Genomic DNA, 144179 nt, shown 5'->3' with positions numbered 1-144179 from the left:
AAGGCCGGCCTCACCACTGTTTTGTAAACTTTGCCCTTCATCCTAGCAGACACTCTTCTGTCACATAACACACCAGACACCTTTCGCCAGCTGTTCCAACCTGCTTGGACCCGTTTCTTCACTTCCTGACCACACTCTCCATTGCTCTGTATTGTTGACCCCAAGTATTTGAAGTCCTCCACCCTCGCTATCTCTTCTCCCTGTAGCCTCACTTTTCCCCCTCCACCTTTCTCATTCACGCACATATATTCTGTTTTACTTCGGCTAATCTTCATTCCTCTCCTTTGCAGTGCGCGCCTCCATCTTTCTAATTGTTCCTCTGTCTGCTCCCTGCTTTCACTGCATATCACAATATCATCTGCGAACATCATGGTCCTAGGGGATTCCAGTCTAACCTCATCTGTCAGCCTATCCATTACCACTGCAAACAGGAAGGGGCTCAGAGCTGATCCCTGATGCAGTCCCACCTCCACCTTAAATTCCTCTGTCACACCTAAGGCACACCTCACCATTGTTCTGCTGCCATCTTACATGTCCTGAACTATTTTAACATACTTCTCTGCCACACCAGACTTACGCATGCAGTACCACAGTTCCTCTCTTGGTACTCTGTCATAGGCTTTCTCTAGATCCACAAGGACACAATGTAGCTCCTTCTGACCTTCTCTGTACTTTTCCACTAGCATCCTCAACGCAAATAATGCATCTGTGGTACTCTTTCTAGGCATGAAACCATACTGTTGCTCGCGGATACTTACTTCTGTCCTGAGTCTAGCCTCCACTACTCTTTCCCATAACTTCATTGTGTGGCTCATCAACTTTATTCCTCTATAGTTCCCACAGCTCTGAACATCCCCTTTGTTCTTAAAAATGGGAACTACAACACTTTTCCTCCATTCTTTAGGCATCTTTTCGCCCGCTAGTATTCTGTTGAATAAGCTGGTCAAAAACTCCACAGCCATCTCTCCAAATTGCTTCCATACCTCTACCGGTATGTCATCAGGACCAACTGCCTTTCCATTTTTCATCCTTTGTAGTGCCTTTCTGACTTCCCCCTTAGTAGTCATTGCCACTTCCTGGTCCTTCACACTTGCCTCTTCAACTCTTCCTTCTCTCTCATTTTCTTCATTCATCAAGTTCTCAAAGTATTCTTTCCATCTATTCAGCACACTACCGGCACCAGTCAACACATTTCCATCTCTATGCTTCATCACCCCTACCTGCTGCACATCCTTCCCATCACTATCCCTCTGTCTGGCCAACCTGTAGAGATCCTTTTCTCCTTCTCTTGTGTCCAACCTGATGTACGTCTTCATATGCCTCTTGTTTAGCCTTTGCCACCTCTACCTTTGCCCTACGTCGCATCTCGATGTACTCCTTTCGCCTCTCCTCAGTCCTCTCAGTGTCCCACTTCTTCTTCGCTAATCTCTTTCCTTGTATGACTCACTGTATTTTGGGGTTCCACCACCAAGTCTCCTTCTCCCATTTCCTACCAGAAGACACACCAAGTACTCTCCTGCCTGTCTCTCTGATTGCCTTGGCTGTCGTAGTCCATCTTACAGCCGATATTGAAATCATGATTAACGTCTCTGGACCATATAAAATTTTGCAGTGAGAAAAATCTGATTCTTTCAGAAAATGATATTCTGGACTTAAAATTTTCGATCATATTAAACCTGTTGCAAATTTGCACCCCTGCCCGGAAAGGGTTAACGCTATTGTGGATTGATTTCCAAAGGTTTGTTATTAGTAGTATTTATTTAACTATCAAAACCTCAACTTTATATACAGATTAAAAAAACAATCAGGATTTCCTGAAAATTAGCAACAAGTGTTATCAAACGTGAAAAAATATAAATACATAGGGTGGGACGGTGACTCAGCTGGTAAAGCATTGGCTTCACAGTTCTGAGGTCCAAGGTTCAATCCCGGATCCGCCTGTGTGGCGTTTGCATGTTCCCCCAGTGCTTGTGTGGATTTTCTCAAGGCACCCTGGTTTCCTCCCACATCCCAAAAACATGCAACAATAATTGGACACTCTAAATTGCCCCTGGGTGTGATTGTGACTGGGACTGGTATTTTGTTTTTATGTGCCCTGCGATTGGCTGGCAACCAGTTCAGGGTGTACCCCGCCTCCTGCCCCTTGACAGCTGGGTTTGGCTCCAGCGCTCCCCGTGACCCTTGTGAGGATTACCGGCTAAGAAAATGGATGGATATAAATGCATACATTAAATGAAAATAAATACAGCCATTGCTAAAAATATTTGCATTTCTGAGGTGGCTGTGTTTATTTTGTGTGTGTGTGTGTGTGTGTGTGTGTGTGTGTGTGTGTGTGTGTGTGTGTGTGTGTGTGTGTGTGTGTGTGTGTGTATATATGATGTTGATAATGGAGAAATTTGGTCTTTCATATTTCATGTATGATGTTCTAGGAGTGGGGGGAAGCATTCAGCCATGCTGTACCTTCATTAGCCTCTTGTGGGCATCGTGATGTGATGCAGGCATGGAGCTGCATACTTCAGTAAATAATAGAGTAGAAGAAGAAAGTTGCAATAAAATGTTATTAAACTCGTTTTTCACAGCTGAGGATGAATATAGGCTTGTGAGCATTATCACCGGTTTGCATTTGCTATTCCAGCATATTTGTGCAAATATTCTTTGGTTGAAGGTAAATCCCTCTCGTGATCAAATACTAATGTCAACTAGTCCGCCATTGTTTTTTTCATTCACTGTTAGCATTAAGATGGACATTTTGAAAACGGTGTTGCTTGTATTTAAATGTAATCTATGTAATTGTTTTGGTTGTGCATTTTGTTTTATGATAAACTCAAATTTAAGGGATGACAGAAGCACATGCGTGTGTCCGTTGCTGCCTGTCCTCTCGTACCCCGCGGCCACAACTCAGGCATAGAGTGAAACGTTGATGATGGGTTGGAAAGCTGATATTTTCTTCAAGGCTGTGTGCTATTTGTAGTATGACACCATCTGTCCCACTCCTTCTCCCTCTGACCTAATAAGGCCAAGCTTCCAGAGCTGCAGCCTTTCCCCTCCTCTGGCGGCCAGGCCATGACGGAGAATGAGGAGCTGGTCTGGATGCCGGGGGTAAATGATTGTGACCTTCTCATGTACCTCAGAGCTGCAAGGTGAGTCTTGGTCCCATTCGTCAGTGTCAGTCAAACTCACTGTTGTATTTGTCTGTTTCAGGTAAATATTTGCCTCATTTCTTCCAAAAAAACAACAGCAGCGACGTGTAGTATTTTTAGACTTGATGATGTTAGGAAGTTGTCCTGTCATGATTATCATGACCAAAATTCTTAGATATTAGTATTATATCGCATTTGAATTGTAAACAAAAAATAGCACACACTTAAAGCCATTTTATATATATAGATAAAAAAAATTAATACAAAAAAAATCTGAAACTTGACTTTTTCCACATAAGAATTTATGAAGAGCCACAAAAATAAGGTTGAAGCATTTAAAAATCTGAAGTTAAAAAAAATTCCAAACCCTGTACCAAAATGTGTTACAATTAATCTCTTATTGGTCATGACAGTCTAGACAGTGTGAATACTGGATGGACTAGTAAGTGGTAAGCAAAAACCGGCACACATTTACAACAAATGGAGGATAACTCTTACGGACCCAACATGCACTGTCCACATCATTCCTCCAATTACAGTTGTCCTATAAATAGTTCAACAGATGGAGAAACATAGTCCGAACTCGCTTCAAGTTATTTGTCACTCTCAGCTGTAATGTACTTTAAAAATGTATGTAAAACAAACATTTAAACCACAAATGTCTGATAACCTCTAAGTGCTAGAATACAATGATGAGAAAAGCTACTATTGCCAATAAGATTAGCGCCGATGTTGTGGTAAATGATTCCCTTCAGCCCTTCAAAATCTTGGCAAAATGTTGGTTTTCACATCATGTGTATGTTCAGTATTTTTCCCTTTTTTTATCAGGAAGGGCATCCGGCGTAAAAATTGTGCCAAACATATATGTGCGTTCATCTCAGATGACACGCTGTGGCGACCCCGAAAGGGACAAGCTGAAAGAAACTTACTTTTTTTAATTTACTGGATATTGCATCGTTACAAAAAACATTTTTTTCCAGTATCGTGCAGCCCTACATTAAGCACTTGATAGCATGTCCATGGAATATATTTTTATTTGGTATGCGTAGTTAAAATTATTTAATTTGGATATTGAAAATGGGTGGCACTGCTCTTTGGTGTACATCCATAAACTTGCAGATTTACAATCAAATACTTGCTAGCTCATCCTCATATGAGATGAGATATTTAGCAGCAAAGAAAAGGTTATAGAAGATGTCCATGGGGTACTACCACTTCTTCCCCCCCCCTTCCCACCCAAAAAATACCTTAATGCCGTTCATGTGATATTGTAACACTCTTCTCAAGAGACCGGCAGTTGGTCTAATGTTGACTACGTCCTGCATCCACAGGAGCATGGCAGCCTTTGCAGGGATGTGTGACGGAGGCTCAACAGAAGATGGATGTCTAGCAGCCTCTCGAGATGACACTACATTAAACGCACTCAACACTGTAAGGACAATTATTCTTTAGGCTGAACTTCTTGCAGTCAAAGAGACCATCATAATGTTTGAATCACCGGGTGTCCACTTATTACTGTATCACTTCAATGGTGGCTAATGACACTGCCCCTGCACCGATAAAGCAGGCGCCTATATAGAAACCTCCCCTTTAGGGGCTTTTTAATACATCAGGTGTAATGAGAGATGTGCCTGTCATTCTGAATTTGAATACAGACATAAAATCCAATGGAGGAGATGAAAGGAGTCATAAACAGGGCATTTATATTCAAACTCTATAAACCAGGACATTACAGAGCAGGCTGGTCATTGTCGCTCACCCTTTTTCTAGGGATTTGCAATTCCAATGAGTAGTACTTTTTTTTTTTCTTCCTTGGAGAAATATCTCCAGTAATGTCTATTTTTCAGCCAATTTAATGTAACGCCAGGCTCAAAGCTGCACCATGACTGTGTGTGTTGTTCTGTATCACAGCTTTTCCTTTCTGTTCTGTATCACACCTTTTCCTTTCATGATCACGCTAAGAGTTCTCCTAATTCGCATAATTTAGGATGGTGATTCCCAGCCTTTATTGAGTCAAGGCACGTTTCTTACATTAGAAGAATGTCACAAAAAGTGGCTACACAAGTCAATTAAACAGTTTCTGCCATCTAACAAAAGAACATTTGTTTTTTGTCTATCTTCATATATATATATCGCTGCCATAGATAGATGAACAAAGATACATCATTTGTTGAAAATAAATAACACTGTGACCAATTGAGCGAAATTTGATAATTTCCCGCAGCACTTCAGAAGCGCTCTCACGGCACACTTGTTGGGAATCCCTGCTTTAGGATATACTTAAGTAATATATTGGCTAAATCAAATGCGCACACAAACTGTTGAGAGGAATGATTTAATATAGAATAACTAAATCAAATAACTGGAAAAAGTGCTCCCACTAACCAGTATTTTTGGAGATCAATTGAAACCATAGGTAAAGTAATGACAGGATGTAATGAGTCTGTGCATGATGAATTTCGTTTCACATTGGTTGCACATAAAATGGCACACTATTCAAAAACATGTGTGCCGCATATTCTTTTGATACTACACTCAGGATCATACGTGATCAGAAAATATTTAAGCTAGGAGCATAGATTAAAAAGTGCGTTTCATATAGATTCAGCAATTATTTTTTAAATAAAACTGATGGTTTAAGCAATCAGTACATGCAGTATGAAAGAACTTCATTTCTATATACACTTTGAAGGTGGCGTCCAATTCCAATTTAAATACATTTCTATGCATGGGGTGTGGTTTTAATTTTCTTGTTTTCACCTTCTCCAACCCCCCAAAACCCCCTAGCTTCATGAGAGCAGCTACGATGCTGGCAAAGCTCTCCAGCGGCTGGTGAAGAAGCCGGTACCAAAGTTGATAGAGAAGTGCTGGTCCGAGGATGAAGTGGTAAGAGTAGCACTGCATCCATACGAAAACATCCAACAACACATGTTTGCTCTGTTAAAGAGATTTTTTTAAGAGACTCTTTTAGTGTTGAGAGTACTTCCGCTTTGTGCTGCATTTGAAGAGTTTCTGTAAGACACAACAAAAATGACTACATCTGCTTTAGCGGCTGAACTCTTCATTTTCACTTTACATTGCATGCACAACAGACTAGTTCATGCCTGTAGAGGGTGCTGTTGAGAGCAAGTTGAAGCCGTGCGCTTGGTCTCACAAGACACCAGGGAAAACACTTTTCCACCTCCTCTCACCCTCCAGAGCAGCTGCATCCGGTTTATCACCCACAGAATAAATCTTTAGGGTGGAAGTCTGGAAAGGGTACAGGCTGAGTGCTGCTAATCCTATCTTCCATTTGAATTTAGATGTGCATTTTCCTACTGCTGTCCAAGGAATGGAATCAGAAAATGGCGGATGGGAGGGGAACGGATGCCGTGTCACAGCAACTAAGGAGTCACTATATATTTGTCATTTGTGAAACACATTCGCCACATTCTTTCTGTGAGGTCTTCTATTCAGCCCTCCTCCTTTCTTCTCTTTGTCTACATGATATTTCTGGAAAACCTGAAGTTTGGCCCCCTTTTGTTCAGTTTTGAGTCTTGCTGCGTGTAAGCGGTGTTAGTTGAAGCAGTAGATTTTTCCATCCATAATTAACATGACTGGAACATTTTTAAAAAGCCAAAACTGACAGTAGGAAATTAAGTCAGCCATCCTTTTGTTGGACAATTTAGAGTTTTTGTTACCTTTCATGCTCGCAGGCACCACGGAGCACTGCTATGGAAAGGTAACATAATAAGCATGTTGGAATGCTGGCGATCTTTAAGCTCATAATCACTTGCAGTTGTAGTGGCAGCGTCAAATGTGTGTTGTGCGTGGAGGCCATTTGTGCAACACTTGCCCAACCTGGAGCAGTTTGATCTCCTGTAGGTTCCCAAGAATTGCTCACCAGTTGTGCCTTTTCAGCCTCAGGGCCTTGAGGGGCATGTGGCGATGTCGAGCCAGCCCGCAGATGCAAGTTCGGCTCCTCTTCATTTATTGATCACCTCCAGTGCCTCTTCTCCTCCAGGTTGAGCTTCATTATCCCTGCCTGCTTTTCTTCCTCACACGGTTTGCGCTTATGAGAGATGTGAATACTTGTGGCAGCGGGTGCCGCTGGAATAATAGCAGTGGCCTGTCTCCAAGGTCACTTGTCAGCCTCCCCTCCTCCACTTGGACTTGCCTTGCCCTCACACATCTCTCGGGTAGCAGCTGCTGCCATATAATCCTGATCTTCTTCTAAACCTTCCATATTTATATATCTGCCAACCATTCTTGCACAGAAAATATGACAGCACAGGTAAACAAATAATATAGATTGATGCTCAACTAGTATTTCTAACGATTAAAAAAAATGCAATTCTTATGCTTATGTTCTGGCCTATGGTTATTTTCTAGGCTTCCTCAAACCACTTTGACACCGCTTTCCAAATAAATGTATCCATCAGAAGTGGAAAGGTCTCTTTATATTCCCGGACTGCATTATGTGACCGACACATTAGCCTGCTTAACTTGATACTCATGCGACAAAAATTGTTTCTGTGCATAGAGATCATCTCTCTTGATTGGTCCGTTTTAGTCACATGCTGTGATGATGTGCTAATCTTACCCCTTGGTTTCACGTACTACCTACGCCGCCAACTTCATGAGCAATTTTCCTACATAATTAAATGTATCATCTAGTCATCTAGATCAATTTGTTCTAACAGACACTGTTCCACGGTCACCATTGTCGTTGCTTTGTTTCTTGTTATGGAAAGGAAAGTAAAAACAGGTACCGGAAATGGCCTAAAATGCAGAGGAAATTCCACCCTGTGTCCATGGCAATACCAGGCATAGCGACACCCTTGACTTGGAGGAGAACTGCAGAAGATTTTCAAAACTGTGACTGTCAAAGGGCGGTCACCACCCGCGTGAAAATAAAGAAGCCTTAACGTGGAGGCGGGCGTTATTTACCTATCTCTTGTAGACAGAACTCCTTGAAGCAAGTCGTGTGTTTGAACAGCTGTTGCCGCTTACGCCATTAGGATAATTAGATGTGTGGCAACAGCGACAAGTGCTTTTGTCTCAAAAGAACTGTGGGCACTAAGTGTGGTGCTAAACCTCACATCTGGTATGCCGTGGAAGGTGTTACATTTGCAGGTCAATTTCATTCCCCATCTTGCATCGGTGCCATACCAACACAACAGTGAGCCAATAAATAGGTGCAAAAAGCTGTCTTAGGTGGCTAATGTTTCAGGAGCTAATATATTATAAAATCCATCTGTCCATTATCTGAGCTGTCTATCCTCACAAGGTTTGCGGGAGTGCTCATCTATCTTGGGGCAGGAGGCAGGGTACACCTTGAAATGGTTCCCAGCCAATCTCAGGGCAAATAGACACAAACAAACATTCGCACTCACAATCACACCTACGGGCAATTTAGAGTCTCCAATCAATGCATGTTATTTTCCTTTTATATGACACTTGGGTAACTTTAAAATTTAAAATAACGATGTCTGATATTTACCAGAATAGGAATCCTATATACATAATTAATTATATACATAAGCACTTGATAGGGTTGCAAATGACCATAATTATAGGTTACTGTAATGAGGATTCTTCCAGCACAAACAATCTTTAGCACAGTCCTTAATTACTTTTCGATGGTCTCTTGAATTAAAAAAAAAAAAAAGACTTGATCATTGTTTTATCGTCAGACTAATTATTTTGCCGTCCCACACCTAATATAGTGAAAGCATGACTTTATACAAGGCACTAATGCTAATAACAGGCAGTGCCATCTAAACAAACAGCAGTCATGGCAGTTTTGGAGTCTGTCGCCATGTCAGAGATCTATGATTGCGGTGGGGGCTGGGGTCTGTACTATACCTCAGCCAGCTGCACTGTGCGCAGGCTTATCTCCCCCTGTGTCTTCTGCTGATGGATGACTGGTACTGGCTGCCAACATCACTGAGGTGGGAGGGAGACCACCCCGCTACCAACCCACCAGTTGTTGAATATAATCTTACCTGCAGATGATTATGGATTATTTAAGAGTTAAATAGCAGTGGTGTAGAAAGAAAGGCTGGTGGCCACCCCTACCCCTTTAGTTTACCGTTCCATCAGATTATTTATAGTGTTTGGTATCTAAATCGTGGGCAGAGTGAGTTTGTTCTGGAATATTCTTTTTGTATCAGAAGCTGCTGAAAGATACATTATCAGGATTTATCTGGTTATCATATGGCCTTTGGCCAACCAGAAGCCAGAAGTTATACCATAAAGTTAACGAATCAAAACAATTATTATGGTCATTCCAAAAACTCTCCAAAATATCTTAAATCTATCTTAGAATTTAACAAAAAAAAGGGTGCAGTTGTGGTCATGGGTTGCTGAAACTTAATTTTTTTTATTGCAGCCAGTCAGATAACAGAGCGGGACCTGCTAGTTTTGAATGGCAGTCCGTCGTCGCCCCCTGGCTCCTTAGGTATGCACACAGGCAGCTCTGAAAGGAAAACCTTTTAACAATAATAGCGTCATGTTGCATGAAAAGAGTTGTGTACATTGTCGGGCATTGACCTGCAATCGTCTTCTCCCGAGATGGTTTGTAGAAAGGACAAGACTTGCGCAAGCTGGCCATCTTGATCCACCTTAGTGATGCTTATGTACACATGATCAAAACCAGTTTTACAACTTCCAGCAATGAACTATTAGGCAGGAAGTGCTCACAAGCAACAAAGACCTATTGAGTTTTTTTCTGTCTCCTCTCCACTTCACAATGGAGAGGGGAAACTTGGGGCAGGCTAAAAGCACCAGCTCTCTGGAACACGACACAGAGGCCTGTTTCTGCACAGCGGCTGGCCATTTGGTAGCTCTCCAACCCCCCCATCCTTTCCTCTCGCATATACACTCGACTCTTCCAAACCCCTCCTCTGGCCCTGTGTTGCCCAGCAACGGAGGGCTGGAGCAATAGGAGCAGGGGTAGAGCGATTCAGAGACCAGATTGGTGGATGATTTATTAGCTGGGCTGGAGAGCAGTGAACTGAAATGGAGTCTTAAACTGGAGCTGACGTGTAGAGAGGGAGGAGGGAGCCAGCAAGAGAGAGAAAACTTGAATAAGGAAGGGGAGGGGGGTGCATGTAACAGACTGTGTAAATTATATCATTGGGAACATAATTAAGGTGACATAATTAGGACAGACATAGAAATGGAACTGAACCTCACAGCTAAAGAAGTAGACATTACACAAAAATACATCATACTCCCCTCTGAGAGAATATTCAAATTTTAGTGCTTCTCAATTCCTTGGGCTGATCTTGAATTGTCAACCCTTAAAAAAAAAAAACTTTTTGATGTACTCATGGTCAAATTGTCAACATTGTTTTGCCCCTATCTAGATGTTATTAATGCTTGTAATATGGCGCCACTTTTTGGGTCACCCTAGATGTGGTTCGAGGCGCTAAAGGCTGTTTGGCTTGTTTTTTGGGGACAGCTCCATCTGCTGGCTAATCAAACACTGCACCTTCAATTTGATTAATGCAAATGAAGCTCTACTCCCATCCTGCAACATGTTGTTTTGTTTTGGGGTTTTTTGGTGGTGGAGGGGGGTACTATTTTTTTTCCCTGCTACTTAATTCCACTTCTTGATCATATGCCACAAATGAAATGAACCCAATCAGGTCAGTCATTTGTTTTTTTCTGCCTGTAATTATGACCTTCTCTTCTAAAAAAATAGAGTTGTCTGTCGCTGGCTTTGTCTCTTGTAAATCTGGCTCTTGTTCCCCACTCATTCCGGTAAACTATTTTGGTTACATAACATACAGTACACTCCATGGAAAATGAACTCCTGACACTTCAAAAAGACTCTGTGTCTGGTTTTCTCCCTGGCCAGTCTCCTGCATCCATGTCTGAGATCATTCTCTGCACATCACATATCAGGCAGCCTCGTCTCTCTGGGTGCTCGGCATTTCTGCCTTCCTGTGTGTGGTTGTGCATGTTTTTTTTTTGTTTGTTTGTTTGTTTTACCATCAAATAAACTGGCAGCATCTAACAACAGATGATTGGGCCCGGTATTTGTGTGTGTTGTGCAAGACTTAGTCTGTTTGTGTAGTGCTGGTGGACATGTTAAAATGAGGGCTTTTCCCACAGCGTCTGGGAAGTACCATTCCTCCACTCCGGGTTTTCCCTCCTACTGCAAACCAGAGGCTCTCTTGCAGAAAGATCACATGTAAAGCCTTCCCCTTTGTAGTGGAAGAGCGAGGGTGACAAGCTATTTCTTGCTTGTAAAAAAAAAAAAAAAAAAAAATCAAGAGGAAAAACAGCGTTGTACCATCGGTGACATTGTGGATTTACTCCCTGAATCTTTCCTTTCTGGCGGCTGGATGTAGAGCCTTGTGCTGATCCGCCAGGACTTTTGCCTGCTTTTTGCCGGAGTTACTTGGTGGAGACGGACCGGGGCTCGCCTCTGGAACAAGAAAGTAAATCTGTCTGCTTCACTGGTTAAGAATGTTTTTAGCCTCTGCTTTTTATGGCTCGCAGTCTGTGCCTCTTAAAGGAAACGTGATTTAGACTGTTACAATTTTAAAAGGTGTTTCTTTCTTGTCACTGAACTGATATACACTTACAAGTCATTGTCAAAAAATATTGTCAGTTTCTGCCACCTTTCTGCTAACCTTTCAATTTTGTCAACGTCTATTTCTTGATTATCAAATAGTTATGACAAAATATAAAATCTGACCCAGCGTCAGGTGTTTATTGAGGAAGAAGTTTTGGTAGAGGCTTTTAACTTTTGTAATCAACACCTCGTGTGTCTGTTGTTTCAAATCTGCCCCCACGTAATTTCAGAGTCTGTATCTCACTACTTGTCATTTCCTCTCTTTTACTTCGACACGGCTATGTTTATTTGCTCCACACTTAAAATTGCCTTTGCAGGCTTTTAGATGCACATCAGAAGAACTCATGAACCAGAGATGAGTGGAATGAAAACATTGCTTCTCGGAGTTTGGCTGAATCACAAATGCTAACAGTTCTCTCTGTTTGTATAATTTGCAGAAACGCTTCATTAAAGGGCTGAGACAGTTCGGCAAAAACTTCTTTAGGATCCGGAAGGAGCTCCTACCAAACAAAGAAACGGTACAGTTGCTTATTTTCCCCTAAAATATAAACCATTACTAGATGGCTGAACAAGTGTTTATGTTGCAATGACATGATAGGGAACGTGACAGTCGGTAACAGATTTTTTTTTTTTTTTTTGGGGGGGGGGGGGGTTTCAAGAAAAATATTACAACATAAAATGAAATTCAATTCAAGCAAGTTGTACAGCTGGGGTATGCGCAACTGTGTTTGTCACATTTGTCAGGCATAAAGTAGTGGTATGCAGCAACTCTGGAGTGAAAAGACGTAAAAGCCAAAACTCAAATGACTTCAAAGGTGAATCTTGTCACATTGCACAGAGCGAGTTTTCCCAATATTTGTGAAATCGGTCACTGTAAGGGTTTCAAAGCATGTAGTTCCAGGTGAAAGTTTAATTCTAGAAACTGCACAAGATAGAGTGCTAGTTTGTACTCTTTTGTCCTGGAGGACTGTTTTTTTTTTATCCATCCATTTTCTGAGGCGCTTATCCTCACAAGTGTCACGGGAGTGCTGGAGCCGAGCCTAGCTGTCTTTTTTTTTTGGGGGGGGGGGGGTCTACGCAAACAGTTCCAGTTAATATAATCACCAATATTTGTTTCTCTCAATATCCTTGGCAAATATTAATTTATGCTCATCAGAACGAATGACTTCAATTTCATAGATTTTTTTTGGTGGATTTTAATAAAGTCAATAAATTGAATGTTACTGGATCTAGTGCCTTGTTGTGCACACTACTTAAAGAAAGTTAATCATCACCGACTGTGTGACTAGTGTCACAACTAGGTCAAATTCAGTCAGAACAATGATTAACATTGTATTAAGTGTAACCACAATGAAAGCAAAACATGCCAATGCACAGACTTTATCCTCATGGCTTTATTCCTCCAACTACTAGAGTATGTCCACACACCTTGCTGAAGGCCTCCACAGTTTTGGCTTGTTAAAAAAAAAATAAATACATTTTGACTCGTAACATTAGCGAAACTTTGTTGTTGCTATGAGACCCACTGTTGCAAAATTGAAGCCAATTGTCATCCTTGTTCTGCCGCTTTATTTATTTATTTTTTTATTTTATTTTTGCTGGGGAATGACAACGCCAGCCCTATGTCATAAATATTATAGACTTTCAAACTCCATCTTTGCCTGAGAATTGTTGAGTGGATCTTGTACAAACTTTTGTAGTAACGTCTCGCGCCTCATTCAGGTCACATGCTCGCACCCAGATCATTTATAAATGAAGTACATTTTCTTTTAAGTAACAAATAAGTTAAATGTTGGTTAAATATATCTAAAATGCTAATAATTATAATATATATGTCTGTGTATATGTAAACATAAATTAAAATTGTATTGCATAAATGTGTGTGTATATAAAACAGTTTTGTGTAGAAATTAATTATATAATGAACATTTTTTTTAAATATTTTAATCATATAACCATTTTTCCTTTGGGGGAGGCTAATTTAATGCGATAAATACTTTAATACTTGATCATGTTAATGCTCCCGCCGCTGCTCTCGCAGCAATTTTGTTTTATTTTTTTAATAACCCTCACAGCCCAAATTAGATTTCCTGAGTATAGAATACAGAACGAATGAATACAGTTTCTCACAAACGGTACGTTCAATTATTTCTAAAATATATGGCGGGCCTAGTTGATTGGCTCTAAAGAAGCTATTAGTGCAATTCAACCTGGAGGGCAGTCTACTTGGCAGGAGAGGCAATAGACCTCCTCCAGGTTCGAGGTCTGCCACAGCCACACGGCAGAGGAAGATTAATTTTCCTCCTACAAATGGAAAATACTCTGCCCTTTAAATGTATTTAAAAAAAAAAAAAAAGAAAAAATGACAGCGGTGTAACAGAGAGCAGAGGAAAAAGCCAAGAAGCCTGTGGCGTTTGCTCACTGTGGACACTGAGCAGCCTGAACTTGTCGCACAAAGAGGAAAACTCTGCTTATGATTGAACTTTGCTTTTTTGCTGATCGAAGCCAGTGCCAGTTAATGCGGGCTGGAACGCTCTTTTTTTTATTTCCTCCCTACTTTTTCCCAAATACTACCGCTACAACATGAGCACAACTATAATTCAGAACGTTCCCAGGATTTGCACCCAAACACACAGTTCTGTGATGCCAAATGCAAGACAAAAGAAGCGTGCCCCCTAAATAATGTGTTGTACTTTTGTCTTTAGCCAAGTCAGAACCACTATGATTGAGCTGTATTGCAAAGAATGAAGGCTCTCGGTGTCCTGTGTACGGTCTGTTCCTACTGTTAAACCCTATTAGCCGCGCTGGCCCTGAAGCTTTAGTGTGGCTTGAGCAGGCAGAGCTGAGGGTAAAGCGGCCAGCACTGTGTAAACACATCAGGCCTGACTAGCACTCAGGAATGCTTCATATAAAATCGCATAAAGGGCCGGAGGGGGAAGTGGGTGTGTCGTCTGACTGGCCTTGCTGCCACCATTTCCTTCAGTCTGGAGTGGGTGTCATGGAGAACCAGCTCTCCGCTTGCAGTGTTTATACAAGTAAACACGCTGAAACAGCACATCACATGATAACTATGTGGGCTTACTTGTGTCATTGGAGTTTGTTTGTTTTGTTTTGTTTGTTATACAAAAGTGGAATGGTTTTAAGGGAAATCAGCGGTCAGCTACAACTCACTTTGCTGTTCAGTTGGTAGGACAAATTCTAATTCAGGAGTAGGATAATTTTCACCATAGACTAATTGTTAGCATGTAAGTCTTCGATGTTTTGTATTCATGTCACCATCTAATGTACGTGAGAATCCTAATTCGTGTTTATAAAGTGCTTCCAAAATTCTTTTCATGTAAAAGTGTTTTATCCCTTGATAGAGCTAAAATATCTAAACTGTTGAATTCATGAAAGCCTTTATTTATTATTTATTTAAAGGGGGTATAAATGTGTGGATCAAATTTTGTATGTGGAGAATTAATAACTCAATACCTCCAGACAGTCTAAGCAATTATTCTCACTTGCAAAAAAGCAACACAACAAAACATGACTTACTTGTTACATGAATTTGCAATTTTTCACTTTGCATTGCTTTACTTATTGTTGTAGAACACATTGCAGGTTTAAAAGCATCCTCAGCTAGTTGGCGTTGATAACCTATCCCTTTGATATTGGCATCAGTCAGCTTTTCTTTGTGACAGGCTGACTGATACCATGTACATGTAGTGAGCTTTTTTTCTTTTTCTATGTCACCGTGTTGGTGCTCAGATAGCCCACAAGGTGTGACATCACCATTACCTTGAAAACGGGGCACACGGACGGGCCCTCCAGGTCGTGTCATTAACACATTGTCCCAACACGAAAAAACTCAACATGAATGCAGATGTATGCCCTCTTCCAATCTGTTCAAACGTCAAATTAAATTAATTGTCAGATCGTTAGATCGCCAGCCAGAACCTTGGACACGAGTTTGATTTCTAAATACTTTGGTTGAAACCTTAATTAAAGCAGTTACAAACGAGAGACGCCTGGGCCAGTTAGTGGCAGCTGTCAGAAGTGCCACAGAACAGCTTTGTGTTGTGCAAATGATCTAACTCATCCGGGCAGTGAAATCGCTGTAGGCTGGTAGCTCAGCCCGTCCATATTGATGTTCTATTAACTGACAAGAGGCAAGAGCACAGAGGCAAGGGAAAAGTCTTTCTTTCTGTTTGAAAGATGGAGCTGGGAGAGCTATAGTTCATTGTACGCATAACTGAGTTCTTTGCTAGCCTTCATTTTGTGTTTTTTTTGGGGTGGGGGGGCTTATCAGCAGAACATGCAGGCTTGAGCCTCCAGCAAAAAAAAAAAAAAAAAAGCTCTGTAGTCACCCTATCTGCTTTCATTGGTAAAAGCGCTTACAGCAGGAAAAACACGAGTGCTGATTCTTCAGCATGTGCATCCCTGACCTATGAAAGCAGAGCTTATTCAGTCATTCTCCTGCTGAAAGGCTCTGCACAGCAGGGAAGGCTTGTCTGTTTAACTGCCTTTCAGGTCTATACCGGTGCGCTACCCAAGGTCTATTAACATTCATCTCGTACCTTTTCGACTATGAGGCTTAACTTCTGTAAAGCTGTCTTTGGACTGATGTGTAAAAACATGGCAGGCAGTCATATTTTAGTTAATACGTAAATCGACTAGATTATTATGATACAGGTGCTTTTGATTCATTACGCCAACCATGGGAATTTGAGCTAAATCCACATTATGGAACCTTATCCCTGCAGCATTATTGTGTTCAAAATGACACTGGAATCAAAATAGAAATGTTTAATATTCCAATAGATTCTGCCATCCCATTAAAATATACTTTATATATAATTTGTGCTGGGGGGGGTTGTTCAGCATTTTGCTGAACATGCAGAATGGTGAATCTTAACAAAAACAAGTTATAATAATACCACACCTCACATGCATATTTTGTATTGGTGTTATGCAAAATATTTTTTTTGTGTGCAGATCACAAATGGACACAATAATCCATTTGAAAAGAATTTGATAGCCCTATTCCTACACCGTGTAAGGAATCCTTTGGCCGCGCTGCAACTCTGTATCAAAAGGGGCGGCGCCCAGTTTCCCGGTGTCGACCTCAGTCAAGTACACAGACAGCAGACAAAAGTGGCTCCGAACACTCACGGTCTTGCAGACATCCTCCTGGGGAAAACAAAATGCTAGCAGAGTTATCAAATTATTTTGTCCACAAAGCCGACATGCGGGGCGCGTCGGGCGTACACGTGGATGTCTTGTTTGGCAGGCCTGTTCCAAAGCTAAAGACATCACTGATTGGCATGTCGAATTCTGTCATTAATTCAAAGTGCTAGAGGTTAGCAAGTGACCCCTTTCAAACACTTCCCTTCATGTGTAAATTATTTTGTGATGAGAAATATTGGTCCCCACTGGTTGTATTTAACGATCCATTGTTTCTAGCCGAGTACAGCACATAGACGTACGCTAGTAGCTACATTAAATGAAAATATTTACTTGAACGTAAATGTACTGTTTATAATAGACGAAAATGCTACCAAAATTTGAGAATATTTTCTATACTTAAACATCTAACCTATACAGTACTTTGTAAAAGTCTTACATTATCACTCACATTTTTATATTTACAGTACTCCAGTTCACATCATTTTCATGAGATACAGTTAACAGGGTTAGAGACACACAAAGTTTTCACAAAACTTTGTAGATGGGTGGCACAGGAGACCAAAAAATTATTTTGCCAAAGAGCTGAATTAGGTCAGCACGTAGGAATTTATTTTTTGATGTATTGAGTTTCCATGGCATCCACAAAACCATTCAAGAACCATATTGCCATCTCTTCTGTTCTCCATTTTCGTGGCAACAGCCTGCAAGCTAACAAACCCAAATAATAACAAAGCTCTATTGTTTTTACTTTTATCACTCATTTGTTATTGTTTGGGTATTTAGGTGGTTATGTAAGTAGTATCCACTTTTCTTCAGCTCTGTTGTCAAAAGTTGTAAAAAGGCAATAATTGTATAATAGTGTTTTTTTTTTTTTTTTATTTTGGCAACCTTTGGTTACGGTACCAACTGCAGTGGTAAAGCAGAGCTATACACAATACAGAAACAAAGAAAAAAAAATGAAAATTCCACACAAAAAAAAAGTGAAAAGTGGACTGTAGTTCATTGTTTTGTTTTGTTTTTTTGACAGAGAAATGTAATTTTTGAGCTAAAATTAAATCTCTATCTCTCTCTAGCTGGAATGACATCGCAGAATTTGCCTTGCCGGTGTAACAGTTATCTATTGGCATCCTATCTGCACACAATGTGGTTAAAAAGAAACCACATCTGAGGATTTTACTCTCTCACCTTGATGAAAAAAAACTGAAGTTTACTGCTTGATGTGAGTCAGTAAGCAGAAGAGCGCCAGTTCAGGCTGTGCTAATAATGTTTATACAACTCGCCATCAGTTACCATAATCCAGAAATACAGTTGTTAGAGCCTCTTTTCTAATCTCTTAGCTCTGCAACAATTACTGCAAATATTTGAATTTTATTTTCCCAGAGCTGTTTTGGAGAGGGTTGTGGTCGGATTGTACACTTGATTGTCCATTCTTATCCACTGCTGCTTTTTTCATGCCCCCCTCCTTTTCCTGCTCTCCTCTGTTCACTCTTTCTTCCCGTGCTCTTGCCAGTAACGGCCTTAACCGTTTGGCTTCCTGTCAAAGCAGGGGCCTTTTGTGGCTCTGTCACAAATCTGCCAGGAAAAACAGAAACCATCTGTTCAGGCCTTACCCCGAGAGGGAATGAGGGTGTAAATGAAGGAGTTTAGCCATCAACCTCAGTTGTGCCTGTGCGCTCCAGACCTCTGAGCCTTCCCACTTGGCCTCCCAACCACCAATTAGCCTGGAGATAAATGGAACCTCATCAGGTCTGATCTTTAAAAACAGGAACATCATCAATGTGATTTTAACACTGTATGATTCACCGCATGATGCAAATACCTCATTTGATACTATATTAGTATTTATGGGAGTCATTGCGATTTCATTTCCATTTGCAATCCGAGCCCTTTACTCCGTTTATCAGCCCTGTCCCTATAGAGTGGAAAGATTGGTATTCTTGAATCGTGTGCTCCACCACCATGTCACGCGACTGTTTGTTTGTAGGTTTGTTTGTAGTTTTTAAGTGGCAATAAATGGAATGGAGGCGCTGAGTGTCGTGTTAGGAGGGTAAACCCTTTCCATGTAGGATAATCCAGCGACCAGAAAGCTCCTGCAGATGGAAGCTCACTAAAAGGGCTCATAATGCCGAGCTTATGTTGTCACTATTTCATGTTGTGTGTAGTGGCAGCACACAGTGTACTGCGCTGCTCTGATTTCGTGGACATGCATGGATAATTATGGCCCAGCAATACAAGGCTGCTTTTCTTTTCTTGGGAAATGTATATTTTACACTATTTTTGCATAAATCCATGTAGTAAATGGTAACTTTTCATCTCATAAATAGCTGTTAATTGGTCAACCACTAATTGCTTTACCATTTGTCACCCGTTGCACTAGTCCATCGGGCCAGCTGTCAATTCCTATTTAAAGGCACAAATTAAATGTACGTACTGTACTGTATTACCCTTTGCCTAGTCTGACGGTATTTGACACGAATTGAATGAGGGAGAAGTGACCTTGGCCTTTGTTTGCCATGCTGTTGTTGAAGCCGTCGACGTCGGCCTGCAGCCCATAGGCGGATAGGTACTCCCAAGGACTCATTGTAGCGCGTGCGCACGGTACCGCTCGACACTTTTGATCTGCACATTTCAATTAGATTTCACATCAGGACGCCTGACTTCCATCACTTAGCACCTGAGGCCTACCCGCCCAATCCAGCTTGCCATGCTGATGTAAAAGGAGCAGTCGAAATCACCACCGACTTGTTTGGACTCGGTTACCACATCCACAAAAACGTCAGCGACAGACCAAAGAGTAAGAAGGAATGAAAAGCAAAATTTGGGTTATTTTAAAATCTGCAAATGTGTCATGAATAAAATGTTTTCTTCTTTTAGGACTTAATTTTTTAAATACCGAGAGTCAAGCAGTCTCATCTCTGCTGAGCTCCAGCTCATAAAATTCATTCAACTACTCCAGATGTGCTTATTTGCAAAAGTTTAGCAGTCTGAAAACAAGTTGTTTTGCCCAGAGAGAGCTTAAGAGCCACTACTTTTAAAACAGAGCACCACCTCTGCTCACACCTTGAAGTGTTTGTAGCACTGCTTAGCCAGACAACAGAAAGTTATCCAGGCGTCAGTAGGCATAAGTTCAACTTTCACCCGAGGTTATCTTATTAAATTGGACTAAATCCACTGAGGTAATCAATTTCTGCCAAGCAAAGCAGCCATTGAGAAAGAATGGGCTCGCTCTCTTGTGTCGAATGCTCATAACATCCAATGAGCAACCACTGACCAAGCTTCTCTCCTATGTGTTATCGAAGTAAACGGGATATCAACTTGCTCCCGTTTCACTTGGGAATAGGAATTGGTATGAATCCGGTTGTGTTCTACTTGAAACTTGTGTTGAGTTTTTTCTTTTTTGTTTTTCTTGTAGTAAACCTTTTCAGGCTTTTTTTTTTCCAATAGATAAAATGGGCTATGTTGACACTGACCAAGCTGTTGATTCACATAAGTATGCAATCCGCTCACTAATTTATGTCAAGTTTTGTAAATTAAGCAAGAGTAACAATCAATCTGCACTGAACCCTTGGAGCTTTGTCGGAAAACAGTTTAACAGACGTTAGATGGTATAAATGGATGCCCTTTGAGCTTTAAAGATTACGATTGACTTACGATTCATCTTACAAGGACACCATCATGAATTTGTATTGGAGGCAGTCGGGGGGTTGCTACTAAAAGGTGAAAAGACAGTGCAGACGAATGGCAAGTTTCTAGTTCTTGCTTGTGTTTTACGAGTGTGTCCAGAGAGCTTTGGCTAATATGCACAGCCAGAGCGCTATTATTTCCATGATTGTGAGTGTTAATGTTTCATTTGGTTATTGATTTCCTGACAGGCCTCTCTGCAGGCTGGATTTATTTGCCCCGCTTGTTCGCAAGATGGCCTTTCTGAATGTTTGATTAAAGTTCAATTGACTCTTCCAGTGAAGGGGCGAAGAGCCATTTCACTCCCCATTTGTAGTGCCAAAGCGCTGGCTGACATGTTCTTTTGTTCCCATTCAAGCTCGCTGCCACCCAGACATCCTCCAGTGCACTGATCCTAATATCCTCACATTCAGTCAGCCTTCTCGCCTAATCCTAGGACAGACAGAAGGCCACAGCACAAACATGCCCAGCCAGCTAGAAATCCTGGACTGGACTAAACTCCTTTTTGCATCTCACTTATTGTATGCATATTGTACATCCGGATGTCCCAGATTCTTCATACATATGCGTCATTACTTTTTGGGATTTGCTCACCATTTTTGACCAAATTTGTATTCTATTTCAGGGTGAGCTGATTACCTTCTACTACTATTGGAAGAAGACACCAGAGGCAGCCAGCTGTCGAGCCCATCGCAGACATCGCCGCCAACCCGTCTTTCGGCGCATCAAGACACGAACAGCTTCGACTCCTGTCAACACTCCTTCCCGTCCACCCTCTAGCGAATTTTGTACGTATTTGATACTCCCCACATATGTGTACGGCAAGAGAAGCTCTTACGTTCTCATGTCAGGTAAAGGTAAATGACGTGTGTTGTCCTTTCATGTCTTCTAGTGGACCTCAGTTCAGCCAGTGAGGATGACTTTGACAGCGAGGACAGTGAACAGGAACTGAAGGGCTACGCTTGCCGCCACTGCTTCACTACCAGTAAGCCGCTGCGATGCATTTATAGACCCTCACTGGCCACGTGTCGGCATCGGACTGCTTAACACTGTGCTGTAAAACAGATGGGCTTCACATAATGTTCCTTCTAATTCAATCAAATCAGACATGAGGCCAGAGCTCAAAGCTTGCCGCCTCATCATCCATTGCCTCTTGACTCACACCTGGCTCCCATTTGATCTCACTCACATTAACAGCGCCATAACGAGGGCGGTCACTAACTTGAGCTTCGCAGACCTCATTAGTATCGTCATTACTGAAAATATCTCACAGCTGTAGTGTTCAGATAGATATGTGTCGTGTTTGTGCTTCATGCTGCTGTTTTTTTGTGCTCCTTCAGCCTCCAAGGACTGGCACCACGGGGGCAGAGAGAACATCTTGCTTTGCACAGACTGCCGGATTCACTTTAAAAAATACGGTGAACTGCCTCCCATTGAGAAGCCCGTGGACCCGCCGCCATTTATGTTCAAACCCGTCAAAGAGGAAGAGGATGGACTCAGTGGGAAGCATAGCATGAGGACAAGACGGAACCGAGGCTCGGTGCGAGCATTTTTTTTTTTTACACTTGTGAGGCATCACCTCTCAGTCATCTTGGGCCAACGTTACATGCTGTCTTTGAAAGTGTTGTTCATTTTAGCGCCTCGATCCTGATTGTTATTGTCTGTTTGTTTTCTATAGATGTCAACGCTACGTAGTGGTCGTAAGAAGCAAACAGCCAGTCCCGATGGCCGAGCCTCGCCCATCAACGAGGACCTGCGCTCCAGCGGGCGCACTTCACCCAGTGCTGCAAGTACTGACAGCACCGACAGCAAGATGGACACCATGAAAAAGCCCAGCAAAGTAAATGCAGTGCAGACAACTCATTTTGTTTTTAATTATTTAATCTTGTTTTTAAAACATGTTTTCCTGTCTTCGGTGCCGACAGAAGATTAAAGAGGAGGGTCCTTCACCCATGAAGAGTGCCAAACGGCAGCGAGAGAAAGGAACTTCAGACACAGAGGAATCCGATAGGGCTGGTGCAAAAAAGTCCAAAACGCAAGTGAGTTGTACTTTTTAACCTTTTTTCCTCATCTGTATGTGAATGTAAGCATGTGACAACACGAGGCTCACAATTCTCTCCTTTGTCTTCCTCAAGGAGCTAAATCGACCAGACTCACCGTCCGAGTGTGAGGGAGAAGGGGAGGGTGAGGGTGAGAGCTCCGATGGACGTAGTATCAATGAGGAACTCAGCAGTGATCCTAAGGACATTGACCAGGACAACCGCAGCTCTTCTCCCAGTATCCCCAGTCCCCGCGACAATGAGAGTGACTCGGACTCTTCTGCCCAGCAACAGCAGCTGCTGCAGAGCCAGCACCCTCCAGTCATCCAGTGTCAGCCAAGCACCTCATCAGCTGCTCTCTCTGCCCCACCACCGCCTCCTCCCACAGCCTCAGCCCCTTCGCTGCCTCCGCAAGTCTCCCCCACGGCGGCCTCCGGCTCCCTGCCGCTTCAGCCTCTTCGTCAAGCAAGCCCACTGGCTCTCATCCAGTCAGGAGCCTCCCTCCATCCGCAAAGGCTTCCCTCTCCGCATTCCCCTATGACTATAGCTCCGCCTCCTGGTCCCCCAGTTCCACCTGCATCGTTACCCAGCTCCCATCACGGTCCCTTGCCTCCCATGCCTCACCCGCTGCAGCCCGGCCCCCCTCACATGCCTCACCCTCACTCAATGCCTGCCCAGGGCTTCCCCGTCAGTCAGTCTCAGGTCCCGCCCCCACAAATGTCCAGTCAGTCACAAGCGAGGCCACACACCCCGCCCTCACAATCATCTTCTCACAGTGGAGGGCAGCCTCCCCGGGAACAGCCACTCCCACCTGCACCGATGTCAATGCCTCACATCAAGCCCCCACCGACCACACCTATCTCGCAGATACCCACGCCACAGTCCCACAAACACCCTCCGCATGTGTCAGCACCTCCATTCCCGCAGATGCCTTCCAACCTGCCACCTCCTCCTGCCCTCAAGCCCCTCAGCTCTCTATCCACCCACCACCCACCGTCGGCCCACCCGCCTCCCCTTCAGCTCATGTCTCAGGGGCAGCAGCTTCAGCCTCCCCCAGCGCAGCCTCCGATTCTCACCCAGTCCCAAAGCCTCCCTCCATCATCCAGCCACCAGCCCTCTGCGGGGGCATCGCACCCCAATGGGCCGCCACAGTTGCCCTTCTCCGCTCACCCTTTCAGTGCAGTTCTACCTCCAACTGGCCCCTCTGTGTCCTCGTCAAACTCTATGCCAGGCTTACAACCCGCGTCTTCCTCCGTCCCGCCCTCCGCGATCTCCATGCCGCTCCCCGCGTCTGTCGCTTGTGGTGGCCTGGGCGCGGGGTTCCCGCCCGTGCACATCAAGGAGGAGCCGCTGGACGAGACAGAGGAGCCAGAGAGCCCCCCGCCTCCACAGAGGAGTCCCTCCCCTGAGCCCACTGTCGTCAACACTCCAAGTCATGCCAGCCAGTCTGCACGGTATGCTCTTCGGTGCAGATTTCCCCTCACTATCTTTGCATTGTGTAAGCATTTCATGTGCCTTGTCGCATGTGTCCTCCCATAACTGTGGTGCTGACTTTGAACACGTGCAACAGTGGTTCATCTCCCGGATTTACTTTTGAAATGTTCAACCTCAATAATCTCTGGGCACAATTCACACCAGACTCGGAATGATCACGCCACTACAGCAGAGATACAAGCCAACGAAATGTTGTTGTGTATTGTTGGATCGCTGAAATGGTTCTGAAACTGCCTTGCATGTTGTTGTGACTTCCTAAAAAGTAATGTTTTATTCTTGAAGTTTATTTGTATTTGGTTAGTTTGACAACTAACAAACAAATGTTGAGAGAAAATAAATCAAGGAATTGAGGTGAGATGTAGCACCGACCCCACCCTTTAAACCCCCAACCCAATGCATTAATCAAACGATAATTGAGCCTGGTTCAGAATAGTGTCAGTTTGACTTTTAAACTTTTGAATGAACTAGCCTGATTTTAATTATTTCATCTTTTCCTCTCATCTTTAAACAGCTTCTACAAGCATCTGGACCGCGGTTACAACTCGTGCGCTAGGACCGACTTCTACTTCACTCCGTTGGCCTCGTCCAAACTGGCCAAGAAACGCGAGGAAGCTGTAGAGAAGGCCAAGAGAGAAGCAGAGCAGAAAATTCGGGAAGAGAAGGAGAGAGAGAGGGAGCGGGAAAAGGAACGAGAGCGAGAACGAGAAAAGGAGGCCGAGCGAGCGGCGGTCAGTTTTCGTGACTTGTTTTGTGATTTTTATTGATGATGATTTCCTGTGAACACGTTCTAATCACGGGTCCTCTGGCCTCACAGAAAGCCTCGTCTTCAGCCCATGAGAGCAGAATGGGCGAGCCGCAGATGGCTGGGCCTGCTCACATGCGTCCCCCCTTCGACGGACCGCCCACCACTATTGCGGCCGTGCCTCCGTACATCGGACCCGACACCCCTGCCCTGCGCACACTGAGCGAATACGCCCGACCGCACGTCATGTCCCCCACCAATCGAAACCACCCCTTCTTTGTGTCCCTCAACCCCGCAGACCCGCTGCTGGCTTACCACATGCCCAACCTGTACAACGCCGACCCGGCCATGCGGGAGCGGGAGCTGCGAGAGCGAGAGATGCGCGAGAGGGAGATTCGCGAGAGGGAGCTTCGGGAAAGGATGAAGCCCGGTTTTGAGGTCAAACCTCCCGAAATGGACACTCTCCACCCTTCCACAAACCCCATGGAGCACTTTGCCCGGCACGGGGCCATCACGTTGCCGCCCATGGCCGGGCCTCACCCCTTCGCCTCCTTCCACCCGGGTTTGAACCCGTTAGAGCGTGAGCGGCTCGCCCTCGCCGGGCCCCAGCTGCGGCCGGACATGAGCTACCCAGAGCGGCTGGCGGCGGAGAGACTGCACGCCGAGCGGATGGCCACCGTGGCCAACGACCCCATCGCCAGGCTCCAGATGTTCAACGTCACGCCGCACCACCACCAGCACTCGCACATCCACTCTCATCTGCACCTCCACCAGCAAGACCCTCTTCACCAAGGTAAGGGAAAGAAACGAGCTGTTTATACATAAACATCATACATTTGTCACAAAATAAAATAAGTTTGAGATATTGGGCTTTGCTGTGATATTTCAGGACGAACCTAAAATGCACTTCAACCTTTAACAGGTTAAATTGCATTTGGCCTTCTGTCCAAATGTTTATGTACTTTTTTGCACAATTTGTTGAGCGGAACAGCGAGATTCGAAACCGGTGTTTGAGCCATACAAATGTCCAAGGATGCCTGCTTCTATGGCTTTCTTTCTGTGACTTGTCCAGTCTCTCTCGTGGCCATTTCCCTCTGAGAACTTTGTATAAAGTACAGGGGCAGCAGTTTGCGTCATCGACAACTGATCGATGATCAAATGAATCAACTATTTTGAAAATCTGTTTCAATTAAAATGGTCCAAAGACTCCAGTTTTCAGCCAGTCAGCAGGAAAATATATTTTGTCTGCCAGGCGGCACAGTGGTTCAGCTGCAAAGTCTCTATTTGTACAAATATGGTCTGCAATAGGCAGCATGGTGGATCAGGTGGTAAAGCGTTCGCCTCATAGTTCTGAGGTCCCGGGTTTGATCCTGGACCCGCCTGTGTGGAGTTTGCATGTTCTCCCTGTGTCTGTGTGGGTTCCCTCCGAGCACTCCGGTTTCCTCCCACATCCCAAAAACATGCAACATTAGTTGAATACTCTAAATTGCCCCTATGTGTGATTGTGAGTGCGGCTGTTTGTCTCTATGTGCCCTGCAATTAGCTGGCAACCAGTTGAGGGTGTACCCCGCCTCCTGCCTGTTGACAGCTGAGATAGGCTCCAGCATGCCCTGCAACCCTTGTGGGGATAAGGGGCAAAGAAAATAGATGGATGGATTCTGTAGTCCTCCATGAAAGCAGACTGCTTTTTTTTCCCCATCCAAGTCACAACGTTTCAAAGAATTGGTTTTATTTTGGAAAACATCAACATTTTTGCCTATTGTCTGACGTTATGGTCACTATCAGTAACTGAATTATAATCATTTTGTTTCTGCATTTTCAGCAGTGTCAATTTCAAATCTTTTTTATTGAAGATGTTTTTTTAAAGAATCTGATACTGCATTTTATTGAAAAAAATCATCTATAGATTAATTGATTATTAACATTATGGTTATGGGCCTGGTTTGATGCCTTGCAGCGGCGAGATACTGTTGATCAATTTTTTTTTTTTTTTTTTCGTTTTGGTCTTATGATGGCAAAATGTGAAGAGCAGGATGAAAAGGATTGTTTAAATAACCAATTCTTATGGAACCAAGAAATATTTTTGGAGTCAATTCATGGATCAAACACCTTTTGTGAAGTTTACCACACAGCCTCTTGTCCAACTGCAAGTTGTGCGAAAGGCACCAAAACAAACAGTATGACGAGTACATTCAAACGTTTAGAGGTGCTCAGAATAAGTTCACCTGTCAAGGTTATGGTTTGCATTTTAGGTTCATCCTGAAAGTTCACCTAAAAGCTACAGTAAATATCCCTAATGTTGTGAAGCATGTTATTATTATTATTATTACATTTTGCAAATACTTATAATTAACATTGTTGGTTTTGAAGCGGAATGTTTTACATGTGCCATTTTGAAATGTTTAAAAGCACAAAATAATTGCGGTCAGATAGTCTAGTGAAGCAAAGAATAGCCTTTTCTGGTAAAAGTAATTGCAAGCAAGCGTGTTGCTTTTTGTTTCCATATTAGAATGTTTGTTTTAGCCCAACTTTTCAGTGCTTTTCTGTTGAGTGGAACACGCAAAAGTAATTGTAATGAGTAACAACAAATGGCTAGTACAACTTGTATGTTTCAATAACATGATCCACTGTACCCTGAATGGAAGACTCTGACACCCAGCAGGTGGTGGTGAATGTCTTGTGTGTCCTCCAGGTTCCGGGGCCCACCCCCTGGCCGTAGACCCCCTGGCGGCCGGACCGCACCTGGCTCGCTTCCCATACCCGCCCGGCGCCATCCCCAACCCGCTCCTCGGCCAGCCACCGCACGAACACGAGATGCTGCGTCACCCAGTCTTTGGTAGGCGCCTGGCCGGTCTCGCGGTACATTTACGCTTTACTCTTATCTAACCACTGGGCCGTAACGCAGGAGCTCCGTACCCACGGGACCTGCCCGGAGGTCTGCCACCCCCTATGTCGGCCGCCCACCAGTTGCAGGCCATGCACGCCCAGTCCGCCGAGCTCCAGAGGCTGGCCATGGAGCAGCAGTGGCTGCACGGACACCATCACATGCATGGAGGTCCACTGCCCGGTCAGGAGGACTACTACAGGTCAGACCAGGAACACCGCAGCGTCAGGCTTCGTTAGACAATTCATTGCAATCGTTGATTCATTTTTGTACATTCTAACGTCGCTGTATGCCTCACACTTAACGTCCTTTATAATGACTGTTGAGATTGTCCGGTATGTGATTCTTACAGAGGTTGTAAAAATGGGAAACAAATAAAATCTCAGACATGTGAACAACTCCAGTGTATGCAGTTTTTCCAGTGTGCTGCAAAAATATGGAATCCGCTTTAAGTTTATCAGGGTTTCGTACATAGATGTTTAGGGATTTTAATTCAGTGGCATCATGAGAATATCCAAACAAGGCTTAATGAGTCTCTTGTGCTTTTTTTTTTTCTTTTCATTTCAGCCGACTGAAGAAAGAGAGCGACAAGCAGCTGTAACAGGCCAAGGGAGCCATAGGTAACTCGTGAAGAACGCAAAAAGGCCAAGTGGATACAATTCTTCTTATTTTTCAAAACTCTTTTTTTTTTCTCACTGGACATTTCTTTGGTATATAGCCAGTAAAAGTGACACAACAGCCTGAAGACTCCTGCATGACAAGCTTCCTTGACATTTTTTTTTTTTGTTTTTTTTTTTGGTAGGTGCTAGAACACAAAGAGACACTGTGCTTATCCAAACAACAAAACATGGCCGCTTTCGGAAAGATAACAAGTGCTATCTTAAAGTCAACATTTATTTTATTACATTGTTGGAGCTTTTTTTTTTTTTTTTTTTTTTTTTAAATCATCATTTTAAGAAGAGCTCCCGCATGGAGTTTCTTTGGGGGAATTTGTAAATAGTATATATAAACATATAATTATTATAATTATTATTGCTAGGTGTGGACAAACAAGTCGTTTCAACTTCAGCTGCAGTTGTGTTGATACATTATCCCTTGTTTCAGAGGGGAGCACCATGGCATTATTATTATTCTTATAATTTGAGCCATTTGAGTTGTGACCTTGGTCTGACATTGCCGTGTTAGATTTAGTCCCACGTAGCCCACCCGATGACCGCCGGCCCGTCCCGCCCCAACCCGAAACCTGTCACACCCACTCATCACACACCAGCTTTTTTCAGAAAGTTTCAGCGCAGCTTGTTGGCGTTTTTGTGACTTGAAACACTTGAAGCTCGGGTTCATCCATGACCATAACGAAACAGAACGTTTGCACTGAAATTGATTTTTATCCTTCTGCCGTGTCATTATTTAAGCCAAACACGACAAATGACCTTTTATCATTGCTGATTTTAAAAATGTTTTAAACTATTTGGATAGTTGTGGAATAGTTTTTTTTTTTTTTAATACACTTGGTGAATTTGAAAGGTTATCAAAGGAGCCCTACAGGACCTATTAATGATGGCGCCCTCTCCCGTCATGTTCACTGTGACCTGCCGTCATGCGACCACCAGGAATTGCGCGTGTGTGTGTGTGTGTGTGTGTGTGTGTGTGTGTGTGTGCGTGTGTGTGCGTGTGTGTGTGTGTGTGTCTCACACACCAGTGTACGGTTCATGTTTTCCAACTCAATGCACGAAGACTGTTTGACTTGTCATGGAACTCGGCACAACTGTGGCTTATTCATTTTTTTTTGTATTCTTTTCATTTTGCCAAATGAAGAAACTGTACTCGCATTTAAATGACTGTGTCATACTTCCTCAGAGCACTATTTTTGTTGTTGTTTTACAAGCGGAAAGTCTTCTGACCTCCCCTTTCTGACGCACTCTTCATACTCCTTTCCCTCCCCAAGCGTCCCTCTTTTCCCTTTTTTGTGTCTCCAACCCTTTGGTGTTCAGTGTTGTCAATGGTTTAGCTTCTCGTTTCAAGGCGGCAGCAGCAGAATGTCCGTTCTGACTGCCGAGATTTCTATATATACTGGTATCTTGAAGCTTATTGTACATATGAGTAGTCACCATGGGATGACACAATGTAAACAAAAAGTAGAAAGAATAAGAACAATTGTGAGTCCTGTGTTCTCTCCATTTGAGTATTTTGTAATTTTTTTGAAAAATTTGTGGAATTAAAATAAACGAATAAGTTACACCACAATATATGACTCAAATGTCAATTTGTCATTTTAGTTTTTACATACTGTATACAGAGATGCTTTCGGCCACGTGAAGAAGATTTGCAAAGAGCCACAGGACACCAATGAAAAGCGTGAATAATTTCACTGTCTCTCTCTGGTGCCATTCCGCCGTAGTCTCAAACAAGACATTGTTCCAAATGTCATCAAAGTGGCCATCTTGTTTTGTCTAAGATTTTTTTAATGGTTAGACTTATATTTGAAACTTTCAAACGCATAAAACAATGTTGACTTTTGAACAGTTTCATCTTTTGGACTTTTTTTTTTTTATTGAACATTATCTGGGTTGTTATATGAAGCAATATTATCTAAATTGTGACCAGTTGTCATTAGGGCAATGTATCTTTTGCACTTGTACACATAATGCAGCAAACAAGTTTTTCTCCTGTATATTTACATTGCATGTTTTATTGGTTTATTTGTGCAAATCACTATTGTGCTTCATTCCAAAATGATCCATGACTTTAATCTACATTGGTTTAAATATACACAGGTCCCATTAATGCATTCATTTCAAATAAAATATAAAATGTACTATAGAGGCATCAGCTGAAAAGTGTTACCCCACAGTTCTGAGGTCCCGGGTTCAATCCCCGTGCCTGTGTGGGTTTTCTCTGGGCACTCCGGTTTCCTCCCACATCCTAAAAACATGCAACATTAACTGGGCACTCTAAATTGCCCCTAGTTGTGATTGTGATTGCGACTACTGTCTGTCTCTAGTGCCCTGCGATTGGCTGGCAACTGGTTCAGGGTGTACCCCGCCTCCTGCCCCTTGACAGCTGAGATAGGCTCCAGAACTCCCCGCGACCCTTGTGAGGATGGATGGATGGATGGATGGATGGATGGATGGATGGATGGATGGAAAATGTACTATTCAATACTATTTCAATAGGTTAGCTTGGTAATAAACCAACTATATTTCCCAAGTAATCTTCTCAGCACAGCTCGTTCTACGGTCAAACACTTACTTTAAAATGAAATATTTCTCTCAATGGGGAACTTATTAGACTGGGGGTGACATGTCTTTCCTTGCCGAGGTCTGAGCTTGCTTTAGAAGTTGAGCTCTCAGCAGCAGATGCAGAATCTGTGAGTTCGATATTACACTGCTTTAACGTAATAACGTCAAAGCTGGGCTAAGCTGAAAGGAACCCCTCCTCTTGATCACTGTATGGAGTGATGGACATGCAATCTGGAATGATGCCCCCACCCTCCACCCCTCAGGTATCTATGAATGTATTCATGCGCAGAAATGATGCTTCTTTCCTCATGCAAATGCAGGTTGGATGCTCTTTCCTCTCGTCAGGGAGGCGCTGCTTGCAGTTGCAATGACGACAATGTCAGGGCCAAGTACTGGCTGGTTAAATGATTCAACAACCCCCCCCCCCCCCGCTTTTCCCCTTCCACATCGAGGATGAAGCGATTGTGACTTGTGTCAAGTCAAATCCTTTTCAGATTTTTGCGTGTAGGCCTGCGGCGGAAGCGCAGGGATGCATCATCTCCCAAGACACACAAATTTGCTGGTTGTTTCTGATCAGCAACATGATCTCAAGTGTTGTAAAAAAGTAAATCTCAAATTGTCCACTTTGTTTCAGATCATCAGACAAATATAAACCAAGGGAACTTCAAATGCTGATTTTAAAAGGAGATTTCATGTATTAATGAGCAAAAAAATATTCCGTTACCTTGCCCTGTGTGAAACATGACCCCCTTGTTAAATAGATTGTGGCTAATGACAATTTTTGGTTAATTTTCAGTGATCACACCCAAGCCTGATGACCTCCAGGCTGTTCAATCAATAAATCACTTTAACAGAATCTGTGCCGACAAAATCCTGTCAGACTCTTCTTCTTCTTCTTTTCCTTTCGGTTTATCCCGTTAGGGGTCGCCACACTGTCATTTTTTTCCATCGTAGTCTATCTCCTGCATCTTCCTCTCTAACACCAACTGCCCTCATGTCTTCCCTCACCACATCCATAAACCTTCTCTTTGGTCTTCCTCTCGCTCTCTTCCCTGGCAGCTCCATCCTCAGCATCCTTCTACCAATATACTCACTCTCTCGCCTCTGAACATGTCCAAACCATCGAAGTCTGCTCTCTCGAATCTTGTCTCCAAAACATCCAACTTTGGCTGTCCCTTTAATGAGCTCATTTCTAATCCTATCCAACCTGGTCACTCCGAGCGAGAACCTCAACATCTTCATTTCTGCCACCTCCAGTTCAGCTTCCTGTTGTTTCTTCAGTGCCACCGTCTCTAATCCGTACATCAAGGCCGGCCTCACCACTGTTTTGTAAACTTTGCCCTTCATCCTAGCAGAGACACTTCTGTCACATAACACACCAGACACCTTTCGCCAGCTGTTCCAACCTGCTTGGACCCGTTTCTTCACTTCCTGACCACACTCTCCATTGCTCTGTATTGTTGACCCCAAGTATTTGAAGTCCTCCACCCTCGCTATCTCTTCTCCCTGTAGCCTCACTTTTCCCCCTCCACCTTTCTCATTCACGCACATATATTCTGTTTTACTTCGGCTAATCTTCATTCCTCTCCTTTGCAGTGCGCGCCTCCATCTTTCTAATTGTTCCTCTGTCTGCTCCCTGCTTTCACTGCATATCACAATATCATCTGCGAACATCATGGTCCAAGGGGATTCCAGTCTAACCTCATCTGTCAGCCTATCCATTACCACTGCAAACAGGAAGGGGCTCAGAGCTGATCCCTGATGCAGTCCCACCTCCACCTTAAATTCCTCTGTCACACCTAAGGCACACCTCACCATTGTTCTGCTGCCATCTTACATGTCCTGAACTATTTTAACATACTTCTCTGCCACACCAGACTTACGCATGCAGTACCACAGTTCCTCTCTTGGTACTCTGTCATAGGCTTTCTCTAGATCCACAAGGACACAATGTAGCTCCTTCTGACCTTCTCTGTACTTTTCCACTAGCATCCTCAACGCAAATAATGCATCTGTGGTACTCTTTCTAGGCATGAAACCATACTGTTGCTCGCAGATACTTACTTCTGTCCTGAGTCTAGCCTCCACTACTCTTTCCCATAACTTCATTGTGTGGCTCATCAACTTTATTCCTCTATAGTTCCCACAGCTCTGAACATCCCCTTTGTTCTTAAAAATGGGAACTACAACACTTTTCCTCCATTCTTCAGGCATCTTTTCGCCCGCTAGTATTCTGTTGAATAAGCTGGTCAAAAACTCCACAGCCATCTCTCCAAATTGCTTCCATACCTCTACCGGTATGTCATCAGGACCAACTGCCTTTCCATTTTTCATCCTTTGTAGTGCCTTTCTGACTTCCCCCTTAGTAGTCATTGCCACTTCCTGGTCCTTCACACTTGCCTCTTCAACTCTTCCTTCTCTCTCATTTTCTTCATTCATCAAGTTCTCAAAGTATTCTTTCCATCTATTCAGCACACTACCGGCACCAGTCAACACATTTCCATCTCTACGCTTCATCACCCCTACCTGCTGCACATCCTTCCCATCACTATCCCTCTGTCTGGCCAACCTGTAGAGATCCTTTTCTCCTTCTCTTGTGTCCAACCTGATGTACGTCTTCATATGCCTCTTGTTTAGCCTTTGCCACCTCTACCTTTGCCCTACGTCGCATCTCGATGTACTCCTTTCGCCTCTCCTCAGTCCTCTCAGTGTCCCACTTCTTCTTCGCTAATCTCTTTCCTTGTATGACTCACTGTATTTTGGGGTTCCACCACCAAGTCTCCTTCTCCCATTTCCTACCAGAAGACACACCAAGTACTCTCCTGCCTGTCTCTCTGATTGCCTTGGCTGTCGTAGTCCATCTTACAGCCGATATTGAAATCATGATTAACCGTCTCTGGACCAAATAAAATTTTGCGGTGAGAAAAATCTCATTCTTTCAGAAAATGATACTCTGGACTTAAAATTTTCGATCATATTAAATATGTTGCAAATTTGCAACCCCTGCCCGGAAAGGGTTAACGTTATTGTGCATTGATTTCCGAAGGTTCAAAACCTCCACCAAGTCTCCTCCCCTTTCCTACCATAAGACACACCAAGTACTCTCCTGCCTGTCTCTCTGATTACCTTGGCTGTCGTAGTCCAGTCCTCCGGTAGATTCTGCTGTCCATCAAGACCCTGTCTCACCTCTTTCTGAAAGGCCGCACAACATTCTTCCTTTCTCAGCTTTCACCACATGGTTCTCTGCTCTACCTTTGTCTTCTTAATCTTCCTACCCACCACCAGAGTCATCCTACACACCACCATCCTATGCTGTTGAGCTACACTCTCCCCTACCACTACTTTAGAGTGAGTAATCTCCTTCAGATTACATCATCTGCACAAAATATAATCCACCTGCGTGGTTCTACCTCCGCTCTTGTAGGTCACTATATGTTCCTCCCTCTTCTGGAAATAAGTGTTCACTACAGCCATCTCCATCCTTTTTGCAAAGTCCACCACCATCTGCCCTTCAAAGTTCCTTTCCTGGATGCCGTACTTACCCATCACTTCTTCATCGTCCCTGTTTCCTTTACCAATATGGCCATTACAATCTCCACCAATCACAACTCTCTCGCTGTCTGGGATGCTCAGAACTACTTCATCTAGTTCCTTCCAGAATTTCTCTTTCAACTCTAGGTCACATCCTACCTGTGGTGCATAGCCGCTAACCACATTATACATAACACCCTCAATTTCAAATTTTAGTCTCATCACTCGATCTAATACTCTTTCACCTCCAAGACATTCTTAGGCAGCTCTTCCTTTAAAATAACCCCTACTCCATTTCTCTTCCCATCTACTCCGTGGTAGAACAATTTAAACCCTGCTCCCAAACTTCTAGCCTTACTACCTTTCCACCTGCTCTCTTGGATGCACAGAATATCAACCTTTCTCCTAATCATCACGTCAACCAACTCCTGAGCTTTACCTGTCATAGTCCCAACATTCAAAGTCCCTACGCTCAGTTGTAGGCTCTGTGCATTCCTCTTTTTCTTCTGACGATGGATGCAGTTTCCTCCTCTTCTTTGTCTTCGACCCACAGTAGCTGAATTTCCACCCACACCCTGCAGGTTAGCAGTGCCGCGGGCGGGCGTTGTTAACCCGGGCCACGACCGATCCGGTATGGGATTCTTTAGATGAACCCTTCCTGACGCAACCCTCTGCATTTATCCGGGCTTGGGACCGGCCTACAGATTGCACTGGTTTGTGCCCCCATAGGGCTGCATTAAAATCCTGTCAGACAAAAGATTTTAAAAAAGCAGAATCAAAATGACACAATCCAAAGAAATTCTAAAATAGTTGCGAAATTAAGTACCTCACATGTATTAGTCTGGAAAGGGTTAAAAAAGTCTTTTAAGTCTTTAGCGTTCAAAAAGAACTGTTGGGTAAGCTTTTATCCTCATGTGGAGAAAACATGGAAGAGTCGTGAACTTTCCCATGAATGGATGGCAGCTTTCAATTTTTACCCCAAGAGAACAGCAGGAGGGCACAAAAGGGAACTCGGGACAACTTGTAAAGAACTGCGGCCTCCCTTGAATCAGTCTTCAGGGCACAACGGTAAGGAAGAGACTGGGCAAAAATGGCATCCATGGCATACTTCCAAGATGAAAAGACTAAAAAGAATATAAGGCTCGTCTTTGAGGAAAAACCTTTGGGAGAATATTAGAAGGGCAAATGAAATGAACATTTTGTGTCTCGTCACAGCTGGTAGCACAGTCTTGGGGTGCTTTCCTCCTTCAGGATCTGGACCACTTGCTCCGATTGATGGAACCAGGAATTCTGCTCTTTAATAAAAAAAAAAAAAATCCTAAAGGAAAATGTTCAGCCATCAGTTTGTGAGCTCAGAACAAGGGGTTCTGCAGCAGGATCACAATACAAAACACACTAACAAGTAAACATCTAAATAGCTTGAAAAAAATTTTTAAAAATTAAAACGAAGGCGTCGCGGTAGCCACAGACTCGTTGCCGACCCAAGCTCATGTTGTGGCGGCGACAGATCTCCTGGTGAACCACGCTCATGCTGCAGTAGCAATGGACCCGCTACCGAGCCAAGCCCACGTCGCAGTGGCGACCGACCCGCTGCCTCGCCTCATCCACATCACGGTGGCAACAGACCCGGTCCCACGCCACACCCTCGCCGTGGTGGTGACAGACTTCTGGATGAGCGTCAAAGTAAAATGGTGGACTTGGCGAACGAAGACAAGCCTGCCATATCGCCTCCAGGGTTTGTTTACCAAAAAGACAAAACTCAGAAATGGTCTGCAGAGGGCTCAGGTGCAGAGGATGGAGAGGATTCTGATAAAGACGAGATAAACTACTTTCCTCCAGTGAAAAGTGAGAGGACTTTATCATTCCCGTCGCTCCATTCTTTTCCCAAGAACAATCAATTCACACACCCCAGTTTCTGCTAGTCTCCCACCAGGAACTCTGACTCTGAGCCAGATGAGAAGCCAGTCCCGTTCTGACGAAAGCCGCAGACTCTCAATCATGGGCAAGCTCCCAATTCAGGTGTGCCAACCAAAAGAACAACAACACAGCGTTCTGCAGTCTGCGGTTCTTCAGGCGCCACCTCCAAATCCCACGTTCCTGTTCAGGCAGCGGCGACCCATCCTTGGCCGCCTCACGCTCCTGTCTCGACAGCGACTGGCACGATGCCGCGTCACGCTCCTGTCTCGGGAATGACAGGTATTCTTCCGCCTCACGTCCCTGTCTTGACGGCAATCGCCTCGCGGCCTCCTCACGCCCCTTGTCTCGACAGCAGCAGCCTCCCTCTCCTGCTTCGATGATGATCGATCTGCAGCCGTCTGATGACCACACTTCAAAGGCGACCAATTCCCAGCCTTCTAACAACCATGCCATGGCAGCGACCAATCGTCAGCCACTTCCCGACCAAGCCTCGGAGGCGACCAATTCCCGGCCGCCTCCTGACCTAGCCTCGGCGCCGACCGATCCCCAGCCGCCCCACCACCATGTCCTGGGAGGTCTTCGTCCGGACCCATCGCTTGCTCCCGTCTGATTCCTGCTTCGCCTTTGGGTTCCTCCTCGAGGACTCCTTCCGAATCGCCCCATGGGGACCCTGGTGCTTGGCGTTCTGGCCGACCTCCCGACCTGCTCGGCCAGACGCCTCGCTTTGGGTGGCCTGGACAGCCACCAGACAGACTGGGCTTGGGGGTTTGTGCTCTCCCCTGGACCCCCTTCTACCCTCCCATGGTCATGTTTTACGTTCAGGTTTTTTTTTTTTGGTCACGTCTGGGATCCGCACCTTAATGGGGATTCTGTCATGAGCAAGGCTTGGCCACTGCCAAGAGGGGCGTGGCCAGGTCACTGCTCCGTGCGATGACACCTCTCACCGTTCACAGCTGTTTCACATTTTGACTGTAATTAGACAGACATTTAAGTTGGTGTTTTTGTCACTGGGATTTGCCAGTTCGTTGTTTATGTATTGAGTTCCATTCGCTGCCTGTGGGACTCTCCGCTTTTACGTGTAGGTTAGAGTAACCCTAGTCACAGCTTCTGTGAACTTTTGTTTGATCCTGTCCTGTTGAGTTTGATAGAGGGCCCCATACACTTCGGACGTTGTTGTATGTCTTTTGGATCTCGCCTAGCCTAGCGTTTTTGTGCCTCTGCCTTGTCGGACTGCTACACCATGTATGACCCAGTTTCCGGAATAAACCACATTGAACATTATTCCTCTGTCTCGAAGTCCTGCATTTGGGTTCGCCCCCGTACCAGAGCTTCTTGACAAAACTGTGCAAAAACATCATGGTAATTTCATAGGGAGGTAGTACTTTTTCACAAGACAAAACGTCTCGAGCTTCCGCACCGTCATACCTCCCACTGTCTTTCTTGCGGTGTGATGCTCTGAAAGGCCGCCATGTTCTTTGAGCGTGTAGCTGCCGCTGTGTTTGTGTCTCGCTCGGTGTTATCGTGACCCAGAGGAAGGTGCCCCCCCTGCTGAGATGAACAACCGTTACCGTGGAGAGCCTCATTGCTCATTTGTAGCTGCTTTGCAAAGGTGGCAACGCGGCGGTTATGTAAACCGTCCACTGCAGCTCTAGAAATGTGATGCTCCCAAGTCGAGGTAATTAAACGCATCAAGCGTGTAAATAGCACACTAAAGTATGCTTTTTTTTAATGAAATGAGGCTTGTCTGTGTTTGAACAGCCTGCCTTGCAATAAAAGAGCATTTCATTTTCAAGGGAAGGTGAACATGATGTTTTTGTGCAAAGTACACCAGGGAACCTGCGTGATGGGAAAATACTTTTCTGGATTGTTAGCTTAGCCAACACGCTGCTGTGGAACACTTCCCTGCAAAGTGGACTAAATGTTGGGGGGGAACCTTGTTCTCTGGCCGCAAAATTGAACAAGATGTATCTTTGCGGGCTCCATCCTATTCTATCACGTCCTGCGTTTGGAAAGTTACTGCAATTTGGAAATGTAGCTGGTTACCCCGTTGAAAATGTAACAGTAGTGTTACTTTCAAAGTAATATATTGCCTCTTTTGATTGTTTTTATGTCTTGATTTTAAATGAATGCATCAACAGTACCCTTGGATGATGCAAACTATAGATCACTATTTTGAAATAACCACATGCTTGTTCTTGATACAAATAAAAGAAAAAACGTGATGATGTCATATCATGTGTGTTGCATCATATGCGTACAGTGTGTGGAAAACCACCATACTGTAATGACGAATTTTGAAATTTAGAAATGGCTACATATGCCAAACCAGATGTGTCCCAAATGATCAAGATGAGTGTTGAACGGTCAGCGTTCTTTTATGTGTTCAAACGTGTAACTGAGTCGAACGTTTTGAAAGTCTCAGAAAAGAAAAAAAAAAACACAATTTGACACTTTGAGGTCGTGGGGGGGGTCATGTTCGTCAGCATTACACTACATTACAATTGCATACATCTGAAGTTAATCATCTCATGGGTCAACTGGGCAACCTTTACAGCCTTCCAACTGATTTCCCAAGATCTTCAGGCAGTTCCTCCTTCAGCTCACCATTGAAAACGTCCGCCGTGAACTCCCCCTGCCGCGCTTTCTCCTTCACTTCCCCTCCATCTTTTCCTCCTGCAGCATCTGCTTACATCTTTTCACGTTGCTTGTTCTGCTCTTTGTCAGTTTTCCTGTAGTACCCCCCACTGCACTTTATGCTCGCCGTGGCCCCCTTCCTGCAGATTCTTTCTGCAGCGCCAGCTTTTGGCCCCGGCCATTTTGATTCCTCATTCCCGTCATTCCTTTGCAATGTAATGAGGCGCAGTTGTTTGTCCTGCTCGCAGAGGTTAGTTTTTGAGAGGTTGTTTACAAAACAGCCTGCCGTGTGTTTAGACCTGATCAACGGCTCTCACGCTTCAAATGATATCTCATTGCCACCGTAGCCCGCGTCCTGGTCGGGCGCCGGCCTGCCTTGTGCATTCCTCACCCAGCAGACGTGACCGCACTCCCACCAGCTCCCCGAAGAGAGACTGCAAACAAAGCAAACCGGAGAGAGACTGCAAACGAAGCAGACTGGCTTAGTCCGATCAAGCGCAGCAGGTCGGCGTGTCGGTGGCGGTCGAGACTCGCAGGCTCCTCTTTAATGCATTGTCGTAAAACATGTCGCTGGCGGAAAGTTCACATTCAGTGAGGCCTGCGCGTCGTGTCCTCCTGCGTGTTTGTGCACAGAACACCATATACATTTACCAGGGGGGGTAGAAAGTTAGCTCATGCAAAACATCCATTTTCTTCACCGCTTATCCTTACGAGGGTCGTGGGGAGTGCTGGAGCCTATCCCAGCTGTCAACGGGCAGGAGGCGGTGTACACCCTGAACTGGTTGCCAGCTAATCGCAGGGCACATTGAGACAAACACCCGCACTTACAATCACACCTCGGGGCAATTTAGAGTGTCCAATTAATGTTGTATGTTTATGGGATGTGAGAGGAAACTGGAGTGCCCAGAGAAAACCCACGCAGGCATGGGGAGAACATCCAAACTCCACACAGGTGGGTCCAGGATTGAACCAGGGACCTCAGAACTATGAGGTCAACGCTTTACCAGCTGAGCTACCGTGCTGCCCCATTCACAACAATTCAATAATATAAATTGATGCTAGAAGCGCAATAGTAAACGCTCCAAATGATGTAGCCCGTCTGACTAGTATAATCTTCAAGTTGGAACCAACAATTCTCATTTGACGTTGCAGGTGTGCGTAACGTTATGTCTGGAAAGTCAGATGCCTTTTCAGGGATTGACTGTCGATGCCAAGATGGTGTGCAGAGTTTCCCATCATGCAGGGAGGTGTCATACCTGCTGCGGGGGCATCATGAAGGCCGATTGTCGCCAATAAATCTGAGCCTCTAAGCATCTTCCCCCCCTTTGCAATTTTCTCAGCTCGCATCAGTCTTCCAAGAGTCATTCTCAGACCAGACTCCAATTCGATAGCACACCTTACGTGGGGGAAGGGGGAGTGGTAAGAATGCCACAGTAGTCGGGAGTCTGGGGCAGACGCAAACACCTCCCCTGCACCACCCACCGACCTTGTTTGTGTAACGGCCATGGATGTGATCGATGGTGTTGGCAAAGCGTTTCGCCACTGCACCAAGAGGTTGTCCACTAATTTGCACCTCAGGTGGATTGGCCATTGCACCCCCCCCCCCGACCTCCACAGAGTAATTTATCTCCACCGTGAGACCGTGGAGGACGGTGTATCTGTGGAATAGAGTAAATTTCTTTAGGCTTGTCGCGTTTGGGTTCGCCACAACTTAACATCTCAGATGAACACTTATATTTGTTTGGCACAGTTTTTACGCCGGATGCCCTTCCTGACGCAACTCCTCTTGGGGAGCGGAGGCCACAGTGGGATACGAACTCATGACCCCTGGTTTACGAAATGAATGCTGCCTGATAAACCCACCAGTGGGCCCCACAGACAAAAGTTCTTGTGCGCACCAAAACAAGATAATGTTGCTGAATCCATTTAGACACTTTGAAGGAACCAGAAACTTCATTTGAGCACGACTAAAACTTGCAACCAGTGTCCTCCCACCCATCCCACAACATAGACTTAGCCCAAGGTCACTCATCACATGTTGTGCGTCAGTGGTTGCCAGGAATTAGGGCGTCATAACCAGTCCAGTGCAGTCCACCCCCTGTGCTTTTTTCCATTTAGTTGGCATTCAATGTAATGCAAATCATAATGTGGCATGTTTATTTGATCACACTCGTCAATTATCTACAGTTTGTTGGAGGTGCTGGGAGGGGTTAAGATGGATGGTTTATCACTATACGCCCCCCCCTACACACACACACACCCATACAATCCGCCATGCAGCCCCCGCACCCCATTTCCCTGTAAACCTTCCACTCCAGTGGCTGGCTGCAGATTTAATGGATTTAGCAGCTGTTGAGGAAATACGACGAGGGCTTGCGGCATATGCTCTGGTTACAATAAAGACACACACACACACACACACACACACACACACACACACGGCATATAAATAAATATGTGCTGCCACGGAAGCTGCAGCCATCAAAATCCGCTGCCTCGCAACTTGTATTCCTTTGATTACTTTTGTTCTTCTTATTCAATTCGGTGTTGCACATTTGCTCTATTTTTTACATTATATCCTAATAGTTCTGTGTGTTTTGTTTGTGACTGTTACACGCGGGTGGGCAAAGTACAGCCCAGGGGCGAAATACGGCCCACTCTGTTTTAGAATCCGGCCCATTGAGGATTTACAAGACTCCTGTAGTATTTGTCGTTTTTTTTTCCACTGCCTTAATTTTGCCATTTTTTTCCTTCAAATTGTTGTGGTTAAAATGTGCTCATTATTTGTTTTATCCATTCATTGATGTCAGGAAATATTTTGTTAAAAAATAGTGAAAAAAAATACAACAACCTTTTTTAAAAAAAACATTTGTAAATAGTTGTGAAATTAATTGTTACTTCTGTACATGAATACAGAAATGCGTAACTCGGGGAGATGAAAATGCTGACTCAGCCTATGAGCTCCTAGCATCTGCATTTTTCACTGTTTGACATTTTATATTTAGCGTTGACCGGCGACATTCCTGTGCTCCGCCCTTGCCGGCACACCGGAAATGATGAACTGAAAAATGGGTGGAACGTGGTCCCTTGTCTACTGTTTGTAAAAAGCCAACTAAAGAAGTTATTTTGCATTCCTGTAAGAGAGACCAATCGTACAAAAATAACTTATTCCAAGGAAGCCATCTTTTTTCCTGTCCTTCAAAACAATAACAGCCTTGCCGACTCACCGGGTGTCCCAATCACGGGAGGTGGGCCTAGCCCTCGTCTCAAATCATAGCGTCGCCTCTGGTGTTGTAATACACAATTCCAGCCTCGGGGGCGACAGAAACTCTAGGCTTTAATTCTAAACTCGAGCAGAGATTCCTAACCGAGCAGTCGCGTGCTGTAAGACATCATTGCCCAAGTTAACCTCATTGGTCTGGAAGTGGTTGTTCGTTAATTACCAGTATAGTGTTGTATGTCCTCTTTCATCTGTCCATGCCATTGACGTGGAGTGACAGCCACAACAAGTACGACCTCACCACTAGATGGCGCTGCAAACCTGGTCTGATGACTTGGTGCTGGTGCGCACATTTCTCACTGCGTTTGTTTCATGTGATTAACTTTGGACGACACAACCATGATTCGCTATTCCTACTTTTTGTTAAATGGTGTGTCATGAGATTTTGGTATTCTGGTATTTAAAAAAAAAGAAGTTGGTAATTTCTGTTTAATTGGAAAATATCTATGATTTATGTGACAGGTGGGTGTTCTTTTTTTTTCACTTCAGTGTTGTTAGGTGGTGGATTGTGATATTTTTCTTCTGTATGATGGACACCATGGCCCGACCAAGGTTAGGAAACGCTTAACTTGAGGTAGCATTTTCTTGAAATGTATGCAAATGGTAATTCTCTGGGTTGTTTGTTGATTGTTGAAATTTGCAATTTGTAAGAAATACGAAATACGAAATTCCAATGGTTTCAATCAATGGTTTTGTTGAAAGAGTAGGTAAATGTGTAAATGATTCTCTTTTTTTGGAGTTTTACTGTACAAATTTGGATATTTTGAAAATGAGAACAGTGGCTAAGATGTCCTAAATGAAATCAATATTTTGAAGTTGAATCTATCAAGAAATGTGGCAGGAGGAGAAAAATTTGTCTCTTAACTTTAAAAATTTGATTACAACGGGCAGTTTTGTATGCACTTTTTTATTTTTGCTTTATGAATGGCTAGGGGTCCTCCTCCCCCACCAGATCCATAAACGTCGACCCCCTGCTGCATCTGAATGATGGGGGTCGCTTCAGGTTTGTGATTCAAATTTTAGTGCACACCGCTCTCTAGCGGATGGCGTGGAAATATCCAACAACCTCCACGTTTACGTACGATGGGTGTACACAAACGAACTCCTAAACGCCAATATTGCGTGTTCAATCACAGTATTATTTTGTGAATCCGCTAGCATGTCTTTTTAATGATTATATGTGGTACCGCCAGCATTATTGTGCAAGTCTCTCACCGCCACGTCCCGGGTTCGATTCCCGGTCAGGGAACTTTACTACTGGGGAATTACGGAAATGTCTGATCTTCGAACTTAAATACTGTACGGGTCAGGAAATTTAGTTTATTTGTATAGCACAATTCAACAACAAGGTGATTCATAGTGCTTTAAAAAGACATGAAAATATAAATAAAAATACAATTTAAAATGAACAAAATAGAAAAAGTGCATTAGAAAATATCATTAGGTAAAATATGATTACATTTACAAAATTAACAGTCCAGATTTGGATCTTCATTAAAAAGCAGCCAAGAACATGTGTGTCATTAACCTAGACTAAATGTGTTTCAACTGATCTAAACTTTCTTGGAGTTTGTTCCAGACTTGTGAAGCTAGATTCAGACATAAATGCCACTATACTGTGAGGTTAAATCTTTAAAAAAAAAAGACGATCGTGTACACGTGTTGCATGTCGATTGATATCTCTGCAGAAAGCGCTTCTGTAATACTATTAAATTACGATCAAGTACACGTCCAGGAAACACTGTACAGTACAGCGTTGAACTTGCACCAAAACAAAAAACCACGGGGGTTTGTCATTGTCAAATGAAGGAGGCAAAGAAGAATAGAAAACTAATATGTAAAATTGCGACCCCACTCTCAGCCCCCGCGATTACACATCTATATAACACTGTGAATAAAGGATAATCTAATCCTTGTAAACAATGAAGAAAGTGCAAAAGAAATATAAATTTACAATAAAGTATTGTTCTTTTCAGTCTCTAACAGAAAATAGTGCATACAGTTCTCTGAAATAGGAAAAAATATAAAAGAGGATAAATAACCTGTTTAAACTAAACATTTTATATAAAAATGCAGAAAACTCTTCAACTCATCAAAAAATGAACGAAACGACGTGATGATTTTCTTACTCCTTTTCTTATATATAAAAAAGATGTCAAAATTAATGCCTACAATGAGCACCTTTTGCACAACTTTTCAAACGGAGGTTTGAGGCCTGACACTGTAACTCTCAACTCCTACAAGAGCACCACTGCCATCTACTGCAATGAATGTGCAATTACACATTATTTACACAACGTTTACATTTTATTCAAATGCGGCAAATCATGGTTCTTCAGGGTCACTCGGTTTCTCTCTTGGAATTCGACGCTCTGGTCAGGTCAAGTGTTCAACTGGACGGCAGCTTGTATTTACATACAACGAGGAGAACCTTCTTGCGAGCCGCATTGTATTGAAAGTATGTGAACATACCTCAAGCAAACCTAACACGAAGTCCTCTCCTGTCTTGAGCACGAGTGACCCCCCCCCCTATTTTCTTTTTATAAGACAGTCAGCGAGATCTAATCGCGTTGTCATCCCCACGGTAAGGAGTCCATCCAATAACATTTGGCCCACTGATCGTAAAAAACAGGAGGCGGTGGTATCTGAATACAAGATTTATCGGCATGTCATTTCTCTGACATAGTGTAATCGTGAGAGAGCTAATTTGTCTTGTAGTCTGAAACGAGCATTAAGCGTCGTCGTCGCTCAGCCGTCCTGTCCAATGCTCTGGCACGTTTCCTTTTTAATAACTTTATTAGCTGTCAGATATTTACAGCAACCCTAACTAAAAGAAATATTAAAAAAAACTATATAACTACTACTATCTAAAAATAAACTAGCTTCTGGATTCGAATATACTGTGCACGATAACAAGACGGTGTAATTGTTTTTTGCAGGGATGATCAATGATGTTATTGATCAGATCGGTGAACAACGACATGAAAACCGATCAGGCGTTAAGCCTAGAATGCCGTTTGTTGGCTCATTCCGATCAGAATCGCCGTGAAGTCTGTTGTTATTTTGGTCCTCCACTTGCTTACCCTTGTTCATGGGAATGATATTAATCCAACAAATGAGTATTTTGTGAAAATGTTCTGCCTATTTTGTGGCCACACATGCTTATTTAGTGGATGCAGAGTTGTGTTTTGTCTGCAGTTTATAGGTTTATCATTTCAACTGTCCTTTTTGTTCTGGCAGCACAGTGCTGCCCAGAAGCAACAAGTGAGTAGTATGAGTCGTTACTTTGCAAGACCCTCAAATGTGGAACGAAGCGTTTTGCATTTTAGCAAGTTGAGTTTATTTAGGCCGAGCGAGTTCCAATTTGATGAAATCAACCCTTATGATTGAACTTTTTGCAGCAGAATTCATTTTCAATTTCATTTCAACATTTACGACATCAGCTTTTACAATTTACCATGAACAAAACAAAGAAATCTCTTAAAACCTTTTCAAAGGAAGTCACTGATTCTGGGTGCGGGCAGTGTGGGTTCGATTCCTGCTCAGTGATGGGGCCGATAAGCGCCCTGCAAATGACTGGCGACCAGTTCAGGGCGTAGTCCACCTTTTGCCCATTGTTAGCTGGGATAGGCTCCGGCATTCCCGCGACCCTTGTGGGAATAAGCGGCTTGGAAGATGGACTTTACAAAGCCCCAAACAAATGAAAAAGAGAGAAATCTTTTTTGACTTTTCAAAGGACCAGCCCCCCCCCCCCCCCGCCTCTCTGTAGAGGAATAAGGCAGATATTGACGTCCCAGAACTCGAGCAGATAGTTGGAAAATGACGTCATTATGAGTGTGAGGTGAGATGTAGCTTTCTTCTCACCTGATGGCGCTATAATCAAACGCTGTGCACATGCTTGCTGCATATCATGAAGACAAGAACTGAGGAAATGCAGCAGATGGCGCTAGTGATATTACAAATATTACCACTGAACTATATTTATTCTGCAGCTATTACTTAGACGTCCCTGTTGCTGTGTCATAGTCATTATCACAGATGATGCTTAACCTTTTTTTTTTTTTTTTACTACATTGAAATGAAATTATTTCAATTTTGTGGTTGTGAGTTGGATTGATGGAGAAAAATTCATTTGGACAAGAGTTGACTTCCAGTTAATTTTGTTGCATGCTGAGCAAAAAAACTGTTTTCACCATCAAATAAAACAAGCTCAGCACCGTTTTGAGATGACTGCGTATGTTGTTGTTGTTGTTGGTTTTTTTTTAAGTGGTAGATTTGCGTAAGAGGATGTCAAGTATTGTGTACACTGTGTGTGATTAATAGCACAAAAAAAGTACTTAGATTTTCATTTTCTCAGAGTGGATACAGAAGAGTAGTGTGGGGTCTCTTTGTGTGCTTTGTTTGACCTGTCCTGCAATTTTGCCGCTATTTAAAAGAGTGCATGTTGTTGCATGTGTCGAAACAATGTCTGTGACGTGCGTGCCTCAAAATACATTCAATAATTATAGTGCACTTCACACTCCCAATATATTGTCTTGCTGAAATTTGCTGGAAATTAGAAAATAATATAAGAGATTAGTTCTGTCTCATGCAAGTGCACAACTGTACTCGCCTCCTCATACACTGCTTAGCCAATGGCAAGTTCTGATTTTCTTACCATAGCAATTTCTCCGGAGCCCAAATTTGGGGGAGGGGGGTCAATAAAGACAATAACAGTATTTTTGTACTTGTGGCGGTCACATTTTGTACACTACAGAACACTGTGTGTATGTAGTGCTTGTGCTTATTTCCAGAATAGGCAAATAACCAAATATTTGCCTTAGTTTCTCACTTGATGGGTGGACACAGTAAGGCTGGGCGACTAATAGATTTGATTGATTATTTGAAGTTTATTTGTCAGTGTTTTCCCAGTTTATTCAAGTGAGTGTACTACAAAGACACGACCCCACATGGTGTTCACTGTAAAACTAAACATACAACATATTAATTGCAAACTTTGCATATTTAAATACATTCTACACTGTGTTTTAGCTTTTGACGAGCTAACAAAAATAGCATTTGAAATGGGAGTTCTCTATCTTCAAACAACCAATCGTAGAAGACTTGCTGGAACTCAAGAATTAGTGGCAGATTTTAATTTATCTTTCACATATTTACTCAGGTGCCAAGGTGGATGACTGGTTAGCACATCTGCCTCACAGTTCTGACCCTCGGGGTTCAAATCCGGGCTTGCCTGTGTGGAGTTTTCATGTTCTCTCTCTGCCTGTGCGGGCATTCTCCGGGTACTCTAGTTTCATCCCACATCCCAAAACATGCTGGGTAGGTCAATTAAAGAATCTAAATTGTCCGTAGGTGTGAATATGAATGGTTGTTTGTGTATGTGTCCTGTGATTGGCTGGTGACCAGATGGGGGTGTTCTCTGTCTCTTGCCCAAAAATAGCGAGCATAGGCTCCAGCATAAGTGAGGATAAGCGGGGCGGAAAATAAATTGATGGTCTTTTTTTTCCTTCAATTTTTCATTTGTTTTGCTATTTTACAATATCTGGGAAAAAAAAAAAAACTTTTTACTTAAAAAAACGTTTTTGGGGTGGGTGGCGATTAAGCGACAAAATATCATAGACTAATTTCTTAAAAAAATATTCGATAGTGACAGTCTAAAATTGAAGTGTGATGCAAGTTTCCCATTGTATCTGTACTTTTTTATTTTTATGAGTGCATCACCACACATTTATTTGTATTCCTTGTTTTTTTAAATTTACTATTATTGTATATGTTATGTTGTTATAGTACTTACTACGAATTTATTTTCTGGGGGGTTTAAGTTTGACTTAAAGGTGAGTTATGGCAGTTGAACAAATAGTGAATTTTGAACTCAAATAATGTAATTAGAATTGAAAATCATGATGATTATGATTTTTGTTCCATAATTGCCAAAGTCCTAGTCATGGTAGTCCAAACAGGTTCTGGTTTGGGGGAGATTGTCTGTGGAAATACGGTTAAACTTGCTTACGTTTAAGTTTAGGTAAGATGTTAAACATTTGTGTGTGTGCGCCAGACTTGAGCTATTGCATGCTTTTGTTTTGCACTACTTTTTGATATGCGTGTCCTCGTCTCGCCATCGTGTGTGCGTGTGCGTGCATGTGTGCGTTTGTGTGTGAGTGTGTGCGTGTGTGTGTTGCGGATGGCGGCGTCTTCCTGAGGCTGATCACCACGCTCTTCCCCGCGTCCTGTTTTTGTCTGCGCCTCCGTCTGTGTGGAAGTTGTGTGGGCACCCTCTGGATTGCCTCACCGCTGAAGCATGCCGGACCCTGTTATCCGGCTATCCATCTGTCTTATTGATTTTCTCCCGCGTAGCACCCCCCATCCCCACCCCACCCTCTCGAGTTTCATCTTTCCTCCACTTTTCTGTGGGGTGAGAGAGAGAGAGAGAGAGAGAGAGAGAGAGAGAGAGAGAGAGAGAGAGAGAGAGAGAGAGAGAGAGAGAGAGAGAAGGGGGGAGATCAGAGAGGGAGGGGGGTAGGGGGCGCTTTGTTGGCGGCGTGGCTTCTGTAAGAAGAGTGGAAGAAGTTTGGGGAGGGGGTACTTAGCTTTAACTATGGATAGAGTGAGGAAAGAAGAGAGAGAGGACAAGAGTTGGAGCTTCTTTCTTTCTTTCTTTCTTTCTTTCTTTCTTTCTTTCTTTCTTTCTTTCTCTCTCCCCTCATTCTCAAGGGAGAATCCTCCCTCCTTCCCCCCTCCCCACCTCCTCTTCCTCCTCCATCGTGCTCTGAGGCGCCTCTACAACACACGCTCCACTCACAACCCCCCCGCTTTTCCTCCACCGCCGCCTCCTCTTCCTCCCACTCTGCCTCCCGCTCTGTCCGCCCGCCCGTCCGCCCGCCCGCCTGCCTGCCGTCTCTACTTCCCGGGGGGCCTGGGCAGTGCTGGCGGCGCAGTCGTGATTTGCAGGAGATTTGTCTAAGTGAGAAGCAATTAGTGCGCCTAAGCACTGCTAATGTATGCATGCTGGGCCCCCCACACCCTCCCCCCCTCGTCTGTGCCAGGTCCGGGCCAGCTCTACATCCCGCTCTCCCTTTAGCACTTTTTGTCTCAAGTCGTCACGTTGTCCCTGTTTTCTCCTTCTTGTGACCTTGTGCCTCAGACTCTATTAGCATGCTCTTCATTTAATGTACCACTCGTGCAGAAATTAAATGTGGGATGTTGTCTTGGGTTTATACTTTACGCTGATTTGATCAATGATATCGGTATCAGCCGATAATGAGCATTTTATGATGATCGGTTGATCAGCTTCAATGTCATAATCAACCAATCCAATCACCAATCCAATCAATTACGTCATTGATCGCCTCCGCAAAAGGCATTTACTCCGCATCGCCATCGTGCCCAGTATATTTGAATACAAAAGCAAGTTTATATTTACGCTTCTCCGGTGTCTTTTGACATGATCTAAAAAAACAGAGAAGAAAATAAATATTTGAACACCCTGCTATATTGCAGGTTCTCAAACTTAGAAATCATTGAGGGGTCTGCAATTTTACTCGTTGGTGCATGTCCACTGTAAGAGAGATAATCTAAAATAAAAATCCAGAAATCACAATGTATGTTTTTTTTTTAAGATTTATTTGTGTGATACAGCTCCAAATAAGTATTTGAACGCCTGAGAAAACCAATGTTAATTTTTGTTACAGTAGCCTTTGTTTGCAATTACAGAGCTAAGTAACTGCAATATGCAGATCAATAAATAATCGTTTTTTTTTTTAAGTCCACATTGCGCTGAATCCGCAATAAGTGAACTGCGATACGGTGAGTGGTTACTAAACTCGAGTTGGTCCAGCATATGTGCATGGCAGGAAGATGTACCCACTGGTTGAAATAACTGTGCCTCCGCTACAATAGATGGCGCTATGCATCCTCTCAGTGGAGCCTCTTTGTTGAAACCCACAGAAAAATCAGGAGAACTGAAATGGTGAAGCACTGACCTTGATTTACCTTAAATTAATATTTTGTATATTGGTTATTATCTGTATGTATTCAAAGGACTCTTGAAAATGAGACGATGCCTCTCAAGGGGGCTATCATTGAAATGAATAAATACCAGTACATAAAAATAATGCACAATATGCACTGTTACCCAAACTTTTTAGCACGTTTGACTGTTTTCATGTTAAGACATTTATGGTTATTTCTTCCATGGAGATGAATAGTTAGCACACAGTTGTCCACACAAGTAACCCTAACAACGAAGCTTCATTTTGCGCTTCTGCCCTTGTCCCTCGCCACCATTCCATTGTCCTGCTGCTGCTAATGCCAGCGGCATTGGCATCGGGTTTCGACTTGAGGCCAATTTTGGCAGGTTTATATAGTCTGACGTGTGCTTGTCGCGGTTTTTTTTTTCTTCCTTGCATCATCACGAAGTCCTGTTTCGGACTGGATGTTTCAATGATAAAAGTATTTCAGCGTGCAACCAAAAATGCACTTTTTCACCATTTTCAGTGCCAAAAAAAAAAGTTTACTGTCCTGAGCAGGCCTGTCTGTATACACATGTGGTGGCCCAAGATATTGGTGCACCATGTATCGTTACATCATTTGACTGCACTAATCCATCCACTCACAGGAAGCTCAACGCACGTTCCAAGCCCCTGCACAACACCGTGGAGCGTCTCAGGAAGCTGAAGGAGACTCTTTTGAAACATACTACAAGAAGAGGCCATTTTCATGGGGGACCCTCTGTCTGGTGTGACCGCTCCAACATCAACTTTGTCCTCTTTCCACACCTTGACTCTTTCTTACTCAGACAAAAACAAGATTAAGTCCGGTCGTCTTGATGCTGGGCTGACTGCCTTGCAAATGGGAGCCGGCGTGGGCCGTGGGTGGCTTTCGAACGAGGCGCTCGTTAATTAAAGATGGGCTAATTACCACTGCTTCTTAGCTGGGCTTTTACGGCACTGATAAGAGGATAATCCTGCAGTGAAAGCCAGTGATCGAAGCGGTCCCTTCTAGACAGGGCCTCCTGCTCAGTTGGGTCCAAAGAAAACGCACGCCAACCACCCCACCCCCTCGAATTTCGCCGTGATTCTTTAATGCGGGGCGTATAGAATATTCAAGCAGGCTGCACTTCAGTGGCGGAAGTGTGCATGAAAGACTCAAAAGACTTGAGCCATTGCTTGTCAGGCATAGGGTTTGGGAAGTTTCTTTTAAGATAGATCAATTTGCTCATTTTAATTTGGTGAAGAAATATAAAGCCTGCTGGATCATTGTTTGGAAGAACTGACATGCAATATTTAATATACCTCAGCATGGAAATCCTATGGTGGCTTTTCTTTGGGACTGTTACCAAAGGAGGCTTCATTCCACATCCGCAACACAGTGGAAGCCACTGAGCTCATTTACTGGAGACTTTCTGCAATGCCGACGCACAAATATATCACACATTTCGGCTCACCTGTAAATAATCCTCATTTACAGTCCGTCTTGCAGTCACATGACTGAAAGGTTGCACGACCCGACTATCGTTCACGTGTCTCTAACCCATATTTTGTCACATGGAGTTGGCCATTAGCACTCGCTGGGCTTTTCCCATATGCTTGGACGGCACAGATCTATAATTCACGGGTGGCAGATGTCTTTATACATTATTCATGAGAGCCGTTCCATGCCACGCTAGCAAGCTAGCAAATCGCAGACCCATCGTAAGGTCTTTGCATATAGCAGGACTCCTCCACGTTGATGTTTTGAGTGCCCCTTCCCTGCCAAAAGGTCACTTTTCATGTCATAGCTCAGTTGTCTGTGTAGCATGCAAACAGCAAGATCAGAGTACGTAAGAATAAAAAGTGCTTCATTTTTTTCCCAGGTAAATGTGGGTAGAATTGAAAGCAATACTTTAATTACGGTTCCACTTCACTTTTATCATTAGAAGACCTTTTCAGTTGGAACGATATGGAAGCTTCAAACCTTTAGAACTTATTCCAGGTGTCAGCCTCAGAATGAGAAACAGTTTTCTAATCAATAGGGGGCAGTGTACAACCTACAAGTTGGGATTTCCAGCTCTCTTCTAAGAAAGGCGGAAATGCCAACTTCACTGGCATGGGCAGGGGATGAAAATCTCCATTCACCAGAAAATTTATGTTCCACTCTGTCACGCTCACAAGTTTTTGATCGTGACTGAGTTAATGACATCACTGTGGCTTGAATGAGTTTCCTCTGGGTGGCACGTCTGGACTGCCGCTCTCTCATGCCGTCACAGGATGTAGAGCACTTGGGATTGTGTGTCGTCCCAGTTTCCCTGACTCTGTTGCGCCAAGATCTCTAAGGAGAGACAGTTGGGCCCATGAGTATAGACACAGGACTCCGTCATGGCTGCCACTCCTTTTCTACAAACTGTACAGTACATTGCCCTGGCTGAATTTACACGGCATGTCTTGGTGACCAATTATGGTTTCATGCATATATCTGACTTTCTATCAATACGTGTCTCTACGTACATTTAGACGCGATCCATAACTAATATCACCTTAGAAAATTGGTGGACAATCGTATAACGTCACTGAAGTAGTGGAAACAAGAAAAGTCCATTGCTCACACTGCTCTAAATAAGAGGCAAAGTGTGCACGCTTCAAGGAGTTTCTCAGTCCAAGTTCAAGTTTACTGAAACTGACTCATAAAACAAAAGATATTTGAACATTTTATATTTAAAAACCAATCTCATCAACCAAACCATACAATTTCATCCAGCGTAAGTCTGATAGCTTGATGCTAACGTATAATGTGAAACATCATAGATGAGCTCACGGAAATTACCATAGATGTTATGATGCTTTTAAATCTTGAAATACCTCCTACAATTATGATTTTGTGCGAACACCTTATTTTCTCTCTGTGGTAACAGCAACAGCTATTACTAGAGGATGCTGTAGTTGGAGACCTTCTCTGCCCCTTCTTCCTGTTCCTATTAACTGCTCTGCATCTCTTCCAGTAAACCGCCGTACTCTCGGGTATGTTACGATACAATGTGGCACGACACTGAAGGTGCGCAACTCTAAATTCAGACTTGACTTTACAGTGTTCCCCATTCTTTGCGCCAGGGCTCGATCCGAATACCCTACACAAACGTCTCAGAGTTACTGACTAACCTTTATAAAAGGTTTAGAATTTCCCATTGATGTCACAAGATGGCGGCAAAGTATTACTTTTCCAAAAAACAGGGATATGGACTGAGCACAAAAAAAGTGAATAGGTGAGTTTTTACTGCAAATAACAGAGGATAGCCCCGATTGCAAAAAAGAAACAGGAGTTTTTGAAAACAAAAGACATTTCAAACCCAAACTATAAACTGAGCTTTCTCCTTCAATTTGTTACACAGATGCAGCAGGCCTACAAAAGATCCGTCGGCAAGAAGAGTTATGCCAGGGCAATTTATGGCCGCTTAACTATGACAAAGCACCAGCTCATGATGACCTAAGAAGAACATTGATGTGATGGAGGAACCTCCCTACTCACCTGACCGGTTCTTTTCGCTCTCTTTCCGCTAACTCAAGGGGGACATGCAAAGACACCACATTAGCACCAAATCCTAAATACAAGCCAGCAAAGGGTGACCAGGGTTGGCCACCCCACTCGCCAGTCAGTCAAATAGAACCTACCCCCAAACCCCAACACTTTTTTTCATTTGTATGGGGTCAATCAGCACTTGTTTGTTATTATGTTGGGATATTTTAGGTAGTAGTTGATGTGTACCACTCCAGTCCCGTAGGTGTCAGTATTGAGAATTTTTGGGGTAAAATGGTTGAAAGCTCGAGGATCATAAAATGGACGTTTTTTTTTTTTTTTTCACCAAATGACAAACAGCATTTTTAATCCATAAATTCCTTTGACTTTTGGGCACATTCACAGAAATTGCTCATCTCAAACTAAATAAGCCATGACAAAATATAAATTCCCTTCAAGAGTGACAACCATAGCGACAATTGCCCATCCTCAAATGCACCATGATCTCTCAGCATGTGGTTTTTGTTTGTCCGGGTTTAACAATTCATACATGTGGTGAAGGTTATTGGAAAAAACACTTCCTGCGTGGATCGTCTCAATTGCATTTCGGGCTCTTCATCAGCCTTTATTAGAGGCAGGGCTCGCAGGCTGGAATATTCCTGCTGTGTGCTGGAGGAAGCGGTGGCGTGTGTGCGGTGAGGCGTCAGCACTGCAAAACACACCTACATACCTGGAGGAGACGCCAGCTTTGTGCGCCGGTACCCTCAAAGAGTGGGAGATTAAAAAGCACACACACATCCGCACACACCCAAGATCACAAGCTGCCGCCAGCGCAAAGCCTGTCCGGCGCTGAACTGGCAACTCGATACCTCCTCTGGAGCCTTGTGGACGGGTCGAGTGGGTGTGGGAGACAGGTTTCCATAAAGTCTGTCCCGCCGGTTGGCAGTAACTTGAGCTCCCGGCAGACAGCCGCGGTGCCTCGCAGTCAAGAACTGTGTGTGTGCGCATGTCTGAGCGCACACACACGACAGACGTGCTGTCACACGTTGGGATGAGCCATATGTGCGTACAGTATACACACACCAACATGAAGACTCACCTTGACTTTTGGTCACCCAACTTACATCATACATCATTGCAAAACGTCTTCCTGTTTCGCCCTCTCTCGTTGTCTCCAAATTTGAGGACACTAGCTTTCCTCTCCAACACCCCCCCCCTCCCCACTTTTTACCCTCAGCGTCGACGTGACCGCCATCCAAAACATCCAAGGCGTCAGCGAGCAGAAAAACTGCCGTCAGCTGCCATATTGCTCGCTGTATCTGCCAGGATGGTGGCCTTTATGGTTGTGGATGCAGTTTGTTTGTAGAGGGACTCGGGGCGGGAGTGACGGGGCCTGCCTCTGGGCTGGCAAGGGGACAGGAACCCCTCCCCCCCTCCTGTCTTTGCGGTGGGTGAGGAAGTTAACTGAGCCACAGCAGAGCCAAGATTCTTTGCTGAGATATTGACAGGTTGGAACCTGAGGGCTCCTGCAGGATAGGAACACACTGCCAGAGGCTTGGTTAGCGCACCGCCTGCCTGCCTCGCAGGAAAGAAGGGGCGAGTTGGAGACGAGATGCAAAGAGTGGGTGAGCCAGGGGTCTCATGGGGAGTCTGACGTCTGTGAAAACCGATGACGTTGGGCAATACCTGCACTACTTCATATCCACAGTATGAATGTGAGCGACAAAAGTCATCGCCCTCACAAATTCACTAATTTGCACGTTTTTGTTTCTTTCTGTAATACCTTAATATGCCACTTGATGGCGCCAAGGCCCTGGCTAGTAGGAACATAGTAATCGGTGTTAATGAAGTGCAGTGTATCATTGAGATACGGTGTCAACCCACTTGGTAGTTTTTGAAGATGTGAGCTGTCATGTTTTTTTTTTCGTTTGTTTTGACTTGTGGGGTCAAACTTGAGATACTAGTGATGTACGGTAGCGGTGAACTCAAATGAAGTCACTTTGGCAAATAGTAAACAATCCATCAATAGACTTTGAGTTGAATTTCATGGTCCAACAAAACATAAAACAACGGCAATTACACCTTGGTTATTTAAACAAACCGTAGCTTAGTTGTTCAGTATGCTTGCTTAATGTTGTTCTCACCTTATGACATGAAATCAGACAAAATGTTTCAGGTTTAAGGCCATTTAGGATGACCAAAACTACTGCCTAAATGCCAGTATAATCAGTGAAGGACTTTTAGTTTTTAGATAATTTCCCCCCCCCCCTTCCTGTTTTCAAGATTTCTCAAAGACTGACAGGTGGCTGATTAAAAATGTGGTGAAAACAGTTTTAAGCACAATGTCAATCTCCCCCTTGAACACTGTTAGTACGGGTGCTTCAATATACATGTATGGCATGTGCCAATAGTGTCACAGTCTCAAGATTCCTACTATTATTGCTGTTGTAGTAGACACCAGAACAGCCTCAGTGTACACAAACCTTGTAGCACCTATGCAAGAGAATGGCTTTTTAAAATATTTTCATTTTTGTGTATTTTGCCTCACTTTACTATAAAACCACAACATTTCTGGGTGGAAGAATTACGTAGGGTATTTTTATTGCTACCCAATGTCAATGTGGGTTAAATTTGACAGGAACAGTATGCACAGGCTAAGGGTAATATAAGTTAAATTTGAAATAATAGTGGCATCATAAAGTTTCCAATATCTTTATGGTTTCAACAATTAATGGAGCAAGCCATTGTCAACATTGCACCATCTTTGTGGTGCTTTGCAATGAGGCAAAAATATAGGTCTCGTGGTTCTGGGTCATTTGCCATAGTAACAGGCAACCAGGTCAAAAGGTGAGTCGCTTAGCTAAGGAGGGTGCTGGCGGCTGTTTGTTGATTTTCCAATAGCGATGACCCTGACATTCACCCAAATCAATACTTCCTCCTTAAACTTCCATTTGTCTTTGTTCAGACTCATGCCAGAACGATTGGGGAGAAGAAAAAAAAATGAAGGCGGTACGCTAATAATAAGATAAGAAGTGGTAAGTAATGCGAGAAGTGATTTTGTTATACGTGTTGGTGTTGTATATACAGTGCAGTAATATTCAGAGCAATTTCATGTTCGAACTGAACTTTGGATCTTTAACTTTGTGCACGTCGGCACATACTGCAGGAACACACATCCAAATTCGGCGGAGAATGTAACACATTCCACGCACTGTGTGGAGCACAAACCGCAACTCAAATGGGCCACATACCGCATATCCTGACAAGCGCGCCAAATTTAAGCACTTTCCCTCCATCAAAGGCGTGATTCTCAAATGGCTCTAATGCGTTATTCTGAGCAATTATGTTGTAGTATGGGCTGTGTTGAAAGTGATTTTTTTCCCCTCTCTCCAATCTGTTTGGAAAATGGTTTGGGTCGAATATTTGAAATGTTAAACCTATTCAGTATATCCAATCTTACATGTGTGCAGAGTTTGGTTGATCCGCTGACTCAATGATTGTGACATAAAAGTAAACGATAGGCAATTAGGAAGCTTTTGCCGGGCATAAATATAGCAGCAACTGTTTAGTATGTTTATGAAAAGTCTCCAAAATCATTTAACACAATAAAATGAATGGAAATATTTTCAACTGCATTCTCCAGTGGCTTGAGAATTTGTATATCATCAGACTTGAGTATGACGAATCATCAAGATAATTCAAACTGGATCGGCTGATAATTGGCATTTTTTTTTTTTTTGCTGATCAGCCAATCGGTATTGATGTTGTAATTGGCCAATCTGATCAATAATGTGATTAATTGGCTCCGAGAAAGGCATATACTCCGCGTCACCGTCGTGGACAGTAAACCTGAGTCCAAAGGTGTGTTCTATTTTCAAAGGCTGTACAAAGTCCACCTTCCGTATGTGATCATTTGGTGATGGAAAGTGCCTCTAAACATACTCCTGTTCAAACCACATCTAGATTATTTTTTGTCCAAGGTAAACTGCCAGTCGAATGTGAGTTTAATGAATTTGACCACGGTGCCTTCAGACAAGATACGCGAGCTCCGCAGACATATGGTGGATCACGTACAGTATTTCATTCATAAATATGTGAACAGTGGACATTATATTTTCAAATAATTTAACACATCTATGGGGGAGGGGTTCACATGAATAATGTGGGTGGAGATAGATACTTGAGGTCTGCGGTAATATAAATCACCTGCTGTTATCACCAGCTCACACTGTATTTACACTGCCTGGTGTAGCAAAGGCCAAGAGCCTACATGTATATTTCGAACCCGGATTTGTCCATAAATGCCTCATTGAGAATAAAATCTTTCCCAAGAATGACTTCTACTCCAACTACTATTACTACTGCTACTACTACTCTCTCTTCTTTGTATTTTCTGTTAGTCTGGGTGGCCGTTGGCTTCTCGTTACCTCTTCCAGTTCAGTCTTGGTACTACGACATGCATTAAGCGTGTGGTACGTTGCATTGGTCATTTCAAATATACCACAGACTATAAGAGCAGGCTGAACACAGATTTGTTTTGTCCTGTTTGGGTTTCTCACTTCAAAAATCGGTCAGTGTACCGCTCGCTTCATATTGGACAGTGAGCGAAAAATGCTCACTAACTAACTAACTAACTAACTAACTAACTAACTAACTAACTAACTAACTACTAACTAACTAACTAACTAACTAACTAACTAACTAACTAACTAACTCACTCACTCACTCACTCACTCACTCACTCACTCACTCACTCACTCACTCACTCACTCACTAGCGGACTGATTTAATATCACTCACTCTGGTACTCCAGGGTTCATATCATGGATCTGTACCAAATTGTATTGCCATACTCATTTGCCTGTCCCATACTCCTCCACACTTGGACATGGATGCAGGTGCTCGGCTTTGAGTTATGGTGGTAACATATCAACCTACTGCACCAAAAACACATGTGCCACCTGCGCTTTGCAGAAGGAATTAAAAACATCCCTTTAATCAAACATTTGGAACGTCCTGTTATTGGTTTATGTTTATTTTTGGGTGTTTCAGATGTGCATCATTGATCAGGTTAGTGTCAATCCAGAATTTGGTCTGTGGACAGTTCTTCCAATCCAGGAAATCCCGTTCGAAAGCTCCTCCCCAGCATATTTTTTCCCTGTTCATCAGTGCTTTTGTCTCGCTATACTTTCAGACCCTTGTTATTACTTTCACTACCCATAATCCTGTGTGTGACCCGTGAGCTTGCTGTGCTCCTCTGCAGAGCTGCAAGGCTTCATGAGCAGTATTTTTTTTCTTTTTTTTTGGTGTGTTTTTGTTTCTTCATTTCGGGTCACCATCTTTCCACTTGCCCACTGAGGTTTTCACCTCACTGAAAAAACTTTGTGGTTGAGCTGAAACCTTTGTGACATGACTTACTGTGCCATTATTTCACATTTTGATGCTCACGAGTGCGGTCGGTCTTCAGCCCATACAATCACTGACTTCTGGTAAGGTAACAGGAATGTTTCCCAAACTTTTATAGCGCCAAAGCACCTATTTTAAAGTGGCAAAATCTTACAGCAATTTTTTTAAATTTAATCTTGAAATAGTACGAGTACCAGTCCAACCTTGGCATCAGTTCTTCCTTCCACATTATTGGATTTACTGTCAGTTACTTGACATCTTAGTTTGCCGTCACTGTTTGGTTGCATCTTTTCCCTCTCATATATCTTTTGAGGAGATATCAAAAGATCACGAGTATTATGATACCACCTACGTCCTATGTTCATTTTCATATTTTTTCGCCAAACTGTTGGTGATTTGAAATTTCTCCTTCATGTGGTTTGCTGTTTGTTTGCGTGTGGGTCTCCAAGTGGGTCTCCAGGGTTCGTCTGTGGTGACATTGGGAAAGCTGCGTCGTGGCCGGGCCTGCGTGAAGCAGCAGCACAGGAAACGCGTCAAAGCGCTGCGAGCTAACTGAAAGCAGATGTCTGAAGTTAGCGGCCGGGGGATTCTCGCCGTGGAATTAGAGTGTCAACTGGGGAAGTTCGCTTCCTCCTAACCGTTTTTTTTTCTGCTGTGTCGTTTGTCTGTGTCTTGTTTTCTTCTGATGAGGCTGCTGAAAAACACAAAGCACCTACAAACGTATATACTTGGAAAAATTACAAATTTGGTGGCCCTATTGTTTGTTGAGTGTAGAATTTGACCAAGGTAAGATTTAAGTTCTCAATAGTCTGCTTTTTTTTCTCCCAGGATCCGGCTCCAACCCAAGTCAACAATATTCCACACTGTCCCATATTTGAATCATCACTACCCCAACATGACTCGCATAATTAAGATCTACAATCTGAAATGTTCAAATACATGTGATTTAATGAAACTGTTGTCAAAGAAAAATACATCTTATGCTGCTTTGAATATATCTATGAAATGGATATAATTACATCCAGTGCAAACAAAATTTGTCAATGTTTTGTTCTCACCCGGCCAAGCATACGGTACCTTTAGGGACCTCCGTAGTTTAGGAATATGTGTACTCAACCATATTATCCATCCATCCATCCATTTTCTTTGCCACTTATCCTCACAACGGTCGAAGGAGCCCTGGAGGTTATCCCGGCTTTCAAACAGGGAGGAGGCGGGGTACACCCTGAACTGGTTGCCAGCCAATTGACCCCTCCGTACAGGGCACTTAACCACGCCTAACAGTGAAATATCATTGAAAAGCAGACAGCAGGGCTTCAAGTATTTCAGCGAGCGGTATTTCAATGGTATTTACATGCATATCGACGGAGAAACCGTTGATATTAGCGCAAGATCTTTCCGGAGTCAGAGGAAGACCGAGAAGCCACATAATATAATATATTATAACCCAAAGACGAATTCGTCATTGACAGTTTCCTATTTTCGTGTTACCTATTACACTTGTGTGCAGAATCTGTATGACACATTTGTGCAGTCAGATCATCGCAAAATATCGCTCAACACAGATCAAGTGTGTCAATCATTCACACGTAGCTATGTTATGCAAGCGAAGAACTGCTAATTCATTTATATGAGACATGTATTGAAAATCAAATATAGGGCTTACCTTCGTGCAAACATATCTGTTCCGGTTGATAGATTCAGTTGATTATGCAGTCTTCCACAAAGTTTGATCCATCAAAGACATTTTTCGTACTCGGTCTTCTGTTCCGGTTGATTTTAGATGGATTCAGTTGATGATGCGGTCTTCCACAAAGTTTGATCCATCAAAGACATTTTTCGTACTGGGTCTTCGGTTTTGGAAAGGGTACGAATTGAACTCCACCAACTAGCCTTTCAGGATACCTGTCGTCACTATTATAAAGTCCGTGACTACGCCTCTTAACCATATCTATTGTTAAAGAACCCAAATACGCAATAAAACGCTATCAAAAGCTATACTGGACCATACAACGTTGTCTGAGGGAATTGCGGGTCCAGAAAGGGGCGTGGTTTATGCAGATCTCTGGCCTCTGATTGGTCAGCGACGCGGATGACGCAATTTCTACGGAGGGGTCAATTGCAGGGGACATAGAGAGAAACAGTCGCACCTAGTGGCAATTTAGAGTGTCCAATTAATGTTGCTTGTTTTTGGGATGTAGGAGGAAACCGGAGTGTCCGGAGAAAAATCACGCAGGCACGGGGAGAACATGCAAACTCCACACAGGCGAGGCCGAGATCGAACCTGGGTCCTTTGAACTGTGAGGCCAACGCTTTCCAGCTGATCCACCCTGCCGGCTCAACCGTATTATTAACTGCAAATTCAGTCATCCATAACTACTATGGCAAACAAACCCAGACCGTTGCAATGTATTTTACCATTGATATATATCATGAATATCACTCGTCAACCTGCATTTCATTTGGGGGATTCAGCTTTTGGTGGGTCAAGACATTGACTGCAATAATTGATGTTCCTTGTAGTTGCCTTCAAAAAAATAATACGTGTGAGTCCACTGCACGCCAAAAGTTTGTGAGCTTTGCTTTTACATTTGAAGTCTGTCGTAATGTATTGAAATCCAACAACTTGCATGTGGACCATGATCCCGGATAAGAGTATGTGACCTTGGCGATTCGCTTGTATTCCAAAACGACCATTCGGTGCCATTGTATGACTCTGCCTATTAGACTTGCTGTGATATGCACTTATTATTTGGTGTGACAAGAGTAGAAAAGCTTATCTCATGCAAATGAACTCTTATAGGCCGGAATCCTCCGCTGTTTCGCTTCTTCCAGCCCCCAGCCGCCCCCTTTCCTCTTTGAAAGCGTCCATAGTGGGAGATGGCCTGCTTTCTATGCCTGGAAGCGTTGCCTGCCCTCCTCCGCTTCACTGCCCTCTGACTTCCTCTCACATATACAGTACACACACACACACATGCAGATTTAGGCACATTCGCTTACACACAGGCCAAAACTGAGTCAGTCAGGCACAGCAATCATACATGGCACATGCACACACATGACGCCCTGTGCATCGGCCGACGCTGTACGTGCGGGACTCCAGCTGAGCCTCGGGTCCTCCCGAGGCGGGTGAAGCCTCGCCTCCGTCTTATCCCTGGCTCCCCGTGCCACGGCAACAACACCACGCACCCCTCCTGCAGGGGAAAGGGTTGCGTTATGTTAGCTTCCTGCTAGAGAGATGCACTTACAAACAATGACTTGCATGGCTGTGGACAACCCTAAATCTTGGTCATAGTGGCAGACTTTTGTGTGGAGATGTAAGACACGCAGGGGCAGTAAAATAGAAGTGTTTCAGTGTTTGGTCGGGGTGATCTTTCTTCGCTGAGTCGAGGTGAACTGACAAAGCCAGAAGGTCCTGAATGGCTCTGTTTGAGAACGGCTTTCAGCAGGCTGTTAGTCTTTTCATCACACGCACACACACACTGTCGCCTCTGACCTGGGCCATTTCCTGCCCCTGGCTGATCTATTGGCTGACGCCTGCCCTGCGACTGCAGAGGAAAAAGAGGAGGGGAAAGAAAGTGTGCGTATGCATGCTTACAGCCTGTCCCCGCGAATCGATATCCGTCTCGTATCTATGAGCCGTGCCTGACCCTCGACTGACCTTGCTCAGCGGCGCTGGTCGGTGTTTGTTTTTCCATTGGCCGCTGAAAACGTGAGAGGCAAATCAAGTTGTACCCTGGGATGAGATTACGGGTTAATATTACATGTGGCCGTATGCAAACATTACATTACGATTTTGTTCTAGGTTTAAGTTCAATGAAAAAAAAACGCCATCCAAAAAGTAGCAGTTTTCATCCAAATAAAACGAATAAAGATGGCCTTGTTGTGCTCACTTGTGAGCTCTTGGAAGTCAGTTGTGTGACGCAAGCTGGATGAAGTCAGCCTTGCGTGTTGTTGGTGTGTGTGCTGATAGACGCTTCAGCTCGCAGCCTTAGCGAGGCTGCGGGTGCTTGCCGCCGCCGGCACTAATTGAACCCTGCCGCTGATGGGGGGAGGGAAGCGAGGTTGGCGGGAGGGGTGGGGGTGGCTGTCAATGGGGGATTGGGGGTGGAGAAAAAAATAGCGTGGTGAGGGCGACGCATCCCTGGGGGGTTGAGTCCCTGCCTGCCTGCCTTTTCGTTCTGCCGCTTCCCCCCGCCCAAGCTCCCCCCTCCGCCCGTCTAAATAGCCGTGCCGGCGCTCCAGGGCTTCCTGCGCCTTATCTGCTGATAATTGGGCACTGGAGCTCCACAGCTCGCTTATGAAATATAGATTCCTGACGGAGGGGAAGGACGGCGTAGGATGGTGGGGAGGGGAGGTGCGGTTGTGGTGGAGGGAGTGTGCAATCAGAGAAAAGCCCCGGGTCCTAACAGAAAGTGTGTGGTGCTGGGAGCAAACAGCCCCGACAGCTAGGACAAAGGCCCCGCACCCTCCGAGAAATTAGTACAAAATTGTAGAAAACATTAGGCTCGAGTTTAAGCATGATCTATACCCACAAAAAGACTCTGACTGTGTTGCGTAAGGCCCATGCACATGCTCATAAGCTTGCCTCGTCGCACTCGAAAACAAAGCACCCCACAAAAATGGCCGACACAATGCACTGACCATGCTTATTTGGTCACTAAAATTTTCTAATAATGGAGTTAGGATTGAGGGATCATATTCATACTTGTTGCGTAACGTTTTTCAAGAAACCGCAAATATGGAGTACATAAATAAATACGGAGTAGACTAATTAATTACATTCCACAATTCAAAATATCTGAAATTGGAATCCATTACAGTTTTAGCTCTCTCTGGTCATGTGACTGTCTGCCATCGTCTCAAACATGATACTTTGTGGCGCAATCTACAGTGAAGAAAATAAGTATTTGAACACCCTCCTATATTGCGAGTTCTCCCACTGAGAAATCATGACGGGGTCTGAAATTTTCATTGTAGGTGCATGTCCACTGTGACAGCGATAATCTAAAAAGAAAAATCCAGAAATCTAAAAAGAAAAATCCAGAAATCACAATGTATGTTTTTTTAACGATTTATTTGTGTGATACAGCTGTAAATAAGTATTTGAACACCTGAGAAAACCAATGTTAATATTTGGTACAGTAGGCTTTGTTTGCAATTACAGAGATCAAACGTCCCCTGTCGTTGTTCACCAGGTTTGCACACACTGCAGGAGGGATTTTGGGCTACTCCTCGACACAGATCCTCTCTAGATCAGACAGGTTTCTGGGCTGTCGCTGAGAAACACGTAGTTTCAGCTCCCTCCAAAGATTTTCTATTGGGTTTAGGTCTGGAGACTGGCTAGGCCACGCCAGTGCCTTGACATACTTCTTACGGTGCCACTGCTTGGTTTTCCTGGCTCTGTGCTTCGGGTCATTGTCATGTTGAAAAAGCCAGCCACGACCCATCTTCAATGCTCTGACTGAGGGAAAGAGTTTGTTCCCCAAAATCTCACAATACATGGCCGCGGTCATCCTCTCCTTACGACAGTGCAGTCGTCCTGCCCCATGTGCAGAAAAACACCCCAAAGCATGCTTCACGGTAGGGATGGTCTTCTTGGGATGGAATTCATCATTCGTCTTCCTCCAAATACGGTTAGTGGAATTATGACCAAAAAGTTCCATTTTGGCCTCATCTGACCACAAAACTTTCTGCCATGACTCCTCTGTATCATCCAAATGGTCAGTGGCAGACTTAAGACGGGCCTTGACATGTGCTGGTTTAAGCAGGGGAATCTTCCGTGCCATGCACGATTTCAAACCATGACGTCTCGGTGTATTACCAGCAGTCACCTTGGAAACGGTGGTCCCAGCTCTTTTCAGGTCATTGACCAAGTCCTGTCGTGTAGTCCTGGGCTAATTCCTCACCTTTCTAAGGATCATTGAGACCCCACGAGGTGATATCTTGCATGGGGCTCCACTCTGATTGAGATTGACCGTCATGATTAGCTGTTTCCATTTTCTAATGATTGCTCCAACAGTGGACCTTTTTTCAACAAGTTGCTTGGCAATTTCTCCGTAGCCCTTTCCAGCCATGTGGAGTTGTACAATTTTGTCTCTGGTGTCTTTGGACAGCTCTTTGGTCTTGGCCATGTTACAAGTTTGAGTCTGAGTGATTGTATGGGGTGGACAGGTGTTTTTATGCAGCTAACGACCTCACACATGTGCATCTGATTCAGGATAACGCATGGAGTGGAGGTAGACTTTTAAAGCTGGACTAAGAGGTCTTTGAGGGTCAGAATTCTAGCTGATAGACAAGTTTTCAAATACTTATTTTCAGCTGGATCACACAAATAAATTGTTTAAAAGATCATGCCTTGTGATTTCTGGATTTTTTTTTTTTAGATTATCTCTCTCACAGTGGTCATGCACCTACGATGAAAATTTCAGACCCCTCCATGATTTCTAAGCGGGAGAACTTGCAATATAGAAGGGTGTTCAAATACTTATTTTCTTCTCTGTATAAGTTTGTCTGAGGTTTTAAAAAGGTTAGGCTAGAGAGTTGGAGTTACACTTTTCAGCACATAAAAGAACAAAAGACTTTTGAATTATTTCATCTTCATCATTTTGGATTTTTTTTTAATGAAACATTCCCTTTCAGTATCTGAGTTGAAGCGATTTTGTCTGAATTGTAGACAACTGTCATTGGGTGTTTTTTCACATTGTTTATGTACAGTGGGGACAGAAAGTATTTGGACTCCCTTACATTTTCCACTCTCTTATTTTGAACCCATTTGCTAAAATAATTTACGTTCTTTTCCCCTTCATTAATTGATACACAGCACCCCTTCTTGCCAAATAAAACCTGAATTGTTGAAATCTTTGAAAATTTTGCAGACAAGACAACAAGAAACCCTGAAATATTGCTCAGCAATAATTATTCAGACGCTTTGCTATGACATGCATATATATAACTTGGGTGCTTTCCATTTCTTCTGCTTATCCTTGAGGGGGTTCAACACCTTCATTGGAGTCCAACTATGTTTGATGATAGAGTGGACTTGACCGGTCTATGTATAAGACCTTACAGTTCACCATGCATGGCAGACATAGCAAACGAGAATCATGAGATCAAAGGAATTGCCTGAAGAGCTTAGAGACATGAATTGTGGCAAGGGACAGATCTCCCCAAGGTTACAGAAAGATTTCTGCTGCACTTAACGTTTCCATAGAGCACAGCAGCCTGAATAATTCCTAAATGGAAGACGTTTGGGATGACCAGAACACTAAGTAGAGCCGACCTGGCAGCTTCGGGACAAACTGAGGAATTGGGGGAGAAGAGTCTTGATGAGACAAGAAGAACCCAAAGATCTCTGTGGCTGAGCTGCAGAGATGAAGTCTGGAGATGGGAAAAAGTTCTAGAAAGTCAACCATCACGGGAGCCCTCTACCAGTCGGGGCTTCGTGGCAGAGTGGTCCCACTGTAGCCTCTTCTCAGTGCAAGACTCATGCAAGACCACACAGAGTTTTCTTAAAAATACATAAATAAATACAATACCTAAATGACTCCGAGATGGTGTGAAATAAGACTGTCTGGTTTGAAAACCTTTGGGCTTATAGTTAAGTGGTCTGTGTGTAGAAAATTTCCACACCTGTCCAATACAATGCCAACAGTGATGCATGGTGGTGGGATCATTATGCTGTGGCGTGGGTTCAGGAAAAATGAATACGGCCAAGGGTGGGGATATTTTGGATGAAAACCTTCTCCAGAGTGCCCACGACCTCAGACTGCCGAAGGTTTACTTTCTAACAACTGTTTTTGAATGGCTCAGTTAGAGCCCTGACTGAAACCCAATTGACCAACATTTACCCTCCAACCTGATCTGCAACGAGGAATGGCAGAGGACCCCCAAATTCATGTGTCCACCACGTGTTGCACAATTCCCCAAAACACTCATGGCGGTATGAGATCAAAAGGTGCTTCTAGTAAATACTGAGCAAAGAGTCCATCGTTGTGCGATATTTCAGTTATAAATCTGAAAAAAAAAAAAAAAAAATCCGTCAATATGGGGTGTGTGTACAACAAATTAACTAAAAGGATATTAGCAAATGCCTGGAATTGAATAAAGAATGGATCATTTATGGGGGTCTGAATGCTTTCCGTCAACTCTGTATACTGCAACAAACATGGCAATTGTTTTTAGATTTTTTTTTGTTTAAAGAACAAATAAGTAGTTAATTCCAAAATGTGTGGTAAACAAATGTAATTAGTTTTATTACTTTGTGAAAGTCATTGAAATAATTACAACAATGGTTATTGTTTAATTAGTTTTGTTTTGTATCTTTTTTTGTCGTTGTTGAATAGGCACAACAGAACACATTTTTTTACAAAGTAAAATTAAATAATTTCGTCAATCAACTGGGTTAGGATGTTTATCAACTTGTAGCTTGTAAGTTTTTTTGGCCAGGCTTATGAAAATGTGTATTTTTTGAAGGTGGTGTATAAGCATAATACTGTCTGAAATAAATATTTTTTTCCCCCCAAGACACCATTGTACATGAAATCCTACTTTTATGAAGTTTTACAAAGTTGCAATATCTATGTTAGAATATACTGTAGTCTATCACGAACATATTCCTGCATAGTAGTAAAGTTATAATTACTGTGAATATTTGTGTAAAAAGCACTCAAATGAAAAACAGTACGTAAGTATGGCAGAGCGTCATGAACTGAGGACTCCCAGCATTTGAAAGAGTTGTTTTTTTTTTTTTTAATAATTTCCGCCATGGAGCTTTTCATGAGACCCTATACTGTATATTCATTGTTGTATGAATTATTATTATTACTTTGTTTTTATTAATTTATTTGTTTTATTTTATTCTCTGGCCACCCTTCACTTCAGGTAAATGCACGTAGGCAGGCAGGCAGGTAGGCCGGTCTGTGCTGAGCCGTTGGATTCCTGAAAAGGCAGCTCGTTTGTTGAGTGTGAGGGTTGAACTGGAAGTTCGAGTATAACTGACTGATGATGGCAGCGCCTTCCTGACAGGTCGGACCACAACAACTTTGTAAGGGTTTGTGGTACTGCTGCAGTATTCCCCTCTTTCTTCCCCTTGTCCGTACTTAAAATTGGCCTTTTAAGAGAAATGAGTCATCAAAAAACAAATAATATTGAAACCATAATTGTTTTGACAATTTACTCAATCACCGTCAAATTGTCTATCTTTACCAAATGAATATTGTAATGTCCACCCTTAACTTTTATTTGATGTCCTCGCGCTCAATGCCAGGTGAGACTTGACTGCGAGCGACATGGCAAACTTGACGCTTCATGTCCCTCGGACAATTTGCAGTTCCCTACGTCATGCAGCAAAAGAATTAATTTCAATTACAATTAGCACGGGGCCCAACGGCTGATTTATTCCCTTGCTTTCATCCTGCATGTTCCCGTTGCATTAATCACTCTCACACTGGCCCGTTTGATCTTCATCTCTTCATCTTCCTGCCAAGTGACTTCCTGGACCCCTTCCCCTGCACCACCCCCCTCTAAACCCAACTCCTCCCTCCGCCTGACCGCAGGGAACAGTGAGATGTCCTCAACTCACACCTGAAAAAGCTGACGCTCAGTGTTGCGCCACTGTGCTGAAGATGTGGCCCCCGTGCAGCTTTTAAAAAATTCAGTTTCAGTGCAATGGCAACTTTAGGAATGGTTCATGTGTTTGCATATGCGGGGTACACTTTTGGAGATGTGGCTTTGCTTATTACCTCAGAGGTGGACTACAATCCATTCCCTGATGCTGCTTGAACGTCTGTCATGATGAATTTCCCATTACAGAATGTCCCATTTAGATCATTTATAGTTGGTATGATAATTTCCAAACAGTCCAAACAGCTTCATCAAACAGGCATTTTTAATTATGAATTGTCCGATAATGATAAATGCTTTTTTCTTTCAAATGTGATAACAAATCAAATTACTTAAACTATAAAAAAAGACAAACAAGATACAAACTCAACATTGGAAGAATTGGAAGAATCATTTTTGAGGGGGGTGAATCTGACTACTATTTAGAGAAATAGTGGACATTATATTATAGTATACGGACAAAAGTATTGGAACACTTTGTCCATTAACCCGAAGATTTGTGGCCTGGTTTCCATCTTACGGAGGTGTTTGATGGAGCTTGCTTGTTCTTCCACACCGAAGCCACGGAAGCAGGCTTAGTGCACCTTGCATTGTCACCACCAACAGAAAAGCAGATTTCCCCAAACTGGTCCCAAAATCTTGTGGTAAAATGGAAAATTAGCATCCATCCCAAGATAAGGCCGGAAATACACTGTTTTTGACCATGTGACTAAATCCGGGGCACCTGGCCACATTGGTTGGGTTCACTCTACTGACGCGCTGTTCACTCTATGGCTTTTGCATACAGACCGGAGTTACACAAATGTTTGTACGACTATTAAAAGTGACGCATGATGGCTAAAAAGACTTTGGAAAGTTATCGGGGCTCATTAGATGTTGTTTCAAGAAACCGTTACGACAAAAAGTGGGCTTTGATCGACAATATCGACCCATATCCCGTGGAGAAACACAATGGCGCACACAAATGTGGGCATCGGTAACCTATCCAGACATCGTCAACTATCTCCTCTTCTCGACAAGTGCTTATACCGTGGACCAACAAAAGCATTACAAAGGTCTGGAGGCCCACAACCAATTCATCAATGGCTGGGTTCGTGATGCGGCGCCATCCATTGTAAGCATCCTGTGTCTCCACACAGCTAAGGTTAGTGTAGCGCACAATGCAATTTCAATATGTACCACGTGATTATAGTCAGCACTGTGTTAATTTATGTTGATTTTACCAATGGAAGAGGTGTAGATTATTATTTTTGGTTTTGTTCCCAAGAGGGAGAGAGAGAGGGGTTCGACGGGGACGAGTCCCAAGTGGAGGCTGCACCTTTTTCTCCAGTTCCACAGCTACATTTTTAACTCAACTCACAAAACAGCTGGCGGTGCGGTAACTCGTTTTTGCAAACTTACTATAATAAAACAGAAAATACAGATTTTGGAGACATGCATTGCATACACACACGAGTATTATGTAGGGCCTTGGCCCTGAATAATATTTCTCCTTCACAGAACTTACTTATTGCTAAGTAGGTGTGAAATTCTAAAAGATATCCAATACTCACCAAGAACAAAATGCTCTGAGCAAACTCGGAATGACTTTGCTGCTAGATCGGCTCTGCTAATACGAGACAGCCACAGTCGTCGCCGTTTGGTTGCTAACTGGTCTGTTTTATCACACTGCTTCTTGCTTTACAACGCCCACTTTCGTTTGAGCAACCCACAACATAGCAGTGCGCCCCCATTCATACACCTCTCTGAAATGATTCCTGCTTTGTTATTGTTTGTTTACGCAAATTCACCAAACCAAGATGGCGCCCGCGATCTAAATCGGAAGCTGTGTGACGTCACTTGAAAACAGTCAATTTTATAGGGGTACTACAATTCATTCACTACATCGATGTATGCAGCTACATCGATCTGCCCTCGGTGAGTCATTCTTCCTGGCGACATATATTGTGCTAAAATTCTTTTAACAGCAAATCATTAGATTGCATCAATAAATAAGGCGTTGAAGTTAAGCACGGGAGACTTTATATGGATGTGTGTGTGTTTTTATCACTTTTAAAGATAAAGACATTAAATGTTACTTAATTATGTTGATCAGTCTATGATGTCATGGCTACTTGTGCAACAAAACAAAAAGAATCGGGGTAAGGCGTTTAAAAAAAACACTAATTTGACTCCTAATATTTTGGGATTAAGAGAGAAGAAAGGGCAGAAATAGATCAGTCTTTCTTGCTTCATGGAGGCAAATAATTCTTTTTGCTTTTCGGCTGTCACAATCTTTCCAGTTTGCAACTCTGTGCTCCTATAACCAAATATTGTCGCTCACAAGCACAGGAACATGGGAAAAAAAAGTACACGTCCACCCACTCACGCGCACACGCATTCATGCACAAACAAACGCGGTGGGAGGAGGCGCTGCTGTATTGGGTTTGCTCCAGGAAGTGCGGCTCCTCCAAAGCTCTGGTCAGATGAAAGGCGAAGAGAACCGTATCGATCGAGGGAGGCGCTGTACTTGTGGTGGGGATGTCGGGGGGTGTGGGCGTTGTGGCGGTAGGAGGTGGAGCCTGTGGTGTGTCTGCGTGATACAGGGCCGCCAGCCAGGCGAGGAGCAAAAGGCCAGAAGGGTTCTGAGGGGCGGAGCCGGTGGGGGGCGGTCGCTGCGGAGGGTTGTCGCCGCTGCCCCGTGGCTCCGACCACAACCCCCGACCCCCACCCCCTCCTGTCTCTGGCCCCTCAATGGGGAATGTACAGCACGCACACACGCATGCGTGCACACGCTATAGCGGCACTAATCTGTTGTTGATGAGAGCTGTCAGAAAATGAAACAACATGGCCGAGCTTCGCTCGTGGCAGTGCTTTTAGGGCTTCCCCGCAAGACACTTAAATAAGAAAATAATCACTGACTGTGTTGTCCCAATTTGTGGACTGCATCTTTTGGAGCCGGCGTTTGAAAGCTGTTTATGTCATAACACGGGAAGGCTGTCCCAAATCGAAGGCTCCTTCAGACACATCTCACAAACACATTTTGACACCTTTTTGTTTATTCATTTTTTTTTATTCTGTGCTTAAGTTGTGCAGACACCGAATTACGACACGGAGATACTTTGAAAAAGATTTAACAATTGATAACACAATGCACATTTTTAACTTGTACTGTTAATATTTTTGCTCAGTTAACATAAAAATGATTCTTTTCATGTAACCTGAACTTTCTATATCATGTAAACCATTTTTGAATGGTGGAAGAAACATTAGCCGGTTTGGTGTTAGCTCTTGCTAACAAAGCTAAATTTTAGTTCAGAAACACACATCTGCAAGTTTCAGTGCTCATACACAACAATTGCAATAAATTACAACAATTTAAGTATATACTGTACATTTAAGTGGGAGTTCTTCCAATCCTAAATTGGCTGCTGTCTACCTATAAACAATTAAATTCTTCTAACCAATGTCAATGTTGTTCCTTCCGTCCAAGTAACAGTCAGTTAAAGAAAAATCATTCAGTCAGAATATTTGCTGGCATGTTGTAAATTTCAATTCCTGTCTACATCATAAAATACATTTAGCCATTAACATAACTGAGATGTGTTTCAAGTGTTTACTTAAAACAAAAGGACAAATGACAGCTTTGTTTTACTTTTTCAATGTAGAGCATTCATCCATCTTTCACACAGAACTCACCAAAGTGGGATATTGTCATAGAAAGTGATTACACAGTTGCATAATGAATGCGTGACAGTGTCGGTGCCACTGCCTTTTGTAACGTGTGAATGAACTGCTTGCGCTGTTGTTGGACTGTACCAGTTGCTTTCAACACAACAAGTTGGTAGAAGCCATTACTGACTCTCAGGCGGTCACTACAGCATCAGCTTTCATGAAGGTGTTGTTCCGCCCTCTGTTACAGCGATTGACACTACCTTCAAATTCCCAAAATTAACTTCATCCCTCCATTGTGTCTCATTGCTGTACATACACAACAGCCAGCACAAACATGTGGACATTCCCGACTTTTATTGGTAATGTGCACATACACTGATGAATGTTAAAAGACACAAAGAAATGCTTGCATCAGATTTATCAGATAGCACACTTGCATCTGGTGTTCACAATACAATAATAAAACACATCCAAAAGTAACCTCCCGCCTCCCACATTTTTTAAACATTGGTGGATATTGGTCAGTTTCAAGCACGCATGAGTACCATGGATGTGTCATAATGGTGAAATAAAAAAAACTTGTTCTGCACGGCCTGAGCGCGATCATGCAAAAGCTGAACTGCTAACCATTTGACCGTTCGTCCGTCACTCGGCACATAAACGAGTTTCTACTTCGCCCTGTGACGGACGCAGGCCACAACTCGATCTGTCAGTTGGCTGCGGCGTATATAAACTGCCCTTCAGTGCCTTATCTGATTGATTTGAGCGAGCACAGAACCATATGTGGACGGGGGCTCGGTGCTCCCCACCCTTCGCGCTCTTTGCCCCCGCGGGAGAGATCGTCCAGGGCGGCTGGCTAATTGAAATGTGTTGGCGACTCATCGACGTCTCGCCTGCCGTTTTAGGCTATTGCCAGCCTGAGTGCTGATTGCTGGTTTCACATCACATGGAGGAAGAAAAAAAAAAATCAATAGTAGCCAGGAGAGCTCGGGTTTATTCTTTGCAAGGAAACGCTCATGCCCCACAGTGGCAGGTTTGGTATTTATCATCTGTCATTTTGTCTATGCAGATCATTCCGGACTGGGCGTCGTATCTAAATTGCTTTGCGTGCTGGAGGACACGGTTCTGGCCAGGTTTCCTGGAGCGACCACACTGAGCTATTATTGGACTTTTCAAGCTTTTAAAAACTTTCTGGTGTCCCCACTGAGAGAGAACCTCTTGACCTCCACAAATCACCAAAGTGGTCTTGTTCTGGAAAAGTGGCCTGTGATTCTACTGGGATGTCAACCGAAGGAATCAGTGCGAACCAACCATTTTAACTTTAGCTTGCTGGTTACCATGGTAGCAATGCAAATCTAATTGAAAGTAGATTGATTACTGGCGAGGTCCAAGTGTTGAATAATGAAAAAAAAGACAATTCAGAGACGATGCGAGATGTTGGCCACTTGATTTCATTCAGTGATTATTGCAAAAAAAATAAATAAATCCATTATTAACGGCCAACTAAATCATAGAGGTAGTCCTGCCAACATCAAAACATATTCAATCGAATTTTTCAAATTTAATCAAACTGCTGCCAAAGCACGATGTGGCTCGCTTGTGATTTGGTTTCTATGCATAACATAATCATATGGAAAGATTTGCCATGCATTTATCTTTAGGGGCAAAAATAAAAGCCATGCGTTGGTAGAGGTAAGAGTGCCCTTACTGTTTCCAATCCTGAGGACTTCACGCTAATTTTCACCTTTGGTTTTTTTGGGCTTTTTTTTTTGGGTCCAGGATCTTAATTTGACATTAAAATGGAGTCACCCAATGATAATCAACTTGTTGTGTCCTCATCGCGGCCTTTGAAATCCCCACCTCGGATCTTTTGAAGTAGCCGACTATCTAGGCTGTGGCTGATGTAGGCTGTGGCTGTTGCCGCTGCTCTGCTTCAAACATTGACTGAACCCTTTGAAAAATGGATTGTAGAAGAGATAAGGAATAATTTATGTTTCTATCACTGCCTCGCACAAATATGGTGGGGAATACAGTGCCAATAACTCTCACAAACTCAGAGAGGCACGCTATCTTTTACAGCACAAATTATTAACGGCGCAGGGGAGTAGACGTGCTGCATTTTTTGGGGGTGGGGGAGCCACAGAGACCTGACTGGACAGCTTTATTAGGAACAATAATGCGGCTGTATTACTGCTTAAAAGTAAACATCCAATAAAGTGTCAATGTAAGATGCGGCAACGTCACAATTAAAGCCATGCGTGTGCGCACGTGCTTGGGTGTGTGTGCGATTGGCGAATAAAAGGAGGGAGTCAAATGGGGGGTGTTGAGGGAGGATCCCCGGGGTCGGGTGTCCGCTCACCTCTGTCGACCGGCGTTGACAGCTACAGACTGCCGGTCTAAAATGAGAATCCTCATGGGCCGCCTGCCTGCCCATCCAGCAAGAAAATAAATCCCATGTGGAAAAGGACGCAGTGCGGGATCACAGACAGCCGCCTGACCCCTCAGATCCGTCGGGGGGAGGCTCAGGGTGCCGGCACGACACCGTGACCCCTGCACCCCACCCGCTGTCGCCGCCGCCTCTTACAGCCCCCTCACTGGTGTAGTGTTACCCCGGGTCGCCGACTCAATTTCAGAACTTTGTTATTCCAACACTCCGTAGCTGTTTTGTCAAAAACTTGAGTATGTCGTTTACATTACTACGACCACGTAAAATTGGGAAGATATCTGTAGAAATATGTTGCTAAACCCAGTTAAAATGATTCTAAACACTGTGATATGCATCACAGGTTATAGGTTGGAGATGATGGCTAGTACTCATGTGGATGATAGCGCAGAAGCGCCGCTTCCTGTTTTATTTTGGTAAGTGTCTGCTTCCTGTTTTTGTTCCGTTGCCTTGATAAAACTCATAACCAAACAGCTTTTTGTAAACAAAGGATGTTTGATTTGGATGTTTGGGACTGATGTTGGGATTTTTTGTCCTTTTGTTTGACAAGTAGATTAAAACTCTAGATTATTATTATTATGTGAGGTAAAATATTTTAGATGGCATTTGTGGTTTACTTCCATTTGTTTGTTTGTTTGTTCCATTCTGGTTGTATGACAGTTAATGTTCAGAAATGAAATTTGCAAACTGGAAAGTACTTGTACTTGTGGCAGTGAATACTAATAAAATGCCACTCAACCAAATTTGAATTTTCCTCAGCATTATGGCTCATCTGAAGATGGTCAAAGTTCAACAACACAAATTTGTCATCTGTCAAAAGTGCCGTTGCTTTCTGGTTCAAATTGCTCGTGCAGTTTCCAAAATGACTGTTTGTTTTCATTGTGGTGACATGAAAACAAAACTTTTTTTCATAAATTCCACTACGAGATCCATTTTCAGACTCCAAAATATTGTACAGGTAGCCAAAGTGGCACATTTTGTATAATTTGTTGGAAACTGTTCCCTGAACTACCCTTGGATTGACAGCCACTGGCAGCACCTACACACATGGCACATGTACATGTACATGTGCCATTTTAGTTTAGTTTGTACTTACACATAAGCAGTTGGTGAATGGTCGTGCACTTTTTGATTATCCATGAGAGTAAGATAGTATGTGTGAGAACACAGTATAGTGCTGCGAAAAAGAAATGCCTCCTTCTCAAATTATTTTTGGGGCATGTGGGTGGGCAGGAGTTTCACCATTTAAATTTTAAGATCATCAAATAAATGTAAATATCAGACAAAGACAACATATCTAAAAATAAAATGTAGTTTTTTCAATGATTTTATTTATGAAGTTAAAAAAAAGCTATTTAGAGCTAACTCGTCTTTGTGAAAAAAGTATTCCCTCCATTTTTAAATCATGAATTAACTGTGGCTAATCACCATTTTTGGAAAGCTGAGTTAATTTCCATTGACCCCCACTCAAACTTGGGTACCTCCACAAGTATTCAATAAAGAAACCGCTCAAATAGAACCTAACAAAATGAAGATGGCAAAAAGATCTCGAAAAGCCTCAAGAAATAGCCACGATCCTAAGAAATTCAAGGACAGACGAGAAATAATGTAATTGACATCTATCAGTTTGGAAAGGGTTACAAAATCCATTTAAAGCTTTAGGACTCCAGCGAACCACAGGGAGAGCAATTATCCTCATATGGCAAAAACATTGAACAGTGGTGAACCTTCCCAGGAGTGCCTGGCCTACGAAAACTACCGCAATAGCACAGCAATGTGCTATTGCTATCCAGGAGGCCACAAAAGAACCGAGGACAATATTTAAAGAACTGCAGGACTCACATGCTTCAGTTAAGGTCACAATGCAAGGCGGGGTCCTCGGTTTGTGACAGTTCCTACGGCGGCATCATAATCCAAAGTGTTACATAAATTGCAATGAGCTGTGTAGTCTGTCACTGACCAATGCCAATGTCACAGTAAAATCATAATTACAGTAAATATTTGTGTGAAAAACACTTTTATACCAATGGTATCAAACAATTACGTGAAAAACACTGAGTGCGACGCTAACTGAATCCCCGTTCTTCCACATAATGAAGTTTACTTACTGCGTTATCCATTGTGCGTTGTTTGTAACCTCAAAATAATCATGTCGGGACAGTGGTATACCACGCCCCACCGGTATGTGTTGGTTGTATTTTTATTTTATGATATATGATCAAGATCAAGCGTAGATCTGTGAAGTGAATAGATGTGACCAGCAATCTGTGAAAAAAAAGTCCAGGGAAGACTCTTTGATGGTTAGCAAGTCATCACACAATCATGTCACAAATACATGTAAAATATGCATCTCTTGGCTTATGTGGCAATATCAAAGAATCTGTACACCTGCACACATTTTCATTTTTGTTTTATTTGATTATTCATGCTCTGGTTAAAAACAATATCAAAAGGTACTCACAATTTACTCAGTGTACTTTTTAACTCTTCAGTAATTTTTCTGAGGAATACATTTTACTTTTAGTTGAGTCACATTATTGTCAAGTAACAGTACTCTTACTTCAGTACAATATTTGGCTACTCTACCCACCTGTGATTATCATCATCATCATTATTAACCATCCATTTTCAACACAGCTTATCCCGATTCGGGTCGCAGAGCACTGGAGCCTATCCCAGCTGAACTGGTCGCCAGTCAGTTGCAGGGCACCTATAGAAGCTGGCACTGAGTGGACTTTGAGTCCAGGCCTGTCACTTATCACTACAGCCTCATTATTGTCATTACTACCAATGTTGTGATTTCATTCACAGGGCGTGGAATCGATCACAAGTGGGCCGTTCCGTTTGTCTCAGAAGACATTTCACATCTCCTCTGAGCAGGCTTCGTCATTTCATGCGACAAGACCGAGTTACTTAGCTTAAGAACCGTTTTCTCTTTATCCTCTTATCTGGCAACCGTTCTTACATTTGAACACATCAGCAGTTTTGCTTTGTTTTTTTTTTTTCCTCAAGAGCTGAGAATTGATTCAGTGCTTTAAATAGTTAATTACTCTCGCCTTGTCTCAGGGTGTCTGGGTGGAGACTGGGGGAGAAATGGCGGGAGGGTGGGGGGCGCATGGTGACGCTTGTGTGTGTCTTTTTCCGGCCTAGCCAGCTATATATTTTGCAGCTCATGTCTGAAAGAGTGGCTCCAAGCGCCCGGGGTGGGCTCCAGCCCTCTGATGGTTTTCCAGTGAGTATTTGTCAGGTCAGACTGTGCACCGCCCGCCGGTCTCCGCCGGTCTCCTCTCCTCTCCCCGGGTTATTTATTACCTCTCTCCCACCGCCGGCAGCGTTGCGGCTCAGCGCCGCTGCCAGTAACAGCGCAGAGGCGGGGGCCGCGGCAGGGGGGGGCGCCGACGGACGAACAGGAAACGCCACTGACTTGGGAACAACACACTTTTCACTTGCTGTTAAGTGTGTCACTTGCGGACTTGAGTCCTGTGAAATCGTTTCACAGTGCCTTCTATATTTTAAAAACAAACAAACAAACAAAAAACGCTTAGGTCGTCTCCGTACCACACCGTAGCCGTGTTTCCTTCTTTTTTAATTCCAATTTCTCTTCCAACAGCAATGTTATAGATCACACACACGACTAAAATCATCCATAATTCATTGGAAAACTTCAGAGCAAATGCAGACTCAGCAACGGGGATCAACAGAACTGCTCGGATTTTCCTGGTCATTTCGCACGAGTGTATAGCCAAAAAGAAAGAAACAATATCCTCCCAAACCTAAATACTGTACTAAGTTTCTTAAGCTCATGTTATCTGTGTAATATACAGCAAAGCTTTGACATACAAGTGCTACAGGTTCAACAGATAGTGAACAACTCTTCAAACAAGAGGCATAAAGCTGTTTTTTGACACTTCAATCAAAGTTTGCGGTGGAAGTAAACATAAAACAGAAAAGTACATCTTGTGGAATTAAACCAACCACATAATTTTTCCTTAGGAAAGTTCGTTAGCATAATGCTACCACACAACAGAATATGGCACAGACAGGCTAACAAGTAGCACAGATGTCGCCGGCTTTATTCTCTGTGAAGCACAGCCGTGTTATCACGCAGACATTTTTTCCATTCCGACTGACGATCTCCGGTCGATCTTTGACATGTGATGTGACCGATTCCCATTTGGTGTTTACACAGGCTACTGCATTTGATCATTGCAGCCATTTTACAGATGTCTGACATGTCCGGAAGGATGTCTAATTTCATGTAATTCATCAAGATGTAGGTTAGTCGTTTCCACCTCCAGTACTACCAATTTTTTTTTTTTATACTTTCAAGATTGTAACATATTTCAATCAGGCTGTTGCTAAGTAGTTAAAAATATCTCAGTCCCACAGCAGTAACCATGTTTTCAAGTGCGTAAATGATAACGTCACTGCACATTTATGTCAAGACGGAGCATGTACAGACACATGTTGCACGAAGAAAATTGACGCCTGATTCGTTTGGCAAAAGCACTATATGACTGCTGAAAATCTGAATGAAATTCTGTTCAGATTCAGCCGGTTTATAGTGAGGAATTCATATGGCGCATTTTCATTCCATTTTGGATTCTAAACAGATTACAATCGGAATACAAAAATCCAGGAAAACCCAATTAATGAGAAATATCACTGCAGTTTACTGAGCAGTTGGCACCGTCAGAGTTGTCTATCTGCATGTATATACAGTATTATACTTCTTAATAGTCATGATGAGAGCTGAGCTGAGACGGTAGCTCAGTGGTTAGAGCATAGGTTTGGTAAACCAGGGGGTGTGGCTTCATATCCCACTGCGGCCTCTTCTCCCTGAGAAGGGTTGTGTCAGGAAGAGCACCTGGTGTAAAATTGTGCCAAACGAATAAGTGCATTCATCTGAGATGAAACGCTGTTGTGACCCTGAAAGGGACAAGCTGAAAGAAAGCAAATAATAATGACCCATTTCATTCATCATGTTTTGTTTAATTATATATTTTTTGCTGTATGTCTTTTGAAAGTACAATATCTTACTTATTTCTTATAAAAAACATAACACAACATTTTTTTAATTTATTTTTTGGTTGGCCGAGAAGATTAATGACAATTCTATTGATTTCCATTCATTTATTTTTCAACTTAGGCTAAATCGTCTTTTTTTAGGGGAATGCTGTTAAGATGAGTTGAAAATTGTCTTACTTTTTGGGATATCATTAGCCTTACTTTGAAACAGGTTCCAGTTACTTTGAATAGGGTTGGTTACGACCCCAAACCAAATAAAAATACCCAATTCAAACCCTTCAATGGGAATGAAGAATCTGAATCCAAAAGAATCACCTGCTTTCACAGGAGTAGAATTGCACTTGTCAGTATTTTGGAGCGTAGCGATATGGCTGAATAAAAAAACGAGTGCTGTTCTCCAAATGTGGTAGCCCGTTCAATTCAACTACACGTCTAGGTCTAGGTCTAGAATGAGGACTTTCTTTTCAGTTTTTCCTGTGACTGACCAGATTCAGCAAACTGGAGCAGTAGTGGAAAATTCTGTAGTAGGTGCAGTATCGTAGCTGTGATGCACACGATGGCGACGTGAAAAACTGGAGAATTTTTGCCTGGGCCAGAAGTCCCACTGCGCTATGCCCAACACCATTCTAGTCTTGTGTGTTCCTTCCATGCGATCGTAAAAGCAGAGATTTTCTTTCTTCTGAGGTAAGAGTTAAAGGTTAAGCAAAGTTTTCCCCTCATGTCAAACAGCAGACAGAGTGATGGAAAAGTTTGCAAGGAGTCGAGGTGATGGCTGACGATGTGAAAGTTAAAGGGTTGACATTGTAAAGGTTCTGGGAACCCCTCCGAGGTGAGTCATGACTGGGGACCTGAAGTGGGCGTTCGAGTAGGCACGGGGGCTCCCTTTTCCGACTGCTTTCAGCTCGGTCTCCTGTCGGCGCCGCCTCCTCAACTATAGTTTCCGTGACGACACTTTGACATTTGGGTAAAGGTTTGTTTGATAGCGGGAGAACCTCAGAGCTTCTCGTCTTCCTAGAAATGGCGCCCTCGAAACACACACACTCCATAAATGTCTGCGAGTCACGATTTATGTCAGTGCTGCTGTTGAGCGTACTCATAAACGGGGGAAGTGACATTATTGTTTATTTCCAAATGTATCTACTTTCATTCTTCAAGCTTCACGTGCTGTGATTTGTGTCTATTTCCGATCCAGTCCCACCTTCGCGGCCTGCGAGGTCCGACCGTAGACTCGTTTGTCTTCATCCTTGCTGCGGTGCCCGGCGTGTGTTTTTGTTCATGTCTGCAGTGGCTTTGCCTGCCCGGTTCGGGCCGCGGGCCTTCTACCAGATCTGGCCACGTTGCGGTCTCTGGCCCTTGCGAATGACCCGTCCGCCCGCGGTGTGGCGTGCCTCCTTCCTGTGTGTGTCAGAGGCCGTTTGCCCTGATTTATGGGCCCCGGACGTGCGGCGCTTTGGACCCCACCTCTGCTCTTGGAATGGCTATTCCATGTGTCGGAGGGGAATCCACTTGGGTGGTTCTCCTCTGATGGGGGTCAAATGCGAACTTGCTCACGAGCTCTTGGAGTTCAGGGCAAAGTGCCTGCGCACAGCACTGACAGAAGGTGCTCTCAGCAAATGGCCTTCCCATGTTGAAGCGATACGCTTCCAGCAGCGCAAGTACACATGTGAGCATCCCTTTCTTCTGAACTGTTCTCCACATCCACTGACATTTGGCCCCGGAAAACAAACCACTGGCCGAGGAACACAGACGAAATGGAATGGTTTTTTCGGACTGGATGGTTTTGCCTGATCATGGAATTCCATGAATGAGTTGAAGATCCAAAAGCATGCAGTTCTCCACTTGCCTCATCATCTCAGCTCAATGGCAAATAACTATATATTTTTTAAATTATTCATAAATTGGGGTGTCCAAATTGCTGTGAGACAGTCATAACAAACGCTACACCATAAATCATAGTTACATATATATAAATCTTGGTTTTAAGTCCATGCTTTGGTTCACATTTGGTAGTGTACTGGGAAAAAAAGGCAACAAAAAGCCCACAATACTTTTGTACAAACAAAATGTGATTCAATCATTTAAAACGAGACAGCCACGACGGAGCCAGAGGCTGAGCTGCAATGTGTTTGTGTACATGCCAGTCTTGTAAGTAGAAGGCAGGGTGGTTTTTGTCCCTTACCTCATATGTTCTATTGTATACAAGAAGCATAACAATCGCCCCATCATCCAGCCATTTTCTGAACCGCTTATCCACAGCAGGGTCGTGGCTGTACTGGTGCTTACCCCATAATATTTGTTAATATATCCATCCATCCATTTTCTTAGCCGCTTATCCTCGCAAGGGTTGCGGGCAGTACTTGAGCCTATCCTTGCTGTCAGCACGCAGGAGACAGGGTACACCCTGAACTGGTTGCCAGCCAATCGCAGGGCACATTGAGACAAACAGCTGCACTCGCAATCACACCTAGTGGCAATGTAGAGTGTCCAATTAATGTTGCATGTTTTTGGAATGTGGGAGAAAACCGGAATGCCTGGTGGAAACCCACGCAGGCACGGGGAGAACATGCAAACTCCACACAGGCGGGTCCGGGATTGAACCCGGGACCTCAGACCTGTGAGGCCAACGCTTTACCAGCTGAGTCACCGTGTTGCCTTTGTTAATATACATAATCATAAATAACTAAAAAATGGCCATGATTTAACCTTTGCAGATTAGCATGCTCTGGATAACGGAGACACAAAGTATAAAGATGCTTTTAAAAAAAAAATCTGATTTTGACAGGATGTTTACAATGACTTGGACAATTATCCTGTTAGGTCAATGATATAGTCCACGCAATTTATCATGATCATGATTGTTCTATGAAAATGAGTTTGAAAGTCGAAGAATTGACAAGCAAATGTAACATAAAGCGGAAGGCCAATTTTGAGTTGAGTTGGGATCCAAAGTGATACATTTAACTGCCCACAAATGCTCAGCGTTGGTGTTTGCACAGCATTCTCAGACGTATGGAAGGCCTGAAATATTCAGTTAAACGTTTGCAAGTTCACTGATTTGCACTGCTTTGGGGAACCCGGCCTCTGTTATCTGCTGAAAAAAGATCGTTCTTCACAGTTGGTTTGTGCTCAAATCAAATCACTGCCAGACGCCTTGTGGTTGCTTAGTGCAAAGGAACTTTGTTGACCGGAATTGTGGAGCTTCTTTTAGACAAAAATAGTGCTTTACCGCTATCTTCTGGTAGCTTAGTGCTAAGGAACACTGTTGAAGTGTGTTGAGTAGTTTCATTTTGATAAAAGTAGTGTCTTTCCAACATTTTTTTGTCACTTATAGGCAAAAGAAAGTAGTATAGACAAATGTAATCCTTTCGGGGGAGGTCCTCAATTATTCAAAAATATATTGAATTTCTGGGAGGACTTTGTCCATATGCGGTGTAACACTTGACTGATCTATAAGTAGTTTGTTGCTAAAAACACACACACAGCTGTCTCTGGCATGGTTAACAGAGCTCACCTATTTTCGCGAGTTAAAATTGATTTAAAAGAGAGCAAACTAGTCTAAAGTCTCACATTTGGTGGCGGGAATGCAGCCCAGAACAGTTTTCAAACGTGTGTGCATACACTGCATCATTAAGATGATTTGCATCCATCTGCAAGCGTAAATCAAACTTGTCGCGTGCAAACTCCTAAAGCTTGGTCCTTCCTTTGAGTCTACGTGGCGTCGTCCGTCGCCCCCCCCCCTTCCCACCCTCGCCCCCGGTCCGCCGCTGTTTAAATGGGCCAAGTTGAGACGCGGTCTTGTTTGGTCTGCGTCTGTGAACTTCAGCCTGACTCCACACGCACGCAAGCACACACTGGCGGAAAAAAAAACACAAAACAAACCAAAAAAAGTTAAGCTCGTTGGTTTCTAAAATGCAACACAAATGTTTACTAAGAGCAAATGTAATTTACAGGTTTCGCGTAGAAACGAAACACAAGTGACACCCCGGAAATAATTTCCAGTTCAGGCGAAGGCAATAAATCATTAAAAAAAAAATAAAAAAAACGGGGGCGGGGGCAAGGCGCCCCTTAATGATCCCAGTATGCAGCATCACGTCCGCATGTCAGGTATGAGCGGAGAGCGCGTGTGGGTGCGTGTGGGAGGTGGGACGCTGTAGGGAGCTGCGGGGCCGGCGGAGAGCGCTGCCGCCACTGCTGAATGGGAATCTCTCCGGCAACTCCAGCAGACCGCTGTCTCACCCGCGCGCTCCGCGTCCTCAAAGCAAGCGGCGCGTCTCCAAGTGCGGCGAGCTCGCTCAGTAGCTCGGATCGGACGTCCACCCTCCAAGCACTTGTTCTCGGCTGGCGGCGCGAGACGGCAGCATGCCCGCCATCAAGAAGGAGCGCCCGGACGGCGACGAAATGGCTTTGGCCGCCTTCAACCGCTCCGAATACTTGGCCCCTGTGCCGGTGGTGACCCCGCACCCGCCGCCTTACGAGCACATTTTGGCCCACCACCGCGCGTACATGGGGCTGCACGACTCCACGCTGCATCACCAGCACATCCAGCACGCCACGGACGACTTAATGCTCGAGCGCTTCTCCTCCATCCCGGACTTCCAGCCCTTCTTTGACAACGGCGAGCCCTGCATCGAGGTGGAGTGCGGGGAAAACAAGGCTTTGCTTTACATTAACAAACTCTGTCAAGGCAGCAAAGGACCCTCCATTAAATACCGGGGCGAGTGGCTCACTCCAAACGAGTTTCAGTTTGTCAGTGGCCGGGAGACGGCCAAGGACTGGAAACGGAGTATTCGACACAAAGGTAAGCCGTGGGGGGCATCTGCGGGACAGGATGAATGTATTTGGTGCTCCGTGGAGCGATTTGACGAGGGGAGGCGAAGTTTCTCTCCACTTTACGAGAGGAAGAGTCCGGCCGGCGTGCGCTTCGCCCGGCGTGGTCCCGCGTCCCAAAAAACGGGGCAACTTCATGACTTTGATGCGTCTTGGTTTCTGCACGTTTCTTAAAAGCATTTTTGTCCGCTTTCTGTATTGAATCGAGAGCTGCAGTTTAGGTCGGGATTCCCAAACTGAGGTGCGCTCACCCATGGGGGTCCCCGTTTTGTATAATCATAACATTTTTCAACTCCCCCGCCCCCTGAAAAAAAAACCCAACACATTTTGGTGATTAAAAGGTGATATCCGCATGATTTAATATAATCCAACTTGGCTTCAAAAATGGCTTAATTTAGATATTTTGGGGCGAGGGGGCACATCAACTGTGCCATTGGGCGCGTGACTAAAAAAAATTGGGGATAAACTTCTTTTTTTCAGCCATGTGAGATATGAAAACTAGCATTTCTACCACATTGAAATCAGCGTGAGGTGACGCGCTCAGATGTGTTGGTGGAGAGATCAACCAAATATGAATAACCTTATAGGTACTTCTGCAGGATAACCAACATGGCCGTCACTGGGGAGGTACCGAAAGCAAAAGAATGATGATCCTTACTGGTGACCTACCTGGATATATTAAAACAAAACATGTTGCTGCTACCCTATCGGCTGATGTGTTCAGGTGGTGCGTTCATGTTCTTTTCTCCTCGCTCAGAGCGTCTCGTTTGTTTGTTTTACAGGGAAAAGTCTCAAGACGCTCATGTCCAAAGGAATCTTACAGGTGCATCCTCCCATCTGTGACTGTCCAGGTTGTAGAATCTCCTCTCCCGTGGTAAGAATATTTCATCTCCTGTCATGAAATCCAAAGCATTTTTGTGTGTTTTTGCACTGACGTAGAGAAGCTACATTGGTTCTATTGGTAGCTTTGAGCTTGTTTGTACTGAGTATGAACACCTCCCCACACACACACACTTTTGTCCTGCCTTGGGATTGAGGACACATGTAAGAACTGTCAAGTTTTCATTTTTCTCATTTTCTTGGATGTTTTGTCCTTCAAAGTCATTTTTCTGCAAGCTTTACTGTCCAGTTGGCCAGGATGAAGTCTGGAGTGGTAAACCTCGATCTGGCTTGCGTTTCCGTCTTGGATGTGGAGGCGGGATCACGATACTTTTCTCAGCTATATTAATCGTGTGACCCCCCCCCACACCCCCCCCAACACTCCAATACATGAGGAATGTGACACGGGTTAGTCCTGATGTTATGCATAAACGAGAAACACACTTTGTATTATTTCCAATGTGTCCCTTTGTCGCACAAGACTGACCTCTCAGTCACTCAATCACTAGACGGCAATGCGTCTTTGCTCTGCCCACTGCCGTCCGTAATCGGCAAGGTGCCAAAACGTATGAGAGCGAAACTTGTGAAAAAAGGTGAAGCAAATTGAACGGTTTTCTGTCAACTCGGACTGAAGAGCACCTCATCTAGTTCGTTGTGTGAGAAAGCACCAACAGATATTTCATCGCTGTTTGTGTTTTCGTGCAGTTCCATGATGGGTAAGCGTGTTTCGGGCGCGACGCCTTTGTTTATAACCTTTCCGCCGAAGACCCTACAGGCACACTGTGACAGATTTGACAGTAATTTTCTCTCAGCGTGAATACCGAATGCACTTCCAGCCTTTCAAAGACGCCGAGCATCAAACGGCCATTTATCCAGAGACAGCGAGCTGTCTGGCTTTGTGCGTGTGCACACGCGTCTGTCGCGTTCACTGTCGGTCACCGTTCAGTCGGACTCCTCACCTGGCTGACAAGCTCTTATTTGCCCGCTCCGCCCCACCCCGCAGGGCCCGACCGGGGGCCGGCGCCAAACCTGAAGGCCTCGCAGATGTGTCACGATGACGGCGTTGACTTTCTGTGCGCGTGTCAGCTTCGCACAAGATCTCGCGCACACGCAAAGGCACACCAGATCTATTCACACAGGTGTGCTGCGGTGTGGGTCTGCAAGTGTGTGTTTTCATCACCACAGAGCGCATCTGTTGTCGCTCCCGAGGCCTAATCTTGAGGGAAGTGTGTAAGAGGCTTAGCGAGCTACTGAATGTGGCTACCGCTGATTATTGTGTGGGAGACACGCAAGGCGAAGGCGTGTTAGATAAGTCGGAGTTGTTTGAGTGATACAGGTAAACTGGTGACATTTTCACAAGAGCACAGATTTCGGCCAGAGAGGGGAGCTAAGGGCCGGGGAAAGAGATGCAAAGTTGGATTTCTTTCTTCTTCAGAGGATGTGATCATCTCAGCATGTTTGCATGTGTTTACACTCAAGGGTTGGCTTTATCGTTGATTGACTTTCTGGCTTGACTCGGCACGTATTCTTCAACCTCAATTTGCAGACGTGATGGAGTGAAACGTCGCTATTGACGTAAGCGGGCATACGAGACTCCGAAGGTTGTTGTTGTTATGCTCCTGGTTTCCTTGTCTGGCGGTGAAGCCTGAAGTTTAACCCAGCAAGCGAATACCACCGTGACGCCTTAGGACACCCACGTGCACAACGTGCACACACACACACACACAGTCATACACACTCCCACTCGCACGCACACGCAACCTAAGAATGTCAGCAGTTTCACGCGAGGGCGGCGAGGGTGAGACGGCGGAGGGAAGGCAGCGGGGCTTCTATGGCGTCGTCCACCCCCCCCTTCGCCCCCGACTCCCCTCAGGGCATGGCAGCCACCACTCCCCCCCCCATCCCTACATCCCTCTCTCCCTCCCTCTCACACACTATATGCCTGCCTACTGACACAAATTACCTCATGCAGACATTTATTTTGAAAGTTTGACAGCTGAACTTTAAGTGATCTCGCTTGGCTATAGGCATGAGGCGAGCATTCGGAAAAGGAGTATGTGTGTGTGTATGTGTGTGGGGGGGGGGAGGTGGCTGTGCAGCTGGTGGGAAGACGTTCCACCTGCCTGCTGAGACCTCATGGAAGCTAATTGCAGCGTCAGCGCCGACTCGAGCTTTTTGTCATGTTGGCACACAGACACTTGACAGTTAGCGATTAAATGAAATGTGGAATGTCGCGTGTGCACACTTGATTGATTGATAGGCTGTTGACTGATTCCACCTTCGCGTCACATGTGATCATCAGGATCAAATCATTACATACGAAATATATGTACTGTATTACTGCTTCCATATAAGACAGGTACTTTCCTGCAGAAGTTTTATCCTGCGGGCCTCGCCGTCAATGTGGTGTTTGTTCACTTTTATATGTGCACGTCTGTGTGCGTGTGCGGGCGGGTGAGCTCAGGGTGGCCGGCTGATTAGCAAGCTGCGTGTGCGTGTTTGCGTCTCCTCCCGGGAGAGCTCGGCTTCCTCTACTCTGTTATTTCAGCGGAACTGGCGGAGGATGGGAGGAAATTACAGTCGCCTCCTCTGGCTCATAAAGCCCCCCCAATCATGCCCCCCCCCTTCCTATCATCGCAAAACGGAATTAAACCCACGCGTCCACAAACATCTGTGGAAATAGCCACAAACACTCTTGTGCTCGAAAATAAAAGCTAACTCTTGAGGTGGACTCTTCGTTCATTCGATGGGCTTGTGTTCGCATGTGAGTTGCTGAAGCTATGTTGCTATGGTAACGATGGAACATGCCAATAGCTGAGAAGTGTGCAGGATTGTGGTTACGTCGAGTAGTTTGTGCACTTTGAGACTAAGTGAGACTCCGAGCATGTGCTCCTTTAAGCACACCGATGGAGACCAAAAGTAATTTTGACGCATCCTGTTGTTGTTGTTTTTAGGGTTGGAGGGGAGTGGTCATATTAAATTCATGCTGCCCAGTAGTTGGGTTATGTATGTAATGATTGGCTTTAAATGGGGACTTTGTAAAATGCTCAATGTATGCCTGAAAAAGCATAAAATAGCAAATATTGTCACAATATATTGAATATTTATTTTTTTGTATTGTTTTAGGTTGAGGGTTGCATGAGCCGAGAGATCTACATATATTTTGGTGATGGTCGATCCCATGGACATCCAAGCGATGTTAAGCCTTGTTACATTAAGCGATTTCAGCTGTCCGTAAACAAACTGTGAGAGCTTCCCACTGTTACTCAAAATTTGAATGTTGTCCGACAGCAGAAACAAGTTGGAGGCTGGTTTGCCCCCCCCCCCCGCCCCCGCAATCAAAAACAATGGCGATTGTTGTGAAAACGCTTCTTCCCAGCGTCTCTGTGCGCCTGCTGTTCCAACACGTGACTTCTGCCAGTTGTTGACGTCACATCGGGCCATCATAGACACTCGTGTCCCATCTCGTGCAATACTTCACCGATGAACTCCAACAACCTGACTTGAGATTTTTTCGGCAAGATGGTAGAAATCCTGCATGGTCAGAACAATGCCTTAAACGGCTTATCGTATGAACAACTTTTTGATATTTATGGACGTAAAAAAATGGTGGAAAGTCAGATAATGAGTTAAATTTCTGGGAGATGAATGAGGGCAACGTGTGTTTATCTTGGCTCTTTTTTGCACGACGTAAGTGATGATTGAAAATGATTGCATTCCATAGAGGTGGTGTGAGCGTGTGCGTGACTAAACCTCATCAAAGTGTTTGTCTAACCCTCGAGGATGTGTTGTTTTAGTTGTGTTTTTGATTAATTGTGCCACCGCATGTCATGAAACTCAGTTCAGGTGTGTTTGTGATACAACCTTGTCTTTGCCTCCACTTCCGCCGTCACCAAGATCCAGTAGCAACCTGTCTGGAAAGCTCCCCCACGGTGGTCTCGGCGGTCCAATCCAAACACGCAGGCGGCGGCAGAACGAGGGAGGAGGAGGGGAATGAGGGGTGTGGGGGGGTTGAGACAAGAGGGACAGGGGAGCGTGAGAGGCGCGTTGGCACGCTTGACTGCACCACCGCTGACCTCCCAGCGCCGCTCCAGCACGACGCCCCCTCCCCGCTCCCCTTCCCTCCGCCTCACCGCCCTCTCGCCCTCTGTGCACCGCCGCCCCCTCCCGTCACCGCAAACCCCCCTGCAGCAAAGCATCCCCACCCTCCCCCCTTTTGCCCTGTGCCGCTCCATTGGGCTGAAACTGCCGCTCGGCTCAGCGCGTGGGGGCCAAGGGTGCAGATGAATGTGTGTGTGTGTGTGTGTGTGTGTGTGTGTGTGTGTGTGCAGGAAGGTGGGGGACTTGGTCGCATGCTTGCCTGCCCTGCAATGCTTTTCTCTCTTTGCCTCCCTCACAAAAGCCTTAAACAACAACAAAGTTTTGTCAGATATAGGACAGAATCACACTTATTGGGAAAGATATGTATATTTGATGGTCGGTGATTCCTAATATTTTGGCAGGCATAGAAATAGACCAAAATAAATGGAAAAAAATGGGCATCTTCGACCAAAATTATTCATGTGATTAGGTTCAAACTTGTATTTTATGTATTGATTTATGTTAACACAGTCACCACAATTAATAATTCAACTATTAAGAAAGGAGGTGAAGGGAGGCTACTGTGGGTATAAAAAGTCAACACACTCTTGTTCTAATGGCAGCACTTTGGAAAGAGAAGGAAAAGGGCTGGGAAAAAGGGGGAAAGTCAGATTTCAAAGTAATGGACAACATTGATGTCTGGGAGGATATTTTTATTTGTTTTTGTTGTTGTCACGTCCCATCGGAACGGGGGTAGGACCCAAATGCAGGACTCGGACGATGCAAGGTAGTTCAAGGAGAAACGTTTATTATATGCCGAGGTCGGGGCTCGAGCAGGCAGTCCGGTGCAGCAGCGGTAGTGGGGACGTCGGGCAAAGAGAGCAGGTGAGCGGGCAGGCAGGAGTCGGTACACAGGAGAACGATCAAGGCAGACAGAAGTATCAAAGGAGTTAGGCTTACAAGGTTGGTCGGAGAACAGGCGAAGCTCGGTACACACGGGTTGTCGATCAGGGATACGAGTGCTGGAACGGGACATGAAGATCAACGAACTGGCACCGGCCAGTTGTCATCGCGGTCATATAAATCCACAGCATAATCAGGCTGCATGAGCGCAGGTGTGGACCTCCCAATCAGAACAACCGCGCGGACACCCGCACAGCCCGGGCTGGAGCGGCAGGATCATGACAGTTGTTCATTATAATATTGATTAACCAAGGGTGGAAAAAAATCTGCTGCAGAAAAAAGTGCTCTTTTTCCATCCAGGGCAAAGGGCAGGTGCTTGTGCCTCACCAGAGCCTCTGTATGCACGTGCCTGTCTTTTGACTATTTGGTGGTACCTTGACTTCTGAGTTTTATTTGTTCCATCAGTATGCTCATAACTAAGTTTGCTCAATTCGAATATGTTTTCTCTTTTGAAATATCGTTAATTTGTTTCAGACTCAAGAAAGAAAACATAATTTTGGTTACCTGTGTACTATTAAAGAAAAAATATCACCATATGACATAAAAGTATAATGAAATGGGATAAATGAGAATATAAAGAAGTCAAAAGTGTTGGTGTTCCCCCAAGGAGTGTGGCCTCATAACTGACATCAGGAGTCAAAGTCAACTTGCGTCCTTGTGAGTTGCTCACATTTTGTTTTTGTGCGTTTTACTGTTTGTTCTCTTCAATTAATGGCTGGAAGTGCACCAGCAACTGTGGCTCCCCTAGCCCATATGCAAGGGCATCATGGTACCTTCATTTGCTCCGTTTTATTTATCACTATTCCAAGCCTGCTCTCGCCTCCCAATTTTGGCCTGCAACGCAAAGAAATGAATCGACCGAGTGAACTGAAAGAACACAAGTTTGAGAACTCGAAAGTCAATGTACCACTATACAGTACTTGGAAATAAGCACATACTTCATCTTCGTGAAGTAATTAGGAAACGTGTATCCCTCCAGTCACCTGTGGATGGTCATGTGCCATGATGATATTTCGAGGGTTGGTTTCATAAGACGACTTCATTATCAAGTCGATCCCTGTTCGTACTGCACTTATTATACAAGACGGCCATTATCATGTTTTATACAACAACAACAACAACCGAAAACAAACAAACAAACAAACGAAAAACACCTGCTCATTGTCTTGAGCGAAACTGGCTCTGACGGACATGTGTTGCTGGAGACGCGTTATAAGCACAAATGCTCAGCGATGAATGTTTTGACTGTGACGTGTTTGGGCATGCATGTTCAGACTGAACACCTAACAAGTGTGGACACCCATCCACTTGTAAATGTTTAAACGGCGGCGATAGCGAATAATTTTAAGAAAAATGTCCCCTTTCACACCCGTTTGCAAAAACTGTATGGGTAAATATGTGACTGTCCTTTTCGGTTATTACAAGATGGTGGCATTTTCCTTCCTCCTGTCCCATTGTTTTCTGTACATTGATTTTTGCAAAATAGCGGAGACACTCGCGCTAATATGAGCGTCAGGATTTCTAGAATGAGTTGGGCCAGTTTGTCTCGGTAACTGGCGGAAAGAGGACAAAAAATGTGGTTGGTCCCGACAGTGATCTCATACGGTTGAAGTCATCTGCAGTCCGCACAGCCATTTTTCCATCACTGTACTTGTGCAAAGTGGGTGAACAGCTGGCTAACCTCATGCTACGAAGGGAGTCGTGCGATTATGTGGGCCCGTGGTTCTTGTGGTTCTTCTTCTTTGAGCACAGCTGAGAATACACACATCGCTTTATTGTAAGCATTAGCAAAAGTGCGGAAATGGCTCCTTGATATTGTTTTTGACAGTCGGCGACCCTTTGAAAGTGCGTCGCACAGGACTGAAGCGGAACCGCAACGACGTCACGCACATAATTGCAATTATTTGTGATAAATTAATTGCAAAGATTCGGCTGGATTGGGTTCATTTTTAAAATCGACTTGTCAAAACACAACCGCACTGTTGCTTTTCTGTCATATGTCGTGACTAAACTATGCTATGTTGCTCGTAGCTCGTACTGCTGTTCTGCCATGTTCTTTTTGGTCACAGGCCTCAATGTATTTGTGCCTCGCGCGTCGTAAAGGTCATGAGTTGTGTGCAATGCTAATGCGTGTTTTTGTAAACAAGCAACTACTTTGGGATGACAGCAACAGTTTTATCAAATGTATTTTTTTCCTTTGTGAAACGGCACAACCCTCCGTATCCACATCTTTCTAAATTCTCAACACGTACTTGTGGCACTAATAACCTATTTCAGACACACATTATCCGGAATATCAAGTAAATCATACCAGGCGGATTAGACGGTTAGCTGGGGAGAAATGTGGTTACCGAAACCTTGTAAACACTTTAATCATACTACTACTTTAATCCGGTTATTGGCAGTAATCAGGTTACGTCGGCCATGTTTGCATAATGAGCGATCTCAATCTAACTGGCGAGCGGCTAATCACCAGTCAGGCACGAACCTGTGAAAATGTCACCACGGTTTCCACGCGGTGGGGCCAGACATGAGGTGGCGAGACTAAACAAAATAAGAATTTGTACGTGGTGATGAAGTGGACCTCGAGCTTGTACACAGAGGACATGGTGTTTGTTTTGGCCTTTTTTCAAAGCTCTTATTTGAACGTGGTAATGACCACCTCACCCCACCCTCATGCCTTCTGCACAGCCACCCCCCCCCTTCCCCTCTCTTTCCCTGTCATCTCCCCACCGCCGCCCCTTCCCCAAAGCGCTCACGCCAAGTCGGCCGCCATCCCGCCTCCACACACACACATACACACACGGCGAGGTAACGGCAGACAGGCGCGTGACTCATTAGGCATTCGTCCCCTAGGGAGTTGCCGGGGGGCGCGTGCGAGGGGGAGCGAGCGCCGCAGCTGCAGGAATGTCACGGGCGGCTACCACAGTGTGCGTGCGTGCGTGCTTGTGTATGCGTGTGTGTGTGCGTCTCTGTGTGAGGGTGTGAGCTTGCTAATGCTGCTTGGAGCCAGCGGCAGGCTACCTTTCAGGAAATAACGCAAAGGAAGTGAGGGAAAGAAAAAAAAAGAATGAAGAAATAACACCCCTACTATTGGCTTTTTCCACCAAGAGCGCAGTTGAAAGTCAGAAATAAATATAGAGAGATTGATTGCTTTATAATCACCGTTTGAATTTAACCGCTTTTGCGTGCCAAAGTTGTGTATCGATTAAAAACAAGGGTGGTTTTGTTGCTCCTGAGCCATGCCTTGACTAAAAATTCATCAGTCCATGATGACGTTGAAAGATATACAATAATAGATGGACAAATAACTGTATGTTCTTTTACTTTGCTTAAAGGGGAAATCTACTGGTTTGCATTAACAATGTATCCAATAGGTCATGTAATATGTACTCTATTTTGACAGTGTGATGTTAAATCCTCTCATTTAATAGTGTTTTGAGAGTATCGGTAGCAGTATCGGTAGCAGTATCGGTTGACCTTCTTCCCGATCAACTGCTATTTCTTCATCAGATGGGGATAAATCCGGGAAATCAGCGCTGGGCATAAATGGTGTCCCATGTAATCGAGCCTTAGTTGTGGCACGTAACACGTCACATCTGTGCACGTAGGTCATGTGACTCGCGAAAATGCTGGCGCCGCTGAAAATTCGCAATTGTTGATAAAAATGTTCTCAAAACACTATTAAAATGAGAGAGGATTTAAAATCATATTGTCAAAATAGGGTACATATAACATGACCTATTGGGTACATTGTGAATGCAAACCAATGGATTTCCCCTTTTTAAGCACCAGTTGAATGCTTTTCTCTGTGGTACAATCCTCACGACACACATTCCTGACTGGAGCCTTCCTCAATTCAAGTAATACTATGTAATATTTAACCTTCAAATGACAGTGTTACGATCATTTAGATGGGTCACAGGCTGGAAATTGTACAATTGCGTCTGTCGGGTTGCCGTGTTGGAACAGCCAGTACAGTTTTTGGGGTGTGTTACGAGTACTGATCCCATTGTTACCATTGAGAGTTGAGCAGTACTTGTGCAAACTGTTTGCACTCAAATTAATTATCGTAGACCATTTCAATAAAGATCAATGAAGTAGGTTCGTAACCTAATCTAACTCTAGCTAAGTATTTAACAGAGGCATTCACTAGCATCAACATGACTTCTGACTATGTTTGTCCCTCCTCCTTCAACATGAAGTCTCGCTTGTCACCAAATGCTCATTGACAACTACATATACACCGACACTTGTGGCAAAACTGTACATCTTTCATCCTCCTTGTACCCGTTAAAAACACCGAGATAAGATACTACTATTCTGTGAACACTGTGTATCTAAATTAATTTATGTAACAATATTAGATTCAATTAACACGCGTTTAAAGCAAAATTGCAAGACGTAATAGCATTCTCAGACGTAACTACTTGAACTCATGCACACTATTAAAGCAATAGTCTCAGGGCATCATTGTTGCCAAAACGTAATCAAAACACTTCCACTTTATATCACCGTGTCTGCCCGTGATGTTAGAATGTTTTGTTAGTTTAGCACACTTTGTTATTTTCTTGGGTTCCTAAATCTCTCATGACATCTTTCAGTTTGAAGGTGGAACACTCTGTCTTAAAAGGAGCACCACAATTATTGCTTGCTTTTCTTTTTAATCCCATTCATTGGGCTTCAAGAGACTTTCAATTAAAAAAAAAATCTCATCAAAACATCACATATGCACATTTAAATACCCTTGTTAACTTTTTCAATAAAGTTTTACATTTTTTTTCTGCTATTATAATTGCTAGTGTTGTTTATAGCTGAAAAAAAAAGAATAGAATCCAAATAAAATAAGCGTAAAAGATTAACAGGGTGTGGTTATGTCATGCATTGAGATGGCAGCACTGGACGTACTCGTTTTAGGTGATAACAAGAAGTTGTACAGTACTTCCTATTCGAATGTCATATTTACATTTGGACTTGAGCGCCCGTGTGATAACCACACAGCGTATCAAACTCGTGGCTTTGAATGGTTTTCAGGTCGTGCTGTCCTCTGCTGAACGGCAAAAGCTGCGTGTGAGTTTTTTTTTTCATGTCTGAATGCAAAGCCCAGATATTTTGGTTGGCTGCTCGACTGTCAGTGAGAACGCGTGGGAGGCGATATTCATAGTGGTGCTTTTAGTGGGACTTTTATGAGAGACTTTTTTCCACGTCTGAAAGGAGGCTGACCACACACAGTAAGGTTGCCTCAGCACACAAAACACACAGTAATGTGTGTGTGTTCATGTCCTTCCTTTTAGGGTTCCTACGTGGGCTGCCAGAGGTGTGTTTTGCTCTGTGTTTTTACTTTGGCGAGCCCTCCCCCATGTTGCGGAAGTGTTGCCGGAAGCGGTGGGAGCTCAACCCAAGTTCTGCGTCAGTGCCACTAAAGAAAGAATTGGGGCTTTCCGGGAGAGGCGAGGGCGGGCGTGCATGGGTGTTGTTGGGGGGGACTGTCAGCCTGGCCATGTCACAGCCAATGTGGTGGTTGTCTACACACTCGCATTGGCAGTCTTAGTCACAAGTGCGCTCAGACGAGCTATTCTTGTACTATACGCTACATTGCTGGCATGCTCTGAGTAAAATCCCCCGCTTTGCAGGGGAAACGCAATGTGTGAAGACCAGGAACAGGTGTGCGTTTGTGTGTGTAGGAGAGGAACGTGGGGCACGTGTGTATTTCCCTTTTAACAAGAGCAATAAAGCCACTTTGACTCTGAGAATTTGCATGGAACAGATGCGAGCGTTTTGGTCGGCCGTGCTTGACGTGATGTTGATTGGGTCCTGATTACGAAGCCTCGCGGCCTTCCCAACACCAACCAGCATCTCAAATTACAAAGCGGTCCACACGCTGACCTCTGGCATTCTCGCAGTACTTGTGGAAAGCGGCGACAGGAAAGGAGGAAAAGGGCAAAAGTGCTTTTTGTGTTGTGGCCAATGAAGGAACGGTAAAGGGAGAAATATGGCAGAAGTTTGTGGCCTGCTCATCCTGGGGGATGTTTTCACCCACCCCCTCTTTCCCTCCTCTTCCCGACTCTGTTTAATGTCTGCCATTTGAGACACTCCGGAGGGGCTGCACCTGTTTGCCTCTTGGCTAGGAGCCTCCAATTCCCTCCCGCCGCCGCCTGCCTGGCTGCCACTCACGCTGCAGCGCCTCCTGGGAGGGAAGGGGCGAGGCGAGGAGGGGGAGCCGAGAAGAAGGGAAGGGAACGGGGTGAGAGAGAAGAGCAGGATTGCGTGTGGTGGAAGGGATAGCCGGAGGGCTGGAAGGCGTCCGGCAGCCGGAGCGGAGATGTCGGCGTACAGAGAAAGCCAGAGACGAGGGAGGAATTTCACTTCCGTGTCCACTCTTTCCCAGCCACCTTCCTATTGTGGAGCTTGTTCTCGCAAGTTCTACTGCCCACCTTCTCTTCTCAACTTTTTCTTTTGTCTCTCTCATTCTCTTTGAGCCGTCACCTCTCTTGCAGAAACATGAATCCATTCTCCACTCCTTCTCCAACCGTCTTAAATTCCCTTCCTCTTTCAATATCCTCTTTTCTCCTAAGCGTTCCTCTTTTCCATTTACCTCTGATAGGACCATGTTGTGACAGCTAAAAGACCCCGAGCTTCACTTCCAAATGCGCTAAATGTTTGCGCTTGTTTTTTCCTTCGGTGTGAATTTTTCAAACATGATATCCACTCAGTGGCCACAACATTAGGCACACCGACAAAACCTCAAATACCAGTCCTGTATTGAAAGTAATTTGGGCCTAGTTGTGCTAATTGCCAAAATCTCTGACAAATTAGGTTAGCAATAAGTATATTATAGTTTGCAGTGAGGTAGAACTGCTTTACGGCCCAAATTGTTTCTCAGCAACCACTGTCATGAAAGGTGATTCAATGGCAACCAGAGTATAGCTATAACGTGCACACAGTATGCTTGAGAGGAAATGCTAACTTGTGGCAACAATGTTGGTATGACGTGTGCACAAAATACTATTTTGTGGCCACCAACCAGCTGTGAATTCGTACTGGATAGTTGGCTGAGCAAATCAAAAGCACCTTCTGTCGAATGTTAAGATAGAAGTACTGTAGAGGCCGGGGCTAAAGCTGCACAATGGATGGATGACATCATTTTATTTTAGCAGCTCCAAAGACATTCACCAAAGCTGGTCTTTCGGGTTCTTAATGAGACCAACAAAGGAAAAAGACACGATATTGTTGCGTTTTGCAGTTTCTACCGAAGGTATACTTTATTTGCTTAGACATCCAAGTTGTTTCTAGGAATATGAAACTGACAAATTAATATTTTGTGTGCATGTTAACCATAATTTGTCTTGTATAATCCACATTTCCCCCAGAAATGTGTCAAAAATCAATATTGCGCATTATACATGGGTCTGGAGTAAAAATGTAAGACAACTTTCACATTTTATGAATTTATGCCACCATCTAGAGGTTATGAAAAGGTGTAGCATACACTTTCATTCCAATATCCAATATACTTATTACTGCCAATATGTTGTCACACCCAGGGAGAATTTGTGATTTTTTTAAAAAATACGACTGATGATTGAACAACAACTATTATTAATTTCTTCACGGTTATGTTTAATGTTTTTGTTTAACGCACTTCTGAAATGCTTGACAGTTTGTTTCAAATCCCAGTAAAAGTAAATGTTATGTGTTTCACATGACTCTTCATGTTTTCTTTCAAGAATTGTACACATCTTACAAATTCAGCCTGCGCAATCAAACAAAAAAGCACAACTGTGTGATTTGTCAGTTAATAAATAATAGTACAACTTTGAATATCAAACTAAGAGCAAGTAAATAAAAAGAAAGTACTATGTGTTCAAATAAAGTGCTTAACTTCAGAATAATTATTTGGAAAATACCAATAAAATACAGATAATACTTCATGTTTTATCATATACATAGAAGCAAAACCATCCATAGTAAAAATTCATCATACACTGGTATAAGAGTTTTCTAGAATATCGAGGTCAACTTTGGGGGTGCATATTATGCACAAGAAACGTGTAGAATTGTGTGCACATTATAACTATGTTATAACCACAGTGAAAACATTTTGCCCCATTATGCGTCTGGGGCCAGATGTTTTTCAATACATTGGCCAGCTTGTTTAGTTATAAGAAATAGTCAAATATTAAATGCGGTAAACGGTAAATGGATTGCACATATATAGCGCTTCGTCTACACTGTCACCATGCCCAAAGCGCTTTACAAAGCCTCACATTCACCCATTCACACATCAGTGGGAGGCTGCTGCCACGGAAGGGGCTGCCAGCCCCATTTGGAGCAAATTAGGGTTCAGTGTCTTGTCCAAGGACACTTCGACATATGGACAGTCAGAGCTGGGATTCGAACCAGCTGCCCTTCGGTCACTGGACGACCCGCATGAGAAGAATCAAAAAGTGGCCTCGTACCCAGGCTGCATATGTTTTACATCACTGAATCAAATGTTTCATTGGAACTTCTGCATTTGTTGTCTTGGCATATTTAAAAAGTTCTGGCATCACTCCTGTTGTACAGAATCGAGGCCGCCTGGCTGAGAAGCGCACCATCCCGCTGCCCCCCAACCGGGTGGCCAAGAAGGAGCTGGCCTCCATCTTCAGCAGCGACGACAGTGAAGGGAGCGATCGGGCCAGTGGGGATCATGGCCTCATCAAGCAGGAGGACGAACTTCATTACAGCATCGTACGAAAGAGGTATGTCGCTGTCGATTGACTGTTAAGGCCTTGTGAGGCTCATTCTGCAGCATGTGTCGCAAGAACATAGTTTTGGCTTTTGCTCTAAAGCCTTGCAGTTCCTGTGTCAGTATGGCTTTCGTGCAATTTTCACATCATCCGAAGCGGCCCTCGTTGCTATGACCTCGTGTCATGTTATTGCACTTTTGTAGACTATACTCATCCTGATAGACATCCTTTCTTCCAGCCCATTTAACAAGATTGAGGATCTAAGCACACAAAGTGATTAATTAATGCAAACAGAATAAATTAGACTAGGATTAATGGAAGGAAGAAGGGGCGCTGCCCAGAGCAACCCTGCTCAAATTAAAAAGCGCACTGTCTGGCATCAGCAAATACATCCAACCAATGCTGGCACAATTCTGGTCATCACGTTTGGATAAAGTCCGAAGGTTTACAACTTATAAACGTTTCTGCGAGTCTGCTTGGTAAAAGAGTGGCTAGCTCTGCCGCCCCGCAACAAACAGGTTCCTGAGTTTGATACCAGTGCGGGCCACTCTGTAACACCTGACTGTGGAGGTTTTTTGTGTAAAGTTTGCACATTTTCACAATGCCTGCGTACATTGAGGATGTGTACTCCCGTTTCATCCCACAACTAAAAATATGTCAGGTTAATTTCCAGGAGCTGACACAAGATCTGCATTCGTTACATTGTTGCTGCCCACTGCTCCTCAGGGATGGGTTAAATACAGAGAAGTAATTCCGCGCAGGCACGGCAAGGGTCAGGGCGAGGTCATCTCACTCAGATGAGCCAAACACGCTGTTGCGCTTTGATGGATGAAAAATAGATGTAATTTTTCTCCCTTTACAACGAGTTCATGTGACTTTTTAGAAGAGGCGCCACATGAGTTTGAAGTGTGAACAAGCAGATTTTTTTTCTTTTAAATCCAACAGACTATGGATGAACACAATGCAGCGGCCGTTCATTGATTAACCTCAGAAAGTCCCCAGCAGCATTATTAGCAGCTTGCGCAAGCTCATTAGCGGAGGGGATGTTTTTCATGTCTTGAGACTTGCGTGTGACACAGCGGACAGCACACCAACTGTGACGCTTTAAATGGATCCACTAACCTCATTTAAGAGGGCTTCCCCTCCCCCTGACACTTGTGCCGCTGGCGTGTTAAGATGATAATGAATTTAAAGAACACTTATGACTAATATGTCAGGCTTTTACCCTTTGGAAAGGCGACGGACTCGCTGGAGCCGCAGCTCCGGTCTGTCCCGGGCATCCGTCTCGGTTCCGCTTTATCCGCCGATGCAGGTCTGGACGAAAGGGATAATGGGATGTCCAATCACAGAAATGCGATTTCCATTGACCGCAGCTTCATAAGTGAGTCGCAGAAGGGTCTTAACAAATTGGATTTGGCTATTGGATGTGAAAAATACAGGGCGCCTGCACGATTGTACTTGAGACGGCGTGTGTCTCATCAACGGTGGCTACGACGTGTGGCACGCTCGCATGTGACGACCTTCACCTAAATTCAGGCCCAATGTGTCAGTACGAAATGGACCATCTTAAGTTAACTTTAGACATCTCAATAGGCTGCAAAAGAGACAAACTTTTGCCTTTCTTTCTTCAGTTCTTCACTTTGTGTTCACTATTAGCTACAAGTGACTGAGTTAGGGTTAGGTTACGTTAGTTACAAATTGCATTTCTGTAGGAGGACTGGAGGATTGAGGATAATAACGCCAGTTAATACATCACTGCTGAACGTTGTAATCTCCAGGATCTTTTAGCAAGGGCACAAGAAGGAAGCTCCTTGATGTATCGCACTTAAAGTTCAGTAACATTTCAAGGACTAAATACTTGATGTTGTTAGCTTTGGAGGACAGTGGACCTTTGCATACTCGTGGTTGACTTTTTCTTCTTTTTTTATTAATTTTTTTCTTTTTCCCAGGTGAACTAACCCCCTAAAATCCATATTGGTGGGTTTATCGCCACTTTTTCCTATTTTTTTTTTTAGTTAAAAAAATTAAATGAAATATAAGTCACTCACGTTTGAAAAATGCATGGGTGTGGTCAGTCATACTTGCAGATAAAATTACAGGTGTGATTAGGGATGGAATCTCAAGACCTTAAAATAATTTACTGGATTGATATAACATAACTGTAAATTAAATATAAAATAAATAAATACATAACTAAAATAGAAAACAGAAATTTCAAACTCAGAAATGATAATTTCCAATTTCAACTGATATTAGTAGAACATGAAATAAAATGGAATTTTAAAATATTTCATCAATAAAAATTCTTGATCTGAAAAACTTTATCTGAAGAAAAGTTAAATGGTCTGGCCCATCAAGGAATACACACAAACAGTTTATACTCACAATGTTTTGAAGATGCTGAAAGTTTAGTTCAACATATTCGGTATTAGTGGCAACAAGCTAGCGATAGATTGGAACAAACATTCCTGTCGCCAATCGGGATGTATTGTTATAATCTAGTGTAATTTACGGCAGTACCTATTGTCAATCCATTGATGAAAGCCAGCAGTAGATGATCTAGATCTTCCTAAAGCATGTAGAGGGGAAAGGTTTTCAACTTCAAGTTAACGTGTACCATATGGAATATGACTGGTCGCATTTAGATATATGGACAGACTAGTCTAACGTTAGAATTTAGATCAAGTCAAAGTAAATCACAATTGCATGCTGATTATAGTTAGATACTGAAACATTACCTGTATTATATGCCAGAAATGTTTTCAATGTAACTCAGGGGTGCCCAGATTTGTTTCCCTCCAAGATCAAAAGCGCCTTTATGTCTGTGCGTATTGGCCACACCTGAATCAGGCGATGAGGTGGATTATAGTCTAACGTCTTTTTTTTTTTTTTTTTTTGGGCACGCCGTCATACGATCAACCAAAACTGCCTTGCGATCGATGCATTGAGCATCCCTGGTGTAACTGAATTTCCTTTGGCATGGCTCATGATGTTGATGACTTTTGATGTAAATGCGCTCGCAGTATGTCAAGCAGCTCGGAACATGTGCTTTTGGCATAAATTCCGAACATGCTCAGCACTGTTAACTTGGATTTCCTGTTTCCGGGTGAATACTGTTTTTTTAGGACCAGGCTTGTTTTGTTAACGTTTATGAAATAAACACGTAAATTAATGTCAAGACCACACAAAATAAGTGACATCTGTCAATATCTATTTTTTCTCCTCATAACAAATTTACACAACTAATATATATATAGCCACACACACACATTTATACTCACTCATCCTTTTTTTTCAAGACCATTGTAATGGCTGTCAATTATCCACAGATTTTAGATGTTTGCGGTCCATCCTGGTCCCTATCCCTCAGAAATAATAGTTTTATGCTAGCCAATGAAAAACACACAAACAAACAAAAAAGCCTATTTATTTTGATTTTTTTTCATTTTTCAGTTCATTTAAAATTGATTAAAAAGTGCTGACAAACAGTTAGGGTGATTACCCGGAAACCATGTCTTGAACCCGCTGATGTCTTCTGTTGCACCTCCTGAGGGGTGGGGGGATATACGAATACCCAGAACGCATCATTTGCCACTTAATCACCGTCATTTATGGGAAATGTAACATCACTAAATACTGACATCAAAAGCTGAGAAAGTGCCATAAGACCTATAGAACTTCAGAGAGCATAATAATCATACTAAATGTGACAAACCAGATATTAAAGACACTAGGGACCTTACTTGAATGAGCAAATTGAGTTCATGGTGCAAAGTACGTGGCACAAGTTCCAACTCATTTACTTTAAATTATGTATAATTTCCAATCCATCCATAGGCAGATTCATGCATAATTTGTGCAAATGACACCATTTGATTTTACTTTTTAAAAAACTCCCAAAATCAAAAGCTTTGTGAGTTTGTGTTTACCCATTCAAGAGAGAAAGCATTAAAGTCAGCAATATTTGGGGTTATTCACAGTGCAGTGCAACCGTTTGAAGGCTCGAACTTAAATGAATAGAATCATTGTGTTTTCTGAAAAACACGGGCCGTTTCGCGTAGGCTTGGTTTATATTTGTGCATTGTTGCGTTGTTGTCAACTGGTCCAATAACCAACCATATGGAAACAGCTTAGGCATAAGCTGTGTTCAAGATTTTGTCTTGTGGCAGGATTCAACAACTGTGCAAAACCTTTTTCCAGGAAGGGGTCACGGACAGTGTGAATTTACTGGAAATGTCTCTCTTCAGAGTGTTAATTAGTCAACTGGGGTGGCTTTATGGCTTTCTGGAAGAGCTTTTTTGTTTGCTGTCCTTTTGGGATCGTTGACGCTTGTTTTCCAAGGCAAAAAGAAGTTGCAAAAGTTGTATTTAAGTTGCTCTTGACTACAAGTAATACATTAATTCCTTCCAAAATCTCAAATTTTAAGGCAGCTTGTGACATGATACTCTTGGGCTGTTTTACTCCTTGCAGAATTTTCTCTAACCCTAACCCTTTCTTAAGGCTCCGTCACACCATGGCGTTCTGGTCAACGTCCTCTGAACATTTCAATCGTTCTATTTTTCAGCGTTCTCAAATGCGGATGACACACGCGTGTGATTAACGTGTGTCTAACGATGACTTAATGTGTGTCTAACGCACGAAAAGCGTGTAACAGCGACCAAATAAGATACCCCGAAAAACCATTAGCGTGTGCAAACGCGTCATTGGGGCGCGACAAGCGATTTGTCAATCTAAGACGAGTGTGTTGAGCGTGTGACCAATGGGTGAATAACAACAGAAAAGCGTTTTGCTGGCGTGTAATTTTTACAGTGGAACCGGCACTAAAACGTTGGAAAGTTCATAGTCAGTTGTTGTCGTGAGTTAGAACAGTGAGCATCATGGCGGCGAGAAGAAAAAAAGTTAGGGCGCGGACTTCAGCAACTAGCGCTGCTAGTAAGAAAGCTAAGCCTCTTTCATCACGAGCAATGTGTTTGGAGGAAAAACAACAGCAGGAGGAAGACCATGTCCGCGAAGTCACGCACCATGTGACATCCCCTGGCGATCCTAAACACCTTGCAAACCCCAGTGAGGACAGTCCGACAAAGAGACAGAGAAAGGATTGCAGGATCCTGGACCGGGCTGTTGAGGATAGTCTGGTGGAGTTTTTCCACGAAAACGAACTGCTGCTTTCTGGATCTTCCATTATAGGTGCTCTCTACTGGAGCTTAATATTAAATGGACCTTGCTTTTACAAAGCATCGGTTTATAGACCCATTTGCATGGAAGTTCGGGAAACGCTCGAATGATGCTCAATGGACACCAAACGACGTTCGTTTCACTTTGGTTACAAGCTGTGTGCGCTAGGGGATTGTTCAGTGGGCGTTGACAGGTTGCCAGTGAGTTGTTCACTGCAAAGCAAACGATTAAGTAACAACCAAGTAAAGCTAGAGTTACAACTGACTAACGATAGGCAAACGCGTGCAACCCTCGGCAAACCTTAGTAAAACGTTCTACGGATGTTCTTGAATGTTCTGCAGCGTTTAAAATTAAACGTTGATGAATGCTGGTCTCGGTGAGAACTTTTGTGCATGCTCAAAACTTTTTTTTCCGGACCGGCTTTCTCCGCCGATTCCCAGCGATCATTGACGTTCACTCGTGTGGAAACAACGCTACTCTGGAGCTATCCCGGCGACCGTGGGCTACTACCAACGGTTCCTCAAACGCTATAGGACGCTGGCCAGAACGTCATAGTGTGACGGGCCCATAAGAAACAATCATAGTGCAATGTGTAAACAAGTGCAGGCAAAAGGAGTGATGACTAATAACATGGCCAAAATCAGCAACACTCTTGCCATTGTAGTGACATTTAGTTCCCGAGGAGCAGCAGCAACAAAAGTGAAGAGGAGCGGCCGTTGCTTATTAAATTTATTTCCATTTTTACTTATTCCTTCCTCTGCTTGCTTGACTCTCTGTTGTGTGTTGTTTTTCATCGCTGCAAGCGGCATCGTCTGCCACCGCTCCCCCCAAGAAAAAAACAAAAATAAATTAAATAAAGGGAAAAAAAAACATTGCATGAGCAAACTGTAAATGTATGTAGTGGGCCACTAGTCCTTTTGATTTTGTGCTGCGGAAGACTCTTTCGATCAACACTTTTTTCTTTGTCCATGGTCATATCTTAATAGGGGAATATTGTGTGAAGTTCAAGCACTCCAAAAATTATAGGTAAAAAATACACCCTGATTTTCATTGAATCATGCATCTTGCCTAAGCCATGTTTAGTTGTTATTTGTTTTATTTCTTTTTCCTGTTTTTTTTTTCATTGCTATTGATTGCCTTGATAGGACCAAATAGCAAAAGTCTTTGATTTGGACCTTAAGTGAAGTTTTTTTTTTAAATATTTCACATTACCTAAATCCCTGATTTCATTTCACACGAATGTTGTACAAGTGGTAATTTAAGAAAATAAAACGTGTGAGGTGGAGAAGTTCTTCTTTTCCCGAATTGTGTTTTTCCCGTTCCCCACCAAATTGATGTTGGAGCGGCATCATGGAATTGATGCTGGTCAAACTCGGCAGTGGCGCTGTAACTGCATTTGGCTTTTGCTGCATGTCGGCTATAGCTGATTGGGGATTGGGGCTGCTTTGGAGGGTACGCCTGGAGTAGCTCTACAAACACAATGAATCCTACTCTTGGCCTCTTTCTCACTGGTCTCACTCACACTTTCTCCTCCACCTTCGCATCCTTGCGGTCCGTCTGTCAGCACTTTGCCTTGGCGGCGCGAGATGTGGCGTCAGGGTGCCTTCGGCGCCAGCTAATGCCTGCTCGTGCTGTGACCTCCAGCATCGCCACCTCAGACTCAGCTTGCCAAGGCCTCAGTGGGGTACCGCTTGGTGTTCACGCCGAGTTCTTTCCTGTTCGTCTGGACTATTCTCAGCTGTAGTTTAGCTGCTGTAAGGGAGAAGGAGCACACAAAAGAGTCCAGTCACTGTATTTTCTTGATTTGGAGGGAGTAGGATTTAAGAAATTTCAAGTAAAAAGTAATGTGGTTAAGCCACCGTGCATCATTTTCCCCAATCTTATCTATTGAAGAAAATCGTGTTCACTTGGGCTAGTGCTGTCACGTGACATGGTTATAGTGCCCTGTTATAATGCTATTATTAATACTTGTCTTAGGCACCTCTGTTGTCTGGGTCAGTGAGTCTCCGCTGTGGTTCTGGATGAAAGGGTGGAGTCACCCCGTTCTGGGCTGAGTTTAGGATGAAATGGGCGGCTCATGCCCTTATTAGCGACCAGGCTCCCCGCGCCCTATCCTTTCTAACTCGGGCCTTAGCGATTCCGTGGGAGCGCTGACTCAGGTGACTGGCTCTTAAACCCCTTCTCCATCCTCCAGGGCAGGAGTACGACCTTGCTGCCATCCACTGAAAGGAAAAGGGGGCGTGCTGAGAGCAGCCAAATGTGGGTGAAGATCGGCTTCAGCCCCTCATTAGTCGAGGCGGGACAGCTCAGGAAAAGTGTGCTAATTACTCCGCTATAACAACGCCCTTGCCTTTCATGGCTTAGAGCCGCCGTCTTGCCACAGGATAATAAGCCTATAACCTCCTTGAGAAGTTCACGATAGTATTATCATGATTAGTAAGCATGATGGAGCGAGGGTGGCGATAATTTTGCTGTGTTAGGCATTGTTTGTTAGCGTTGATGGGGAAGACCGATATAATATGACTCAAATCACAATGGAAAAAAAAACATCTTCTCTGCATCTCCTTTTCATTGTGATGGAAATTCTTGCCCTCGCAGAGTGGGACGGCTTCTAATTTTAAAGTTAACGTCACAAAAAGACGTCCGTCATTATTGTAAAATGCTTGCAGTTCACAGGCCAAGCAAAGATCTCCATGCTTAGGTGGTGACTGTCTGACTGTTTTCTCAAGTCACGGCTTGTGTGAGACTGAAAAATGACCGGCGAGGCCAGCATTAGACCCTTGTCGCTGCCCCTTCATCTTTTCTCTTAGCGTGTGGAAAACAGCCTGGCGGCCCGCAGCCTGACATTACGGCGGCAGCCTGTAATCACGAGGCAGTAAAAAACCCAAATCCAGCAACCGCAAACAGTGTGGCATCGTCAGAGCGGTGGCAGCTCAGAGCCATTCACCACTTCTGTCCAATAAACGCTGCCTTGCCGAGTCATAGCGGACCCCCTTCGGAGATTGTTCTCCTTTTAATAAACTTGTGAGTTGACATGACATACTTGGCGACATGTGAGGATGCTTCCAAATCAAAAAGACAGAGCAGGGGGAACAAAGGCCTTTTTAAGGTTTATCTGCCTGACAAAATGAAAGAAAAACGATTATATTAACTTGGCGTTTGGGAATGTCAGCTCCAAAAAAAAAGAAAAAAGAAAGAATAAATCCAGCCCCTGCTTCCACAAGCTGTTTGCCATTAAGTGTGACGACACTTCCACTACACTACTGCGCCGCTCCCCCTGAATGCTAAGCGGCTATTTCCCATCATTATGGCATTTAATGCGATCAGGATGGTAATCAGATTGCAAATGAAATACCCCCCTGACACACTTGTGTGGGTCTGCTGGTGAGGAAAGATGTAATTGATGGGGAATGGGGCAGCTTCAGCCAACCTGGGGAGGTTAAGCCATTCCATGCTCCTTGTTGTGTGCCTGAAGCAAGGCCAAGGAAGAATGGACTTTTTGTGCACCAGGGCGCCCCCTACAGTGACGTGGATTTGGCTAGGCCAGGGAACATCCATAATAAATACAAACAGTGCTCGTTCCTGTCTGATTATTGCAGTGTGCCGCAGAGTATTAGAAAGCATCGACCACAACTCTGAATGGTGATGTTAGCACTGACGCTTGTGCCAACACGCCGTCAGAAGTATTCAAAGTTTGCCACTTGTGCGTGCCCCTGACTGGGAACCGAACTGGGAAGGGAAGCATTAATTTTACCGCGGCTCAAGACGGCAGACCGGGTTTTAATAAGGTTATGTCTTCATATCCCTGAAGGTCTTCAATTTAAGTTCTTCCGCACAGCGAGCGGCCCGGCAGAACGCGACTATTCCGGACAAAGAAATACAGCCGGTGACTCACACCCAAACACGTAATTCTGCTCGCCGCAGCGGAAAAAGTGAGGAACCGATTGCATGGAGTGGAGGAAGACACTGCGTCAAAATATATTGTCGATCACGTTTATGGAAAAAATGGATACAGTGTGTCATTGAGATCAAAGAGGGCTATTTTAGCTAATTCAAATACATCATAGTTGGATGGACAGCAGAAAGAGCCATTTCAACCTAAAATGTTTTGAAGTTAGTCCGACACGTTGTTTTGCTGTTGTAAACATCACAAAATGATAGAATAATAGAGTGAGGCCACATTTATCGTGGAAGATTGTTCCACACCCACCCACCGCAGGTAAAAAGTAAAGATAATTATTTAAAAATATAGTTTTACCCCTTCCACGTGCATTAAACACATTCAAACTCATTAAAACGTGTACAGATTCATTAAAACTGCCCCCCCCCCCCGGCCCATCGTTTGTGAGTTGTGCTTAAACTCATAGAGAGTATTTGCACATTCCTCAATATTCCCTTCATACAGCGGCACAATCCGGTTTTAAGGTGTTACAGTTGAGGTTGTGAACATGTCGGGTAAAATATCTTAGAGGCAAATGTGCTGGATCCAGTCGTCTGACAGAGTATGACACACATCACCACAGCACAGCCACCTGTCGCTGCCAAGTTTACACGAAGCGCCGTCTACACGTTTCTTTCTTTCTGTGGGAAGTAGAGTGTGAAAAAGTTGATGCCACACCGGTTTGGACTTGGGGATTTCTGTTTGGGAGTACTTAATGGTTTGTTTCTCCTGTCTTCCTCTCACGTGTGCATGTGTCAGCCGCGACAGCGACCTCTCTACAATCATCTCTAACCTGCACCACAGCAGACAGCACGGCACGCCCGAGGGCCAGTCAGTCTCCGACCTCAACGCCAGCACAGGACACACAGGTAGGACCTCCAGCGATGCAGCCTGGGGGGGGGGGGGGGGGGGGGGGTGGGATGGGGTGGGGGCCTGACACTGGCAAATCCCATGGCACATTTCCTGTGTCATATGTGAACATTCTCTTATTTGTCTCTAATTTGTGCAATTAGGCCATTTCGCTTATGACTCCATGGTGAACAGTCGCTCTCCCGTCTGTTACTTTACGTTCTTCCGATGTTCTGAGCAACACTCCGGGATTTATTTTGGGGTCAAAACACAGGTTTCAAATCACCTCCGTATAAATAGCTTTGTTTGCTATTAATCCGAATTATCACGTGAGAAGAGGAACCATTGTGTGCTAAACTAAGAGCTTACGAACAGAACACAGACAGCCTTTAATCGCAGTTATTTGTCACATAGCCTGTGAGAGGATGTTGCGCTGCCCCTAAAGACATATGGTTGCAAAACGACCTCACTAATCAGCTACTATCATGCTGTGTTTAGATGTTTTATGCCAGTCTAGGTTAACAGTGAGAGATCTGTGTTTAGCATAAGCTAAATACACCAAAAGCACATCATTTTCATTCATTATTAGATGCGGAATACTTAGCAAAAGCATTGGCAATTTCCCAAATGACAGCCTGGTTCACTCAGTCTTTTTTCAGAGAAAATCACATTCAATTGTAGGCACGTTTGCTCGAGTTACAAATGTCAGATGAAATCTAATTTGGTTGCGTCACAACCTGCACTATTGTTGGTATAAGTAAAAAAAGAAAAAAATTATTTAATTATCATCCTATTGTAATCCATTACCTCACTTGTTGTTAATTAGTATTTTATTATTTTATTCATTAATGGATTTTGTAATGACTATTTAACAAATACAGTTATGCTTCAATCCATGTATTCATTTGATATTTTAATATATTTAATTAAACATAGAATAATAATTCTTCCTATTATTATGACTGTCCTCACTAGGGTGGGGTTGTGTGCTGAATCCTCAACCAGCCAACCGTGGGCAAGAGCTGGGGTACACCCTGAACTGGTCGCCAGCCAATTACAGGAGACATATAGACAAACAACTGTTTGCAACAACAATAACAATGAATAACAATTTAATAATAATTAATTTTACTTTTTATCATTCTAATCATCATCATAATCATAATTGTGTTAATAATTTAAAAAGGGGAATACCGAATGCCAGCTGAAGTCGTCAACCTTTGGCATTGTCTCATAAATAAAATAAATAACTCAAAACACGAAAACAATTAGAGCATGTGCAATACTTGGAAAGCGCTCTCATCTTCTCATAAATTGATTTCTCATACCATGGTCTGATAATGAAATACTAAAGAGGTGACTGAAAAAACATCACAATGTAGTAACATATTAGATACAATGAAGTACACATTTTTTTTAAAATGCAATTAAAAAACAACCAATTAGTAAGGGCATATACAGTAGTTAAAGTGTACACAAATAGTTAAGCATCATACTGGCTAAGATTAATGTTCAATTACAGAGTTACGTATGTATCAAGTTTTAGAGCCGTGGATTGCTCTACTTGAATGCCTGTGACAGCAGATTTTATTCTGCTAGTAAAATGCAGATTTGGGGGGGACACCCGAAATTTGCCCCTGCAGTGACCCTGGCCTTTCTCATCCTATTAGCCATCAGCACAGCAAGCGGCAAATCAGCTCAGACCCGACACCTCCATATCCTTGCTCCCCGTTTGCCCATCTCTTTTGTCTGCAGGATTAGTTGGCCATACGGTATGTGTGAGCAAGGCATTGTGGGTAATAAGTTGCTGCTATTGGACAGGTAGCATCTTACAACCCAAGTGTGGAATGTAGTCCACCCCAAATGCTATCTAAATCATTTTCAACCTGTGTTGAAAAGTTGCGCTAATACAATGTTACCTTGAGATATGAGCTTCAAGGAAGACTCTCCCCAAAATTCACATGTACAATAAACCCTCCAATGTGAAGTAATATTATTATTACATATATTTTCGACATTAATTGAAAAAAAAGAAAGAAAATAAAGAACATTTTTGAAGTCCTAGTAAAATCTGGATATGCACCAGCTTTCACAGCCAGACGCGGAAGAAACGTCCTTGACCCCGCCCTTACATCGCCGGTGCTTAGCATTGCAGACCAAGATGCCGACGTGTCGGGCAGGTCCTCCGTCAGTGTCACGCCCCCTCTCCAACATGTCAATTTCTGCCCGTGTGTGTTCATGCTCAAACGCTTGAACATTGTACATTGTTTGTTTTATTTTGTTTGCTCAATGGCGGGAGTAGTATTAACAACGAGCATCGACTCGCTGTTATACTCGCTTTATAGGCTCTTAGCACACAGCACTTCCCGGTGATGCACACATGTCAAGTTTGCGCTCACAAGGCAAAAACAAAATAACCGACCGTCTCCCAGAACTCGTAAACTGGGCCACTCGTATCTCGAGGCACCATAAAAGAATAGACAAAGGGAGAGTATCGAGGTGCATGCGCAGAAAGGACAGAAGACGGGGCTGACCACAGTCTGCCTTCGCCAGAGGGGGTCGGGGACCCGAAAACCTGCCCGTTTGAGCATTAAAGCACGATTTAACAGGCTGCCTGCGCGCCTCGCTACGTGTCTGTAAACAAGTCCAATCCAATCACTGCCTCTAATTCTGTCTGCCAGTGAAATTAGACGCATACACATTCACGAGCACACGATTGTGCTCGAACGGCAGAGAACTGCACAGATGCGTGCCCATGTAAAATCAACGCAGGTTAGGACTGATGACCAAATACACACGTGGGGTTCTCTGTAAATTTTCGAGCTGGGGATTATTCGACTTTACAGTGTTATCTACTCTCATGTCAACTTGGCAACATGACACTGAACTGTGGGGAAGGAGCATTAAAGTGTGCACAAACACACACACAAAACAAAAACAAAAACAGGAAGGCAAAAGAGAAAACGTCGAGAAAACTCACAGCGAAGAGACGCTATGATGGAAGAAACATTTGGAATTGGTGAGACGGGAAAGAGAGATGAATGAGTGTGGTGGCGGCATTAGGGGAGAGCTGGCGGCAGCTATGGTGGCGGACAGCGCCGCCTGTGTGTTTAAGTGCGTGTGCGTGCGCACAGGGAGGAAAGGAGGTCGTCTCTGTGCTGGAGTAGGCCGTTAATTAAATCTGAGGGACAGACAGGAAGGCTGCCTCCCGCCTTCTCTTCTCCTTTCTACCCTCCCCTCCTTCCTTCCCTTGTTCACGCTCTCGCTCCCCAGCCGGCGGCTATTCATAGGGTCTGTGAGCGGCGATGGGGGGATGCGGGGATGAAGGGGCGGGGGCGGTTGGGGGGGGCGCATGGGCGTCGATGCTGAGAGTCTGGCAGCCTGTGGAGATTGTAAACTGTGGCGCTATGGTCAGACCGGAGACTCGAACAGGCAGATAAGGTGTTTTGGATCTCCTCCTCCTCCTCTTCTCCCTCCACGCAGACTCCCACAGGCAGTTACAACTTGTTGGTGTGTCTGTGTGTGTGCGCGCCATTTTTTTTACATGTGTGCATCTTCCCCAGTGTGGCTTTGAGTGCCCGTTTTGCTTTTGGACTTGCATGTAAATCTGGAACACACCATGTTTAGGAAAAGCATTTGTTTTTCCTCTCAGTTTGATCGTGAGTGCAAGTTGCCTTTTAAGTAGGAGTGTCCATTTATTAATTGATACATTAGGGTTCTTTGAAGCAAAACAAAATCTAGCATTTCTCATCCTATACAGAGACCAGGAAGCATCCATCCATCCATCCATCCATCCATCCATCCATCCATCCATCCATTTTCTTAGCTGCTTATCCTCACAAGGCTCGCAGGAGTGCTGGAACCTATCCCAGCTGTGATCAGGCAGGAGATGGGGTACACCCTGAACTGGTTGCCAGCCAATTGCAGAGCACACAAATCCGCACTCACAATCACACCTATAGGGGCAATTTGGAGTCGCCAATCAATGCATGTTTTTGGGATGTGCCTGGAGAAAACCCACAGCGCCACATGGAGAACATGCACACTCCACGTAGGCGGGATCGGGATTTGAGCCCAGGTCCTCAGATCTGTAAGGGCAATGCTCTACACCTGCTCCACTGAAGTACATAATTTAAAATATACTTAAAAGAGTCAACAATGTCACTGTTGAGGGATTTGCTTACAAGAGCAATATCGTAATCTGTTCTTTTTGGATTAGATTTTGTGGTGATTTTTCTTTAAAAATGATTTTCTGGAACACATAAGGTCAAGGGTCAAGGGTGATCTGTAGCCTATCCCAGCTGACATTAAGCCCCAGACTGGGTATACTACTTTTCAGTTTGTTTATAATTCTCAACAAACAATGGTGAGGATGCTTGTAAAAATGCCACCAACCTAATCTTTCTTTTCTTATGCTTATTAATATGTCGTTGTGTTGCTGAGCAACAGGTGCAGTAAGACACACATGATTGAAGGGTGAACCGTCACCTCGAGATTTAACAAAGAATACATGTTGATTGTTTAAGGGTTTTGTTGTTGTTGTTGTTTAGAATGTAAAGGTTACCTTTAGGATAAAAAAAAAAATCAATGTTCAAAAAGTTTGTCTTATCCTTGTAATTTGCATTTCTCAAGCACCCCGTTATGCAAATTGCGGGGGACCACTTAAAATCTGAGGATAATTGAATGTAGCTACCAACAGAGATAAAATAATTACTTGTTAACAGCTTCTTGAGTGTTTATAACAGTGTTTCTCTAATGTAAGGAGCTACATTACAGTTTCTGGAAACTTCTGAAACGCTTGCAGCCACCTGTGCACCAGATGACTTAGCAGTTAGTGACACATTTTGTCCTCACGTGGCGCATAATTCTTCTTGAGCTCCACTTCTCTTAATTTCCTCCGCCCCCCCCCGAATACAAGAGCAGGCCAAGCAGACGAGAAGGAGCGCCCGACTGTCTCGCTGTGTGTACTTTGTGCATGTTGGCAGTGGTGCATCGTCCCTCGGCACGAGCCCAAGCGCCCCTGTCTCGCCCCTTTCTCCATCACCCCCCCACCTCGCCCAGCTGCATCGGCCCGTAAGACAATCAATGGCGGGGCTTTCAGGGCCGGCGGAGGCTCCAGCGCACGGAAGGGGGGGGATCAATAAGTTATTAGCACCATTCTGTCAGCTGTAATGTGGAGATTGATTGGGGGGGCTGCGGCTGGCGGCCCACCCCACGTCCCCCCCTGTCACCCCGCCTTTCCTCACGCAGCCCCACCGCCCACCTCCCCCTTGCTGGCCTGATAAAGATGACAGATTAACGGAGTAAGAGAGGAATTAAGGAGTCTGGCTGTCTGAGCTGTCACCACGCTCGCTACGATGGAGGGAGGAGGGAGGAGAGGAAATCGGACTAGGGAGAGAGAAGGCAAGTGCAAGGAATGCTGCCTTGCTTGATGGTTCGCCCTCATGGTGTCACATGAAAGGATGTTTTAGATTCCGCTCTTTCCTCTCTGTATTTATCTGCTCCTTCCTTCTGTGTTTCCTCCCAGTCGGGTGAATTGCGTGCGTAAAGGAGGTGAACTTGTGAGGTTGCCATCTAATCTCATTAGGGCTTGTTGCTGATAGACGTTACCCTGCAAGTTATTTCATGCTCTTACGGAGCTTTGGACCATTCTCTCCTGTGCGTTTGGATTCGGATGGCCGTGGTGCAGTTTGTGGCTGTAAACGCCGACCTGATGGCTTGCGTTTTGTCTTGGCAGAATGGCTGCGTCAGCATAAACGGCGGCCCATCCTAGCCGAGGGACACCGTCTAACTTGCCAATAATTTCAAGACAGTAAACAAAGGACAACAATGGAGGACATCCAGTGTATTGTGTTCCTTCTCCTTGGCACGACGATGTTCATCACGAATAGAAGACGAGCTTTGTTTTTGAAAAGATGCATTTTGGATGTTGCCCGTGTTGCTGCTGTAGTCACACAAAAGTGAGAATTATTTGTCGATAAGTAGACAAGCTGTGAATTTCCAGCTCTATGGTTTAGTTACTGCGCACCTCTGATTGGTACAACAACAGGGGTCCCAAAAGTGGAAACATTAAAAAAAAGAAAAAAAAATCCAAACTATTCGAATCAAATCCAACATGTGCAGTCACTTTAGCAACACTGGTCGGAGAAAAAAACTGACATTTTGTACAGATCTACATTGGGGGCCATTACTGATAACGGTGAGAAATGTACCAGTGTTGTTTGCAATGGCAGCACGGTGGTTCAACCGGTGAGAGTGTTGACCTCACAGTTCTGAGGACCAGGGTTCAAATCTCAGACCTGCCTGTGTGGAGTTTGCATGTTCTTCCCATGGGTTTTCTCCGGGTTTCCTCCCACATCTCAAAAACATGCATTAATTGACTGTTGTCTGCATTCATGTGCCCTGCAGTTGGCTGACAACCAATTCCTGGTGTACCCAGCCTCCTGTCCGATGTTAGCTAGAAATGGTTCCAGGACTCCCACGACCCTAGTGAGCATAAGTGGCTGAGAAAATGGATGGATGTTGTTTGCTACAACTGACATTGCCACTTTAAAAACTGAAATCACAGCACAGATGATCATATAAAAATACCCTCCCCCACTGTAGCACATAACATAACAAGCACGTGATCGGAAAGAGCCCCGGGTAGTAAACTTGACTATAAGCACCCTTAGTTAGTAAACGGCTTGCGCAGATGCTAGCACAGCTCAGGGCTGGGCATTAAAAAGGAGCATCAGTCCTCTAAGAAGCCCCATTTAATTGGCTTTAAAAAGCTTGCCGCCCTCAAATCTTTGGCCCTCGGGCACCCACTCTGCAGACGGCATGTCTTTAGTGAGGTCAGCTCCAAAGACGACTCAAGTCTGTGTGTTTGATCATGAGCGTCTCCGGGCGTGGGTGGAAGCATGCTCTGTGCGTTTTTGGAAGGTAGAAAGGAAGCTCAAACTAATAGGGATTATCGCTACTCCTGGATTTGGAGGTGTAGGTTCTTCGAAGGGACAGAATGGAAAAAACAAGACCGCAAGGATCGTGAATGATAAAAAAAAAGGATCGTTGAGAAAGACATAGTGTGTGTGTTTTTTTTAATCTCCCCTTGTTCATTTGCATTTTCTGCTGTTTTTTTTTTTTTTTTTTTTTAAGGGTGTTGCTGCTTGTGGATCTCCTCAACATCAAATAGGGAATTAAAAAGAGGAGTTTTTGTTTTGTTAATGTCTTCTCCCCAAAAGTTCCACGTACAGATGTTGTGAAAACAGGCTGCAAAAATGCCTAAAGGCACCGTAATTTGCAATCAATGCCAGTATCATGTGCTTGTGCACCAAATACTTGTTCTCCATGGTATCCAAAAGTGTATTTTTAATAGTCTGCTTGTCACATATTTGGGTTGAGAATTTGAGTCATAGAGGTAATGTGTCCAAGATGGTCACTATCAGTAATGTAATACAAGAATAATGAAATTGATTGATGAAATTAAATTACTCTTGTGTTTTACTGGGTAGTATTACACCCCTTACAATGCATTTTAACCTTAAAATGACAAAACTTTCTTTTCTCATGACACATCCACTTATTGGATGTGTAGCGCTGCATACTGGCGTTTTGAAATCATCCGGGGTCTGAGTCTGCCTGCCTGTGATTTGGAATTCAAATCAACTGACGATACTTTCGCGGGCCACGTTGTAGTTTGGGTTTCCCTCAGAGGTCCGTTTTGACTGTGAAACAATAAAAATGTTAAATCGTCTTATCATGTTTACATAATCAAATTATGAACCAGAATCCGAATCAGAAATCAGGGGTAACGTGTTTTTCAACTATTCATTTTTTATAACACAAAAATGCTTGTAATATCTTCACGGGCCACATAAAATCATGTGGCGGGCCTGATCCGGCCCCTGGGCCTTGAGTTTGACACCTGTGCTGTACGGGCTAAACTGTGCTGCCATTGGGAAAATATCCCCTAACTAACTTTTTAATCAGTCAGACGTCTGAAGAAGGTCATTTATGTAAATACGAATACTGCATGTATCCTGAGAGTGAAGTATTAAAAATCAACAAAACAAGGTCGTAGTGTTGGAGCCCCCCAGTCCACCCTTGCCACCCCATTCCCTACAATGTATCCTACCATCGTTTTTGTCTACCAGCATACACCAAATGTCTACGTTGTAGGCAAATTTCCCAAAACACACTTTGCATCAAGCCAAAATTCATTAAAAAAATGCAAGTTTTAGTTTGGGCAAGGCCTGAGCAGCTCATGACAGAAGTCGACAAACTTATAAACTGTTGATATTGTTTTTTGTTATTCATTGTTTTTCATGTACAAATGATGAGAATGTGCCGCGTTAAAGAGGAGACAGAGCCGCCTTTCTCTTTGCAGGAGAAAAAACAAAATGCTCCTCCCCGTCCCTAAAAATACCCACAGAGCAGTGAAGACAAGGCAGGAAAAGGACGAAACGGAGGAAACAGTTGCTTCTGTGGTTTGTCTGACAGCATCTGAGAGAAAGCCGAAGTGCGCCAGACAAAAACAGACAGACAGAAAGAGAGATGACAAACGTCTTTTCCGTTCCCGCGACGCGGTCTGCATCTCCTCCCTCCGTGATTAGGCCCGTATTGATTTGAGCTGCGTTTGAGGGGGTGGAGGTGAGACGACGGGCCTGGATGGAAGAGAGGGATGAGAGAGGAGGAGACAGTGAGGAGGAGGAGGCAGCAGTAGGGGGTGCTGTAATTGTACACAAGATGAGAAAATGTGTTTGTTCATGGGAGGAATTCAGGTATAGAAATGTGCTTTTAATGAGGAATTGGAATTCATGTTGGGCAGAAACAAACATATGGACATAAAGTGGGCTGAAAGGAATTGAAATTGTTTCTTCCACGCATGTCAAATGACAGCATTTCTTCCACAGGCCACACAGAGAAAAAATGAAGGATGCATTGGCAACTTTGACATTCTTTGACTTTCATTTATTTAACATGATCCATCCAAATCCATCAGTGAGAAGTAAAGCAGTAATAATAATAATAATTATAATAAGAATAATCATATATTGCTCTTTTAGTTATACTGTAAAAGAGCCGGTTGATGAAGGAAAAAGTCAGGTATTTTTCAGGATTTTTGGGGAGGCAGCAACTCCGTATTCCACAGCAGTAGAATCACATCCATCCAGCCCTCCATTTTCTGTACCACTTATCCTCACTCGGGTTCCGGGCGTGCTAGAACCTATTCCAGCAAAAGAATAAGATTCAGAGCCAAAACCAACAATTGTTGACCTTGACATGTAACAGAAAGAAGAGCAGATAATCACAATGTTGGGGCATATCTTAATGAATAATGAGGAGTAAAACAGATAAATATTAGAGAGATGAAAAGTTTCAGTTTCTTCTCCTGCCTCGTCACCCAATATAGTCCAAGTAGTACAATACAATAAAATCAAACGGGCTGTGTCAGTCTTAAATTTTAGTACGTATATGCCGTGGGCTGCTAAAAAATGGATGGTGGGCCGCTAAAATATGGATGCTAGGCTGCAGATGGCTCCCAGGCCATAGTTTAGATACCACTAGCCACTATTCAATCCCAGTTGTCTTCTGGTAAAAGAGAATAAAAACAAGCAGAGAGAGCGGAAGAGACAACGGCAAGATACCGAGACAGAACCCTTGTCCGGTTGTCATACTCTACATATAGTACAAACTGCACATACACCCACAAATGCATGCATTGAGACACACATACAAGTCTGCGTACACAATGCAATTGAGCGAGAGAACAAGTTGGGCAGATCCATTCAATGTCATCCTGGCGGTCCAGGCCCCGTCTCATCTCTGACAGAAAATGCGCATCGCAAGACGCCAGGGGCTTGCTCCAGCGGCTCTTTCTCGCCATCTATTACTTTATTTGGGGGCGCTCCTTAATGCTTCGGACTTTCATCCAAACTAACCCACTCAGGTATACAAATAGTAATACAGCTGTATGGTGTCATAGCTGCTGTTTCCATCATTTACCTGCTGGTCTTCATGTGTCTTTATATTTACAGATGACCTAGTAGGCAAGAGGAGAAGCTTCTCTCCCAACAGCAGCAGCAATTCTCCCTCTGAAAGTAAGAAGTCACGCAGCGTATCCCCCAAAGGTAAGAGTGAGTGTTGAACGTATCAGAGGTGGACGACTTGACTCCAGTCAGATTTGAGTTGGAAATTCTAGAACTCGCTCGGCTAAAACTTCAAAAAGACTCAATTTGACTTTTATTTGGTAATCAAGAGAACAACTTGACCCATTCTCACAAGCCCGGCAACCCTTCCAATTGCTATGATGTGTATGTAGAGCAGAGACCGGATAAACATGTAAAGTAGTTTACTGCATATTGGAAGAAGCGCCGAAGATCATTACATTTGGATTCAAGGATTATGTTTCGACTCAAAGGTCGAACATGGAGCAACTGTGACATCTGACTTCATTCCTCACTGCAAAACCCACAAATTCAGGATAACTTCACAGTTTTGCTAACCAATAGCTGATCAAACCTGTACCAAATTTCATGTCTGTTTTGCGTTAATTGAGAAGAGAAGAGAAGAGAAGACAAGAGAAGACAAGAGAAGACAAGAGAATAATAAACACTGCAGTTCTGTACATAGATATGAGACGCTAGATGCTAATAGTAAGCGCAAAGTGGATAAGGTACAAATCAGAAAGGGAAGTGCCAGCATTAATGGCATCATTGTGTGCCCCTCTGTTGCTTTCAATTTGTTGACACTGTTCTCTGTAGCTGTAGAGCATTGGCCTCACACTTCTGAGGACCAGGGTTCAAATCCTAGCCCCCCCCACTGTGTGGAGATTGCATGTTCTTCCCGTCCCTGCTTGCATTTTCTCGAGGCACTCCCGTTTCCTCCCACATCCCAAAAACTCTAAATTGCCTTTAGGTGTGATTGTGAGTACAACGGTTTTCTGCCTCTATGTGCCCTGCGATTGGGTGGCAACCAGTTCAGGGTGTACCCCGCCTCCTGCCCGATGATAGTTGGGATAGGCTCCAGTACTCCTGCGACCCTTGTGAGGATAAGAAGCTCAGAAAATGGATGGAATGATGGATGGATGGAAGTTCCCTGTAGTGACAGCTCTTTCAGATGCCTCCACTCCCACCCCCTAAATAAATAAATAAGTAAAAAGCACATTTTTCATTCCGTCTTGCTGTATCAAACTTGAACGACCTTTTCTCATTTCCTATTTATTTGCAGCTTGAATTTTATTGTATATATATTTTTTTTACTACACATAGTTAGTAGACAACAAATCTTCATAACACCATTTTTTTCTCAACATGATACAAGTACTGTGCATGAAAAATATTGGATTGACAGGAATACCTTTGGCGATAGTGCAGAAATCCGGTCACCTTCGTCTATTATTCATATTTCTCTTATGTGGCGTGAAACTGGGCGCCTGACGCAGCCAACAGGCTTTTCCCTCTCGGCTCCTGTAGAAAACTTCCTGATTGATGCATTATAGAGCAGGTAAAACCACATACAGTACAATACTTACTAACCATATATCCAAGCCCAACCCTCCATATAGTGTACATCATCACAATTTGCATACATTACAGGTACACGTTTGTGAAAACCATTTTTTTTTTTTTTTTAGATGAACTTTAGATTAGTGATGGTAAAATATAGGAAAGAATGACCTTACCTGGAGGTTTGTCTGGTATCAGCATAGCACTTACTTTTAGGGTCCATCTCAGTTTCTGAAAGATGCATGCTTGTGTGTGTGTTTCGAGTGTGTGTGACTGAGAGAGAAAGGGAGAGGGAGAGAGAGAATGTGAGAAAATGAGAGAAAGGGAGAGAGAGAGAGAGTAGTGCACGTTGGTTTGCTCGTGTGCTGATGTGTGTGTGTAACTTCGACTTGTCTCTCTTTCGTGTTATTTAACCTCATTTTTACCACACAAATGAACATTGCTAATTTTACAAAATGACTCCAACTAGAGATTAAACCACACAAAAGCATTTTTTTTCCATTTCCCGTTTCACACACACATGTAAATTGGGTGACCAGAGCAGAAGATTTGCCCAGGTTCACCCACTTCTGGACATCTACAAAAACACAAAAACATCTAGCTGGGATTTGAGAATAACCTTGGCTTTCATTACTGCAATTAGCATATTTTTATCAATGAAATTTCATTGAAATAGGAAGTGAAAATATTGCCTAACTACAGTAAAGAGGCGTTTGGGCAATTTCCCTCTTTGCTCGTGTGATCATTAGACTGTCTTACATGCAAACTGTTATCTTAGCACCAATTAATTACAAATTCAATAACTATTTAAACCAAAACAATCCATTTCCAAACACTTGCACAGAACTCCGTCCTGGACTCCAACGCAAACATCACTGTTTATGAAAACAAAACATCTTTCCAAGATGCTTATCCTCACAAATGTTGCGGGAGTGCTGGAACATATCCCAGGTATGTGATGATAGAAGAAAAAAAAAAACGCCGGATGCAAGGCATTAAGGGTCAAAAAGCCAATTTAAAGGTCTAGAGGAAGCAAAAACATTGCTAACAAGAAAGGTAAACAGATGGCAAACTGGGGGTAATACACTGCTAATAGATGCTAACATATGGTTAATGGAGCCATAAGTGAGCAGCACACAGTTAATAAGGCTAAGAGAGGCTCTCATTCATGCTATCATTTTACTGGTTAGCATTAAGCACCAACACCGAACAGAAGTTATCACTTTCTAAATGGTTTACAATCTTTGTACGTAGGAAACAATTGGCTTCTGTAAACGCCAAAATATCTTCTAGCTACATGTACATGCACATGTACAATATGTCCAACCATGTGTGTTTGGCCAACTAGCAAAATGTCCTAGTTGTAGTTCCACCTTAGTTGAGGGAAACTGTATTGATCTTTTGTTCCATTGTGAGTTGCGTCCACGCCCAAAGCCCGACGATACACCTGCACGTGTGTATGTGTAGCATCTCCTGCAAGTGAGGCGGCGACAGAGAATAACCATTAATGAGTAATGAATGTGAAGAAATGGAGAGCAGATGGAGGGAGTCAGTGAGATTGGATGCCGCTGTGTAAATGATTTCTGTTGTTCTTTCTGCACCAAAGTCGTCACCCCCCTGCTGTTTACAGATTGAGGAAACTTTTGACGAGCACAGACTAGTTGCGTGCACCTACATTAGAGCCTTGGATGCATCCGGTGGATTAGGAAAAGCTTGGCGGTGGGGATAGAGATGCTCTCTTTACTCCCCCCAGCTGCTAGTGCTGCTCCTTAGCGCCCCTCCTGCTTTGCTTTGCCTGCACGGGGCCAGACTCAAGTTTCACTCGCAAGTAGGAAGGTAAAAATAAGCCCTTCTCCCCAACCACCTCCACAAACCCCTTTGCTCTTACCTTCGATCACATTACTATTGACACAAAGAGGGAGGATGGAGGTCAAATGGAGCAATGAAAGGCAAGGGACTGGCAGCTAGATAACTATAATGTACCATCTTCACTGTAAACATTACATGCATTTCCTTGGTTTTGTCTCTTTTTGAATCCTTCATGTTAACAAGAGATTTTGGACAATTCTACACTTCAGATGAGTTTTGGGGAAATTCCTTGTCCAAGGTCCATAGATGGATGCTTGAGTTAAGTTTGGTCTTTAATAACTTGACCTGAACCCCAACAAGCCTTTGGGGTGAACTAAAAGAGAGAGAGAGTGACAACCAGGCCAGAATTGTGACCTCACAAATGTTCCTCAATGGAAAAGAATTGCAGGTGCCATGTTTTGAAGAAATGAACGTTTGACTTGGCGCTCTATAGTGAATGTGAATCTTGATGGAAAGTCCTGACTTTGGAGAAGAATGCGAGTAAAAGGACTATATGAGGGTTTTTACCTAAATGTATAGTGTAGATGTTCATTATTTTCCAGTTAATGACCTTTACGTTTTGAGACAGCACATGCAATTAGGGCAGTTCAATCCTGGTCCTCATTGATCACATGGGTCCTGTGGTCCCATCCTCAGAGACCGCCCAAAACCCAGAGGGGGAAGCAGGTGGCAGTCACAGTCACATGAGCCCTGAGGAGCATTACCGGCGCATGATGTCAGCGCTCAGCGAGCACGGATCCTACGAGGAGCAGCAGCAGCGCCTCTACCAGCTGGCCAGCAGCATGGGACTGCCCGGACACGGTCAGTCCATTCTCTTTATGTTTATATTGGCATTTCGGGGGGGTGGGATGTTGGGCAAAAACCAAAGCATCAATCAGAGAGATGTGGAGCAAAGCAGGCATTCCTTCTGCCACTGAGAAACAAAAATAATAATAATTTTGCCATTGCCCACCCTGTGTCAAGATGGGACTCACATTGATTTCTGACCACCCTGATGCTTCGTCATTAACGACACCCGCAAGCGCTGTGCATCAACGCTGCCATTGATCCAGTAACTCTTATTGGCTGGTTGCCAAGCCCCCAAATCTCTCATTACCCTTGTGAACCTTCAGTTTGGCCCATTTCTTTTCTAGAAAGATATCTACTTATTTATGTTGAATGGAACTGCAACTGAAAATAAGCAAAATTAAGGTGGTTGACTTTGCTGTTCCACTCGGCATCCATTTTTGTCAAATATGTGCCATTTATACCCTTCCTGTTCTATAGAATCTCCTGTGTAGGGGCATAAATCCATTCAAGGCCCAGCTCAAGTTAAAGTTTGAGCTAGTTTTATTTTTATTTGATTAGCAATGATGTTGAATTGCTGGCTACAAATCTTTGGGTGCAAAGGTTAAATTACCTCTTCCTTGGCGTCTTCGAGGAGGCAGAATTCAGAACTTTGTGGGAATGTTATGGCCCTGAGAGCAGTCTAAACACTGTTGTCCTTTCCCAGCTGTGTTGCTGGTATGAGGCAGATGGTACAACACTCCCTCAGTTGTTATCCGTGGCAAGGTGTATTTTCATTTCCATTCCATTTTTACGTTGGGTTGCACAGAAGTGGATCACTGATTGAAGTGGAGTCTACCTCGGCAGACTTCGGCCAGTAGGTGGGGAACATCCTCCAGCGATTACCGTTCATATGCACATTCATGGGGCATTTGGTCTTCTCTGATCCATGATTTTTGGAATGTGGGTGCACAGGACGAACACTCAAACTCCACATAGAAAGAGCAGAGCCGGAATACGAGCCTCGGACTGTGAGGCAGACAGGCAAACTAAATTCTCCACCGCACGTACAAATCTGTATATTATTAATCATCTAATTCAAAAGTTTGTCCTCTGTTGTTCTTTCTTTACTGTCAACAAATACAATGAAATGACCTATTTGGCTTGTCAGTTTTCCAACAACAAAAAAAAAACGCTTATTTGGGAGCAGACACCGTTCACAAGTATCACAAGAGGCTATGATGAATCTGTTCAGTGAGAACCCCTCGACACTGACCTGGTCTCCATTGGGGCCCCAGTGAAGCACCTTCTCTCCCGGCCACCTTCTCTTCTATACATCCCTCTCCAATCCTGCCCCCAGCTCCCCTTTTAGCCTTGGTCTCCACAAAGCATCCTTTTATGTGTTTGAAATGTTGGCCGCAGAAAATGAAAGTGTGCTTGAAATGAGTCTGGGGGCTGGGGCTGGCATGAGGCGGAAGTTTGTTCATCTGTGTCGTTTTGTGGGTGCAAGGTGTTGTTGTTGTTGTTGTTGTTAGATGCAAGCTCTCTCTGGGCAGATTTTTGTGAGGTTGAAAGCGGAGGTTTGGCTTGTAGAAATAGCCAAGGGGGTTTTCCTTTGCGCCGTCAAATGATGAAAGCATCTGTGATGAAAGAAAAGAAACGGAATGTTGAGCATAGCGATCCAGGTGAAAGTGAAGGGAGGGATGAACTCGTCATCGTTTGGTCAGAGTTTACTGACATTTGAAACAATATGCCTCATCTTTTTATCATCACGCCACACAAAGTGACGACTCCAGCTTGTGATTGTTCCAAGTACAATTGGTCAAAACTAGGAAGCGCGACAAACTCTGTATATTTACTTTTGCCTAAGCTTGCCGCATTGTGACAGAATACGCCATTTGCTACTGTATTCTGCACTGAGCGGATGGATGTCTGCTTTTCAGTACCTGCCGGTCCACCAAACCCATCACGAGGCCGGCCAAGCCGCATCAGTGCCGCGCTCATCTGCATTCTCACAAGCTGAACTGAAAGGATTTAGGCTCAACTCCAGCAATGACGGCGAGGAGAAAAATAGAGATGGCACAAAAGAAGGATAAGCGATATGGACCCAGTATAGCGGACTGGGACCACCCAAAATAAGTCACGTAGAGGAGGAAATGTTTGTGATTTTCAGCATTTGTGTTGTTTCATTTTAATGGAGGGAATATTGTAGTTTTTATATGCAGTTTTACATTGAAGTTTGACTTCAATCCCTTCAGTGACAAAATTAGTCAAATTCCTAAACCAGATTTATTTATTTGGCTAATTGTGTAAGCTGTTTCTCTGATAAAAATAGTTGGGTAATTATCTTTCTATCTTTTGCTTTACAAGCACCGTAAAAACAGTAATGAACGATGCCATGCCATCTTTACAAAGCCAACATTTTATAGCATTAAAGACATAATGTTGGCCCCACGGTCCCTCCGTAAACATTTGACTTATGATTTAAAATCATCCACGCAGTCATCAGTCCAAGACGTTTTCCTGCCTCGGGGCCTGAAATCAGGTCATTTAAATTTCTTGAGCTTATCTACATCACTAGCGTAAATCTCCACATCCCCCTCCATTCCTGAGCCAGTGCTAATGCTAATTGTGATTGCTAACCGTTGAGCATTTTGATGTCTCAACTTCTGTACACTAAATTTATATCATACACTTAGTACCAACATATGAAGTTTAAGGCTTGAATTCCGTGCCTCATGAACAATGTAAGTCGTAGAAACCTTTTTTTTAATAGCAGGGGATGATTAATGTTTGATGATTTGATTATTCTGTCAATAAGCAGTAGGATTAGACACTGAGAGCCCTAACTGCTCTGTTGTTTAGCATGTGCCTTTGCTGTACCGTGTGCAAGAATATTTTTGACAAAGCCAACACAGAAACTAGATCTTCACTCTGTGGTGCTTCCTGTCAAATAGATGGACTCAAAACACCCATCACGGAAATTCCAAGTTAAAGGTTTCTTGACAACAAGCTGAACAAATAGAGGCAGTGAAAACCTTCCAAAATAACAAGGGAAACCACTAAGCATTCACAACTGTGATGCAATACTTCTACTAGTCGTCCACGTGGCGATTGACAATCACGTCCGACTCTCAACAAACTAAAATGTTGGGCGAAAGTACTTGGACGTGGCCTGTCTTACCCAACGATAAGTTCTACTGGGTGTTTTTCTTTGCCCTATCTATCTATCTATCTATCTATCTATCTATCTATCTATCTATCTATCTATCTATCTATCTATCTATCTATCTATCTATCTATCTATCTATCTATCTATCTATCTATCTATCTATCTATCTATCTATCTATCTATCTATATCTATCTATCTATCTATCTATCTATCTATCTATCTATCTATCTATCTATCTATCTATCTATCTATCTAATCTATTTTACTGTCATAAGAGTTTTTGAACACTTTTCCACATTCCCTAACCTCCCAACTCCGAGCTCTGTAGTGAAGCAATATTAAAGTCCAATAATTTCCCTTTAGCTGTGGTGAACAGCGTTACCACATGCAACTCATAGAGGTCAACGCTTCCACCGTGTCACCCCTGCACCGTGCACAACAGACTGTGTGTGCACGCTTTGGGGCTCTGGTTCGCTCTGATCCCACTCTTATCCCCGCCCACGCACACACGCGCACACACGCACATGCACGCCGCCTTGTCTGCCGCCAGGCGAATCCCCTGCGGCCCGGCGCAGCAAACAGATCGATACACCGGAGCTAGGCCGCATTAATATCTGTCGCTTCACCCCCACCCCGCCCCCAACCCCGGCGCCCGCTCAGCACACACACCCAGACACACACACACACAGTCGCACAAGGCGGCACTTAAATCACCCTGATACACACAAACACGCATAACGCCCATGGAGGCGGCGGAAATGGCCCACTGGCACCTGAGGGATCTGTCTAATTAAAAATGAGGGGGGTAGATATATTGAGGAGCAGAGAGAGAGAAAAAGAGAGAGGGAGTGAGAGAAAGAGAGAGAGAGAGAGAAAGAGAGAGCGAACAGGATGGATTTTTCTCTCATTAGAAGCCATGTCTTCTGGTGCGGCCTAATGATGAGGTCTCGTCTGAGAGAGATGCAGGGAAGTTGGGCCAGGAAAGGCGAGGAAGGAGATGGAATGAAAGTGAGGGGCCGAGGTCAAGGTTCGGCGAGAGGTGCACGGCGAGGCAGGGAGAGAGGACGGTCATGGTTGTGGACGGTTTCTTCATCACTGGTATACAAAATCCATCCATTTATTTTCCAGTCTTGTTCGGCTCCATATACTGCACACTACGGTTGTGTTTAGGGCGTTGAGCGAGACTCAGTTCCACAGCAGCAACACAAAGTCTATCATGTTAATCACTACACTACCAATGTCCCAAGAACAAAATCATTTTTGTTTATAAAACACAACCATTGCACATCCTGATTGTGTTGCTGGTTACCTTTTTCCATTGTTTGGTGACTTGCCGGGAAATAACACAGAAACAATTCAACTGACATCCACAAAACCTTGTGGAGCGAGGCACGGGCTGAGGAATAACTCCTTCAGGTTGAAATGCAGGATTTCATTTTGGAGGTCATTTGTTTGGATTCAAATTTCTCAGCGAATAATGTATGACTTTTAATAGTGTGTCAATTGTGGTGCTGATGCAGGTCTGGAGTGTTTGGCCTTGGTGAAGATCTGCGCGCTATCGTTTCCAATTGTACATCCACCTCCTTTGCGCCTCCTGAAATGAAAAACAAAGTCTGTTTTGAGACCAAAAAAAAAAAAGGCAAGCTGTTTAAATCATGTGAAAACGCTAATTAAAACCAGAAAGCCAGAAATTTAACCAAGCACATGTAAAGCTATGATAATTTTGGATTTGTTTAAGAAGAGGGACTGTAAATGGAAGTGAAGTGCACTTCGTTTTGCTGTTCTTTTAAAAATCATTATTAACAATTATTATTATTATGAAATTATTTTAAAAGGAAATGCTTGTATTTGTCTCATATCTGTGCTTCCTAGTTATCACCCATTTGTAAATCTTGGAGCGACACACTCTAAATAATTAAAATATTATAACAGGCCGCTTAGTTTTTTTACACCCCAAAACCAAAAAGCTCCCAGCAGCCTCCCCTTACTTTGCTTACTGTTGATTTTGGTTGGGAACTCCTTTGCGAAAAAAAGAATTAATACTACTCCTCCAAAGCTGGCTTTTAGTATGTTATACGCTCCTAAAATGTGTCATATATAGTTACGTGGATGTCTTGCAGGTAAACGACGGGGATTAGCGTGAAATGAGGAAAGTGGAATAGACAAATTGTAATTTTTGGCTTTCAATTATGTGTCATTTCACGCACGTCTCTCTCCTACTGTGTCACAAACAAAGCAACTCACAACGCACTCAACATGCGTGATAAATGGATGTTTGCGAGGATTTTTTTCCCCGTCTGCATGGAAATTAGCCACTGGGTGCTAAATATGTATCCTCCCTTCTTTCTTCCCCTCATTTCTGGTTTTCAATCTTCCATCATCCTTCTACTATCTCCCTGTTCCGCTTCCCCTCTTTTCCATCTTTGGTCTTTATCCAGACGTGCTGCGCGCACAGCAGGAAGCGTTGGCTGCGGCGGCGAGGAATCCGGCGGCCTTAGAAGCTCACCTGCCCACGGGAGGCAGCTCGTCGTCATCCAGCCAGCGACGTAAGCAGGGCCTACCGCAGCACCGGGATGCACATTACACTGACAGGTGAGGAATCTCTTGCAAATACTTGCGAGCCCCTAGTTAGTTGACTCATTAATAAAGCCCGACACCGACGTACGGTTGATGTGAGGGGAATAAATGAGACAAAGCATTTAATTTCGCACTGCAGGTGATTTATTTTTCCCAATGTGGCATGTATCAGATTTGTTTTCCATGTCAGTCCTATCAAGTATGAGTCAGATTTTTTAATAACCGAGCAAGGCCCCTTTCATACGTGGACATAAATCGGATATGTAGCCGATGCGGGTGCAGTCACGTTCATCTGACCTATGTGTCAACAAAAGGTGAAAACTGTCACCATTGCTCGACAAAAGAGACACGCTACAAAATGTCGGCAGACAAACGAGCAAAAACAGTCAGTTACAACTTCTAAATAGAAAAATGTTAGTTTCGGTTCCACCAAATCCTAGAGATTTCTGAGACGGTGTTTACTTCCACGAAAACAGGACACCTCATGCTTGTGTGCATTTGTGTCACTTCTCTGACACGGTCCGTCAACACTCCAAGTCTGATTTCCATCCATCCATTTTCTGAGCTGCTTATCCTCACGAGGGTCGCGGGACAAGTTGGAATTGTTTTTGTCATTTCAATAACTACATAAAAAGATAAGATTCAACCCTGCAGGACAAGTGTTACTGTAAAGACCATGTGAGTTGGTCGGTTATCATTTTAATTAGAATTATCCAATGAAAATATTTGATGAATGTGTGTGCATGCGTGTGTGTCCACATAACCTCTCGCCTAGCACTGTGGAGACGCACGGCTGCGTACTCGGCCCATCCTCCCCCCTTCGCTACCCCCAGCGCTGGCCCCTGTGCCTCCCAAACAAAGCCGGGGGCAGCGGGAGTGGGCGGATAATTGCTTGTCGATTATTTATGTGGCGCGGGGAGAGGCAGGGGATCGATAATGGGCCGGCGGTGCAGCAGCGGGGATGGAGGGAGGGTAGGTGTGGGGTGGTGTTTGTGTGAGAGGAGGGTAGTGAGGGGAAGGGGTAGGAATACAAGCAGGAAGCGGAGCGGCCTCCTGCTGCGCTGTGTGTGAGGGGTGGTGTGGGGTGGGGTGGGTGTGGGGTTGTGCATGAGTGAGTGTTTCTGTGTGCACTCCATTTTTAAGCAACATATACGCCATACATGCCAATTGAATTTGGCTTTGTTTGTGTGAATGCAATTTGTGTGTGTGGCCCACGGTGCAGCGCAACTATGACCAGCGAGCCACGTTTATAAAAAGCATCGTTATTAGCCACACAAGACCAGGTTGGGTCAAATAGGCCTCACTCCACAACCCCAAACCTCCCACATGCCTCCTCTTTAACCTCTTCACCAGCCAGACAGGGCGTATAATGCAGGGGGGTTAATAGAGAAAATATGCTCAAGAGCACTTCACCTTAATTGTACATTTGTCAAAATGACAGAATGAAGGAAGAAAGGGGAAATAAAGTGTATCACCAAGTGTACAATGCAACCCGATTATGACTCAGGAGCAAAATTACACCTGTCCTCACGTACCTTATCCAATTTGGAGATTAGGCCGCTCAGATATCTCAATGAATGACAAAATGAGTGTAGAAGGATACTGTATGAATGTCTAAAGTCATCAAAATAGTTGAAAGATACAGTTGGAAATCTTAGGGAGCACATAGCCAAAAGAAACTGAACTAGATAATTGGGGCGGAGGAAAAATAACAAAAACAGCCGATGACTCTTGCTGCACACCAAGCGATGGAGCACCGCTCATCTACTGGCACACTGCGGCTGATAAACTCCGATTATGTTTTGGGTTTTGAGGCTTCACATACAACTTCATGTACTGTATTATTTTTTACTGAACTGAAAAAACATGGCGGGTTTGTCAAAAACAACAAGCAGGCGACAACAAAATGTGTTTACTCGTGTGCTTTTCACCACCAGAAACTTCACCGGTTTGCCTTCTAGCCACAAGTGCATATGAAATCAAACATTTAATTGATTCTCCTATTAATTATTGATTGAATAATGGAATAATAATTAATAATTGCAAATCAGACATGCACACACACACACACACACACACACACTATATACACACTGTAATCGTATGTCTCGCTTACACTGAAAAGCCAGGAAACACATCCACGACATTACGACACTTTAAATCGCAGCGGAACCAGTGACTGTGTGTGGGCTGCTCAATTATAATTGGCGGCGTCACTCGATGTGCGTCCAGGCTCACATTTTGACAAATGGGATGCTTATACAGTACCTCAAAAGTTTGAGCTTTCGCGTTTGTACTGATGAAATGCTCCCCTCGAAGAAAAACATTATTTTAACTGCTGTTAATGAAATAAACATCCCTCGCCATGCTTCCAAGAAGTACACATTTTGGTTTGAAGTGTTTGCTCCAATTTATTGTGATTTTTTTTTTTTTAAATTATAGTTACATTTGCCTTCCTCTTTAGAAGAAAATCCCTGAAGCCTCGTTGGACATGAGTCTTTCGTTCACTTTCTTTTCTCAGTGTAGCCTACACTTGAGCCATAAGGGGCCGGACTACATTAAACCAGCACAAAGAAAGAACAGGAACCAAATTTTTGAGCGATCCCATAGTGGAATGAGTGCAAAGTGAAGAAAGAATCAAAATAGAGATAATTGTTGGTGTGAAAAGCCGTGGCTAAGGAAGCGAGTCGAGGCGTCTAACTCTCTCCCTAACTCTCTCTATGGCTCACCTTTCCTTCGACCCCTCATCATTGATTATCTTGGGCCCATTAGGGCCCATTGTTAAAAACAAATCATTAGGGCCGCTCAATGGGCTTAGAGGCTGGCGCTCCATTTGTCTGGCCTTAAATAGTGCTAAGCTCGCTGAGCATCTGCCAGGCAAAGAGGGAGAGAGGAAGAGGAAGTAGAAAACACAGGATCTTAAAATGGGGATGAAGAGAGGGAAGCAAGAGCGAAAAAAGCGAAAAAGCGTAGAAGGCGAGAGGACGATGTGATGGAGAGAGATGAAGCAAGATAGGGAGTGAGGCGACGGAGAGAATGTGAGATAAGGGAAGGGAGGGAGGGAGCGTGGAGGGAGCCTCATCCATTTTAATGAGCTTCCTGTGTAAATGTGTTCCTGCGGAGAAGGAGCCGAAGGCGGCCGCGCGGCGCTCCTAATCCCCCCACGCTCCCGTCATTAAGGGCAGTCCTGTCACACACACACACACACACACACACACACACACACACACACACGCACACCCACACACGCACACACACACACCTCTGCTTCAGGACAGGAACGCTGTCGCCGCTCTGACAGGTCGTCACACACGAGTGAATTTCCCAGAAGCCCTTGGCCTCACTGGCGGCACAGCTAGACGTACACACACACACGCATACACACACACGCACACATGCGCACACGCAAGCACACACGCACACACCCACACACGGGCCAGCCATGGAGCTTTACGTTATTATGAGTCCACCTTGCATCTGTGCAAAAGGAATGCAGAGAAAGGCCAAAACAAACTTAGGCTCCCCACTCGTCTGTCCAAATTATGTTCTAAAAAAGGAGGGAGAGAAAAGAGTGAGAGACAGAGGAAGGGAGCAGAGGGGAGTGTCGGGCGGACTCCTTTCCCGCCTTCTCTCCCTCGCTCTCCGTGATTAGGCCTAATTATGGTGGCACAGACGCCTGGCAGCCCCAGTCATGCAGCTTTAATTGACCGTTATTCATCTGTGGCCTAACGCTAGGCAACGGTGGGCGGTGCAAAGAGACGGAAGAAAGAAAAGGGAACATCTGAGAGGCGGCGGTTGAGGCAGTTTGGCGTGCGGGGGGTGGGGTGTGGGCGACCGCGGGTGGGGGTTGATGGCGGTTTTTCCGTGAGCCGCGGCGTGGCCTCGTGGAGCTGCGCGTCGCGAGGCTAATTGCTTGCCCTGAGGGATTAAACCAGGTGATTACACACTGGGCGGTGTAATTACATAAGAAGCGGCTAGCGGGGCCCCCGGCTCGCGCCCCTGGGGTCACGCGCCACAGCCCTCACCCAAGATTAATTGGAGCTGCCACAGGAGTGCAAGGCGCCGCCGGTGAGCGCGGTTATACGATTAGCATTAACATTTCAGCGGCAAAGGCGATCGATGAATGCTTTTCATCCCTCCCCCCCAGCCGCGCACACAACAATCACTCACAACTATCACATCCCCTTGTCCCTGCATGCGAGCCTTCCCTCCAAGCTGTTCCGCTTCCTCACCGCTTAGCCAAGCGAGAGACAAGCAGGCGCTAGCTAATTTGAACATGGTTACAAAACAATATTTGCGGTTGCACGCGTCCAGTCGTTTGGTTTCCACTTTGTTTTCCTCAGCTCCGTTCCCATGTGTGCCTGTGTGTGGCGACGGGCTCACACGAGGCTGAGCGGCGTCAGGACAGCAAGGCAGCAGAGACGAAGGTTATGCTCGATAGACAGAGGTCGAAAGCCGCTTATGGCAACGGCCGTCATTTTTGTCACCAAGCAGGCTGCAAGCTTCCTCCTCCTCCTCATCCTCAATCCGCAAGATGCACAATTGACACAGTCAAGAGGTCAAGGTGCAGAGGCCTCATTATTCTGTCATCTTAAAAAAAATCCTGACTGTGAAGTTGTACAAATATCTATGAAAAGAGGGAGAGCGTAACTTGACGCAAATAGGTGCGATGAAGAGGGGAGGGAAGAGCGTCAGAAAAGAAGGGCACAAACACCACCCATTTTTCATAGAGGACACGAGGAACAAAAAAGATGGTTTGGTTATAAAAAAAAAAAAAAAACAGACACTGAATGGGAGAAAGGTGAGAGGCGCCTTCCCCCCTCGACGAGGACAAAGGACGAGGGAGATAATGGAGAGGCCTTTTCAAAAGTTGAGCTTGTAGGACGCGCCATCTTTTTACCAGCATCAATGCTGGCCCGGAAAGCGGGAGGGAGGCGGGGAATGGGGGCATAAAAAAGGGAGGGGGTGGTGGGTGACGGGGCGAATAGAGGCGGGATGAGTGTTAATTAGAAGGTCCTTCAGCCCGTGGCCCCGGTCAAGATGCAGGGGCCGCCCCAGCTGTCAGAGCATGACGCACTGGCATTGTGCATTCAGCTCTCATTATGTGTGTGGCCACAGTGTGTGTGTCCGTGTGTGTGTGTGTGCGTGCATGCGTGTGTGCATGAGGCGGCAGCGGAGGGTACAGCGATGGCCGGCGGTGCTTGCTGCAGCTTGACAAGACTGATGAGGCACCGGGGCGACGTCGGGGCCTCTGGAACACGGCTGATAAAAATACACACGTCACAAATACACATCGATGTGGCAGAGCACGCGCACACGCGCCAAAAAGGGCCAAGGCGCATGGCCGAGGGAGAAAAACAATACGACGCTTGTTAAAATGAATGCATGGCAGTTGAGATTCAAATGCATTTTCTTTTTTTGTTTATTTGCCTCCACAGGGAACTGTCCCAACCTCCACCCCTCCTCTCACCTCAGACAGCCCCTCATATCGCGTTAGGACCTCACTTGCGGGCTCCTTTTTTAGGCTTGCCCTCAGCTCTCTGCCAGGCCCCTGGTGAGTCTTCATTTACCAATTTCACATGTTTTTGTAGCATTCAAATGTGGAATAGCTGATACGTGGAGGAAACCGATCGCCCTCCGATTGGTCCAAATTTGTGAACACTATTATAAAATATATTTTTCACTTGTTGTTGTCGATACTTCGGCGTGTCCAAGGAGGTCCCCGATACCCTTGCTGATCCACCCATTTTTTTTAAATCTGGGTTTAGGACTGCAACTGGGTATTGGAGTAGGAACTACATTTAAGTAATGGTTTAACAATCATAAACATGTACAATTAGGTTAACCATTCTCTAAAACTCTCGATACTCGCCAGTAACTTTGATGGCGTGATGTCTGTCGAGAGGAATAGAAGATGAAAGTCACCTTGCGTCTCTTTTGCGCACGACGTTCTTCTTGTCGTCCACATACGGTTGGCACACTTGCACTCTTGTACTGATTGGCATCTGTACGATTATCGACAAATACAGACCAAAGAATAGGCTAAATATTCGAGTCAGTCCTTCAGATGCTTGCTAAATTGAAGTCTTAAATAATATGCAGAAATCTTGTAGTTTCAGTGTTATGTTTTAAAGATTGGAAAATTCTTTGAATTGTAAATATGAGGCTTGTAGGTGTAAATACAAAAAGCTTATTGACAGTTTCATTGTTGAACGGAAGCTAAAATATATCTGGGCGACCCTGTCCTTATTTTACAATACTGTACTATACCAGTATAGTACTCTATGTAAAGGGAGAAATTCATGCCTGCTTTTGAGAATAGTTTCAGTATTCTGAAAGTGGTTGTAATGTTGTTGGCAGATAGTTCGTATTATGTAAGTATGTAATTCACCATGGTTACAATGTTAGAAAATATGTTTGAACCCTGTACAGTTTTAATGCTTTTTAAAATGTGATTTTATTGTGCACTAGGCTATGGATTCCTGCAACCCGCTCAAGCTGAAATATTTGTGCGGCAACAGGAAATGCTGAGGAAGCAAAATCTAGCAAGGTGTGTGTGTGTGTGTGTGTGTGTGTGTGTGTTTGCGTGTCAGTGACAAAGCTAAATGTTGTGTTCTCGTGGACATTTCCCGTGTGAGCGCGCATTGTAAAATGTTGACATCCGACTTGATGAGCCCCTACATGTTTCCTGCGTCAGACTTGAGATGTCAGCCGAGCTACTGAGACAGAAGGAGTTGGAGAGTCTCCACCAGCGACAGCAGCAGCAACTGCTGAGCTCCGACCCGCTTGCCGCTCTCCCTGCCGGGCTGCCCTCAGACCACCCGGCCCTGCGGAGCCTCCAAGACATCCCCGAGGGTCACCCGCTCCGAGAGGAACTGGCCCGCCGCTCCAATGCCATGATGGTGCTCCGACACGGGGCGACGGCGCCCCTCCTGAGCGTCAACCAGCAGCAGCAGCCGAAGACGTCGTCCACCCACAAAGACGGCCAAGCGCAGAGCGCGGCGGCTGGCTCAGACGCCGACTCTAGGAAGGCCCTCCGCCGGGGCCCTCAGACTGAGCTCCGCACCGGCCATCACAAAAGAAGAAGAGAGGACAGAGGAAGCGAGGAAGACGAGGAGGACATAAAAGACTCGGACAGCGAAACGGAACCGTGCGATGAGAGGCGGGAAGCTGCCGGTGCCAAGTCTCGGAGTAAACACAAGGACAGGGGGACTAGAGAAAAAGACGCTAAGGGGGCATGCCACGGCGCCAAGGAGAGCCGAGAAAGCTCGGACCGACTCGACGCGCATTATGGTTCTTTGGGCACCGACTCGCCCAGTCGCCACCTGTTCACCTCAGTGCTGGGAAAGGCGGATGTCAAGCTCCAGCTTCCATCTGGATTTGTGCCACCTCTGCCTGCTCTTCAAGGACAGTCGTTGCCCTTCGGCTTCCCCTACATCAACCCTTACTTTCACATGGGTGAGCAGCTTCCACAGGCACACACGCGCAAGGCTAAAAGCCAACATGTGAAACCCATTAGCGTCACTTTGTTTGCATCTCTGGCTCCCCGTTTAGGGGCGTTCCTTTGACCCTGACACACAGCACGCCAACACCACAGCCACATGGGAATTTCTTCACATACACTATATGGGCAAAAGTTTCGAGACACACGTGCTTATCGATTACGTTTTCGTCTTATTCGTCATCATGTTGGAACATTCTGGGAACAGTTTAGGCACTTTTCTGTTCCCGGTAAGGTCTATCACGTTCTGCTACGTTACGCGATATTCCACAGTCAAGGTGGATTACGCCGTGCTTAAAAAACACTTTGTGATGACAAATGACTAAAAGTCCCACTGCCAAAACTTTTTGGGGGTGAAACTACGCCAGTTTTTCCACAGAAACTACTTCTAGGCAATATTTTCAATGTTTTTCATGCTTTTTGAGATAAAATGGTGATGAACCCAGCCTGTTTTTTCTAGATTGCTAGTGTTGCCCCGCTTATTTACACTTAAGCAAAAAACAAAGAAACAAAAAAAAAGAATGCCGTCAATTATTTGTGGATCTTATTTATTTGCAGTCCCTATCCCCTATAAACAGTGGGGGTCCCACTGTAATATACTTACATAAAAACATAAATAGTTCTCTGTCTTTTGACATGCTTTTAAAAAATATATAAACATATTCAACTGAGTATATTGCAAGAGTTTGATAACACACGTTCAATATGTGAAAAACAACCACAGAGAACTATCCATAGCTAGCGATAACTGAACTGTTTCATGAAATATTACTGCGGTTTACACATTCACATATTAGTTGTGAAATGTTTAAATTCTATGAATGTCTGTATTATCACGCCCCCTGGTGGCCTAGTTGCACACACCAGGACAAGCCACACTGGATCGATGATGATGAACAAACAATTTGAAGTTTCACATTTTAGTTTTGGTGTTACTATATATGCACAATATTATAGAGTGCTATTTGTCTAATTTAACTAAAACGCATTAAATTTATTTGGTCTTTCTTTTATGTCGCTGGAACAGATAAACGTCATTTCCATTTATTTCAATGGGGACAGACGATTTGCGATAGGAATGTTTCGCATCACAAAATGAACATGTTGACACGGAACAAATTAAACTCGCAAGGCAAGATGGTCCTGTATATGGGTCACACATGTGACTATTTTATACTGCACAAATGTGCAACAATTGTTAAGGAACAGACAGATCCTCAGCCTCCATTTTTTTTTTCATTGATTTGTCGTTTCCCCAACACTTCTGCTGCTCTCAGGCTCTGTGGGAGGTCTTTTTATGGATGGGGAAGACTCGGCTCCAGCGAACCCCGTGGAGGACATCAGCAAGTGGAGTGTGGAGGACGTGTGTGGCTTCATAAGCAGCCTGGCCGGATGCGCTGAATACGCTCAGGTGAGACCGCCAGGACGACGAGACGAGGCCAGAGAGAGAGAGAGAGAGGAGGACAAATGGAGGCCAGGGGCAGGCTGACAAATAATCAGAGAAGTCTCCTTATGGTCCTTTAGTACAATGAGTCAGCTTTATTGAGACGTGCGCGTTAGCGGTGTGTGCATATGTGTGCGCTAGAAGGGTGTTTAGGTGAGTGTCTATGTCATCGTACACCTCTAAAGTTTTCTCTTTTTGCTCTCGGGTTCATAATCACAGAAATTAACCAAATAACACTTGTTAAATTACAAAATGCATGAACTGCATGCTGTTATTTGTTAGGAAATCAATTGCGTGTACTTCCAAAGATGAGTCTAAAATTGAAGGAGTGAAATTTCATGACCAGCGCCACTTGTGCCTGCTGACCAACAGCAAGGCGAACGGTCCAGGTGCATCAACACATTTAGTTGAAACCAATTACAGTACTATAATACTTTCCTATTTAAACTGGACTTTGGTGGCATCTTTGACCATTGTAGGAAACGGAAAACCTAAACGGTGGCGCCGAAATCAATTCAACTTCACAACAAGCACCAGTCTTTATTGCCTCTCCCACTTAAAGTTTACTGTCAAACTAACCATTAAACAATAACAAGGCTTGTAGACAAACAATATAACAGAACAACTCTTACAGGCGTTTAGTCTTTATCCTCTGCAAAAAGTGATTAACACTCCAGTAGTCAACTGCTATATTGTGGATGACTTATTGTGCAGTGTAGTGGATTTAGTCAGCTGTGCATCTCTGGTAAAGTGAACAACATTATTGCTAATTCGACTACAACGTGGCAGCAGTGTCTCATACGTGGAGAAAAGGGATATTTTTCTTAGCAGAAAAATAAACTTTACTGATTAGTTTCACCTCATACATTTGGCAAGTCACCAAGTTTCTAAGTGATGCAGTGAACATGACTGGAATCCCGCTGCTTAACACAAAAGCCAGAGTCAGAATTTCATGAAATAAATTCACAAATCTCTACATAGTTGGACATATAACTCATACACAGCTTAATAAGAATCTGGACAGGGACAAATGAAAGTAAAGAGCAACATTTAGCTTGGTTTTCTAAAAGTAAACTAGTTCAAAAGAGAATTGAAACAAATTCTGGAAAGCAGCGAGATCTGCTGTTCTACTTCCCAGGGACCGTTACACATGTTAATTTAGCCAGGGGAATCACACATTTATGCCATGTACCCAAAGGTGGAGGATCATGTCACTAAAGCAGAGCACACATGCCTTTTTCAAGGTTGCGTTTTTTGTCAAACCAACTTTTTCTACTATGTGGAATGTAATACTGTCTCTATGGTGACTCAGGAAATGTGAAATATGAATTAAAATCATCCAAACATAACTGAGTCCCCGACCTTATTCTGCCAAATTGCCTGAAATCAGGTCAAGCTTATCTATATCACTAGCGAACATCTCAACCTCTCCTCTCCCAAGCCAGTGCTGTCAGCATAACGTGCTGTAGACGTGTGTGCTCTCACAAGTGGGTCTTCTGAGCAGAGGGGGTCAAATGTTGACAAAGAGGATACAAGACTGGGTCAAGCAGAAGTAGCTGTCAGAGGGCTTGTCTGGATATTTGTTCAACAAAACCAAGGTGTTTTCATGTATTTTTAACATTGTTGTACTAAGTCCATTTTAGAGACTCACTCTATGGATGACAGCCAAAATAAGGGAAATGTAAGGCGTGTGCATGTTTAGATGACAACCTCAAGTGGAAAAATTGTTGCACCTCTTCAGTGTGATTTACCATAATTGATACTGAGTTCCATATATGACACTTTTAAACTGCACGCACTGGAAAAGAGAGAAATGAAGATTAGCCAAAGTAAAACAGAATATATGTCCATGAATGAGAGGGGCGGAGGAGGAAGAGTGAAGCTCCAGGGAGAAGAGATAGCAAGGGTGGACGACTTCAAATACTTGGGGTCAACAATACGGAGCAATGGTGAGAGTGGTAAGGAAGTGAAGAAACAGGTACAAGCGGGGTGGAACAGTTGGCGAAAGGTGTCTGGTGTTCTACGTGACAGAAGAGTCTCCGCTAGGATGAAGGGCAAAGTTTATAAAACAGTGGTGAGGCCGGCCATGATGTAAGGATTAGAGACGGTGGCTCTGAAGAAACAACAGGAAGCAGAAATGGAGGTGGCAGAAATGAAGATGTTGAGGTTCTCTTTAGGAGTGAACAGGTTGGATAGGATTAGAAATGAGCTCATTAGATGGACAGCCAAAGTTGGATGTTTTGGAGACAAGATTCGAGAGAGCAGACTTCGATGGTTTGGACATGTTCAGAGGCAAGAGAGTGAGTATATTGGTAGAAGGGTGCTGAGGATGGAGCTGCCAGGCAAAAGAGCGAGAGGAAGACCAAACAGAAGGTTGATGGATGTTGTGAGGGAGGACATGAAGACAGTGGGTGTTAGAGAGGAAGATGCTCGAGATAGTCTTGGATGGAAAAAGATGACACGTTGTGGCGACCCCTAACGGGACGAGGCTTAAAGAAAGAAGAAGAAGAAGAAGAAACTCACAGAAATAATACAATAAATAATTGGTTTCTACTTTGCGGATTTCATCTACTGCATTATTTTTTTTTCCTGAAAGGTATCCCACGCGAGAAAGAAGGGAATACTGTACTGTTTCACAGTTTACAGAGTCCTGTAGTCGTGAAAGGTCTTCTTCTAGCCACGTTAAATGTTTGGAACCACAGCGATAAAGAATAGTAAGCGCCGCAATAATAAACAAAAAAACTAACACATAAATAAAATAAGATAGACCTGTGGTGTGTAATGTAATGTGTGTGTGTGTAGTGTGCGTGCGTGCCTGTGGCTGAAGAGGCTATGTCTCCGCCAGGTTTTCCGGGAGCAGGTCATTGATGGGGAGACATTAGCTCTGCTCACTGAGGAGCACCTGCTCGGCATCATGACACTAAAGCCGGGTCCTGCCCTCAGGATTCGCTCGCAGGTACACACTGCAGCTCCGCGCGTCTATGTGTGCAAGACCTGAGAAAGCCAGACAGTGTAGCGTAGATTCCCTACAAATAGCCTGCGCTGAAAAGAAAAAAAACAAAGCCTCCTCGCTCTCTTTCTTTCTCCCTCTCTGGTACTTTGTGTTGAAATGAAAGTGTAACCAGCATGTGTCCAGCATGCAGTCTTTGCTGAATCCTGTTTGCTGCTTTTGTCGGGTCAGGTGGCGCGGCGCATTGGCAGGCTTTTCTACATGACCGGATTCCCACTGGCGTTCCCGTTCCCGCCGTCGGCCACCCTCCGCCCCTCAGAGTGCGACGGCGAGCCTCCGGGCGTGCCCCCCGACATCCCGTCCTTGCCCCTCTCCCTGCTCCCGAGACCCACGTCCGCAAGCGGTAGCTCTTCTCCATATGCCGGGCCCACCCCGGGCAGCTCCTCACCCAAGCAGGAAAAGGGGAACGGTTCCACGGTGGTGGGAAGATAAGGGGTGACTTTAAACTTCTCGGCCTTAAAGTGGAAATTCATGAATAGGAAGAAGAAAAAAAAGGCGATATGAAGGATGATGCAGACTATAACCGGCAGACCGATCAGCCGGTGAGTTCCTGGCCGGTGGCTGTATCCCAACAGAATCCAAAGAAAGTGGCTTGGGAGACGCGAAGAAGAGACAGCTGGTCACAGACGGCATGCCAAAAAAGAGGCCTCAAACGACACATTCTTGCGGAAAGCCGGCCGTCCTTCCTTCTTTCCTTCCTTCCTGTGCTGGCTCCTCCATCCTGCCCCAAAGTTCTTTTCTGGACTTATCCACTGCAAGCCCCACACAATCCAGGAATAAGACTCATCCCCCTCCCATCCACCTCGTCCGGCCTTGGGAAGCGGTCATCGTCGTCTTCGGGGCTGGAGCGCCGCCACGCTAAAACGAGCTCCGTCTTATCACAGCAACTATGCATTCCACTGTCCCAATACCAAAGATGACCGGATGAGTGGAATTCAAACCATGTTTCTGCTTCTGTTTGCATGAAGGCTGTCAGAGAGCTAGAAAGACACAGAGGAATCGTGCTAGTGCATCAACATGAAGCGCTACACGGTACTGAGAACTATTTGGGCCACACTGACAAGTAAAACAAGGCGCTAATTGTAATTCCAAATTTGAGATTTTGCATGAGTAATAGCTCCATTTTTCACAGGAGAAATAAATATAATTAGGAGATGAAATAATCCAGGTGTAGTCCGGCCTGAGGTCGGGATAGAAAACGGATACTGGAAATGGATCACAAGAAAGAGATGGGTTAGAATTGTCTGATTATTACAAAGGCCAAACCTCACAAAAATAACAAGCAAGTGGGTGCAACTTTACAAAACAACACAAAATCATTTTCCAACTGACAATGTCAAAACATTTTTTAACAGGGCAACTTTTGCGGGAAAAAAGTTCCAATATTACAAGAAAAAGTTGTAATTTTACATAAATAAAAAAAAATCATTTGATGATTACAAAAACACTATCGGAATGATTAGGATTTTCAATTCTAAGGGGTACGAAGTTCCAAGGAACTTTGAAATGAAATAATAATACTTCTACTTTAAGAGGAAAAAAAAATATATGAATGTTGCAAGACAAAAATGGCAGAAAATGCACATACTGTACCTGCATTAAACACAGACATGTATATATTTTTAGAATGAGCTTCTGCAACATACAGTCAGTACATGGAAGGTGTGTTTCTCTTAATTGAATGAATTTTTCTTTTCAGTGTGGCCCTCATAGTACTTCATCCAACAGGACACGGGTGTTGCTGCAAACAATAGCTGACATCTTTGTACACTTGTGTTGACTACTGTGGAGGTTTGGAAATAATGTTAATAATAACAGTGATGAAACATGCAAAATTGTACAGAGTCATGCTTGAGATGAAAATATCCTGAAGGTTACATACGTGGTACTTTCATTTTTTTCTCAATGTAGATGCACGAAAAAAGAAAAGTTTTCTTCCCCCGCGCCCCTCAAAAAAGTGACTCGTTGGACTTTTGTGGTACTTTTGTTCATATATTTTTCTTTTCAATTTTAAAAACTAATATTGAAAGGCGCTCCAATCCTGAATGCTACTTCAGCACATAAACGAGGACAAAATATTTATAGGACTTAGTAAATAAAGCAAATTATATGTATTATAATTAACCCCTGAAACAGATTCCAAAGATACTTTTACTTTTTCTTTTGGTTGCAGGGAAAAGAAATGCACAGAGCTGTTCATGCATTTTTTTTTTAATCTACGCAAGCAATTGATTCAAATGGTCCCTTTAAAGGTTTTGTCTTCATCCTATTTTTCTATTCACCGCACAGGTGAAATAAATCATGAAGAAATGACACCTTTGTTTTGCGTGGTGACTTTTTTTTCTCTCTCTCTGTGGCTTCTGTGTTTCAAGACAGATTGGTTTTAAGTTTGAGGTTTCAAATAAAGTTTCAAAGAGTTTCACGGCTGGGTTTCCAAACCTTCACTGAGCAAAGGCACATATTTGGGCACATAAATCTAACCAAACAAATGCCACAAAATATTTACTGGTCATTTTCAAAAAATTTAATCAATAACAGTAAAGACACTTGTTCAAAAACAAACAAACAAAAAAAATTTAGCACTTTTTAAAATGTCTCCCATGCTGAAACAGCAACGCTTAAAGTTCCATTTTTTTGTTTTATATGTAATAACGGTAGAGACATGCACTAGTCACAAAACGTTCATAAATACATCCATATTCCTATATCAGAAATAACCATTTAGTGTGGTGTGTGCTATTGTGCTCAAAACGGCTGACTGATCCTGGCAGCTCAGATCACAAATGCCTCTGGTGGATTGCAACGTAATCAGACTCCCTCCAGTGGTATTCACAGTTAAGACAGCTTGAGTGACAAAAAAAAAGGAAAAAAGAAAAAAGTAATTGACAAGTAATCAAATAAAAAAAATTAAATAATTCCTAAATAAGTTGTAGTATGACAAAACCAAAATC

At 43.9% G+C, this 144179-nt stretch overlaps 2 protein-coding genes across 10 annotated transcripts in view; both read left to right on the top strand.

Annotated features, from left to right (window-relative positions):
• Positions 1-29977, top strand: part of rerea (arginine-glutamic acid dipeptide (RE) repeats a) — a 171724-nt gene extending 141747 nt beyond the window's left edge. For 4 of the 7 annotated variants that reach the window (XM_061801740.1, XM_061801759.1, XM_061801749.1 and 1 more), the window contains 15 exons: positions 3016-3140; positions 4472-4571; positions 5928-6026; positions 12147-12227; positions 21185-21347; positions 21452-21544; positions 21900-22099; positions 22238-22399; positions 22485-22598; positions 22695-24052; positions 24604-24820; positions 24907-25627; positions 27497-27670; positions 27740-27920; positions 28286-29977. In XM_061801740.1, the coding sequence (XP_061657724.1) occupies positions 3016-3140; positions 4472-4571; positions 5928-6026; positions 12147-12227; positions 21185-21347; positions 21452-21544; positions 21900-22099; positions 22238-22399; positions 22485-22598; positions 22695-24052; positions 24604-24820; positions 24907-25627; positions 27497-27670; positions 27740-27920; positions 28286-28319 (3822 nt within the window). In that variant the 3' untranslated portion in view covers positions 28320-29977. The remainder of the gene's footprint in view (positions 1-3015; positions 3141-4471; positions 4572-5927; positions 6027-12146; positions 12228-21184; positions 21348-21451; positions 21545-21899; positions 22100-22237; positions 22400-22484; positions 22599-22694; positions 24053-24603; positions 24821-24906; positions 25628-27496; positions 27671-27739; positions 27921-28285) is intronic. The other 3 variants (XM_061801772.1, XM_061801789.1, XM_061801770.1) reach the window with 2 other exon arrangements.
• Positions 29978-84031: 54054 nt separating this feature from the next.
• samd11 (sterile alpha motif domain containing 11) lies at positions 84032-143541 on the top strand. 3 transcript variants are annotated; one of them, XM_061801711.1, is made up of 13 exons: positions 84033-84756; positions 85568-85659; positions 99273-99448; positions 109311-109420; positions 119420-119512; positions 123395-123559; positions 129135-129288; positions 134712-134827; positions 135745-135823; positions 135971-136731; positions 138052-138185; positions 141064-141174; positions 141400-143541. In XM_061801711.1, the coding sequence occupies exons 1-13, from the start codon at positions 84318-84320 to the stop codon at positions 141658-141660; spliced, it is 2691 nt and encodes an 896-aa protein (XP_061657695.1). In that variant the 5' UTR covers positions 84033-84317; the 3' UTR covers positions 141661-143541. The 3 variants fall into 3 exon arrangements, with proteins under 3 accessions (XP_061657709.1, XP_061657695.1, XP_061657702.1); XM_061801725.1 differs by lacking the exon at positions 123395-123559 and having other exon boundaries at positions 84032-84756; XM_061801718.1 differs by lacking the exon at positions 141064-141174 and having other exon boundaries at positions 84034-84756.
• The last annotated feature ends 638 nt before the right edge of the window (positions 143542-144179 follow it).

Source organism: Syngnathoides biaculeatus, chromosome 2 (assembly GCF_019802595.1).
Source record: "Syngnathoides biaculeatus isolate LvHL_M chromosome 2, ASM1980259v1, whole genome shotgun sequence".
NCBI lineage: Eukaryota > Metazoa > Chordata > Actinopteri > Syngnathiformes > Syngnathidae > Syngnathoides > Syngnathoides biaculeatus.
The sequence above is the reverse complement of the archived record's forward strand: the minus strand, read 5'-3'. Positions and strand labels throughout refer to the sequence as shown.

What these genes read in the sequence shown, in the direction of transcription:
- samd11 (XM_061801711.1), top strand. Translation starts at nt 84,318, where the DNA reads ATGCCCGCCATCAAGAAGGAGCGCCCGGACGGCGACGAAATGGCTTTG. An exon ending in ACGCAGCGTATCCCCCAAAG is followed by an intron (nt 119,513 to 123,394) that starts GTAAGAGTGAGT and finishes TCCCATCCTCAG; the next exon opens with AGACCGCCCAAAACCCAGAG. An exon ending in CATGGGACTGCCCGGACACG is followed by an intron (nt 123,560 to 129,134) that starts GTCAGTCCATTC and finishes GTCTTTATCCAG; the next exon opens with ACGTGCTGCGCGCACAGCAG.